This window comes from Cyrtonyx montezumae, unplaced genomic scaffold (genome assembly GCF_038088225.1).
Source record: "Cyrtonyx montezumae isolate F1298 unplaced genomic scaffold, pur_monq_1.0 scaffold_10, whole genome shotgun sequence".
NCBI classification, from domain to species: Eukaryota; Metazoa; Chordata; class Aves; order Galliformes; family Odontophoridae; genus Cyrtonyx; species Cyrtonyx montezumae.
This window is the reverse complement of record NW_027071826.1, coordinates 33,763,861-33,894,740: the sequence shown is the minus strand read 5'-3', so window position 1 is coordinate 33,894,740 and position 130,880 is coordinate 33,763,861. Positions and strand designations below refer to the sequence as shown.

The 130,880-nt window shown below is 45.1% G+C and overlaps 3 protein-coding genes across 11 annotated transcripts; all 3 read left to right on the top strand.

Annotated features, from left to right (window-relative positions):
- Positions 1-11,668: 11,668 nt before the first annotated feature.
- Positions 11,669-31,668, top strand: LOC136060793 (transmembrane protein 151B-like). The gene is made up of 2 exons (XM_065755588.1): positions 11,669-11,758; positions 28,549-31,668. The coding sequence occupies exons 1-2, from the start codon at positions 11,669-11,671 to the stop codon at positions 29,977-29,979; spliced, it is 1,521 nt and encodes a 506-aa protein (XP_065611660.1). The 3' UTR covers positions 29,980-31,668.
- Positions 31,669-34,129: 2,461 nt separating this feature from the next.
- TYRO3 (TYRO3 protein tyrosine kinase) lies at positions 34,130-72,194 on the top strand. Its single transcript, XM_065754805.1, has 19 exons — positions 34,130-34,402; positions 37,076-37,259; positions 39,467-39,567; positions 43,494-43,664; positions 46,309-46,395; positions 50,452-50,567; positions 53,055-53,232; positions 53,671-53,813; positions 55,042-55,186; positions 58,644-58,773; positions 58,960-59,060; positions 59,842-59,937; positions 62,192-62,272; positions 63,561-63,653; positions 64,046-64,167; positions 64,448-64,557; positions 66,000-66,159; positions 67,112-67,248; positions 69,740-72,194. Exons 1-19 carry the CDS (start codon positions 34,315-34,317, stop codon positions 70,116-70,118), a joined length of 2,622 nt encoding a protein of 873 aa, XP_065610877.1. The 5' UTR covers positions 34,130-34,314; the 3' UTR covers positions 70,119-72,194.
- A 6,423-nt stretch (positions 72,195-78,617) lies between these two features.
- MGA (MAX dimerization protein MGA) lies at positions 78,618-130,627 on the top strand. 9 transcript variants are annotated; one of them, XM_065754820.1, is made up of 26 exons: positions 78,618-78,870; positions 87,402-88,549; positions 91,774-92,692; positions 93,009-93,096; positions 93,246-93,341; positions 95,700-95,828; positions 96,930-97,028; positions 97,918-98,567; positions 99,217-99,574; positions 100,531-100,757; positions 101,746-101,886; positions 102,255-102,387; positions 103,736-104,244; positions 105,664-105,952; positions 107,666-108,304; positions 108,839-109,159; positions 110,097-111,790; positions 119,771-119,895; positions 121,191-121,242; positions 122,821-123,006; positions 124,116-124,227; positions 125,396-125,629; positions 125,943-126,116; positions 126,523-126,675; positions 127,203-127,712; positions 127,799-127,897. In XM_065754820.1, exons 2-26 carry the CDS (start codon positions 87,483-87,485, stop codon positions 127,810-127,812), a joined length of 8,919 nt encoding a protein of 2,972 aa, XP_065610892.1. In that variant the 5' UTR covers positions 78,618-78,870; positions 87,402-87,482; the 3' UTR covers positions 127,813-127,897. The 9 variants fall into 9 exon arrangements, with proteins under 9 accessions (XP_065610892.1, XP_065610887.1, XP_065610891.1 ...); XM_065754815.1 differs by having other exon boundaries at positions 127,203-130,627; XM_065754816.1 differs by lacking the exon at positions 78,618-78,870 and adding an exon at positions 85,110-85,173 and having other exon boundaries at positions 127,203-130,627.
- Positions 130,628-130,880: the final 253 nt, after the last annotated feature.

Below are 130,880 nucleotides of genomic sequence, written 5' to 3'. Positions count from 1 at the left end.
GGAAAGCAGTCGTACCTACCAGAAGCACTGGTTTTAACAGTGATCATCAGCTTCAGTGCTTGGATGCTTTCCATACCTGCTTGTGGATATAGGCTGGAGACCTTGGGCCAGGTGGGCCCACTGTGTGGGGAGAACTCACCACGAGTGTCCTGTTACTGTAAGGAGTGACACATACATCCTCATCTGCTGGGTCTCACCGCTCTTTTTATCCCTTCAGAAAACTCTGATATATACTACAGCAAAAACTGTAGCCAGACACAAGTTTGACACTTAAATCTCCATAGAAATTAGGATAAATCATAATCCTATCAAAAGACAGCCAGCTTAACTGCAGTGGCAGCAAACCAGCAATGAACTCATACAAAATGGAAATTATCTGTGAAAATGCTGGCCAAAAAATATCTCCCTCAGCTGTGAGTCTTCTGATGAGCAATGTTGTTCCTGAGATGGTGAATTTGAAGACTGCCCTGCTTTAGATCATTAGGAACTTCTTTAGTTAGGAGCCACCACTTGGCATCACTTGATGATGCCCAGTTGGACCAGCTAAGTAGCTGAGAGTGAGCCCAGTTCTGTCGGTGCGAGCAGACATTTTTCTACCTGATTTTGGCACAGGTGTGTGAGCAGTTGCTACTGTTATATCTGGTGCTTATAGGTGGCCCTAGCAGGAGGAATAAATAGATACTCTTAGTTACATTTGGAGATTATCAGAAGAGAATCTCCAGAGATTTTGGAGTGCTTCTCTGGTACTGCCCTGACAGACTGCATTCGTCAGCTGGTAGAGCTCTGCTTTTGACTTCCTAAAGGAAATGGAATCAAATTAAAGTAAAATCTATTCTATACTGGAATAGCATTGAGAAACTTGAGGTCCAGTTCTCCATTTCACTGAAATCAACTGTTACCCCCTTGCCGCCATCTCCCACTTAGTTTTGTCATTCTGGATTCTGCTGGTTTCTTACATGAGATACACTTTGAAATAATTGATAAAGTTTTTTGTAGTTAAACCTCAAAAGCAGCAGTTTCTAAAACCTTCTCCATGGAGCCATCTGATGCTGCTGATGGCAACAGGTTTTTGTGGCTGCCACAGGAATGGTGCCTGGAAGTGACAGGTTTAATGTTCCATTCAGTGTGTTGTTGGCTTTTGTGTGCTGTTGCTTGTGGCTATGTAAAAATTGTGTAGCACTGCTTTAAAATCTTTGTCTGAGGCAAAAGATGGAACCTGAATTTTAGTTTATCGCACTGTTTATCTTTAGACAAGACAAGAGGGCATTGATTTTACTGAAGAATTTGGCAGATGCACTGATGGGAATAGAACTTTCCAACTCTGGGGCTTTGCTGGTACTGAACTTAGGAATTATTTGCCTTGGACCCCAGAAATACATGTGGGTCCTGTTACTTGGTAATAACACAAGAAATCTTTGGCACTGGTTGTACTGGAATGTTTTCCTATTAAGTGTTGAGACTGTTTAGGCTGTTGAACAGCCGCTTATGAGGTTGAGCTGTTCTGGCTCCAGGGAATGTAATAACTATTTGCAAGGTCACTTTGACCTTGCTAACGTTGTTAGTTTGGAAATGATGTAAATAAATTACTATACATCCAGTGAGAAAATATATATCCTAATATTGTTACAGGATATTTGACCCTATGTATCTTGAATGTAATCAGTTCAACAAAGTAGATGGCCTGAGACATGACAGGGCCTGTCTGAGTTATAGCTCTTAGGGCTGATCTGCTTGTCATCTTTTCCTCTTAAACCCAAGAAATGTATATCTGAGATAGGTAAACAGTTGCTAGGAGAATTTTGCTTTGTCTAAGTAATTCTCAGATTCTAATTAAAAAAAAAAAAAAACCTGGTAACTTTGTTTCTTGCTTTCTGCTGAAGTAAGCCTCTACTTTTCTGCAATACTTCTCATGTGAATGGTCAGCACTGCATTGAGAAAATCAAACAAGCGTTGAATTGTATTTAATCTGAAATAAAACTGAGGGTTAACCGAGTGTAACTGGTCAATATGCACAGGTAGTAATCCCATCCTGAGCACAGTGTGCTGGTCAAACTGAGCAGCTGTAAGCATTTCCCCCCTGCTCCAGTTTTGCTCACACAGTGATTCTTAGCATGCATATGAAGTGAGCAAATAATCTTTTTTGTCAGAAAGATATATAAAAAAAAGTGCTCCAAATATATTTAATCTTTACTACAAAATAGGAATACTTCCTGTCAAGACTGACGGTGTTTTATGTATCTTTTCTTCCTTCCATTAATTATTTACTTTCTGTTTTAATAATACAGTTAAGAGTGCTATATATAGCTTATGCTCGATCAATAAATCATGTTTCTGCATCTCCATATTTATCCTATAAATTATAAGCATCTACATGCTTGCGTGAATCTGCTAACCTATTCTGGCAGGGAAATTCCCACCAGAGCATCTGTAAGAGTCACTGGAGGTGAACTCAAATGTTCCTCATTTAAGGAAAGCTATTTTGTGAGATTTAACTTAAAAGTTCATCAGCTTTGTCACAAGCCCTCCTGTTCTTCCTCAGTCCTTTTTTCTTTGTGCTTGCTACAAGCAAAAAGCTCTGTGTGACTCTCTGCTAAATGTTTTTGGTCTTTCAAAGTAGAGAAGCATGAGAGCCTACAACCAAATGCTTTCTCACTGAACTGTAAAATTGAAGGGATCAGAACAACAAAGACAATATGGCAGTGGCCTTAGTGAGATTAGAATGAGTGAAGATATAAATTCAACAATATTATGAGTGTTGTAGAGAAGGTACATATTAAGATGAGTTGTCTAAGAAGCAGATGGCCAAGGAGATGGAGTGTCCCAAAAGTTTGCTTTGAGAAGATGGAGAATGAAGTCAAGAACAGAGTAGCTGAAGAACAAGGTGGTGGGAAGCACACAGCTTTGCCTGAGACTGGAGGACTGATGATAAGATGGAATAGAACCAAGATACAAGAACTTGCATGTTCTTCTTTCAAAGGAGTTGAGACTGATGGGATGAATGCTCAGTAGTAAGCTGTCACCTGTGCCATAGGTTCAATTCTGCAAGGGTCTGAGCCTTGAACTTGAAAGGGACAGTAATATATTGTTCCTCAAATTAGTGGTTGCAGTGCACATCAACACCTGTCTGTGCAGGAATCCAGTTGGAAGAGTCAGAGCCCAAACCAGCAAAACAGGGAAGCACACACAGAAATGTCATGCAAAGCACAGCAGGAGGTTCAAGTGGCATTTCAAAAAATGACGTGTGTTCTTGAAGAAATGTGCATGTGTGAGAGCAGAACTGGATTGTGAGTAATCAATGACAGCTCTCTTGCTGACGGAAGAACATGATAGGAAAGGAGAGACAGGGATCCACCCATAGAGCTTTGGGTGGCTTTTTCTGCAGCCTTCTGGCCTGCTTGCTGGGTGGAAGCCTAAAAGCATTGTCTGTGACAGTAACACCTCACTGATCATAGGCTGTGTGGATTCCTAGGACTACGTAAAGCAAAGATGTTTTAAATCAAACCTCTGCGTGCTCACCAATGAAAAGCACAGATCCATGCTCAGTGTAAGTTGATTTAACCATGTGAGGGGAAGAGGTTACATATTTTAAAAGCCCAAAACAGCAGAGTATTTACTCATCTCTAGCAGTGCATCTGCTAGGCATTATGTTGGCTCTTGACAGTTAGCATGGGATTTCCTCTTGGTTGTTTGCTTTATCAGTTGTTTCTATAGAAATGGCATTTTTATCAGACTAAATGAAAATATCCTGAAATAACACTCACCTTCAGCAAATAAAGATATTTCTTGCTCGCTCTATATAATGTATGCCTATCACACTGGATTTCCTCACCTCAATACAAGGTCAAAACAAAATCCAACTGAAAGTGAGCTGACGTGCATCTGAGACTCCACAGGACAGAGCACTGTGGAAGTTAGAAGGGGCGGTCGTGCAAGTGTGCTTATTGAGTCAGGTCATTCAAACTCTGCATCTGAAGAGTATCACAGGTGAAAATCACTGTTTGCACAGATGGTAAATGCATCATCACTGACATTCACTGATTCACAGAAGGCTTAAATGAAAGTCTCTGGGCTGACCCTGCCTGGCAGTGCCATCTACTCCTCATATCACTGAGAGGGAAGCAGCATCTCTGAACTTCAGCTTCCTTGGGCTGAGGATAGTGCAGCTCATGGCTGCTGCTGGACCTGTCTGCCAAAATCTGAGCAAAGCAGTGGATGCAATCAAGTCCACTGTTGTAGATTTTAAAGGAAGCCTGTCAAAATGCCTAAGCCTCATATTTTGCACGATTTAAGACAGTTTAAAGCACTGGATGTGCTCAGATGATTATCCTCAGTGGCAAATCTCAGTTCAGGACTTTTTTCCTTTCTTGACTTCAGATTTTTTCCTGATGTAAGGTTGGGAAAAAAACCTTATACTTCTGCATCCAAACAAGGTGACAGTTATGCATCAATCTTTATACAAATCCCAGCTGCACCAAACAACATGCACCAAAAGGAGTGCCCAGAGTAGCTCACTTCTCCCAGAATCCCAGTCTCAGATCCTGAGAACAGAAGACGTGGCCTTTGCTATGTGCTTGGTTTGGGGAGCTCAATATGCAGCGTAGATGCGTGTTCAGTAGCTAGCTCGTTCTGCCAGGAGAACCGAGCCTGAAGTACTTAACTCTAAATAGCTATGCTAATTCTCCTAGATCTGCCAAGAGTTTTTAATAGTGATGATGGTGATGTCCTGATGATTTGAGTGATCTGGCAGAACTAACCGCAGTCACACAGAGTTAGGGCTTTGACTTCATCTTTGAAAATGTAAAGGGCCACTGTAGATTGCTGTACCTCATCTGCACAAGGATTCACCTCTGCAGTCTCCCTAGGCCAAAGCTGTTCTCCCATCTCCTTGGGAATGACGTGAGATGCTGTGGGTTCCCAGAGAAGCATGCCTATGGTATGCACTTCTGCTTCTTGAGGAGCAACACACACTGCACTCACCTAGCTTTCCGGGCAGGGAGTGACAAGCAGCCCAGCAAAAAACTTGTGTCGAAAGGTATCACCCAGTGAGGTGGAAGTGGTATCAGGAAGAAGGGAATTCTAAGGAAACTCCCAGAGCCCTGATGATGTGGCACGGGATGTCTAACACATTAATGTGGTACTCGTACAAAGCCACTTCTGAAGTTTTCTGTCACCACATAGACTGAAGAATTGTTTCTGCTGGCCTTACATACAGTGGATATTAGCACCTTTTTTATTCTTTTCTTTTCTTTTTTCCCAGAGGCTCAATACTTGTGATGTTTGGTGTATGGCTAGCACCAGGACTCTTCCCTCATTGGTAGTACATGCTGAGGAAAGCAAAGTCATCAGAAAGCTTTGGCTACTTGCATTTCTCTACCAGGTTGTTGTGAAAATATTTTTTCTACTGTGCTCTCTTATGCTCATTATTTTCCTGACAACAAATTCTCTTCAGTGTTTTGTTGTTGTTGTTTTAATTTTATTTTCAAAGGCATTTATAGCTATTGTGATCTTTCATGACAGTTGCCTACGTCAGGAGCAGAGAAGTCGCTGGTTCCCAGAGGAAGGCTCTCATCCTCCAGTTAGTGCCAAGCAGTGCCACTAGTGGCACCAACACTTAAAAGCCCTTTTCTTCAGTGACACAATTATGAGAAACAGCAGAGATTGCACTGGTTGTTGCACAATGTCACCGTGTTGAAGCATTGATTGCTCAGATGTTATGTGCACCTTTTCATTTTGGTTTGTCACTGAGGGCCATGCATTTAATGATCTGCTTGGCACTGGACAAGAGCCCTGGGGGCTGGCAGGCTGCCTTCTAGAGACGTGTAGCAGCAGCAACTGCCCAGCTTTTTTCCCATAGGAAAATGCTGGGAACCCGCCAAATTCCCGCCTTGGCTCTGGAGTGTCACTGCCCAGATGGCTATTCTGCATCAGAAGACATGAGATATGGAGGTCAACACATAGGTTTGGGCCCCTGTGTTTAACTTTGGAAAGAAGATGGCCAAACCATATTATAGTTAGGTGTTCCTGCTAAGGACCAGAGGTACGCATTTGCTCTTTCTCCAGCCGTGCACACTGTGTTTTGTTTGAAGCCACTATTGAATTGCCTGGCCTAGAATTGCTCCTCTGGTCAGCCACTGTGCTTAAAGAGCTCTCTTTCCTTTTTAAAATAACAAAGTATTACGAGCATTTACAAGCAAATTCCCTTTCCTTATGTTTCTTCAGTTCCTGCCCCCCTTTGACTGACAAAGCCTCTCAGAGGCTGAAGAGAGAGATTCTAGGAGCTCAAATTCCTCCGAATTGTCTGTAGCAGCCCATCAAAATAGGAATGCCTTTGTAATACTTATAAGACTTTTGTCCTCATTTGCTCCAAAGCACTTTGTGAGTGGCATTAAAAAGTCTCTGAACTGCAGAGTACATCGACTCAGTTTCGGCATAACATGAGCAAAGTCCTCACTCAGGCTCAAAGGGTGCAGCTGGGCTGTGGTGGGCATGGCCTTCCACTGCTACCCACCTCTCAGAGCATCTCTCTGCTTTTATCCAGCTCTGTTCAGTATACATGGAATAGGAAATGTCTGCACAGGAAACCTGTGCTCAGAGAAGCTCAGAGGCAGCTCCTGGTTCTTCATGCTGCCTATGGCCCTTTGTGTCCTCCTGCCTTAGAGGACAGCATGTGCTCTCAGTGGAGGCTGGAGACATCTTTCCTCACAAACAGCCCCTAATGGGAAGAGGTTGAATTCTGCTGCAGTTCAGTTGGCAGAGTGCTCTTGCTGAGTGCTTCTTGAGAACAGCTTGAGGGAGCCCAGTAAGAGGAGGTACAGTTCTCAGTGTCAGTGACTGGGACAGAACGGGGGAAGGTTCTTCAGGACTCAGAAACTGAAAAAGCTGGGAAAGAAGGATAGGTTGTTTTGATGGTTCAGGTATTGGGAACAGCTCTTCAAAAAAGTGAAAGAGAATTAGATGGCTAGTGCCAAAATTGAAAGGCACAAGCCAGAGGAATAGATGAGAAGGGAGAACATTTCATTCTGATGGAAAAGAGCAAATGTCAGTGCAAATTCTGGCATATCTGCGTGAGTCTGCATCAGCATTACTAAGCCTAGAGCTGGAGAGCCAGCATCACTGCCACCCTGAAGAAGATAGGAGGCAGGGCTGGGACACTGGAGGGAGTGGTACTCATGCTGTCCAGGCATATTGGCTCCCCATAACCACCACAATTTTGTACATTAGCTATTTGAAGCTCATGCTTCTCTGGATGAGTCTGTAGTTTACAGCAGAGATACCTGTGTAGCAGGCATGGTACCAGTGCCTCCTGTGTCATTTCATGCTGGTATCTGGAATGGCCCCACACAACAGCAGGCTGATGATCTGTGCTTCATGGAGCTATGAGCATCATGCTGAGAGGCATGGGTGTTATCAGAGTCAGAATGCCACTAGAAATGAGACATCCTTTGTCAACGTCACCATATTAGAGGATGCAAAAACTTCACAACCCAGGAGACAATACTGCCTTTGTCCTCTTTTTCTCCAAGCAGGCAGTAAACTACAAGCGCCAGAGGATGTAATCCAAGAGCTAATAAATTATTGATGCCTCTCTTCAGCTTTTTACTTACTAAAAGAATATCAAAGCCCATTTTATGAATGGTCCAGACAGATTCTCTTTTGGTATGCCCACAGTTTAATTCACAAATATTACGCTAAGTGCTAATATTGAAGCAATGCAGCATTCTCCCTTTATGGGCTTTGCAAAGGCTAACAGACATTTTAAATTATATCAGCTCATAAGCAGGTACAGTGAGGGAAATGCCACTTGTGATTCCAATAGATGTTTAAATTCATAATTTAAAAAAGGAAAGAGCTTGTTATTAACTAGAAATGCATTTTTTTCTTTTTTTTTTTTTTTCACAATAAGGGCTGATTGAAAGCCTGTTGAAACAAGTGGGCTTGCTCCTTAGGGATAGGCTGTCTCGTTCTTTGGCAGCTCACACATGTCATAGGACAGTATGACTTATTTTATATTTAGCAATAGCACCTCTCTTCCAATATGCCTCTTTGCATAAGTCAACTTAGAAACCATCTGTATTGGAAATACTCTTTCCATTCCTGCTCGTTTTGAGGCAGCATGTGGCAGTTTGTTAACAGTATATATTAATTTATGCTGTTTCTTGGAGCAGCAGAAAAGTCATTTGAAGTTGTCAGTGCAATTTCCCTGGTAGGAATCTCCCCCCAGACAGAAGGCTTAATGTTTCTCTTTCATTAAAGTGCTCTGCAACTTTTGATGGTCGTGAGCACTCAGGATCCCAATAGCTGTCTCATCCTGAAGACAGGCAACAAGCTCCTACGTGTACCTCATATCAGACCTTTACAAATTTAGCCCAGATAGCGTATCTCATTAAAGAGCAGAACAAAATTCTGCTTGTTAAACTGGTGCTGTGGCCTAGCCAAGCTCAGGGGAAAGATGAGTGGCATTGTAGCAGAGGTGTGCTCAGAGTGGCAAGGGCTGGTTTCAGAGCAACACAGTCTGCAGCTCCTGCCTGCACCAGTTCCTTGGTGCTCTGAATAGAGGAGGCAGCTCCACAAATGTGCATTGTCTCTGTTCTCTGCTTGCCGTTTAGAGAGAGTGAGTGACCAGGCACAAAGCCCAGAAAAAGGAGCTAATTTTTACAATATGGTATACATATTTTGCAAGCCAGCCTGCAAACTGCTCATCACATTTTTTGTACTATATACATAAATATTCATAATTAATCCATGTTAAAATAGAGAAATAAGCTTCTAAAGAACAAAAATAGCCTCTTCAGGCAGCTTACACCGGTGACACTGATCCTCTGCATTTCTCAAAAAAAAAAGAGTTTTGCACAGCTTTTGCAGTAATTTCTGGAATCCAAGCTTCCTTTTTTTTTTTTTTTTTTTTTTTTTTCATTTTTCTTCTGTTTCTCTGGGTTGTGAAGGCAGCCTTGATAATGGAGATTGATGCTCTGAATCTGGAGCCACAGAGGTGGAAACAACAGCACCGAGTGATAGATGACATTTCTAAATCTTCAATCTCAGGGCTAGCAACCTTCATTATCCTTTCTCCAGGTCTGCCTCATCTCTAGGCTTTTTCCCATGATTTTCAGGTACCACCAGGACACTGACAGTATGTCAGGTAGGAAGATGTACAAGCCTTTGCCTTTTGGATCAAAACCCTGTGCTCAGCTGGGGGAACATCACCTCAGGAGACGTCATCTTCTCTTAAAGGTGAAAGGGCTGCAGAGCCAGTCCCTGGGACTGCTTGCAGCCTTGAACACCAGACAGGATTGGCTTAGATTAAATAAATCACAGGTTATTCAACATCAAAAGCAGAGTGTCTGCGGAAATGAAAATAAATTAAAAACCTTCCTGAAGCTGTTCAGGCTGCTGCAAAGCCCACTGGGTATTAGATGTATTTATTAAACAGAGGTGACTGTTTGGTATGGGTTGACAGACAGACCTGAGCTCTGCCAGGTCTTTGTTTTCTGTCCTTGTGTGACTCAGCTTTTAAATCTGATGCTCTTACTCCTGGTCTGCTCGGCTGGGCTGCTGACACCTCCCTTCACAGCCTCTCCCTGTTCTCTCTAACAGCAGAGCCCCTGACTTCAGAGAACTACTCATCCCTGTCACCTTATCAAATGGAGATGCCCCTTCCTTGCTGCCTCCCAGCATGCTGAACCCCGGTTTTGCTGCCTCCCATCATTGCTGCTGGAGCCTTTGACTGCTGCTGTGTAGCAGGCCCCACCGGGAGAATTTGGCACTGATGTCACACTGGGTACAGATATCTCCAGGGACAGTTCTCTGGCTTGGCACATCTCCCCTCTAACCGCAGCGCTCCATCACATCCCAGCACTGCCACCATTTTTGTAGTGTGTGAGGCCACTCAAAGCACCCAGACAAATGCACAAGCTGACCAAGCAGGACGGGATTTTAACATCTCTCTTCCCCTATAGGTTTTGCCACGTAGGGCAGGGGCACTTATACATTCTCTGATGCTCCTTCCTGCAACCAGGCTGTGATCCACTCCCTGCCGTCTGCTGGCCAACTTATCCCTGAGAGATTGTTCCCTGTTGTGCCACTTACAGAAAGGAAACGAGGTATTTTAAACACGCATTTTCCTGTGGTTTAGAAAACCTGCAATGTGCTGAATAGCACTATGTGCTTCCTGCAGTTCTTCTCCAGGTCTGACAGAAGCAAAAGCCAGACTACTTTGCACATACGTGCTGGATGCAGCAGAACGAATGCAAGTCCTGGCAGAAGGTGAGCTCAGGGGAGGAAAAGTCACATGTGGCTGTGGTTATGGTGGCAGTGCACATGCTGCAACATGGTCAAAACCTACAGAAGCCAAATGGAGGTTGCCAATTGCCTCTCTTTTGTTGGTGTCCTTCACCTCCAAAGCCAGGAGGGTCCTCTCAAATCAGCCAAGAGTCATCCTATGCAATCAGTGCCCTGAAATCCAGATGTAGCAGACCCAACAATTCTAGAAAATCCTTGCTTTGGGGCTCTTCTCTCTGTGTGTTCATACACACACCAAACAAACCCTGCTCCACAGGCCAGCCTCACACACAGCCCTGATGCTGGAGCAGAGTTGTGCAGAGCAGCACGCCTGATAAGCTGCAAGCACATCGTGGCAGGAGTTGAGGTGCGAATATTAAAGCTGAGGTTGATGCTTCAAGTCTGCTCACTTGCCTGCTTGCAAGATTTTATGAAGCATTTAAAATACATACCGCTGTAGGGCACAGAGAGGGAAACAGATCAAATGAGATGAGCCTCACAAGGCAAAGAGTGTAATGAAACATGAAGCAAACATGCAGAGATAAGATGGTGCAGTACACCAGTCCTGGATGCAGGACAGCGGATAATGCCTGGATGCGCTGGGAGCAGGCGGGAGGAAGGAGTACTGACAGTACAGGGAGTTTGAGGGAGGCCGCGGCTTTGGGGGGGACCTGTGATGCATGGATGAACCCGCAAGGAAGGCTGAGGCAGAGAGAAGGGAGAAGCGGGGTTCCTCCGTTTCCTCTGTCGCGGGGACCGCGGCAGAAATCCCCCGAGGGTACACGTGTATGCGAGTGCAGGGGCAGCCCCGGGGCTCGCTCCCGCAGCGTGTGTCAGCGGCCGGGGAGAGGAGCCGGGCTTCTCGCGGAAGTTCGGCCGTCCGGCCGCTCCGTGCGGGAGCGCTGCCCCAGGGGCAGCCTTCCTCCTTCTCCTCCTCCTCGTCTCGCCGCCTCGTCCAGCCGCGCGGTGCCGCCGCCAGACCGGGAGGGGTGTGGGCTTCGGGAAAAGCGGGGAGAGGCGGCCGGGGGCTGCGGGCGGGCGGCGGAGGCGTGAAGCTGCGCCGAGCATCCCCGGGGCGGGGGCAGCTGAGTCCAGGAGGGGGGCGGGAGGGAGTCCCCGGTGCGGGAAGGACTCACCCCGCGGCCCTCAGCCTCCCGCAGAGGCTCTCCGGGAGCCGCCGGGCGCTCGCTGCCCACCTGGGGGGGCCGCGAGCGGCTGGGGCACCCCCCCTCCGCCTCGCCTTTCTCTCCTCCCCTCCGCCGCCTCCCTCCCTCTCTCCCTGCCCGCCTGCCTGGGATGGTGGAAGGAGCCGGGCAGAGCCGGCGGGGCGGCCCTGGGCTCGGGGGGCGGCTCGGGGGCCCGCAGCCCCCGCCGCCGGTGATGGCCAAGGATGTCCTCGGAGGGGGAAGCCGAGGCGGCTGCTGAGAGCGGGCCGGGCAGCAGCCCCGCGCCGGGGCCGGCCGCCGCCGAGCGGGAGGAGGTGAGCGGCGGCGGGGGCAGCCGCCCCGGCCCGGGGGGGGCTCGGGAGGCAAAAGCGGAGATGGGCGCGGGGAAGGGGCCGGTGAGCCCCTCGCCGGGCAGGGGGAGCGGGCAGCCGAGAAAGGGATCCGCAGAGCGGGGAGAGCCGGCGAGGCAGCCGCAGCCCCCGCAGCCCGGCCGGGACCCGCAGCCGCGTCGCGGGGGCGGCTGCCAGCCGAGGGGAGGGAGCCGAGTGCGGGGCAGTGCGGAGCGGGGCTGTGCGCGGTGCCGAACGGAGCTGTGCTCGGTGCCCGCCGCGCCCTGCAGTGCCGGGGGTGCCGGCGGGAGCGGGCGGGGTCCCCGCAGCCGGGCGGCCGTTGGCTGCCAGGTGTTGGGGGAGCCGGGATGGGGTGACCGGCTCTCCCCGGCCGGCCCGGCCCCGCGGGGAGCCCCGCTGCGATCCTTCCCCTGTGCCGCTTGCCGCCCCGCTGAGCATCTCCGTGCAGGAGGATGCGGCGCGGAGCAACGGGGTCTATCGGGTGGAAGTTTGTCTCTAAGAATGCCTTGGGCTTTGTCCTAGGGGTGCCTACCGTTTCACGAGGGTTTCTGAGATGGTTAAGGGAATTGCGGCTCTCATGTACTGGCGCAAGTTGCAGGAGAGGTGGGATGAGTGCGCAGATGGGTTTGTAGCCTGGAACTGGGTAGCATTCAGGTGTTTGGGCCAAAGGACTGAGGTCATCCCTCCCATTTTCCCGTGGGGTCTAGGCTCTTCTGATGCCTAATCTGCAGTAGAAAACACTGTCGCATATATGGCTAAATGTATATCTTTGCATCATCTGTGAAGCCCTTACTGCGGCCTTACAGATAATAGGCAGGGGATGACGGATAACGTCTGAGCATTGACACAACAAATACTGAGCCTCAAGGCACCGGCCAGACAGCTGCAGGGCTGTGCGACAGCCGATGACGATATGCTCACAGCCCTGTATACTCAGGACAGCCAGCTATCTTGTGTTCACAATGCCTGAGGTTTCCCTCTGCACCTCATGCAGTCTTTGCTCCCAACTTACACTGCATAATCCATGTACAAATCATGGAAGTGGTTGAACTTTCTTCATAACATAGAGAAAACAACAAGCACGGATGCTCCAAGGATGCGGGCAGCAGCCTTCAAGCAGTCAGGGAAGTAAAAACAAACCTTGAACATTTCTGTGGGCGATTGGTCTGCTTAAAGCTTTTGCTAATGGGTTCCATGACTTGTCAACAGTCTCATGGTCCTGTGGCTGAAATACAGTAGGCTTAGCAAAGTCTGCGTGAAGCTGCAAGATGTTTAGGTTAAAGCCAAACAACAGTTTTCAAAGTACCTAGGATAGAAAATTGACTTGTCAGCTTAGGCTGAAAGAACTGTCTTCTGTGGGTGAAAATGAGGGTTTTCACCTGTCCAATTGCTTTATAAACGCCTGCAACACAGCTCACTGCTAAGAGCTGTGGCTGGGTCCAGGATACAGCTGTTGTTCTGACAGTAGAGCTCCCCAATGTAATTACAGCCCTTCAGAAGATCAATAGATGGTTAATGCTGAAAGGGATTTTTTGATTTATTTGGCCTACAACCACGAGCTATAGAAGTCTTTCCAATATATTAAGTCTACCATAAAAACATCTAAGTCATTTGTAGACATAAAAGCACTTGATCTTTCTGCTAAGCACATTATATCTCACTTCAGTCATCCTCCTCTCCGTTTTTCTTCTGTTCCAACACAAACATTTGCACATTTTAGTCTATATCTCAAATGCCTGTAACAATGATGTCTTAACCCCGCAGTCCTGCTTCATTGGTCTTTTCCTTTTGCTTCTTCCATCTCAATGTAAATAGTCCTTTTTGCTTGGATCTGCAGTTGTACTGAAATGTCCAGTATTAAACAGGCATTTCAAGGGCTTCTCTATTACTCTTGTCATTTACAGATTTGCCTTGGATCAAATACACTGACTTCAATCATATCAATGACTTTAAACTGCTTTTATTGGGAGATAAATCAATGTGAGATAAAATCCTGAGTGACTAACAGAGAATGTGTCTGAAGTCCAAGCTGTTATTCTTGAAAACAGCACAAGTGAGGATGCTGCTGTGGAGCAGGAAGGAGAGAGGCTGCTTGGTCCCTGGTTGCAGCCCAGGTCCAATTCTTCCAAAGGACACTTGGGTTTACAGCTGTTGCTGAATATCAGAGCAAGCTCTCAGATTACCCATCACTATTCTGTTGTTTTGTAGTTTGTTGGTTGTTTTGTTTGTTTGTTTGTTTGTTTTTTGTTTTGTGCGTGTGTGTGTATTTCTTTTTCTTCCCACTGAGATATCAATTTTTTGAACTGGATGACTTGAAACAGTCATGGTTACAGTGGCAGTGTTGGATTTTACCATCTCATTAACTCTCATGCATTAACTCTTGATGGGAAGAAATAGAAGGGACATGCTTTCCCAAACATTCCAGCAGTTGTTGTTGATTGTTTCTCTGATATGTTCTCCTTTACTTTCCTCCCCTCTGCTCTGTACTGACCTGGTTAAGCTGTGGGCTGGCTGTCTTTCTTGTCTTACTTGTTATTATGACAGCCTACACCTACACCGAAGACTTGATGGTGACTTTTCTGCATTTTTTTTGCCAATTAAGAAACAGTCTTAAATGTTTACATTTTTAAAACTTAGCTCTAATTTTTTTTTTTCAGGAAAGTAAACCTAGTGAGTACAAATGTCATTTATTTGTTACCATTGCCAAGTAATCACTCAAGAAAGCTGAAGGCAGCAGCCACTTGACATTTTGAAATACGTATTTGTCTTGTTTGTGTTGGCAGAATTAAACAGCAGTTGTCTGTGGCTGGTTTTATCTTGTCTTCCATATTTAAGAAATCTAATTGGGCATGACATAGTGCAGTCAGTTGACCTGTCTAAATGAAAGAGCGAAAACCTCTTAGCTAGGTAGGTGTTTCTGAAACCAGTGGTCATCAGCCTACTGACATTCTTGGAAATGCTGCAGAAGAGCGATGCCACTTAAAACTGTTTCAGCTGCCTCTTGCTGCCAGTGCAGAGTGGAGCAGAAATGTGCTTCAAAACTGCTGATTGTGGCCACAGCAGCACCAAGGAGTGTGACAGGTTTAGAAAACTTATGTATGGCTTGTTTGCAGGCTACAGCATCACAGTCTGTCAGGTCAAAAGATGGTTGGGTCCTTTCTGCTTAAATGTGCCACTGAATATCCACCTGCTACTTGGGGGCTAGCCTGTGTTTAGTTCTCCAGCTTTTTATCCCTTTTTCCTCCTCCTCCTGCAGGGGCCTTCTGTTTTCACTAAGACTTCTGCGCCCACCAGAAAAGAAGTCAGGTACAGCAAGATGTGGAGAGGGGAGAGGGCACAGGGCCTGTGATGGAGATTAGAGTTGGTCCCTCTTTGAAGCAGAAGGTCAGGGGGGACTGTTGAGTACCAGTCCTCAGAGAGAGGCTTTTTGCTTGCTAAATCTCTCTCCCAAGTGCTGCACTGACCCTGACTTCTGGCTAAAGGGAGAACATGAAACATGGAATATATATATATGAAATATGAAGTGCTTTCCCTTCCCTTCAGCTCTTCTTAATCTCTTGTACAACACCTCCTTGAGTAACACCCTGAATAATAGCTGCTGATTGGCTTGGTAGAAGGCTGTCACCATCCAGAGCAAATATGATCAACCTAAGAGATATTATTAACACAGAGTACAATATTGCCCCTCTTGAGTAAGAGTGAAACAGGTAAAGTCTCTTTCTACCCCTCCTGCCCATTCATTCAGCAAGCAGAAATCAAAAAGATATCCTCATTTCTTGGTGTAAACAGTCTCTCTCCTAAAGACAAGGGAACAATTCCAACAATAGTTGTATTGGAGGAACAGCAAAGCTCTTTTTTCATGATCCTGCAGTTCTAGGAAACATTTGCATTGCAGATCCTGTCAAAAGAAAATCCGTGCTGAGGCATCACATCTTTTTCTGTTTTTTGTTCTTTCCTTTGCCCCACTTTATCTTCTGTTCATGTGCTTGTTCTTGGTGCTCTGAAGTTGTCTCTCTTCTCTGTACTTTGCATGAAGAGCTGCTGAGAGTTAAAAGAAATAGATAGGAAACATCAGATAGATGTGTTTGAGCTCTGAATGGCGTTCTGGGCTCTGGCTATGAGGGTTTCTGAGGGCTCTGGCCTCTCTGACGGAGCGTGCTCCCTTGGAGCTCCATCACTGGAGGGTCATAAGGACAGTTGGCAAGCTGTGCCCTCAGGAGGAGAGATGGTCAGTTGGTACCAGTAGGAAGAAAGGGGTCTGTACGCTGCTTTGAAAACCCAAATATGCTCCTTGTTCTCTCTTTCTCACTTCAGACATCCTAGAAGATAAAAGCTGTCCAGAAGGGAGGGGTGGGTATCAAGGCTGACATTCACTCAAGTGGAATCCATTGCAGGGATGAGGCAAGAGGCATCTTCATCCTATGAACACAGTGTGGGACTTATCTCTTCTTACACTATGGACTTGGAATAAAACAGCTTAAATTATTGCTGGTGACCAGAAGATTAGAAGCAGCAAAATGTCCACAGTGGCCCATAGTCATTGGGGGTTGTTTCTGAATGTGTTCTGACACATGGCAGTGAGTTAACACCTAAACCTCCACTGCTGAGCTGCCAGCTCTGCAAGTTACTGAGTTGTTCCAGTGTCACTGTTGTGGCACTAGAGATAAGGCTCTGTTTGATTTTTCACTTACAGCAGGAGTTCTAGTTTTCAGAAAAGCACAGCTAAGTAGTCAATTAGTTTTTAAGTTCTAATCATGGAAAATATAGTTCACTGAAGAGTTCACTGAATAGTATAATCATTAATCTGGCTCCTCTGAGCCTAAGAACTACAAAGTTAAAATTAGAACATCACGAAACATCTCTGGGGTTGCAGTTCGTGTAGCAGGATGGTTAACTAGCCAAAACCCAAATGTTCACATCATCTTTGCAGCAGTGTGAGACAAGTTATAATCTCCAGGATGCTGCCAGCAGCAGAACCACCCATGCTGGGTCCTATGTGGCCTGCATCTCATCCCAAATCACCAAATTAAGGAAATGAAGTTCCTGCGTAAGAGTTTATGCTTTCTGCTCTTCCCCCATCCATCCTACCCTTGGAAGAGCTACCATATGCCACAGGCAACACCCACTGCAACCTTAACTCTGCCCCAGCAGGAGGGGCATCCTCAGCCCCCGAGGTGCAGGGGGAGATGTTGCAGGAGCAGGCAGGACAGATGGTGAGTGGGAAGGCTGGAGAAGCCTGGCTGCGTGGCGTCAGGCTGGTAGCCTTCCCTCAGCAGAGCTAAGGCTGGGAAGTGGTGTCTGGCACACCTGGCAGCCCTTCTCGTGGTACTGTGTCAATGCCTGGGAGAGGATGGAGGGGATTATGCCTCACAAGGTGACAAAGCTTGCAGCTTCTGTGACTTTACATCAGGTGCATAATTTAGAGGGAGTGCCAGCTGACATGTAGAACTCCTTCTATACAGACTGATGTACTGTGCATCCCAGTTCAGCATCAAGTGAAGTTTTCATATACTGTGCTGTCATAAGTTATTGCAGAATGTACATCTGAGAAAGGAAAGAGAAGCACGTGAGAAAAAGGAGTGATACTCATCATGAATCCTCTTTTCTCACTTCTGGGATGCTACCTCATCATAACAGGAGCACCATTATTGAAAAATCTCACATCACTGAGGTCCCAACTATGTTCAAAAAGGTTCAGGGAAAGGCACTCTGTGAGTCTGACAGAGCAGTGGTGGATGTTATTGCCAGGAGTAGTTAGCTGCAGCCTGAGCCCAATGCCATGGAGCTGGGATGTCTTCTGCTGAAGCATGGTTATATGGCTCCAAATAGAAAGTCACACACAGGAGACAGGAAGGGTGGAGATTGAGAGGTCAAATCGCAGAGCCATTTCATTCTTTTTTTACTGGTTACCACTTATGTAAAAGCACAGCATTGGCCAAAAAAAAAAAAAAAAAGAATAAAAAATAAACTTTGTGTTTCTGGACCAGGCTTGGTTCGCAGTTCACTTTGAAAGACTTCTCTTGAGTTCACTGGAACTTGGATCAGTTCCAGATCACGTTTCTTCTGAGTGCTCACAAGATTTTTCTATCCCCCATTCAAAGCTCAGGGTGTTCCTTTGGAGTAAGCAAAGATTAAATTGCATTATTAATAATGAACTACTTCTCTCTTTTGAAAGGTCGGTCTAAGCAGAGGCATTAGATAACTAGGCTACCAATAGCCAGTGAGGAACTAACGAGATGGTATACATGGATTCCTGTCAGATCCGTCCAGGAGATGTCAGTCACGTGGAGCCATCCCATTTCTGCTGTCCCTGTTTCCAGGCTGAAGCACCAGGAGATAGTCTCTTGTTTTCCCTTGGCTGATGGGATGGATGTGTGCCTGCCATCACTTGCTCCCCTTGCTCTCACAGATGTGGGACATGCCAGAGTAGGCACGTTAAGTCCTGCTGTTGTCTCTTAGTGTGGCCTCTGAAATGTCCCTCCTTCATTTTCTCTCATAATCAAGCTGCTAAGACAGTAGCTGCAGGATTACCTCAGATGTGGTTCTGCTTGCCTGTGAATAACTTCTCTGAGCCAGGCGGGAGGATGTAGGGTCACCAGTAGAGGTGGCATCCCAGCAGCCTCATTTGTAGGCTTTATACCAGGCCTTGCTTGGCTGGAGCCACACAGCACTCATGGAAGGAAGCAGGTTCCTGGGCTGGCACTGACAGCAGCAGCATGTCATGGGGATCCATCTTGGCCTACAGCATGCCTGCTCTTGCAGGTCAGTGCATGGTGAAACACTTTGGAAAAACACAGTCAGGGAAGCCTGTCGTCAAAGGGTTCATGCCACTTTTTCTGCATCCATCACTCGGGTTGCATGGTCTACAGCTGCTGTAGCCTCCCTCCTCACTGTGTGGGACTGGTGTCTTTCCAGCTCTGATCTAAGCAGCAGATTGACAGAAGTCAGGAGTCTTTTGAACCTTCCCTCCTCACTGAATGGGTGTCTGTCTCTTGACATAATGACTGATGAAGTGTAAGTTCAGCTCTGACCTACAGGGACATTTCCTTTCACATCTTGAAGCTCTACACACATCTGTGAACCTTGTACCAGTAATATTTACCATGTGACTACTGGGAACTGTCGATATCCAAAGGAGGTGTGAAGGGAATATGGCTTTGTGTCCCTAGTTTCAAAAGCCAGCAGAAGAAACATAGCAATTGAGGAGAAAAAGGGATAATTTTATAGTGTAGTGTTTTGTAAGCTTGTAAGAAACTGTCGGTAGAATGACCCTGATTTTGGTTTTGCAAATGGTGACCACTCTGTTGCTAGGATTCCTTTGTGCCAAAAATGTACCTGCACAGCTTCCCTTGCAGCAGAATATGAGTGCTTCGCCAATGGAGGTGACTGGGCGCAAATGCTTCACATTCCTCACCTTCCTCCCCTTAAATTTTAGCAAGCAGATTTCCCATCTTTCTGATATAATGTGTGCCATAAATACTGCCTGTGACCCAAATGTCTTTCTTTTCTGTGATTTCCTTTATTTCTTCTTGAAGTATTAGAGTACTGGAAGCTCCTTCTGTCCCAACCTCTGCTTTCTTCTTCTGATGGTATCTTAGATGCTTGAATTCATGAGGATGAAGGGTGTGAAGTAACAGGCTGCCTTTGTACTGTATCTCAAAGGGGTCCTATCAGCTGGCATTCAGGTTGATCAGCAAGATGTGCCATTTCATGGTTTGTCTTGTCCAGTGATAGTCTCTGCAGAGCAGAGAATTGAATGTCTCCATTGTGTGCACCTTACCAGCCTGAGACCTCCCCCTGACTGCTCCAGTGAGGGAAAGGCAAGATTACATCTCTGCAGGGCTATAAACAACCAGAAACTCAGCGATGCTCACTCACCGCAGGAGTGCAGCTGCCAGAGCAAATGCCTCCCCATTGGTGATGCTACTGACTTGTGCCATGCGTACAGGTTATTCCTCTTAAACCAAGTCATTGAGCATCTCTGCTTGGAAGTGCTGTGACAGCTTCTGCCTGCATGAAGTTTTCATTCTGGCAGGAGCTCAATGGCAGAGGAGCAAATGATGTATTCAAAACATACATGCAATACCACCTCCTCAAAGAACAAAGGGAAATTCTCTTTGATGCTAAATGTTTTTCTCCAGTGCTTTCTTTCCCTTATATTTCCCATCCCCTCCATGCTGGCAGCCATGCTGAGAGCACTTTCTATTGGCTCAGCATGCGATGGGGGTAATGGGCTTCTTGCAGTTTAAGATGGACGGGAGGAGGGATTTTATTTCAGGCTCCCCAGGAGGGCATTTATGAGATGGTTGTTGTAATATCTCCTTTTTCCCTCACCAGGCCTTATTACCAATGCCCCGTGCAGTGCCCAGATTGGGTCACATAATGGAGGATCTCTTTTACCCATCACACGCCAGCATCTGGGTTAGCACTGCCCTGCAGGCTCCTTCTTCTCTGTACTAATGAACATCTCACCTAGGAGTTCACTTAGCCCTAGGAGGCAGAAGAATTATACTCTTACTCTTCTTCTGTGGTTGTCTTCTCTCTAGTCACCCCAGCCTCTTTGGGCCAGCCGTTCTTTCACCTCAGGACTTGTAAGGTGATATCCACGCCCACATCTATTGTGGCTTCTAGGGGAAGGCAGATGGAGATCTCCTTGCCCTCATGGCATCATCCTGTTTTACTGCACAAATAGTGAAGCTGTTCTCAGCACACCAGAGGCTGGGCCTGGCATCAGAGATCACCTCAGTAATTGTTAATAGCACAGCTGAGACCTCACTTCAGCAAAGCCTTGGTGGGCCTCCCTGTATTACGCAGTCCATCAGGAACATTTTGTACTGCCCTCTCCTGATCAAAACGGAAGAAGCCTCCTAGTTAGACAAAAATCTGCTTTCATCCAGGCAGATCACCACCTGCCAAAATCTGTGACTTGTAGTTATTGATCGTTCTTTACCTTTCATTTATCGCATTGGGATATATTCATCATTCACGAAGTCATATTAAATTGTGGCTGGAATTAATTTTCCCCCTATTTTTAGTTCTTCTTTGCTTCTATTTTCCTTCTTCCAGCCCTGTGTCAGTGTTTCTCCCACATTCTTTTCCCATGGACAGGAAGACTATGTTTGCAAAATAAAAGAAAAAAAAAGAAGACTGACTCGCTGCTCACATGAGCAATCCCAAGCTGTGAGGTCACTTTGCTGTTGAGGACTGTGATAAGGTCACCCTGCAGCACTGCAGCCAGCTCCGGGAGGAGAGCAGAAGCTTGCTGTGATGCCAGGCTTTGTCGCGCATCTCTGCTTGCTGAGGCACGACCACAGCGTCACCACTGCAGCACAGTGTAACTGCTGCAGGACTCTGCCCAATCTTATCACAGCTTTATTCCACAGTAGAGGAGACAGGGGTGTAGATCTGAGTTTTTAGAGAAGTTCCCAGCAGAAAGGGAGCATCTGGTCAGGAGGAGCTGCTTTCAGACTGTAGATGGGCTGAGAGGACTGCTGGCTCAGCGGGTCCCTCAGTGCTGACAGGGTCACTCCTTCCCTATGCCGGTCCTCACTCAGGTCTTTTCCTGGGCTGGCAGGTCCCCATCCTTGGCTGCTGCCTCCCTTTCTCTTCCTCAGTATCATCTGCACTGGTGACATCTGCATTCAGAGCATCTCTAGGCTATCCTCTCCTCTCTTCCACCTTTTCACTCCCCCCTCCTTGTATTTCCCTCTCGTTTCTCTATTTCCATTCAGGCCACGTCCTCAGTACCCTCTGTTTTGTCTTATTCTTTCATTTTAGACATGATAGCATTTTGCTTCAGCAACATTGAAGCTCTTGAGGTCAGCCACCAAGGGCAAACATGTTCACACATGGCGTTTCAAAGGACAGGAAATGCTTTTGGCACGATTTCCCTGAAGGAGAATTTGAATGCTTTTGAAATCGTGGAACTCAGATATCTGACTGCAAACCAGACAAAGGCAGTTAAACTTGGACCCCAAACTGTCCACAAAACAAGCATTAGAATAAATTCATGCTGTTATAGCATATTTTCTGCTTATCCAGCTCTTGCTGGAGTTTTCAAGGAGACTGAAGCACTGGATCTGACAGAAGAGGAAAAAGACATTTTGTCATTAGAAGCTACAGAGAAATAGTAAACATCTGGCAAAATTATATATAATTTTTTTAAAGACTAACTGCAAAATTGTTTGGTCAGCTTCCTTCGAACTTCACAGGCTATTTCTCCCCTTCCATAAGGGTCAGTTTGGCAGCCTACAGTTCCAATTTATTATGGCAGTCCTAATTAGAAAAGTACAAAACAAGAGGTTTGTAGCTGTCACTATAACCATTTGTGTGCTGTAATCGGTAAAGAAAAAGAAGTAACTCTTGGAGCCCACATTGGCATGCACCTGTTTTTAAAGTCAAATACAACTACTGATGAATAGTGTGTGACAACAACAAGCTAAGTAATGACGTGCTCCACTGCTTTGGCAGGGTTTGTCTGAGCATTGCGTCTGGAGCTGCACATGGAATTGCCCCTGGCAGTAGCACTGGAAGTGTGAGGAGCACCTCACACGCAGCACCCACAGCTTTGTGCTGATGACTGATGTTTGGCTTTATGAAGACAATGGCCCTGCAAAGTTAATGGGATATTTAGCCATTAGATTGGCAGAGTTGTGGAGGAATAATTACTAGATTTGGTGCTATTCGCTGTACTTAAGCATAAAATCACTGCTGCTAACATTTACAGTTGGCACAAACATTACCAGGCTGGTCTGTAACAATGAGCACAGTCCTGCAGAGAGGTCTGCTTCATTTGATAATTTCATTATTCAATTCAAAGCCAAATCTGAAGTTACACATTTCAGAGTGGAGAGTGCATCCAGTCCTTTAGCTGTCCTTGAAACAGTGACTCAAAAAATACCTAGGAGCAAAGTAGGTGAATGGTTGGATATACACTCCCAAGCCAAAATCTACTAATAGTACTCTTGGAGATTTTTTTTAAAATGCAAAATGTGTGGAAATGGGGGGTTATTTTATGATTGGGTATAATGCTAGTGAAATAAGTACTAAAATCCTGCATCCACTTGCAGGATACACCCTAAGAAGGGTCTAAAGGTTCTGGAGAAAATGAAAAGCCCCAAAGAGAGCTGGGAAATAAATAAAGCTGTGCAGTGAAGGACTTGGAGACTTTGACCCACTTAATTTGGAAAACAGAAGCCAAGAGGTGTCATAATTAGAATGGAGAGGCACCTTGAGAGAGAGGAGGCAGCAGTATGAAGTCTTTCATTACATTCAGAACGGGAATTCCCACTGCCATCAATGGGGGCTAAAATGAGAGAAAATTACAATGGTGATGAAATTCAATCATCAGAACAAATTGCAGAAAGGATTCTAAGTTCTTAATTTGCTTTTGTCTATAAAGTTAAGCAGGAAGTCTTTATGCAAGATGAGCTTTTACCAACTACCAGTCACTGGGCTGCACGTAGGACTGTAGTGTAAAATTGCATTACCTGTGAGGTACACGAGCAAGAGACAGAAGGCATAGTGTGTCCTGGTCTTAAGATGTAAATGCACTTTGGATCATAACACATGTTGATAGGAGAAATTCCTATGACTACCTGGGAGTACTAAAGAACTATTGTATCATAACTATCTCTGTCATCACCTAGGGGCAGCCATGTGATAAACTGATGAATCCAGCTACCAGAGATGCTGATGTCCAAAGGTCAGCAAAGCAGTGAGCCTCCACTGGTAAAATTTAGGCACTAGAGGTTCAAAGTAGGCTCCCAAAAACCTGAGCTGATGGAATATGTCTGGGCTTCTAGCATCCCTTCCTTCCCCGCTATCTTGTGGACGCTCACAAAGGGGAGCAAGGATACCTGCCTTGACCTTTGCCCCAGGGCTCATTAGTTCTTATGTACCCATCACAAGGAAGAAACCCAGGGACACAGGTCATCCAGAAACATGTTCTTGCAGTTCAAATGTGCCTTCTAAGGAGATACTGTGGCATGGTGGGGTGGTTGTTAATGCCTTGCCTTCTTGGCCACCCTCAATGCAGTTGCTTGTAAGCTCACTTAGAACGGTTGCCAGTTACAGTCTAGCTGTATTATGCTGGTCACTCACAAGCTGTCCAGGGATGAAACCCTACCCACCCACCCCTTTAGCCCCTGGCCACGATTTGCTCCAGCTGCTAAGTGAAAAACCACACATTCTCCTACTGCTTTCTCCCCACCCCTTTAAATTAGGCAAGATTAACAGCCCAAATCTACACGCCATTACCATGCAGAGTACTTTTTAATGATTTTAATCACTGCTGCTGTAGCCAGAAGCTGAGCTGGCTGCTGCAAAGCTGGGACAAGTGTGGGGTGGGTGTACCAGCTCCACGTAGGTCCCTTCATACAGGCGTTTATCTTGGGTATCTGCCATCTGAGGGTGGCTTTGAAGGCAATTGCCCTTTCAGCCACCGCCAGTGTGATTTATCATTTGCAAAGTAAGTTCTGCACAGAAGTTCCTTGAAAGAGAAGTAACCAAAACATTGCCAGCCTGGAAACTCCCGTCTGCTGCAGGTGTCAGTTGAATTTCCTGTTCTCCTTGAGCAGCTAGGGCTTTTGAGACTATTTTCCAGCAACTACAGCAACTAATTAAATTGCACCTATCATTTAATGTCTTGGAAGATTTTGTACCACCAGACAACAAACAGAGCTTGGGAGAACATGGAGCTCCCTCTCCATTTTGAGTGGGATACACACCTGTTGCTCTGCCTGAGATTTTTTTGGAAAGGACACGTCAAAAAAGCCCCAGTACAAATGCAGAGAGGGACCAAGGGCAGCTCAGAGCAGGGCTGCCCCAATCTCTTATTTATGGGGCTAAAATCTGTGAGTTCTAGTTCACAGATAAGGTGTCTGGTGACTGAGTTTTTGCCTAATATGGAACAGTGACTGCTTGCCTTTGGCTGTCAAGCTTGCTGTCCTCAATTTCTTCAGTTACATTTCTCCTCTAATATTTTTCAGGGGGTTAGGGTTTTGCACCACATCAAAACGACACAGAAGCCACAGCATTCCTCAGAGAACACAGCTCTCATTCACTGACTGGCCCAAGTTATCATGGAAATTATTAGTTTCATTAAGCATTTATTGTAGTTGTCCCAAAATACAGGCTTACCCTGTTCTCATCTGAAACACTATGCTTGGAAAGGAGAAAATTCCACATAGTACCACAAACACCGAGATTGCAAGAAGTTGGTATGCTAATTAATAAAGTCTGGGAGCCACTGGCTTAACATACTAATGAATTTGTTATGCAGAGATAGATGGAAAGATTCATTTCCTTATTAGACTTTTGAATGTCTGATGCTTTTACTGTAATTATTTGTTGCATTTCCTGTCTTTCTTATGAACACACTATTAGTGTTTCTAATGCTATAGTTGGGTTAGATAATTGTTTCAGCAAAAGGAAAGAGAAATAAAGAGATATAAGCCAGAGGAACATAGTCAAGACTCAAAATGGGAGAGACAGCCAGTGTAGTAGTCCCTAGAGACATCCTTTTGTAACTGAGGACCTGCAGAGAATGGGATCTAGTTAGCAGCAAAGAAGAGCCTTTTCCCAAAGGGTTCTGAGCATGAAGGTCCTACTGAACCGGACTGATAGCTGTGTGTAAATCTGAGACGCCTGGGAGTGGGCAGTATGGCTGCATGTCCTCTCAATACAAGGAGAGAAACTGCATTTCTTACAAGCTACAGTGAAAACAGTGGAGGTAACCCATCTCAGGAAGATCCAGACCTCCTAGCATAGGGGGCTGATGGCCATTTTTGAGGTGTCTCCACGGAGATGTGGACCTGCAAGCCTTGGAGCTGCTTCCAGCCCAGCTCTGATCAGGACTGGTAAGACCAGAGCCACCTTGTTCCCCAAAGTGTGGGAGGCATTTCATGGGGCTAAGCACTAAGAAGCATTTGCCAACTCTCAGGCTCCAGTTTAGCCACTGATAACTCTAAGCAGCAGGGCTGGTTGAATCAGTCCTTGAGTAGAAGCCAAGCTGTGGGTTGCAAGTTGGACCACAGAGCTTCAGAGATCAGAGAAGTTATTAGTCAAAGGGAAGTGAGATAAAGGAAAGAAGAGGATTGCAGTGCCTTTGGCAAATAGTGCCTTAACTGAAACAGGACATCCTTCACATGGCTGCATGGAGGGCCGGGCAGACAGTGCTGCCAATAAGTCATAAATATTGGGGTTCTTGAAGTATTTAAGCACACACTTTTCATTACAATTGACTGTTAGACATCCTTAGGTGGGTCCACAGGGATTCCTTGGAGTATGAACCAGATCCAATTTTGTGTAAGATGTGCCTATGGGAACCTAATGAGAGTGGACTTCAATTCCCATGTTAGAATACCATCCTGCTGTCTTCACCTCCATCATCCCAGTGATTAGAATAGAGAGTTTCATTCTGTTTTGTTGTCCTCAGTAGACTTTCTGGGGAAAAAAAGATGGAGATTTAAAGTTCTTCATTACAGTCTATATTTTTGCATTACTACAGTGCTTAAAAACTGTTCCAAGTAAAGTCAAGGCAAAAAAAAAAAAAAAAAAAAAAAAAAACAGAAGACCAGAAGCTCCTGGTGGAGTCCCCAAAAGCCAGGAGAGCCTGGGGCTCTGACCTGGGCTGTGTCTGTGACTGCAGAGAAGCCTACATTGATCAGGAGTGGCACTGGGACTGAGGAGTGGGTATCTGACAAGAGTTTCCAATGGTGAAACTCCTTGTGACTGGATGTAGACTCCTTGTGACTGGATGTAGACTGCAAAACTCCCCTAAGTAGTGATTGCTTTCCTCAAGGCTTCCTGCAAAAAGTTAGGGAAAACAGCCTTATTCTTTCTTATACTGAAGTTTATGTCTGCCCTACCTGCAGAAAAGGTGTGTATATAACCTGTTTTTTTTCCTCTGCACCCATTTTGTTAAGAAAAGGAATACAGTCCAAAATAATTATTCTTCATTCTAACATAAATATATACAAAAGGCTTGGAATAAGAATAGATTTTTTTATAGGCTCCTTCTAGATGCATCAAGAGGAATCAGGAGCCAAATTCTGCCCTTCCTTGCTGCAGATGAATGCTATAGCTCCCTAAAATAAATAAAATTGCTCTGCACTTACGCAATGTCAGATTAAAAGCTAAGAAATCAAAACCTAACCCTGTGAATTCTAGTTTGGCAGTGCTCACAGCAAACCATAAAAACCTCTATAGTTACTCAGGAGTGGCTCTCTGTTCCAGAAAAAAAAAAAAAAAGGCAGTATTAAATCTGATCTGATAGCCCAGCAAGGTTAGGTGCCAATGCTTCCATCTCATTGAGAAAACAGTAAATTCTTTCTAGTGGTGCTGTGCTATTATTTCCTGAGTCATGAGATGCTGGTCCTTAAACTCCTGGCTGGTTCAAGCTCACTTACAGAATCATAACTGCTCTGGGTTTGAGAGAAGCTATACTGGGGATATACAGCAGATACCAAACCTAGTATCTGCTGGCATCTATGAAGTAGTTTGATGCATGAGAGGTGGTCCCTTGGGAGGAGGAGTAGCTGCGTGCTTCCATTTTTGCATGAAATCAGGCTCAGCAGAGGGCATGATGATGCACAAATATCAGCATGTCTTGCTGTCTTTTCCTCAGAGTTAAGGGGAGAAAAAGGACGGTGGTGATGAGAGGGATGTGTTCAGCCCTCCACATTACCTACTGGGTGAGCAGGGGGTCTCCTGTCACATGTTTGCAACAGAGCAGCTGCTGCCAGCCGAGTGTGTAACCCACGCTGCTACTGCTCTTTGCAGAGACAACTCTGCTTCCTCTAGCTCCTTGGCTGGATTTCATGCCTCTTAATATAGCCCAACGTAGCATGACAACGCAGCTGATTCACTGCAACATCGCAGAGGTAAGGACCACAACCACATCATCCTGGTGAGCATAGCAGGAATACAAACTCCCTCTCCACTGCCAGCCTGACTTTTATGACTTCAAAGAGAAGGATATGCTATATTTTAAACATTCACTCCCACAAACCCTTAGCCCCAGTGCTTGAACATTTCAGGTATTTTAGGTAGGAGCTTGTCTTTTAACCAGCCTGAAGCTATGTGCACGACGCTGTAATCCTGACAATTTTTTCAAATATATCTGCTTGAATCTGGTAATTTTCCTGATGGCTTGCCTCCAAGAGAATGGTGTCAATCACCCAGTAGGTTTCAGGGCTGGGGCTGAGTCACCTCTGACTCAGTCAGCAGCTTCAGCTCTGCCAGGCACCGGTGCCATGCGTCGGTGCAACCCATGGAGTCTTGGCCCCACAAAGGACACTGTTCCCCAGTTCTCCAGCAGCACAGTGTGAGAACCCCCCAAAGCACAGGGGAAAGCCCCACTTCAAAATCTTATTGGCCCTGTAGGAAGGTGTGTAGATGGGGATGAGTACTAGCTCCTTGCAGGGTACAGAATCTGAGGACCCGTTTCACCCTCATCAAGATGCCCATCTGACCTAGATGTGCGTACTGCCACATGAAGGACTTCCCTCCTGGTAGCTGGAGGAAGCAAGGAAGTGGTTTTGTCCAGAGACCTCTGTCCCTGGTACAATGTTCCTGGCAAAATAGTTAATATCCCAATGTCTATGAAGTAGGGTGGTGTCCCCATCCTCAGGCAGTCAAGAGCAAACCCAGTCTGGAAATCAAAAGGCACTGTGTGTACTATGTAAAGCAGTGTGACTGACAGATTCCTCTCTTTGTCTTTCTCCCTTTATCTCTGGTGGTGTGATTTGAAGCAACGCCCCGTGAAGCAATCCCTGAGTGCCTGCATGTGCAGAGAGTCACACTGGAAATGCCTCCTCCTCTCCATCCTCATGTATGGTTGCCTGGGAGCAGTGGCCTGGTGTCAGCTGGCTCGAGTAACCAAGCTCAGCTTCGACAGCTCCTTCAAGGGCAAGTCCATGATCTACCATGACAGTCCTTGCTCAGATGGCTATGTCTACATCCCACTGGCCTTCCTTTCCATGCTGTATGTGGTGTACCTGGTGGAGTGCTGGCACTGCCACGTCAAGAGAGAGCTGCAGTACAAGGCAGATGTGGACAGTGTCTATGAATGTATCAACCGCATGCAGCAAGCCACGCCATGCATCTGGTGGAAGGCCATCAGCTACCACTTTGTACGGCGAACCAGGCAGGTAACCCGGTACCGCAATGGTGATGCCTACACCACTACCCAAGTCTACCACGAAAGGGTTAACACTCATGTGGCTGAAGCTGAGTTTGACTACTCTCACTGTGGATACAAGGACATCTCCAAGGAGCTCCTAGGCCTGGAGAGCCACACAGCCACCAAGCTGAGGTTCACCAAATGCTTCAGCTTTGCCAACATTGAGTCTGAGAACTCTTACCTGACACAAAGGGCTCACTTCTTCACAGAGATCGAGGGGCTGGATGACTACATGGAGGTGAGGGAAGGCATGCAGCTCAAAAACGTGGACTTCAAAGAGCTTATGATGGCCTACGGGGACCCAGATCATCTCCCATGGTATGTGTCCCACTATGCTTTCTGGGTAGCGGCCATCCTGATGATCTCATGGCCTCTCAGGGTACTCATAGAGTATCGGACTGCGTACGTCCACTACCACGTGGAGAAGCTTCTGGGCCTGGAATACACAGCACCCACCACGACAGAGGAGCCCCTCTACCGTTACCGCATGCCCCGGGATGCCACGCAGGACAGCACAGAGCTGGAATGGCATATCTGCACCAACCGGCAGCTGATTCCCAGCTACTCGGAGGCTATGCTAATGGATCTGGCTGACTCCCCAGCATACAACAGCTACACGGTGTGTCGGTACAGTGAGGTGGCCCACGGCTGCGAGCGCTGCAACCGTGCCTCCAGCACCTCCTCCATCTTCTCACGCCACGCTTTCCACAGCTGCAGTGGCAACTCCCGCCTGTCCCTCAACACCAGCCGCTTCTCCCTCTGCCGTGTCCATGGCTCCCACAGGACAGGCCTCTGGCGGAGCCGCAGCAGCAGCATTGCTGACCGGGGCTGCCACGATGAGCAGTGCTGCTCCTACTCCAGCCAGCTGGCAGTCAACGAGAACCCCCCTACTTACCACGATGCCCGCTTCTTCCCTGTCTTGATCGTGCATAGGCCGGAAGGGCATGACGGACAGCACTTCTATGTCAGACGCTCCTCCTGTTTAGAAACATCTTTGTGATGGGCTCCCATGGTTTCTCAGCTCCTCAGCTATGGAACAACTTCACTGCTGTGCTTGCAGAGATGCCACCAGCCTACAAGTGTCAGTCAGAAGGACAAGCTTCAGATTTCAGTTCTTCCTGACATTCCACAAGTATATGGTCACCCTCACAAGTGGCCAACCTTCTTTCCAAAGCTTCTCTCTCTCTTCCTGTTGGTCTCCATGTTTATTTTTCCCCTTCCTTTTGCTCTCTTACTTCTCACTGTTTCTTTGTTTCTTGAGTCTCTGCCTCTCCTCCCCTCCCGCTCTTTTCTTTTACGTTTCAGTCAGTATTTGACAGCTGTTTTCACGGGAGGATTTGAAAAGCCTGTGTTTTGCAATGAGTTTGCCCTGCAAGGTAGGAAACTCAAGAGACAGAGAGGCCAAGTGAGATGCCGAAAGGCCTGCAGCCAGTCAGCGTCAAGACAGAAAGAGAATTCAGATCTGCAGGCTCTGAGTCACGTGCTACAGACCCCAAACAAGGATTCTTAAAAGAATTATTTCTGCCTTTATTATTTCAGTCTTTTTGCCTCTTCTTTCATGTATCATCTCCTTTTTTTATACTTCATCCTCTCTCTTCTCATCTTCCTCTTTTTGTTTTCTCACCCCTGCTTTCCAATTTCTCATTGCCCGTTCCTGGGGTTTTGTTAGTGAGGATGTTTTTCAGCTTGTAATTGGCTTCTGTTGCCCAAAAATAAGGTATTTGCAGCACAAATTTTGGTGTCCATCAACACAGCCACGGGGTATGCCACTGAGAAGTGCTGAGGACTTTCACCACAGAGTAGTGAGGTACACAAATAAAGTAAAAAGCATGCATTTTGCTAACTGTGCCCTGCCTAGTCTGCAGCAGACCTGCTGCATTTCCAGATGTAGTTAACCTCCTTCAGCTCCACCACTGTTAGCAATTGTCAAGAGCCGTAATTTAGATCAGTGCCCTGGTAGTGCCACTATTTTTAAGACTGTAGATCTATCTGGTTTGTGGTTATTTCATTCCTAGCACTTGCTAAGAGCTGCAGGGGCTGGCAAGGAGGAGAGAGGTCAGGGAGGGAAAGGTGTTAATCCACTACAGCCCACCCACCAATGGTCTGAAAACTCTTCCTGCAAGGCTCCCTGTGAGACTTCAGTATGGTGTAAGATCAGCCTGGCAATGCCACCCACAGGAGGTGGCCGGTGCTTCCAAGAGCCAGGGACCAGCCCAGGGATTCTGACCAAGCTCAGGATCCCCAGGGCCTCAACAGATGCCAAACCTGCCATGTGCTGAGCGAGCTCTGCAACATTTCATTAGGTGGGTAGTTGAGGTGGGCACCAACTTGCAGGAGAACACAATACAATCGCAATACAGTAACTCCCAAAACCAAGGTGTTGTGTCTCCCTATGGCAGGTAGGTCAGAAGCCGAGCCCTCAGAGGGGCTAGCAACAAATGTTTCCTCCCGAGTCAGTTCTGTGTGTATCTACGTGTAATATGAGATTTGTAAAGTCATATTAGTATGTGTAGATTATATGTAACTCTGCATATGGTGATTTCTTATGGCATTGACTGTTGCACTATGTTAAATACATTTTGTTTTGGTTTGATGACTTGTTTTGATGCACTGTTTATTTCAACTCTGGAAACAGAGACATTGCTTTCACATGGGCAGTACCTGGCTAACCTGCTGTGGAGGATGGCACCATCAGGAGGCTTCTTTAAATTTGTATGAGTCAATCTTTTTTTAAAGTAAACACTGTATGTATGATTTATGTGACATTTTCATTCTGACAGCTTGGCATTTACTGTGAAAGATATGTAACACATAGGATGTGTTAGTTTGTCACCTCTAAAAAAGAATAACCATTCCAGACACCAAAAAGAACCAGGTTTGGGCTTAGAGTAATGATTAATGTTGGACCGGGGCCAAAATCCTGAAGTTGCTAAAAGTCAAACTTAGGAAAAACAGAATCAAAACTTAGACCCACCCCACAATGACCCAGTCCTGGCCCCTGTGCATACCATGCCACTCCTGGCAGAGCTGAGAGCCTGGGATAAGGATAGGATCAGAACTGACCTCCAAGCTCAATTCATCTCTGGTTTACTGGACTAAAGACAAGTCTTGCATAGGGTTCCCTCCTCTTGCCTTCACTCACACAGAGAGTTTAAAGCAGCACATATGGAAGATCTGAGAGCTGGAGGAGGTTGAAGCCTCAAGAAATAGAGAAGCTGGAATATTTCAACACTGCTTCTGACTGAAGGAGGTGTTAGGGAGGAAGACAAGAAAGAAAGGAAGAGATGGTAGAATAACATAAATTAGAAGGAAACAGTTCAGACGCAGTTCAGATAAATGAGCAGCAGAGATCAGTCAAAGCAGGCTCAGGGACAGAGGCAGGTTGTGTAGCAGCTGCAGCTACCTGCAACTTTAAATGCCATTCCCATGCCTTGGCATGGCCTGCTTGATCTGATGTGTATTTCAAGACTGAGTGTTATATTTGGGTCCTCAGAAATGGCCATGTCAAAAAGTGTTATTATCCGACATGAACAAGCTCTAGCAATCCCATTATTACAATGGGCTGGGCAGAGAAAGGAGACAGTTTATGCCAAGTTTAACCTTTGCAGTGTGCAGCTGCTGAAATATCCAGCAGCTCTTGGGTTGTGTCCTTGTCAGAGGTTGAGAAGCCCAGAGGGTTTTTATTTCCTTGCTGCTCATGATCTGGCCCAGCTTTAGGGCACTGACTAAAGAATGATTCCCTAAGGTGTAAACGGCCCCATGTAGAGCTCCCTCCTGTTACACACCGTAGCTGCTGGTGGGAGTGACTGGAAAGCTGGGAGCAACTCTGTGCTGGCCTTGAACCAGCTGGCTTCAGCAAAGGACTTGTGCAGGGAGCACCTGAGCAGCCACCCCAGGGCTCCTGCCCACAGACCACAGCTGCTCTGGGTGCCCTCAGGCATCACACTGTTGTCACTCACTTGCTGCAGCTCCAGATGGGGCAGATCTGTTCCCACAGCAGAATTAAGGAGTAATGTGTGCCTCAGTGCTGTGTCCTTTGCCTTAGCACAGCAGGATTGTCACCAGTGTCACGACCTGGAGAACAAAGCTGCACATATTAATGCAGCAACACCAACAGCCAGGAGAGAGTATTTGTCTTTAATTCCTAAAAGCATTTCAGAATCACCAGTTCCTTTAACTGTACGGCAACACTGCACTTCTCTGTAAGTTTTCCCACAGCAGTTTGCACTCCGACTGGCAGTGCGTGCCGGATCTCTGTCCAATTTTCATGCAGCTCTTCCTGTTGAAATAAAGCCCTTCTCAGACATGCTGAAGCCAGATCCCCTGCTTCTGACAATTCCAATTGTTCCTCTGCTTCCAGCAAAGCCTTGCCACCTCGCACCAGCCCAGGGCCTGGCCAGTGTCACACAGCAAGGCCTTCCCACTGTCACGTTATGAGGCCTTCCCTCCTGGCAGACACATGCTCCCTTCCCTCCATCCCTTCCCCACCAGGCCCAGCAGGGTCACACTCCATGTCGGACCCAGTATGGCTCACAGGGGTACAGAGAGTTTGCAGGGCCACCACAAAAGTGCTGTAGTTGCTACCGTGGAGCTGAACGCTGCACTGAAATGCTCCTTATGGTGTCTTCCAACTGAGATTCTCACCATGATCCCTATGAAAAGGCGGCGCCAGATTCTGTTTTGTCAGCGACTTTCCCCGCACTATGTGGGTCACTTTGTGAGAGCGGAGATCTCCTCAGCCCTCTCCTTGCCCTCCCGCCAGCAGGAAGGAGGCCGAGGCTGTACATGCAGGAAGGATGGACGGAGCAGGCGTTGGACGGCACAGCCAATGCCCCGAGGTCTGCGGACCCCGCCGGCCCTCTGCCACCGCCCCCACGGAGCTGAAGCGCTTCAGTCCTCCGGCGCTGCCGCGGGAACACGGCCGCCCCCGGCCCCCCCCCCGCCCCCCGCATCCCTGCCCGCCCCGGGCCGTGCCGGGAGAGGCCGGTGGCGGCGGCAGTAGCGGCGGAGGGGCGGTGATTTTCCGCTCCGGGGGCCGCTCATGCATATTCATATCGTGATGTCAGAGGGGGAGCACGGCGCGCCGCGACCGCCCGAAAGCGCCATTTCCTGGCGGAGAAGGCGGTGGCGGAGGGCCGGGCCCGGCCCCGGAGGAGGTGCCGCGCGGCCGCGCACCGATAGAGGGAGAGCGCCCGGCACTCGGCGCTGTACGGAGCGGCCGCACCGCACCCGGGGCGTCGCTGCCCCGGCCGGAGCCGCCGAGGAACTTTGGAGCGTTCCCGCAGCCTCCCGGGGCGGTCCGGCGGAGCCGGGGGAGGATGGTGGTGCGGGAGCGATGGAGCTGAGGCGGAGCATGGCGCTGCCGCGGCTCCTCTTGCTGGGACTGTGGGCTGCGGCGCTCCGGGACGGCGCGGTGGCGGCAGGTGAGGAGCTGACAGCCCAGCAGCGGCACGGCGCTGACGCCGCCACAGGTGGCCGGGGCTCGACGTGCCCGCGGGGGGCGCGGAAAGCCTCCGGGGCCGGCGGAGGCATCGCCCTGGCGCTTGCTTCTCTCGGGTCTCCCCGGAGGAAAGCCGGGCGCGAGGCGTTCCCGGGCGGCTTTTGTTGGTGTTCCTTCTGAACTGCTTTTACGAAGTTTCACCTCTGGGGCGGGCGGGAGCGCCGGCGCCGCGTTGGGACGGGACGGGGCGGACGGCGGCACGCGGAGCGGCGGGGCTCGGGGAGCTCCCGCAACGGGCACGGGCAGCGTCCATCTCCCCCTCACTCCAGAAATAACTTCACCATACCCTACTGTTGTTCCTAGCCATCAAAAAATTCGCCTATCTCAAGAGTTTGCTTTTCACTCCTAAAAACCAACAGAAGCAGATCGGCTGCGTGCTATGACAACCGGTGTGTTCTTTTGTTGTCAGTTCTGTCTGTCGGCGAGGAATGTGGCATAGTTTAATTTCAAGCAGCCTCGGCTCGGAGGAGCCCGCCGGGCTGAGGTTGTTCCCTGCGCTGCCGGGTGAGAAGGCGTTGAGTGGGAGAGTAGAAGGAGGAAAGAGGGGTTAAAATCTGCTTCGGTTTCCTCTGTGCTCCCTCCTGTCAGCTGCGGGAACGGCACTGCAGATAAGGCTGCTTTTTTGTCAAGTAGTCGTGAATTTAACTAAAAGACCCTGACCTGTATTTCCTTGCTTCAGTTGGTCTTGACAGAGGGCTCATTATACTTCGGCGACGTGAGGAATTACAACTTGGGCTGAATGCTCACGCTGTATATTAATTTCCTCCAGCATTGATTTGTATGGGAACTGAAACTGTAAAGGGTCTGTAATGACACTTCATTGTTTAATTTGTGGCTAACTCGTCAGCAGAGCCGGCTGGGGAAGGCTGGGTAGTTTGCTTCTCCTTTGAGGCACCTGAGCTGAGAGTGCCCGTCGGTGCCCGTGCTCTCAGCCTCCTGCCCGTGCTGGTTTGCTGTGGCACAGAGAGCTGCTGTGCAGCTTTCAGCTTTCCTGTTTTGCTCCAGCGCTGAGCGGTGGCAGGGAGGCTGCTTTCTGGCACACACGGAGATATGCAATTTGTGTTACAGATGAGATAAGTAATGCAAGATTAGATCATCCTCACCCAAGGTGATTAAATCCTTAGCCCTGCAAACCAGCTGCAGTGCCTAACCTAAAGCTAGCTTACCAGTTTCGCTGTGCTTTCTGTCAGTTTGCCGAACAGCAGCAAGTAGGCAAAAACACGGCATGCTGGCAGCAGCTGTTAGCAGCTGGCTGGGCTTCTTGGGAGGATATCCTGCTGCCCACATTCAGGGCTGCTTGGGGTGCTGGGCTGTGTGCTTTCCCTGCTGCTGCAGGAGGTGTGGGGCTGGCGGGGAGTGGCATGCAGTGCACCTCCGGGTTCAGTCACCTTTGGGTGTGATGGAGTTGCAGAGCATCAGGGCTGCCATCTCAGCAGTGCTCTGTGGGGCAGTGAGGCATCCCGCAGGCAGCCAGTGCCCGTAACACACGATGGTACGTGGCTGCACCAGAGTAGGGGAGTGGTGGCATGGTGTTGTCAGGGTTTGTTTTTGTTGTTTTTTCCTGAAGGATGCGGAAGTCACTCTCAGGACATAATACTGGGCTGGGCTAGACCTGTTCTGATCTGTCGATCCTGTGCCACCACATAGGAAATGGCTATTCTCCCTAACAAAACCAGCTTCACATTCATTTTCCACATTCCTCCTTTCCCACGGTCTCCTTTGATCCTCTGGTTTCTCTTTTATTTGCTGTCTTTCTTAAACGTGCTCCTCCAGCTGGCTTCCTGCTCTCTTAATGGTAACACATTCCATAGATGCACTCTGCTCGAGGGAAGCACTCCCCACCCACCCACCCACACACTGCTCTGGGCCAGATGCTGATTGCTTCTGTGGCAGTGTGGCGGTGAGCAGCTCCGCTGGTGCTGCTCCTGCTGGTTTGGGGTCCCAGCTCCATGACCCGAGCACAGTGCAGTCCTTCTGCCAGGCCCAAAAACTGGGGAGGCTGCTGGGGCGCACGCCTGCCTGCATCGTGTGGCAAATCCCTGCTTTGTGGTGAGGTGTGCTGCAAAGCAGGCTTTGCTTTCACAGGTCTTGTAAATGTCACAGGAAGCCTCCCTGCCACGGAGGGACTGTGTACGCCGAATAACATGGCATAATTGAGTCTTTCTTATATCCCAGCTCTTTTCAAATGCGTACAATGGAGCAAGCAAGATGCTTTCTTTGCGGCACAGGAGTTCTGCAGCTGAAATGAAAGCCAGGGGAGAAGAGGGAGGTGTGGTACTGTGGTGAAAACGTGCTCAGTGCAGACAGACCACAGGCATGGCCAAGCTCTGTCCCTCTGGGCTGGTTCTGCCCCACAGTGTTCCCTAGTGCTGAGTGAGCAGAGCTGGGAGCAGCCTCATGTGCAGGATGAGCACCACCTCTCTCCGCTGTAGCGATCTCAGTGCCTTCGGCTAATGCTGAGCGGAGGCGAGACCAGTGCTCTGTTTGCAGAGCATTCTGCTAGGGTACATAATTCCAGAGCGCCAACCTGGAGTAATTTGCTGTACTCCAACCCCCCTTTTTCTGGGGGTGGGGAGGAGTAGTATTTTTCTTCTAGGTATGAAGTTTACAGGATCTCCAATCAAACTAAAGGTGTCCCAGGGTCAACCCGTCAAACTAAATTGCAGCCTGGAGGGAATGGAAGATCCCGAGATGTTGTGGATCAAGGACGGAGCAGTGGTGCAAAGCGTAGACCAGGTGTACATTCCAGTAGATGAAGATCACTGGATCGGCTTCCTCAGGTACACCAGATCCAGAGAACGAAGAATATCACGGAAACTATTGCAGTTTTCTGCTGTCAGCTATAGCTGTGTGACTGCAGTGAGCCTGATGGGCAGGGTTCTTTGGTCTGCAGTTCAGCATATGGCAAGGGCATAACTGAGAGCAGAACTGAAGCCACTGAGGGCTGAGACGATGCACTGGAGCCCTACTGGTTTCCTGACTGCTGTGCTTACAGGTGCTTTGCTAACACTCGTGCTGCTTGAGACGTGACTTCGAGGTGAAAGGATGTTCTTGCCTTGTTTGTTCATCTCACTGCTGTGCATCTGGAAGACTAACGCCTGACTTACAGGTTCTCTTTCTTGTACTCTGTTCTCTTTCTCTCTTCCAAGCTGTCAGTGTGCCTGAGGGTTGAGCCTTGCTCGTTGAAAGGAAAACACCCAGGACACCATCTGCTTTCTCTTTTTGAGGAAGAGTGTTTGGCATCTGAACCTTCCCTCAGTTATTTTGCACAGATTTTCCTAATACATTTACTCCACACGATACCAGGCCTGCCCTGCTCAGAGGCTCGAGAACTCCCTTCTGCAGAGCAGCTCTCTGCACACTTAATGCAGCAGAAGGTGGATGTTGGTGAGTTCTGGAAGTGAGTTAAACAGGATCCAAGCTTCTCCTGAGGCTCTTTTTCTGTACGTAAAGAGAGCTTGTACAAGCAAGTATGCCATCACTCTGAGGGCTCGACACTGTTGACTGACTGAGAATCAATCTTCTGAGCTGAGGCTTCTTCTCGTCTTAGGTCTCTTGGAGTGGCATTGCATGGAGTCTCCAGTTCCAGCCACAAAACATTTCTGTGAATTGCCTGTAATAAATGTTCTGATAGGAAAAGAACTATGCCCAGTGAAACTGCTGCATAACGTTATGTTATAGAAACAGTTTGTCTCAAATCTGTACCATTTACTTCTTCCCATTCTGCTTTGCCTCTGTCAATCTGATCTCTTCTCACATCTTGCTTTTTTCTGCTGAGAGTTTTCTGCAGCCCCAGGGCAAAGTTAGGGTGCTCAATCCAGATGTCTCCGTGTTTCTCTCCTTTTTCTTCACTTGTACTAAAGCAGTCCTTTCTCCCACGCACTGTGTGACTCTCTGCAATTGCTGTGCTCAGAACATGTGACTGGATAGGCAGGACAGCTGCTTCCAGGTGAAGGTACAGCTCTGAAAATCAGGCAGTGGCAGGACCTTTGTGTGCATTCGAGAAAAAACTCTCCCTTTTCAGGCTTCCATCCTGGGACATCCCTTCCCCAAATGGGACTGCTGGTGTTAGGAAAGTGGGTGTCAGATCTGCTGAGGATCCGTGCATGGCAGTAGACACGTGGCTTCTCATCTGGAGGGGGCAATAGGCACTGCTACACTGATGGGCACTAAGAGTCACACTGGTGCCTTTGATAGCTGAGACCTTGTAGTTTTGGGACCAAGTTCTTCTGCCTTACTCAGTACACTATCTTCATGCTAGAGGCAGCTGAGATGCTGCAGATATCCAGTGGTGGAATGAGGAGCAGAATTTCTCCTATGAGCTGTTCAGTCGCCATGACTGCTTTCCCCTGCTGGGATACATCCTTTCAGGAGAGTTATTGCTGAGCAAGGGACGATGTAAAAAGGTTTGTAGGATGAGGTCCTGTTCTGCGGTAGGCCAGTGTACGCTCTTTGAAAGCACAAACTGAGAACCTCAGATTGTTTTGCAGTGTGAAATGCTTTAGGATAAGAATAACACTGAGAACAGTGAAGTGACCTGTTTATTTCTGTAGGAGGCTGTCCAGGCACCTAACTGAGGCAGAACAGTTGGGCTCGTTGGAGGCGTGTGATTTGGAGTTTCCCACTAGCTCAGGCAGTGTAGGCCAAGCTGTCACCCTCGAAGAGCAGGAAGTCCTGACTCAGGACCGAGGAGAAGTCTGACCCCTTGCAGTTCTCCAAGGACTTAAATTACTGGCTTCCTGGCAGGGTATTTTGGAAAGAGGCTGTCTGCTGTGCTGAGGATCCTTCCATTCACCCTAGGGAGGGGCCTCCTTTCTCCACTGGTTTTCCACATGCTTTGTGCTGGCTATTGCCCTCCTCCCCATAGCTGGCTGCATTTCCGTGGCTGCTGTCTGTGCATCTGGTTTGCCAAATTCTAGAGGGTCCTTTGGGGCAAAAACATACTTTATCCACATAAAATATCGATATGGCTTTTGACTTTTTTCAGCCTGAAATCCGTCGAGAGGACAGATTCTGGGAAGTACTGGTGCCAGGTTGAGAACGGGGGGAAGAAGGAAGAATCACAGCAAGTGTGGCTCATAGTGGAAGGTAAGGAGGAGGAGTAGTGCTGGTTTCCTTTCAGATTGATCCATCAATATATTTTAGGTGGAAGTGATGAGAGTGGGTTGCTCCAGTGACAGGCTTCTTTGCTCTGAACCGTTGCTGATAACCACAGTGAGATTGCTACGGAGCAGGGGTAAGAAATGATAGGGTCGTAGCTTTGAGGAAAGGAGCCGTCAAGTTTATTAGCCTTCTGGTTTTATTTTGGCACATTTCCTTCCAACCCCTCAATCCACTGTTTTCAAACAGTTCATAGAATAGGTTGTAAGGGATCCACGGGGATCATCTGCTCCAGCCTTCTTCCCGAAGCAGGGCCTCATCTGGTTTTGTGTCTCAGTCAAACAGATCTTTGAGGGCAAAGTACAGCTTTAACCCATTTCTGAGAGTTTTGGGTGAAGCACTGTACATCAGCGCTTCATAGGCACAACTTGATGTGGCACCATTTGCCTAGTCTTATCTGACAAAGAATAACTTGTAGGTGGTTGTCCAAAAGGTGCCTGAAGCTGAGTGGTTTGGTGGCTTCTCTCTGCCTGCATTTCATTTCCCATAAGCCTTGTTAGGTCACTGGAAGCTGGTAGTAACTGGATGGTGCAGTATTTGGTGAGGCAGTTGATGGGAACCGTGTATTTGCATAGAGAACTGGATTCTTGGGTGTAATCATTAATATTTCGGGCCAGAGGTAAATCAGTGCTTTTAAAGAGGAGGCATGGGTTGGGTGATACTGGAGGTGGTGTAGTTTGGGTGGCATTTCACAGCAAATGTCTTGCTCGTTCAGAGCTGTGGAGTCATTCGTAGCGGTTCTAATGGGAAGAGGAACGTTGTCCTGCAGCTGTCTTCATGAGTTCCAGGACTTTGTTCACCTAAAACTTCAGGTGCGGCTCCATCTGAAGAACATTGCGTATGGCTTAAAATTTTCTTTGTGCAGGGTTTCTATTTCTCTTCCAATTGCCATGGCCCGCTCCAGAGGTGGCTGCATTTGCATGGTGGGTGCAATCGAGTAGCTCAGCGTGTTGAGCAATCTGAAAAACAAAGGAGCCCTTCTGGGTAATACAAGTGGGAAAAAAAACAAAGTCACAAAATCCAGCTGCAGCTAGAGAAAGGGGAGTGCTGAGAATGAAGGCCAAAGCTTACAGCAGAAGCACAAGCTAAAAATGCATCTAGTCATTTTTATGAGAAAAGCAAGTATGACAGACACTAGTTAAACCTGAACTAAGTGTGTAGTCATATGAATTGTGAGTTAGTGGAAAAAGATAAAAAACTAACAAGTGATAAGGGGTGGATTTAAAAATAATAAACTGAAACCATCTACTGTTAGCATAAGAAAATGCTAGGGAATGCAAATATCTATCAATCCCCACCTTCAATGTTATCTCTGAATGTATTTCTTCCCCGAGTGTACCAGCTTTATCTAGAAACGATTTGTTGTTTTAATAGTGACTGTTCTCTGACTGAGAGGGAATCTTTTCTGGTCACATACCCAGCCCTCAATAGGCACTGACACCCTTCAGTATGCTGTACAGTGCAGGTATAGACTGTTAGGGATCTAGCTTACAGAGAGCTATTTAGTATCTATGGGTGGAGATCCACTTAGTCTTTATCAGACAGAGGTTGGTGTTCAAACTGTGTCTGTAATACAATGCAAATGTTTGACTGTATGAAACAGTCCTCAGAATTTACAAAAAAAAACAAAAAAAAAAGATTGAAAATGTTTCTGGTGTAGAAACTAGATTCTGGCCTTCCTAAGAACATGATAAAGTTTGATGCCTGAAGAGGTAATCCAAGAGGCATGCTGCAGAGCATGACCATCTGAAAATAAGGGTTATCTTTCTTACAGAACTTTTCCTCTGAAATTACACCCCTGACCATGGGGCTGTTTCTGGGGCTGCTGACCCCATCGTGCCTATGGAGTCAGCACCCCAGCCCAACCCACATAGGCAAGTTCCCCTTAATGGAGCTGGAGAAGATGATATTCCCCTTAGATGCTGTAACAAGGAATACACAGGATCATTTTCTGATTTTTGCCATTGCTTTCCTGGCTGTTGGCTGCTAGCTGCCTCCATGGTGTGTCTGTGAGATGTGGGTGTTGGCGCTCACCTCCCGCTGGGAACTGGGAGGCTCAGTGTGCCGCAGACAGCAAGGTGTCCAGGTAATGTATTTACAGGGGCAGTGCAAGTTACTGAGCTGGATGAGTCAGCTGTACTCCCTGAACGTATGAGAGTTTTTAATTGTGGTCTTGGCTGATCTGGTTAGTTGCTCCCAAAGTGAGAAAACCTGCCAGGCGGGACAGGATCCTCCCGAAAGGTTACCTCGGGTGCCATGGCAAGGGGACAGTGGGCTGGGATCCAGCTCACGGGTGGAAGAGACGCTGGTATTTTCCCTTCAGGCCTCCCTTAGAAAAGCAGGACAAAGCAGGCAGAGGTTTCACAGGTGGTATCTGAAAAATTAATTCTCCTCTGTTCTTTATGTGTGACTCCAATAAACAAGTAAAACATGTAAGGAAAAGTGAGCAATAGATCATGGTATGGCTATACCTGTCGTGAGCACTGGTTTTTGTGCAGATAGGCACTGTCATTCCTGTGGTGGCCTATTTTTAGAAGTATTTTAGTTGATTCATTTACTTGATTTGAAAGGGACAAGTGGCAAGGGGGAGAGGAAGACACAGAGAAGCTTCCGCAATAAGGACACAAATGATGAGAAACAGAGGACGCTAGTTGTAGTGCAGGGGGAGTGTCAAGCATTAGGCTCCTAAATCCTTCTTAGCACCTACTAATTGCCTGCTTTTAGATGTGCTCAGCATCTGCCATGCTAGTTGGAGCCACATGGGCATGTCACCTCTGTCTGAGGACAGACAGTGTGACCTAGGCATGTGAGGGACCAGTATTGTTGGTTCCTCTTTCTGTTAGCAGTTTCCCAAACACATTCTCTGTCTGGGGGTGCCTTATTTCTCATTTCAGTGTAGACAATGTCAGTAGCAGCTATGTTTAGGTTTAAAAGGGCTCAGCACTTCTCTGGGCCTTCATCTCTTCTACCAGTCACCAGAAGTGGGTATCACTTGTTACTGATGGCTGCTGAAACTACGTGACTGGTTTAAAACACTGAAACCACCAGAGGCTTGGCACTGCCTGTAAGAGGAGGTACATCTCTGGATGCACTGTGCTACACTCAGCTATTACCAGTTGAGAGAGGTCCTGAGGTAAACCTCACTGCAGCTCCTTGAGGGTCTGATCCAAGGCCTGTTGCATCAAGCAGGAATTTTGCCACTGTGACAAACAGATACTGAGCTAGTTGTGTTTGTGTTAGCTCTGTAGCAAATCACCCCCAATTCCAGGGCAGCCTGATTCTCTCAGTGCTGAGCATGCTGGGTGGCCCCTCTGTACAACGTGGCTGTGCAGAATGTTGCAAGTGATCCCTGCATCTCATCAGAGGAGTTCTTTCCTCATTCAAGTGCTTGTTACTGCCACTAGTTCAATGTATTTTAAGTAGTGTCAGTTTTTAATGCAAGAAGTGGCAAGAAGTACCTGCAGTTGTGTTAGATGTCTTAAAAATTATGTCAGGCATGGCTGGGGGTATGGACTGTTGCCTCTTTAAGCTCCAGTATCTCCAACTGAAAAACTGAGCAAATACTACTGTTAAAGGCTATTTTATGGGAGAGTTTTGAAGGAGTCTTGGTGAAAGAGAGGTTTTCAAAGGCATTTTGGGAAGAAAGCACTCTTTTCTCACTGACTTACAGTTGCAATGTAGGGCCATTCTCATCCTGAAGTGATCTAGCATATCTTGCGAAGAGCTTAGGATGGGTCAGATTAGGTTCGGGGCAGGGTAGCTGTGCGTTCAGCATTGGGCACTGGTATTAGTGGTAAAAAATGGAGATGGAAGAAGCCTCTCAAGTTGCTATCACTTGTCTGTTGCTTTTCTAGGTGTGCCCTACTTTACTGTGGAACCTGAGGATGTGTCCGTGTCCCCTAATGCCCCGTTTCATATGGCCTGTGCTGCTGTTGGTCCCCCTGAACCAGTGACAATTGTCTGGTGGATGGGAGACTCTAGAGTGGGGCTTCCAGACATCTCCCCCTCCATCCTAAACGTGTCAGGTAAGGCTTCTGCCAGCGCAGAGGGTCACTGAGTATTAAAAATGTGGAAAGGGAGAGGAGAGCTTTCTTCCATATGTGTTTAAGTGACACTGAGTAACCAAACAGTATGGGAACAGTCTTTGACTGCGTATGAGGGCTGAGAGATCATAACTGTAACATATGAAGCCGTATTATCTTGAAGGATGATGGCTGTATTTTCTGCTGGTGCGTAGGCTCCTCAGAGGTTGGGTGAAGCTGGCACTGTGATGGAGATGCTACTGAAGAGGTGATGCATTGGGTGCCTCTTCTGTTGTTACACCTACGTGAAGGGCGTTTATGGCTTTATTAAATGACTCTGTTGTTGATATTCGGCTTAGAAACCTAAAAGCATTCACATGCAACAGACACCATCTCCTCTTTCCATGTACAGCCATGTCATGCGCTGCTTTCCTCTCTCCCCTTCACTCTGGTCTTGCAGCCATGTTGGATGCTCTTGACATTAAAACCTGACCTCCTCATGCACTTTGGCACTTTTAGGCTGATTGTATTGGTGGTAAAATTGGCTGGTTGACAACCTCAGAGACCTATGTTTGCTCTGGAGCAGGTGGTAGTGCATGGTGGTAACACTGCCTTCCCACTGGGAGCTGGTAGTGTTTCAGGCTCTCCTCAGCCTGCTCTCAGGGTAGGGCGATGTCTATCAACCAGTAGCTATTCTTGTCATTAACCTCCTACAGGTAACTTAATTTTAGTTACTTGTCCAACAGCTTTGTGATGCATCTCTATGCTGCTATTATGGTTGGCAACCCTGAGCCAAACTTGAACTAGCTACATTTTTATGACTCAGATTCATCTCTGGGGCCTCTTCCTCAGTGTTAATACAGTTAACACCCAGGGGGAGTTTGTTTCTTTAAATCTCTGGCCATCCTTCAAGCTATCCAATCCTATTAAGTGTTCCCTTTAAACCTAATTTGTATGTAAATCAAAACTTGGTTTGTGATTTGTGATGGTTTTATCATCTGCTCCCTCTTCTACGTAGTTGCTGGATGCTGTTCCAAGTTGGAAATGAAAACTGTTCCCTTATGATATAATCTGCTGGTTGAAATGAAAACTAAAAATGCTGATAATTGAAAGGGGGGAAATGATAAAAAAAAAAAATGTCTCTTTTCTTCCACTGGCCTCATCTTATGGTGCCTCACTAAACTTTTGACATTGTAGGGCACTGGTGGAGCTGGAAGGTCAGGTGCTGGCATTTTATCTCTTATTTAATCAGAAGGAAAAAGACAAAAATCAGTACTTTTCTTGCCTGAAAACTCACTTCTGAATTACTTAGAATTTTAACTGTGTAGGACTCATTGGGATTTTTTCTGGGGGGGGAATCTTCTCTTTGCTGGGGCATGTCAAAAGTTGTGCATTGTTAGCTAATGAAAATGTCAAATTCTGCAGAAAACAATGATTAAATACTGTCCAGAAAGCAAACCTTTACAGATTTGTGAAACAGTTTGGTAAAAGGACTGTTGTGTTTGGAAAGGGGTGCTGGCAGTGGTGTTGGAGAGCGGGGGGGGTCTCAGTTTGTGGTGCTCTTTGCATTTTCCTGTTTTTGATCCTGTCTTTGGAAGGAGCCTCACATGTCACACTTTTCCACTCTGCTGCATGTTGGCAGCCTTTTCCTCTGGCTGACTGGGGTGAGTGGAAGGATCTCAAATGTATTATTCTTTTATTTTGTGGCAATCCCTCCTCTCCTCTACTACATCTTCTTTGCAATACTGTCAGTCTCAGGCTCTTAGAAGATGAATCACAGGGCAAAAACAGACATTGTGCAGGCTGCACTGTATGGTTCTGAGAGACCTTTCCCCTCCTGAACTGCAGGCTCATAGTGTGCCAACACTCAACCTTACTCAGATAGAGCCCTATAAGGCAGCTGAGGGCCAGAATGGAAAAAAAAATGCTGATTGGTCACAGTTCTCTAGGCAGCTTTGCAAATGTGTCCCAGTCATGCTCAATTAACAAATCCCATATGCATCTCAGAGCAGTAGGATATCAGTATGATGCTGTGTTCAGACCCCGTGGCGTGGATAGGTGCTCACTGAAGAGAGGGTGCATGACCATCCCATTTATTGAGTCACCCCTGCAAAGTGCCCCCATGCTGACACAGCAGCATTTTTCTTTCATTTCCTTTGCATGTCTTCCAAAGTTGGATGCAAGGTGAGGGGCACGTGGGCATTAGCTGTAAGCCTGCACATCTGGCTGGAAGCCTGCTGGGTGGTGGCTATGCAGCTTGTAGAGGAGCTCAGGTGTCAGGCTGAGGGCTGGAGTGCTGATGAGACGTGTGGTTCAGCATGATCCTGCTCCAAGAGAGCAGCGTGTGAGAAAGGGACATCTTCTGATTGAGTGCTGTGATCTGCTGTTCTGCCAGGTTCGTCCTTCTTTTGCAGTGCTTTCTGAAGTTCTGAGGGAGGCTCTTCTACACTGCCACGCTCTTTCCTTTTATAAGTGTGGTTAGCACGTTAATTACATTGATATCCACGTGCTTTTGATTGGCACCCAGCTCAGCCCTCCAACTGCCTGTACAGTATGAGCTGGATATCACACCATTGAAATGCTGCCGAAGGTTGGAGCTGGATTCTATAGCTGTTTGTTTTCTTTCCTCTTCTTGGCTGATCTCCAGGTGTTAATCAAAGTACAGTGTTCTCCTGCGAAGCTCACAACGTAAGGGGATTGTCTTCGTCTCGGACAGCCACCGTTCAGATTAAAGGTGAGAGGATGGGGGCGGGAGGAGGGTTTGTGGGGCTCCTTAATGTGAGGGGCTGCTGGTGAGCTGCTGACTGCAGCTCTCAGCAGCCAAAAGGATGCTTTGTGCTCTGCTGTCAGATCCTACTGCTGTGCAAGGCCCTGTCCCAGGCTGTTGGAAATAAAGCAGCTCTGATTCAGGAATGGAAATGGGATGTCAAATAGCACTTTCTGCTTGAAAAGGAGGGGGTCAGAGCCATCAGATTGTTTGTGAGAGATGTAGCTGGATATCATCTGAACCATCTCTGGGGAAACCTTTACTGCCTGGAGATAGATGGGTATTCTTAGTGCTAAAGAGGCCATTACTTCTGCTTGCTTCAGTTGGCATCGCATTAGATGCTGAAAAAAGACATGGAAGGTAATCACCAGTGGCCAATAAAGCCTACTCATCCACACTGGTTTTATAGATTTTACTTTTATGTTCTTCACCCTTTAGAAACTAGTTCCAAACAATTCCTAGCCCTTGCATGGGCAGCTGCCATTCAGAGTCCCTAATCTGATGGCAGACCTCCTTGCAACCAGGTGACTGAAACAGGAATAAGCAGAGCAGTCAGCTCTTCCTCTTTTTGTTGGGATGCTTCAACATTTGAATTTTTCATCGTGCTTTAATGCGCATTCAGTGGCTTGATTATCAGTTTCAGGAGAGACGTGTCACAAAAATCATTTGTTCCAAGGAACAGCTTATTGCTCAGCCTGAGTAACAGCAACCACTTATGTCTGTATCAGACTTACAGTTGTAGCAGGGAACGTGCATTGAAGCATAGCTCAAAATCCAGCTGTAGATCTGCCGTTTCTACAGTGTATTTTTCTTCAGAATAAACATTGTGGTTACTGCTATGCCAAGAATGCAGCATGCTGCACTAGGAAGATTTACAACTTAATTTAGAAACCTTTGGAGTTGTTGCCTTAAAGGCTTGTCTACGCAGGGGAATTAGTTATTGTGGAATATATCTTCTATGGATATTTTTATCCTGGGATAGAGTTTAGTTCACAGAGCTATTAAACTTTAAAAATTGCATAATACCATAATTGGAGATAACATTTGACATAAACAATCTATTTTCTTTCTCTTTTTCTTTTTTTTTTTTAAACATTAACACACGTTTAACCATAGATAAGATGATGGGATAATGCAGAAAAGTGCTCCAATTGTTTCAGGGTCAGCCATCACCTGATGAACCAACACAACTTATTTGTGTAGGACTTACACCTTCATACACCTGCGTGCACACTTCAGAGCTGAAGGACGTGAGTTTCAGTGGTTTGGCAGATGATATGCCAGAATGTGACATCTTCTGAAGAGAGAAACAGGTTTTAGATGTCAAATCCAGAGCTGTAGTTGTGTAGCTCTAACTGTAATACCTCAAAGATCTAGCTGAAAGGGGAGTTATAAACTTAGGGAAGGGGTGAGGTGCTTCTAAAGAGCAGCAGTTGGAAGATCTGGAACAAACACTGACAAAATTCAAGCAGAGCTTCTCAACAAGGGCATTAGCAGGAAAAGGAACTGGCCCAGTTAATTTAGTCCTTGATCCTATACACATGTGGACTTGCAAGATACTACTCCTGGGAGCAGTTGTCTGTACATGTATAGTCAAAGCCTTCCTCTCTCGCACAGATCTGTCTGCTAATGAGGACTTTGAAGTCCTTCTACAACTTATTAAACCATTTGTTTCTTCTGTGTTTCCAGAGAACAAATATTTTTGCTAGGGCATTGACAAACTGCTAACATTTCTTCCTCTTTGCTACTGTTGTTGTTCATTATCTATTCTCGGTAGTGCCCAGAATGTGCTCGTGTACTCCAAGCAGAAAATTACTGTTATTGGAGCCCACAGTCCCCGGCAGTGCACAAAGCCCCATTGTTTCAGGCACTCTGCAAACACAGGGGAAGTTAACTCACATAATCTTAACGCTTAAGCTGCTGTTTTCAACTGCCTTTGCTCTTGTGTGTGCAGCTAAGACTTTTAGGGTCATATCATGTGTTTCACAGTATGACCACAGCCACTCCTTTTATTTCAGTGTGTGATAGGGAAGTGTCTCTGTCCCTCCTGCATGCTGAGGAATTAGGGGAAGGTGCAAGCAAGCTGACCCTCTTCAGCTTCACAGTGTAGGTGTGTTAGCAGCTGATTATTGTCACGGCTAATATAGCTCATGTCTCCTTCAGGCCAACAGTCCAGGATTGAAAATAGCACTGCTGAACCCAGACGTTATCATAGAATCATTAAGATTGGAAAAGATCTCTAGAATCATTCAGTCCAACCACCAGCCCATCCCTACCATGCCCACTGACCATGTCCCTCAGTGCTACATCCACACATTTCTTGAACACCTCCAGGGGTGGTGACTCCATCACCAACCTTGGGCAGCCCATTCTGATGCCTCTCTGCTTTTTCTGATAAGAAATGTTTCCTAATATCCAACCTGAGCCTCCCTTAGCACAAATTAAGGCTGTTGCCTTGTCCTGTTGCTGTTACCTGGGGAGAGAGGCCAAACACCACCTTGCCACAACCTCCATTCAGGCAGCTGTAGAGAGCGATAAGGTCTCCCCTGAGCCTCTGTGTTTGCGAAAGACAATGTTTTGGTGATACCCAAGCATACCCAAAAGACAACCTTTCTTTCCTTATCAACCTGCATACTGAGATCAAAAGGGAAAGGAATCAGGACACTGGGAAGTCTAAAGTAACTCCCAGAGAATGTATCAACCATCCCAGCCCTGTGCTCTGCCCCCCCGGTCACTTACATATGTGCATGCACACGTGCACTATTCCATCTGGATGGCAGCCCACTCTCCTGTTCACAAGTTACAGGACAATGAAGGCTTTATAGGGTTAATCTATGGCACCATCTGTTCCCTGTCTCATCCTCTCCTCCAAGTCTGCTGTCCTGTGGGGTTGCCCCACAGTGATGATGGTGGCAGCACAGTGAGATGAGGAGCTCTCTGTCAGAGTAGGGTTTGCAAATGGAAGACTCCTGATTTGTGATTCTCCACTGCCTCTTCACTGAACATAGCCCAGGAGAGGTGGAAAATACGGTCTTTAGGTTGAACCTTGTCCTGAGGACCTTATATTTTTGGAAGAGAACTTCTGAGGATATAATCTGTACAGACGCGATAGAAAAAAAGTTATTCAGTGTGGCAGTATGTGATTTTGAGAGGAACGTAAGGTCAGGGAGAGATTGGTGCCTATGAAACTGGTCGTTTTTCAGGAGTGAGGTGTCTAAATTAAAGCAGAGGCGCAAAAGTGAAAAAGTTAGGAGGAATGTGTCAGAAGGAGAGCCTGGAGGCCCCTGGAGTGACGGAGGTATTCGGTCAGAGTGAGTAGAAGCGGTGCTGCAGTGCTGCTCTGTGAGGTAGGGAGCACAAATGCCTGATTAAATGCCTGTCTGGGAATCCTGATTTCTGGTTCTGGCTCTGCCATTAATTTGTAGTGTGGCATCAGCCACGTAATAGCACGCTGTTGCCTCAAATTACCTCTATAAAACAGAGTGCCTTAGAGTTTATTAACCCCAGAGCTGAAGGAGCAGGGTTCTCACTCAGGCTCTGTTCCAGGTGCTACTGCAGCCCAGCTGTAGGGAACTGGAGTACGGTTGTGCAGTGCACCCCTCCAGCTGGTTCTGGCACAGCTGCTCTGGGGTCAGACTGAACTGGAAAGGGATTGTAAAGCCCTGATTTGTTCACACTGCAGGTCCACAGACAGGGTTGGGTCGCATTTTGCAATGGAGGGGGCAGGAAAGAGGGCTGAATAGTGCAGGTGAGAGCATCACCCACTGCACTACTACCGAAGAGTAGCTGCCAGTGTGCATCCAGGAAGTGTCTGCACTTGTAAAGAATGGATATGGATAGCTTGTTCAATGTTAAGGTAATCGTTTCATTCACCACAGTCAGGTACACTCTGGAGATGTGATATTGTACCATTTCTGTCTGCAGTTTCATTGCATAATTTCTAGCCTCAAGGCTCTGAGCATTTCCATGTGAATACCTGCTCAGCTGTGTAGATGCTGAACAGTCTCTTTGTTTCCTTTCCAGCCATGCCTCTGCCGCCCCTCAATGTGACGGTGAGCCAGGTCACCAGCAGCAATGCCAGCGTGGTCTGGGTGCCAGGGTTTGATGGCCGTGCTCCCCTCCATTCTTGCACTCTTCAGGTATGAGTTGTCCCATTGACAGCTCCAGGTGACCCCTCTAATGACAACAATATGCTCTGGGTTTTCTGCATGAAGAGTGAGACTTGCCAGAGCCACCACCTTGAGGAATTTGCAGGGCGTAGGGTGATGCAGGAGAAGTAGGGATGATGGAGGAAGGTGCTAAGTTGGTCTTTTTTAGACAAAGTCAAGCATGTTTGCATTGAATCATAGAATGGTTTAGAGTAGCTTTAAGTCCTGCCTAAATCTTGTTTGTCTTTCTACTGTCAAAGACCAGTTCAAGCCAAAGCATCAAGAGTGACAGTATGCTTGAGCTCCCACCGGTGCTCAGAGCTCAAGATCTCAGACAAATGGGATCCTGTCTTTGAATTCCTGGAAACGGTGGTATGAGTCCAGCTTCAGGCAGAGTTAGTTTCCAGCATATGCACTTACTGTTAGATCAGATCAAACAGCAGCCAAGCGTCTGGGAGAAACGGCAATTCCTGGAGCAAACAGCACAGCTGGGCACCCTCCCCTTGGGCTCATCCATGGGTGTGGATGGGGAGCCCCTTTGCATTCCCCACCTGATTACAGAGCTAATAGGAGCTGCAGAGGAATGTCTGTGGGATGTTGCCAACTATGCAGAGGAGGGAAGATTACAAGCACAAGGTATGCTGGAAGCAGCCTGGCTAATTTCCTTGCAAAGCTCTTTTATTTGGGAGCCGAGGAGGAAACCAGAGTTTTCATGCTCTGATGTTTATTCCCCTTCACTAGTAAAAGAAACCATCATCCTGATTTAGCTCCCTGGCTGAAAGAATGCCTGAATATTGCTGGCCCTGATCTGTGTTTTTTGCTGCTGCTTCTGTTCTCGTTCACAGCTGAAAATGGCTTTCTTCTTCCTTCTCAAAGCCCAGCAGCTCCTGTTGGAGCAGCCCATTCTCTCTGGGTTGCGTGCTCGTTGGCTTCGGAAATGCTAATCACTCTGGGGTTTGAGTTCCTCTTGCACTTTTGGCAGGGAGTGAGGGAACAAGGACGTGAGGAAAAGAGGCCAAACAGAGCAGCTCGGGTTCTGGCCGCTCAGCGGCTTCTCACCCTCCTCTAAGTCTCACGAATTTTTCCTTTTCTGAGGACAAAGTTTCTGCATCTGGATCGGGGAGCAGGTTAACCCGTCAGTCATCTTGGCCAGCAGAAAGCTGCCTTCCCTCTCCAGGGCTTCGGCAGCAGGAATGCCACAGTCCATCTTCCCTCCTGCTCCCAGGGCTCTGGTTTTGTGAGAGCCAGTGACCCACATTCCCATGTGGGAACGCGCACGTTGCTGGCTCGCTGTGAGGGAGTGATTGTCCTCTGCTGGAGCTGTGTGGAGGGAGGAGGGGCACTCAGCCCTGTTTGGCACTGCGGCCTAGCAGCGGGTGCCCCATGTGCCCCCTGCCACGGTGGGCAGATCACTTCTGCCTGGGATGGGGCAAGAAATTACCATGTTTGCATGCTGTTAACATGAGCTGTGATCCAGGGAATGCAGGGGGCAGGTGTGGGACCCCCTGCTCTTCAGAGTAATGGACAGAGATGTGCCATCAGCAGGACAGTGTTTTGCACAAAGGTCTGATTGTTTTTTCCCTGCTTTGGAGGGTACTGATAATGCCAACAATTTGCTTTTCTATTAAGGGAATTTGAGAACCGTTCTTTTTCTCAGATAGATAGATCAGTGGGCCAGAAGCATACGTGGGAATGAGCAGGGAGGGAGACTGCTATAGTCATAGAGAGTGCAAAGTCCACACAAGTGTCTCACTTTTGTCATACAGCTTGCCATTACTCCTGGCTCTGCTACTCTGTATGTGCTTGAGAAGAGAGATGGGCTGAGCCTGGGCGCTACGCAGAGATCTCTGCTATTGTCAGTACAAAGCAAGTGGGAACACTGAAGCTGCCTGTGCGTTAAAAGCACGCAGTGCTGTCAGATTGGAATTAACATCTCTGTTGCGTAGGAGTTGAGATCTCGAGGGAGAAGGCGGGGAAGAGGAGAGTTGCAGGAGTGATAAAAAGTTTATTTTCAATTTGGTTTGAAACAGTTCAGCTGAACTGAGCTGCTGGAGTCTGCCATGCCTCTAATCCACTGCCAGACAGAAAGTCCGTGAGCTTTTGAAAAAGAAGCTGAGTTAGGGGGAGTGTGAGGCTACAGGAAAGTTGATCTAACTGTGCTCATTGCCCAAGCCTCCGAAGCAAGAAGCTAGCACTCCAAGCAACAGACACACTCCACTTTCTTTAGAGGAAATGATAATCAAGTGTAGGATTTTTAATATAGGTAAGGAAATGTTTTTAAATGCGGAGCCAAATCTTGAACTGGTGGAAAGTCACTGTGTTGCCAAAGATAAGTGTGTGATGTCACTTAAGCAAATAAAGCATTGCTCATGGTTGTTATCTGACAACACCCTTTCCACACAGCTGATACTTTATCTATACCCCTATGAAGCTGTTTTTCACATAGTAAAAGACTGCTCTGTTTCATGCTTGGCGCAGGTTGCCGAGTCCCCGGATGACCAGGAGGTCTCCACTGAAGTCACCCCAGTGCCCCCCTTTGCCTACGGTGTGCAGGGCCTGAAGCACTCCACCAACTACAGTGTTCGTGTGCAGTGCAGCAATGAGATGGGCAGCTCCCCTTTCACAGAGAGGGTTTACTTCCAGACACTGGAGCTTGGTAAGCGAATAGCAATGAGTTTTCAAGGTAGTTCTGAAGCTGAGAAAGAGATCAAACTCCTTTCTTGTTCCAAAACACGAGAGGTTATGCTGTCGGATTGCTTGTCTGCTCTGAGGATCTCCTACCATAAAATGTTAACTCATATTCCAATGTGGGTAATGGCCGTGATGCATGAGAAACAAACTGATCCAGCCACAGTGCTCCTGCATGCTCCACGAGGTCCTTGGGTTTCAGAGAAAAGCAAGTGGCGCTGACTGATCTTATCTTCTCCACTTGAAACCAATATAGTGGTTGGTGGCTTGCAGGATTTTTTCTCCCCTCACACTCTCTCTTCTGGCTGATCTCAGGCAAGGAGTCAGTCTGTCTTTTCAGTGACTTTCAGTGTGGATAGGGCCTGATTTTCTTGCACAGTGATTGTATTCCGTCCTCTGTTTTCAGCTCCAAGCAGCACCCCACAAAATATCCATGTGATCCAAAGGGATCCTGGTTTGGTTTTAGAGTGGGAAGGTGTGGCTCCAGATGTGCTGAAAGAAAATGTCCTGGGATACAGGCTGGAGTGGATTCAGGATAACGTGACTCAGGTAACAGATCCAGGGGGAGCTGAGTTGTTGCACACAGTGTTGGAGAACAGATTACATTTCTGGGCAGTAGGGTCCTTCATCTTTCATCCAGACCAAGGGCTGGATTGTTGACATTGCTCTAGTGTAAACGTGTCTGTTCTGATTTGCAGCAATTGATGATACTGCCTCAGTATTTGGACCCAGTTAATGCAGAATTCCTTTTAATTCCAGAATTCTAAAATTGCTCATATGTAGATAGCCCAGTTCCCTGCTGTTCCTTGTACAACAAGAACAGCAGAGAAAGATTTGGTTCATCCCTTCTCTTTTCCAGTTCTGACCCAAAAGCAGCTCAGAGTGCAGGTTCTGTCTCCTGTGATGGGACTTAGTTTTTCAAATCCTAGTAGCAGGGTGTACTTAATAAATGGAGGAGTTACGTAGTAAATGACAAAAAGAAGATGCAGATTAATTTACAGTATGTGGGGAGTTGAAAGGACCCTGTCAGGGTAGAAGGCCTTTCATTTCATTCTCAGTGTTGACCTTCCCCAGGTATCTGCCTTTGAAGTTCACCAGCATTTCTTATGGTTTCTCGCTCCTTAATACGCATTTTACCAGCACCTATTAATGATGAACAAGCTTGTAATAACAGGCAGCAAGAGAGACCTATTTCCTTTCTTTCATGACACGTTTCATACTAGGCCAGTGTCACTGACTTTCTGAATGATCATTCTGTGAATTCCTGTTGAACTTCATGTGGCCTTACTGCAAATGTGGTGTAAGAAGGACTCTGGAATTGCTGCAAATATGTTGGTTTCATCTTCAGCAGTGAAAACTGGCCATGAAATTCAGAAGCAATTTGAGATTTGGTCAATAAAATAAAGCAGACAAGATTCCTCCTTGGGATTAAAATTGTCAGATACCTTGCAATATGTTAGTTCATTTTTATGACTAAAACACATGAAGCAATTTTGTCTTCTAACGAGAAAAAAAAATTAAATGGGAACTTTCATAGAAGGATCTCAGAGAAGGAAATCATCAAATTTTCTGTCTTCCCTATACCCTGAGAAGCTGTTAGTGATTTTTGAGAAGAGAAACCCAAGGTGACACCCCAGGTTAGTGGCAAAACTGAGACTAGAGCAGGAGTCACAGCTCCTGGCCCTTGTAGCACCAAGGAAGCACAGAGTAATAGTTGGTCTTAGATGTTTTAGCTCCCTTTTCAGGCATCTTACAGCTTGTTGCCATTTGCTCTCAGGGGGAGATGATTGTGCAGGACACAAAAGCGAATCTCACAACGTGGAACCCTCTCAAAGACCTAATCATCAGGGTGTGTGTGCTGAACTCGGCTGGGTGCGGACCATGGAGTGACCTCTTCCTGCTGGAAGCCCAGGAGGTCATGGGTGAGTGTCCACTGCCACTCCTTCACATGGGGGAGAGAAGTCAGCATTTGGAGCTTTGAAATCCTTCATTTAGGCTTGCATTTACCAGAGTAAATGTGAGAGAACTTCTCTAATGTAGGTTCTTGTTCGTGTAATTTAAGGCCATTCCTGACTTAATAATGTTGAGCCTGCTTTAAACCATATCTGTATAGTGTTTTTGTGATGATTTTACTGAATGTGTTTATGTGAAGGCAGCGTGGCACTCTCCATGGAGAGGCTGAGCTACTGGTAGGAGGGGAAGGTTGTGGTACAGCAGCTGCACTGTACAGGTTGGACTCTGTGGAACAGTGTGTTGGGGCAAAGAGTGTGTGTGCTCAGAGCACATTTCAGAGGTAAAGGGTGGATTGAGTTGTCAGTGCTGGTTTGCTTGCCACTTGCATCTCACATTAAATGGGGAATAGGAGCTGGGTTGTGGGTAAGGTCAGAGTGGTGTGTGAGGAGATGTTTTTTGTCCTGCAACAGGAGCTGGGAACAGAACAAGACCAAAATCTGTAATCTCTGGTGTTGACCCACTTGCTGCTTCTTTCTTCCCAGGCCACATGTCTCTTTTGGTCAGTCACACAGACATGGATCCTCCTGGGCTTAGGAATGTGGTGACCAGATGTAGAGAAAAGTGCCTGAAAAGACTAGAAAATCTCTTTGGAAAATGTCCAGCACTGGCAAGAAGCCCCAGGGAGTGCATAGGATTTGCATATTTCAGAGAGCTGGAGTGGGATAATCCTAAATGCACAAAACATTTGCTTGTTTTTGTTTACAGACCACTTCAGAAAAGCATCAGGGAGCAATGTATGCTTTGGCCAAGTGCTATTTGAAAGCATATATTTTTGTTCACAGTCATAACAGCCTGGAAATAAAGGCTCACTGTGGAAAAGCTGATAGGCCTTAAAAAGCAGAGCTGCAGAAATACTGCAGTTTTGTTTCAGGCCTGTAGAAAATATAAGTTGCTTCCCTTCTGAAAATAGCAAGCTGGCGCTGGTTGCTTTCAGTGAGAAATGCCAGGGGTGGTTTCTGACCAGCTCCCAGTGCGGCAGAAGGGATGACTAAGCTTGTATAAACTTTAAGGCATATTTGTCATCACAGCAAGCTAGTAGAGCTCCACCCTGCCTATGCAGAGATTTTGTGCACCATTAACAAAGAGCATTTTAGTATGTTCGGAAGCATCCTCAGTGTAAACTTCTCTCTTTCATTGCAGAGAGAGGAAAAGGATAGTCTAGTAGTGTTTTTATTCTATCTGTAATCTTCATGATTACAGGCAGGAGAGGTCTCTTGGGTTGTTTTTGCACACCTTTGGGAAAGAAGGCCTCCTACAGAAATAAAATGCTTCTTTCATCATCAAAGGGCTCCTAAATCCTCATTTAAGCTCATTCGGTAACACTGTCTTCTGTCTACTTTGTGCAGTCTTAAGGCATATGCTGGTCGGAAGAGAAGAGAGGAAAAGATAGAGAGCAACAAAGCTGGGGAGGGAGAATCAACTCATTCTTGGGCTGCAGCCATCCTCCTTAGCTCAGTGGCAAGAGAGGGAAGCCAAGATCTGGGGCAGAGCAGGAGAAACAGCAAATTTCAACATCCATTTCTATTTCTGACATGTTTGCTATAAACTGGGATGGGCTCCTGACTTTTAGCAGTTTAGAAACAAGGAGATTCACTTTGATTTGTTTTGTTTTCGTCAGTCCTCCTTTTGGAGGAACCCCTCCCTTGAAGTGACCTAAATCCCTCCTGACTACAGGGCCAGAGCAGAGGAGTAGATGAATAGACTGAGGGAGGCTTGTCTCACTGTGGGGCCAAGGAAACCTTATTGTCAGCTGTCAGAAAGGATCTCTTACATCAGCATTGTTCCCTGTTTCTCCTCTGATTGCTTGATGGGAACACCCCAGATGGTTGGTTTGGGAGTTGTGGAGAGGGTCAGTTATCTTGCACTGTAGTTTAGTTGCACTTCAGTTTCAGATCCCCCTCCCTCCTCATTAGCAGCCTTGAAGGCCGGGTCAAAAGGTTCAGCAAAAAAGGGTGTCATAAAACCAAGAGCCTGTTAAACTCTCTGTGTGGGAAGGGAATGAGAGTCACTGAAGGAAGATAAGATGCTGATGGATAGGTTCTAGAGCTCTGATAATTTTTTGTAAGAGGAGAGTTCTCCAGAGCTCTGTTCTCTTAAGCCCTGCCTGTTTAATAGACTAGCAATGCTTCCTTGAAAACGTGGATGGTAAGACTTGACAAGGCAACCAGTAAACAAGCTGCAGAAGCCCTTTGCCTGCCGGGACTCTGCCTGTTGGAATATCTCACTCCTTTTCACACATCTGTGCAGAGGTTAATCCGAATCTCAGTCCATTATCCTAACACCTCCTTTAAGGACAGGTTTACTTATACTCTCATGATATATACCACAACAGGATTATTTATACACTCAGAAATGACTCATCTTTAGCTTCTGGTAAAGTACAGTCGACAGCTGAAGGTGAGCAAGAGAGTGTGAAGATGAAAAGTGCTTAGGGATCTGTTAACTGTACTTGTTCTTAAACAAATTGGAGATGTGAGGGCTATACTAGATTTTAATAAATCTATTCAAATTGGCATTTAGTCATCAGCAATTTTATTTGGAGAAGAAATCCTTCAGGGAATTTGATTAATTTATCTGTTGTTTGCCAAGCGTAGATCATATTCTTCTCTTCCTAACCATATTGCTGCAGTATCTTCCTTCCCTTGTAGCTTACTCAGATTGGCAGTGTGTCCGTTTCTTTTGTGAAAAGAAGAGGTTTATAGTAAAAAATATACCTAATCTGAAAACAAATATTGGACACTTGTAACCTGCATGCTGGTTGACTTCTTTCTTGAACTTGCAGGGTGGTTTTAAAATCCTGCTTCTCTTTGGTAGAGAGGTATTACAAAATAACAATACAACACTGAGAGGTTAACTGCCAATACCAAGGCACTCTTTGTGCGAGGGGAAGTGTAAATAGTCTCTATCAGATTGCCATAAAGGGCTATTGTCTCTCAAAATGTTATCTGCTTAGCATTTGGACAGTACTGTGAAGCCTGGTCAAGGCTCTGCAGGCTGCCTCCAACAGGGCAAAGTGAAAATTGTATGCAAAATCCTCCTTTAAAGTAATCTTTTTATCCCGAGATGCAGGTCACGATGTCACATAAAGTAGTTTAATCTGGAGCAGAGCTTTTTGCTTTCTGGGTGGTCAAAACTAAGAGTTGGGTCTGATAACTGCATGTATCTGCACTGTCCTTGCTGTGTCCAGCAGCTAGACTGATTGAGTAGCTGTTTATGCTGAGTTCCAGTGCACAATGATTTGCTGTGTATATCAAACTCAGAAAGATCACTTTTCCATTTAAAAGCAAAACGTTTATGTATCCCGACATGGGCTGTTTACCATTTGCATTCTTTTATTTGCTGACTAGTGTTTTCTCTATCATCTAGGTGGCCAGAGACAACCACCTTATGGGACGTCCTGGGTTCCTGTGGCACTGGGCATTCTCACAGCTCTGGTCACAGCTGTTGCCCTGGCTCTTATTCTCCTTCGAAAAAGAAGAAAGGAAACTCGATTTGGGTAAGGGAGTTTCTCCTAGTGCTGCTTAAGAGACATCTTTACTTCATCCCCCAGTGTGGTTTTCTGACTGATTATTCTACAAAAAAATGTTGTGGTTTGAGTACAATCACCCAAACTGTCTGTCACAGCTTTCAGAAGTGAATGGCCTGTGTCTTCATGGCTCGGTGTGTCTTTTCTGTTTTCTAGCCATGCCTTTGGCAGTGTGGTTGGCAGAGGAGATCCAGCTGTCCATTTCAGAGCTGCCAGGTCTTTCAACAGAGAGGGCCCAGAGCTCATTGAAGCAACATGTAAGTTCAGTTACCTGAGTGATTCTACTCGAGAAACTGTTCATGCATTTATTATTCTCTTTGTTTTCCATGAAACTGATGGGTTTTGATCAAGAATATGGGAAATAGTTTACAATGAGATTTAGGCAGTCTATGAATGGTGACAAAAGCAAAAGGGAAGAGTTGCTGCTACCATCTTAGTTACATAACATCTACTTGCCAATTACAGTTACAGTCATTCTGTATTTTAGTGCAAAGCCACTTCCTTACCCCTGTTTCACACTATTTTGACTGTACCGTAATGTAATAGTCAGATGAGTGTGACTTAACAATATTAGCAGTATGCTGTAGGTTCAGTTTGCTACAAACATGAACATTCAGGCAGGTACTGTGTGAACTGTAGTGTACTTAAAATAGTGTGATGGCCACACAGACTGCTGGTACAGCTGCATCAACTTAAATGAGTCCATATGAACCAGCGTCCATCAGGCATCCCTTCTCTTTGCATTCTGACTTCTCAGTTATTTGCAATAGTTCTGTATTCCAGTTGCTCTTGGTGTGATTAAGGGCATTGCTATCACAGCCTCTCCCTTCCAGTGTTTTTGATAACGAGAGATACATTTTCTTGTGCCTAAAAGCTACTGGTCTTGTCTGTGGTGAGACTGGAAGATGTGGGAATTTCCATGTTGCGTTATGAAAATCAGACTGAAGGTGGAATTAGAACAGAATTAGAACAGGAGACTCTTAGTGTTGTGACAGAACATTTAAGTATCCCTGATTTCACTCTTTTTCTTTTTTCCAGTGGAGAGTGTAGGGATCAGTGATGAGCTGAAAACAAAACTCAAAGATGTCCTTATCCAGGAGCAGCAGTTCACCTTGGGACGGATGTTAGGCAAGGGTAAGAACCAAAAGCTGAACAAGCATTTACATTAAAGGTCTACTTGAGTTACCTTTACTGCTGAGCAGGAAGAAGCAATTATATGCAGCTTGTTTTCTGTCCTTCTATTTGTAGATGGCGTTTAAATGGCACTTTCCTCTAGGGTAAGACATTTCAAAGGTTTAGCATAACTAAGGGGATATTGACTAAGCCAGTATGGCTCTACAGAGTCATGAACTGCAGTGTATGTTCAGCTTTCTTGAACTGTTGATTCACTGGGGTATGAATTTTTTTTCAGAGGTTTAAACAAAGGGGTATTCATTTAAATTTCTCCTGCTCTTTCTACTTAAAACATGGTGCTATAGAATTCCTCAGTTTACACATTCAAATGTGCTGCAACAATACAGAGACAAGACAATCCACTGTAGACACTCCAGTGCCTCAAAACATAATCAGATTCAGTTTCACATACTTCTAGCATGTCAAGTGGTTTGTCTCCAGGTATTAGTTTGGGCTCTTAAAGAGACATATCTGGAACAGGTACTGAATTTTGCTGGCATTTGTACATATTCAGGACCTGTGTAGTTCTTCTTACTTCTTATCTACCATTTCTCTCAACTTTTCAGGTCGTGAAGAATGGGCAAAATGAATTAGGGATGCTCCTCACCTAATTTTAGCTCAAAAATTGGCCCAGAAACTCTCTGCAAAAGAGGGGTTTGAATTTAGATTTTCCAAATTGCAGAGAAGTGACTTTCATTCTTCTCAAGCCAAAAGCAGTCTCTAGGAATAAGTGAAAGTGTGTAACAATAAATCAAGTAACTAAGAGTACCATGAGTCAGGAGTCCTACCCGAAAGAGAGCTGAAGTGATTGGCTTCCTTTTTCTTAATGAGACTTGTTTCGTTGCACTCCCTTGACCTTGTCCCACCGCGAGCTTCATTCTGCTGCATCCCTTCCAGAACAAATGTGTTTCTGAAGGCTCTTTCAGATCAGGAAGATGACCTTCCTGCCAAAGGCCAGAGCGCTGAACAATGCTAAGTAATCCAACAGTGTCAGCTTTTGGCCAGTTTCTGGGATCCTTCAAACATTTCTGGGCTGCCCCTCAGCAAAAGTGGAAATCGGCTTCCATGGGATCCATGATGGAAGGATGCTAGCTGGCAGGATCTGTTCTGCATTGTCAGCACCAGTTGCCCAACCTCTGTTCAGTATACTGGTTAGAAGAGGGCATGGCTGTGTTATCTTGGGTTCTGCTGACTTTGCAGCTGAGAAAAGCTCCGAAATGCAGAAGCAATACAAAGGTGCACAGATCCTTCCCTTTGTCCTCTGCTTTGGTCTGATATCCACTGCCTATTATTATTGTGAAATAAGCACATGTCATATAGCAGTGAAAGATACTGTGAAAAGCCAGTGGAAATATAGTGTTTTGGGTATGCATCTTGAGTGCCATGTTTTACTTCCTCCTCTTCAGTACCAGAGACTCTCAGAGAAACAGATTTTGAATGGGGTAATCAATTACAATATCAGGAAGAAGAAATCTGGACCCAGAACTAATGCAAAGAGTCTGTTACACTGTGGGTGTAAAGCCACTTCAGGCTAAAATAATTTAAAGAAGATCTGACTGTTTGTGTTTCCTCTCACCTCCCTTGAAGAAAACACAAGGGTAAACTCTTCCTTTTGTGAATTGGCATGTCACACACACAGAAGGTGTTGTATATTTTGTCTGGCCAGCAGAGATTCATGTAAGTCATTCCCTGAATTTTGAGACATAAGGCCTGATTGTGTTTCAAGTGGTTGAGTGCTGGCACCATTACTGGGCTGTCAGCTCTGACAGCTGTCACCTCCAGGAACGGTCAGCACTGGGAGCTTCCTCATCCAGCCCATCCACTTGCTGCTCCAGCTCACAGCCTTTTCTCTGACCAGAGTTTCACTTGGCTGCATTCCTCTTGGTATTATTTCCCCAGAAATGTCTGCCTGAGGTCCCAGCCCATACTGTGACTGCATTGTCTGATTGGTAGAGGATTGCTTTCTTTCCTTGTTTTCTTTTCCTTTCTGGACTGCTGGCACATTGACCTCTGTCTGCTGATTGTGCTACCTCTGCTAGGCACGAGTATGCTGAAACCTGCTGACTCAAGTTGCAGAATGAAAAATGGAGCTGGTATCTGCATTTCTTACGCTTACTCAGCTTCTCTGTCAGTGACCCCTGGTGTGACCCTGCTGTGAATCATACTTTCCTCACTAAAAGCTGTTCCCTGACTGCCTGCTCTGGTCATTTCACAGGAGAATTTGGGTCAGTTCGAGAGGCACTACTGAAGCTAGATGATGGCTCCTTCCAGAAAGTGGCAGTGAAGATGCTGAAAGGTAAGTAGGACCAGGGCTACCTAAAGTACTTAAGAATGAAGAGAACTTGGAAAGATTAAACGCTGTCAGCAGTAGGTGGCCAAGTAGCCCAACTCCCTTCTGATTAGTCACTGGAGGATTGTACAGAACAAGGGCAGCTAACATTCTTCAGGTAGGGGTGTGTGACATGAAAAACAATTAATAGGTATAAGTGAAAGCAAGTACGTGCATATATATGTATACATGTGTTAATCTATGTTATTTTAGTCCTGTTGCCTGTAAGGCAGAAATTAACTGTTACTGACTGAAAGCAAAGTAACACATTTACCTTTGAAGTTAAAATTGGCTGCCACAGAGTGCCAGTTTGTGCTAAGTGTGCCAATACCACAATAGCTAAAACATTTTCTCCAGTTTCAACAACAATTCTGATCAGTTTGCAGGCAGTTTAGTGGACAGTCAAACTGACTGCATTCATGCATCTGACTTGGGAACTCTGTTACCTTCCAGAGGGACCTTCCTTTCTCCTCTGGCTATAGAAAGGAAGTCATGAACATCTATCTTCTGAGTCATATTACATGGCTTCCCTAAAGCAAAGAATATGAATGTTCCCTCCCATACAGGTGTGAGTCTGATCTTGTAGCAGAACTGGAGGACTCTTACTAAGTTCAGCTGCACTAATGGGAAAATAGTTTGAAGGGCTAATTCTTGATTATATCATTATAATTCTGTAAATCTAGAGTTATAGTGACAAATAGTTTACTCCAAATTTCTATTGACATGTATCACTAACAAATTCGGTCCAAGGTCTCCAGTACTGAGATTATTTAAGAAATCTGAGCTCTAGCAAGACTCAGTTGTACTAAGAGTTGGAGAAGTGTGGACCCTTCATGCTGTCCTCATCAGAGATGAACTGGGTTCTGTGACCCCTGCTGGAGTCTCCAGCCATCTCCTCAATCTTAGCATGTTCTTTAATTCTGTGTGCCATCTCTTCTCCCTGAGACTGTAGTTTAGGTCCTTTTAGCTAATTTATTCTTACATCTTTAATGCACAAGTGATTTCTATGGCTTCCAAGGGCAGTTGCTGCTGAGAAAAGAGCTGCTAATTTTCCCTGCTGCATGCTTACTGCCAGCATCTGTCCCAGATGAAAGTGTCAGGCTCTGCCTTGTTGTAAACTGGCTCATCTAGCTGTAGGTCTGGGAGGAAGTGCAAAAACCTCCACAAAGAACAAGCTTCTGAAGAACATTATCTGTAATGTCCTTTGGAGCCATTCACCAAGGGACCAAAAACTTACAGTGACCTTTTCTTCCAGCGGACATCTTCACCTCAACTGACATTGAGGAGTTCCTGCGAGAGGCTGCGTGTATGAAGGAGTTTGACCACCCACATGTCACTAAGCTGATTGGTAAGCCAGCAGTGCCCCTCACTCCTGCATCATCCCCCAGCCTCACATGCCCACTGGCACTGCTCTCCGGAAGCAGCATTGCTGCAGCCACCTCTGCACTGTAGGGAGCAGCACTTGTGCCTCCCAGGCCTAGGGGGGTCTGGAGTGGGTTTAAGTGCTGAAAACAAGTATGTGCCACCCTCATACACCTGTAATAAACATCTGTTATTTAAACTAATTATCTGGTTCTTGCAAATACTACAGGAGCATTCAAAGAAGTTTAGATTCTACCTGCCAAAAAATGCACTTTTTTTTTCCTGCAGTTTCAACAGAAAAGGGCACAGTAACCTGTAAGGTTCCCCTTGGGCCTGCTCTGTTTGCTAAAACCCCATTGCTGCGTGTATATTCACTAGGTGTGAGTCTACGGAGCCGTCCCAAGGGCCGTCTCCCAATTCCCATGGTGATCCTGCCCTTCATGAAGCACGGAGACCTTCATGCTTTTCTGCTGATGTCACGGATTGGGGAAAACCCTTTTGTAAGTCTTTCTTATTGTAAAATTCCTTTAGGGAGGGCATGGATTTTCACAGTACTTGCTCAGATCAGTTTGGGTTCAGTCTCCCAGAGGCACTGGCAGATGATCAGATTTTGACTCCAGTGGAAGCTCTGATTGGGATAAGATGTTGAATCCCATGCACACTGAGGACCAACTCCTGCTTTCCCTATAAACTCCTGTTCCTCCTTATGAAGCTAGCAGAAAATGTTGCAGTCTTGCCATAAGTGGTTGAAAGTTGAAATAATTCAGTTATTTCTTTCAGAATTTGCCTGTTCAGACACTCCTCAAGTTCATGATTGACATTGCCAGTGGGATGGAGTACTTGAGCTCAAAAAACTTCATACACAGAGACCTTGCAGCTCGGAACTGCATGTAAGTGAACTACAAACCACAAACTTCTAGAGGAAAGGTAGACCAGAGTGGATGAGAGAGGGATGACAAGCCTTTTGCACAAGAGAAGTGGGGAGGGATCCTCTCTGAGGACACTGGCCCTTGCATCTCAGTGACAACAGGCATGGGAGACTCTTGTCCCTGAATATACATGTTTGTGGTGGTGATGGTGCTGGGAGTGGCAGCTGTTTGCCTTCAGCTGAGCTTCAGACTGACCTTACCTAAATTGAACCGTTCCATCAATGGTTTGGACATAAATATTTTCAGAGGGTTGATTACAATGCTATGTGTCAGCATGGGCTGTTTGTTCCACTTTATAATGTAACCACCAGAAGAGAAAGGGTTTGTCTGTATCAGAAAGAAAGAAGCATTAAATATAGTCTGAAATCTCTATTCCTTGTATCTCTTGTGAAGACTTGATTATTGTAGCATAAGAAATGTAGAATTTCCTGGAAAGTAGGTGAAGAATGGGTAACGTGGAGAATGCCTTTAAAAATAATCGCATGGTGAACACTCTGCATGATCCCACATTGCTTTTGTGTCCCTAAACTGCCTTGCCTGCTTTGAAGTGAAGAAAAGTCTCTATTTGTTCTTTTCTCTCTGCCTCTTCCCTGGGAATCAAAAGGAACAACCCATTCTGGCAGGCAGAACTCTGCCTCTGAACAAAATGACAACAACCAATGAAATCTGCAGTGAGACACAGATTTCCAAAGGCATCTAAATGTCCAGCTGTACAGACAGGAGGCTGGTAGTCATAATGAAAAATGATGAATTAGCCTGCATCGACACTACTGAGAAACTCCTACTGTTTTTCTATTTTAAAACATTAAAAAAAAAACCAACAGTCTTCCTTCAGAGGAAGCTGAGCTGAGCCTGTTTCATCCTTCATACAGCCTGGAGGCATGATGTCTTTTTGGGTTTACTTGTACTACCTACTGAAATGTCTAGGTTTAACACATAATTGTGACAGAGCAATTCAGGCCATTAACTTGGCCTGAAGAGAATAGCTTGCAGATGTAGTTTAGGCAGCTGTAATCTGCATCTAGCAGGTACCCTGTGTTTTTTGGTTGCTTATACAGGGCATGGACTTTAATGATAGCAGTGAGCAATGCAGGTAAATGCTGTTGATTTTTGAACCTCCATAAGGTAACTGAGTTCACTTTGGATAACAGTGTAGGCCGTCTCAGCATGGCCATTTGTTTATTTCTTTATTCCTAATTATCTCTCTGTTAGTCTCAAGGAACTGATTTGAGATCACTGAATTATTTCACATCAGCTGTCAAGTAGATTAAGTCATTATCCTTCTGGTTAATACCTGATGACTGCATACTTCACTTCCCTGTCCAAGTCATCCTGGGCGTACCTCCTTTATTGCCTGAGGTGGCCAATGAATGCTTTCCTTAGTCATTAAAACTTTCCCATAGGCTGGATGAGAACATGAACGTGAGTGTTGCAGACTTTGGGCTTTCTAAGAAAATCTACAGTGGAGACTACTACCGTCAGGGCTGTGCTTCCAAGCTGCCAGTGAAGTGGCTTGCTCTAGAAAGTCTGGCAGATAATCTGTACACAACGCACAGCGATGTGGTGAGTTTTGCTCTGGTGCCTTTGGGGACAGCTTGTATTTCTTCAGAAGTGGAGGAATCCTTCTGTAATCATGGAGCGCGGGAAAGGGAGTTTGCCTGGTAGTTGGTGTTGCAGGGGCAGTGCCACCTCTGCCTTGAGTGCTCTCAGAACCGAAGATAAATTGTTTTTCCTGTTATTATTTGTTGGGGGATGGAGAGCAGGGCAGGGTGTTCTTAATTTTTTCCGCTCTGATGCCTTACCTACTCTTCCTTGCTGCCTTCTGATCTGGTTTGCATTAGTTTTCTCCTTCAAACCTGTGGACTTGCCTTCCAGTTTGTCCACCTGCCTCTAAAGGGAAACCAAGAGAGCCTTGCAGCTTGGCTGCTATGTTGCCTGGAGATTGCTATAACCACTGCAGACAGTGTTCAGTGTTTGCTGATCACAGTTCAGCCAGTTTACAACAGGCACTGAGCAGGGTTTTGCTTATGAAGATTGTTTTTTTTCCACCTAAGAAACTACAGTTTTGATTTAAAGGTAGAAGTATGACAGTACAGAGTGCAGCACAAATCAGTTGGTTCGTTGCCTAGCTTAGTAGCTAAACCCTTTCATTTGTGCCTATACATTTCCAGTAACAAAGAATCTGGCTCCATGAATTAAACCATTTGTGAGCTCCAAACCAAACTCTTTATGTAGCGAGGGACCACAAAGCTGATGCTACATCTCTTAAAGAACCATGAGTAGGAGGTGCTTGGGAGAAGTTTGTAGGTGGGAGACAGCAATAGCTCCGAGAGCCTTCTGCTCCACTACAGGGCGGGTCTGGTCAAGAGATGACATTTGGGCATCAGCAGCATCTGCTGGTCATTTGTTTTCTAGCTAGAGTTGGGCTAGCCCTTGCATCACTGCTACTCACATGATGTGACCCCAGCAAGCATGGAACTCTGTTCATCAGTTCTCTGTGCTGTTCACTTTCCAGTGGGCGTTTGGGGTGACCATGTGGGAGATCGTGACCCGAGGGCAAACCCCTTATGCTGGCATTGAGAATGCAGAAATCTACAACTACCTCATCAGTGGGAACAGGCTGAAGCAGCCGCCGGAGTGCCTGGAAGACGTGTAAGTACTTCCTCTCCCTGCAAACACGTGGTGCCTTGAGAAGTTTGGCTTACAGGAAGGAAGCAGGGGCAGCTGGCTGACCCCGCAACCTGGATCCATCCACTTTCCATCACACAAAAGCATTCACTATAAAGCCTCTGTGTTAGCTATCAAATTCTCTTGGCTGGCAGAACTCCCTGGAACCTGTGGTAGCTTTGCAAGCAGCTAGCTTGGCTCAAGAGTTCTAACGGTGTCAACACTAGAAGCTCTTGGCTGTGTGGAAACTATAACTGTGACTCCAGGAGCTCACTGCTCCCTGTTTTCTCAGGCCAGCATCTAAGAAAAGAGATGAGTTTCATGGTACAGCGTGAAGCAAGATTACAAGGAAACTAGATTGCAGTGGCTGTGTGAGCCTTTCAAACCTAGATCCAGTTATCAAAATTGCATCTAATGTTCACACACAAATAGTGGAATGACAGAGAGATAGGATACAGGAATATATAACATTCTGTAGATCAATGTCCCACCTTAAATTGCAGGTGGAAACAAAACCAGAACAGTCTTGTGGATATTGGTTTCAGGCATTTCCAGACCTAAAGGAAGCACTCAGGCAGTTTGCTGGCGTGTTGCGTCCCACACTCCTGCCTTATTCCTATGGTATATCTACACACTGGCTTTGGTGGCCTTCTCAAACTGTACCATTTGTGTTAAAGGGAGGAGAAGAAGTCCCCTTTCTTCCCCCTTCCTTTCTGCTATGATGGAATATATTTCATGTGCCTTCCTTTTCCCCAGCTTTTTTTTGTTTTTGTTCAGTGCGAGGGAATAATCTGTATCTTGTTACTGAAAATGTGCACTTTTGTCTTCTAAGCACTTCATTTTGACTGTTCCCAAGCTTAAATGAAAACATAGTTATACCACTTCTTAAATTCATTGTATGTCTGCCTCTTCACTGCTGTTAGTAGCTTTAGTTCCCAGTTATGGAACTTTTAAGATTCTATAAAGGCCAAAAATAGAGAAGAGATGCAATGAGCTGCTAGACGCTGAAGAAAAATGCATTAAAAACTACTAAAAAGTGTACAATCTCATTTTGAGAGGCCATTGAGCCTCTTTTGATTGAGACCCATGGGAATATGCTAGAAACACCTCCCTGTATGCTCACCCTTGGCTTGTGCACTGTCCCTGGGCTTCTGCTAATGGCTGCTGGCTGCAGCAGGGTCCTGGTGTCAGTGGGCTCATGGGCTGATCCGGTACAGCTGGTAGTTTTTTTCCTTTCTTTCAAAAGAATGTTCTGCTGTTCACAGGGCAGGGTGAAAGAATCTATTTAATTTGGTGCTGGAGAGTAGGGAGTTTCTATTTTATATGGAGCATTTATAGTTATTTCAGCCACTTGCAAGGGGCATGATTCAGGATTGAGATAACAGAGGCATTGAAGCTTTCTGTAAAACTAGTGTGAAATCCAAGAGGGTCATAAAGCTGATAGCGAGCAAAGGAGGTAAAAGCAAAGTAAAAGCCATCATGAAATGCTTCATTTCCCAGTGAGGGCCATCTCAGATTTTTTCCACTTTACAAGTGTAACTGAGGTTGTTTGTCTGCGGTGTTTTCCAGTGCCAGCTCTCTGTTTTGTCCCTGCTCCCCACAGAACTGGTGACAATGAAGAAGCACGAGTGCATCTGTGGCTTTGGTGGGTGACGTGCAGGCAGGAGGACGATGGCTCTGGCCATTCTCCAGCCATGCTGGAGGCATCGCCCCGTGTGCCTGCGTGGGCACTGGCGCCGGTGACATCTCCTTGCACCATCTCCAGCCCTCGGGCAGCCAACGCTCTCAGCTGGTGTTTGACCACAGGATAAACATCGCCTGCGTGGCAGGATGGGGCCTGTGGCCAGTAACAGCACCAGGCAGGCCTTGAAGTTCAGAGTTTTGGGTTGTTTTTTTTTTTGGTGCACTCTAATTATTTTGATTAAAGTGCTTTCAAAAATAGGGAGGAACAAGGATTTTAAGTCCATAAAACTTGCCCATATGCCGTCAGCTATGCAGGACCAAAACCAATGAATTTTGGAAAAGTTTCTCTGTTTGCTAATTGTGACTGCAAAAAGAAATGCCTCTCTAAGTGTTTGCAACACCCCAGGGACAAAAAATAAAAATAAATTGTGCAAATTCTATGCAAATAATCACACACCAAAGCTAGAATTCTTGCCGTCCACTATTTTCTCTGCTCAGTGATGCCAGTTCCCTGGCAGAGGTCAGAACCTGCTCACCCATGTCTGAGGTTAGGGACTGTGGAGGCCTTAAGGTAGCAGTTCTTTTCCAAGGCACCCTTGGAACGGTGAAGGACTGCACGAGCTCCAGTGTTGCAGAGGGGAGATGGAACCTTCCAGCAGCTTGTGAGAAGCTGGCTCTGCTCGCCTATGCGAGGGTCCCCTCACTTGATGCCTGTGCTGCGCTGCACAGGGCTGCTGCTTTGATGTGCAGGGCTGGCTGCATGGTGTCTCAGTGCTCTTCTCTTGTGTTGCAGCTACGATCTCATGTGCAGATGTTGGCATCCTGAGCCCAAGCTACGCCCAAGCTTTGGAGTGCTCCGGTCCCAGCTGGAAATGATTCGGGGGAGGATGTCCACACTGTCTTTAAGCCAAGACCCTCTCTATGTCAACATTGGGAAGGACAAAGAGGCATCTGTCAGTGACCCTGCACTGCACACCTCTTTTGGAAACACAGACGGTGATGAGACCATTGCTGGGGCAGCAGCTGCTGCTGTCACGAGTGACTATCGCTACATCATGAGCCCCTTGTGCCTTGGAGATGATGCCGAGGGCGAAAGGCATCCAGGTGGGCAGGAAGGGGAGAACAAAAGCCTTCTGTATGAGCTGGAGACGGAGGGAGCAAAAAGTTGTTAGTCTGTACATAGCAGTGACACTCTGCTTCCCTGGGACGGGATGTGTGCAGCCGCAGTGCCGCATCGCCTGGGTCTCCGATGCTGAATCTGGAATGGCTTTAAACAGCACAGGCCGGAGCTCTTGGGCAGCTTTGGCAGCTTTCATTTCAGTATGGGCTGCAGTTGCGGACAGCTTGGATGGACCACAGCCCTGACGTGCCCTTGGACTTCGGGAGGGAGGCGATAGGGTGGTAAGCTGTTCACATCCCGCTGAAAGGTCAAAGTCAGGGTGGGCAGTCAGAGCTTCTGCTCTGATCTTTCTCACCAGCAGCTGGAGCAGAGCTGAACGCACCTTCTGTTCAGTCAGCACTCGCTCTCGTGTAGATGTTGTCTTTGATCCTGGCTGCGTGACTTCGGGACTGGTAACTCTGAAAACTCTAGTGGGTATTTACACCGTCATCAGGACACCAAGGGAAATTCCTCTTGTGTTCTCTCAGCAGTGCTGTGTAGACGTCTTGCCTACCTCAGTGGTTCTCAAACTGCGATCTGCAGATCTGCTTTCACCCAGCATTGAACATCTGGCACATTTCATGTAGTAATGCTCACTGCTTCCTCTGCCCAGGGCTCATTTAAGGTACTCAGACTTGCAGTGAGTGATGAAATTAGAAAAAAGAATGAAATTGAGCATCCCTCTCCACCCCACAAACCTCTTTTCTGTGTTGTTTTTTTTTTTCTTTTCTGTTTGGTGCCAGTTCAGGCCTGACCAGCCTTGCAGCTGGCCTTCAAATGGCAAGGGAAGGAGAGCAGCTGGCATGGGTGAGGACGGAATCTAATTTCAAAGGAATTGAGAGGAAACTTTGTAGAGAGAACTTGCCCGCAGTGTGGGGAAGCAGTGCTAATTAATGCAAAGTGCTGCCCTCCAGGAGAGGAGTGCTTAGATAGAGAATGGCAGACGCATCAGTTTCAGCAGGAACGGGATTCAGCATTTGCTTGAAAGTAGGATTCCTTTAATCTTTCTCCTTTTAACCATCCTGTGACTTTTTCAAACAATCTAGTGCTGTAGCTGCTGTGGTGAAGGTCTGAAGTCAGTTTGGGAAAGGTATGTGTGTGGTGGGGGGAGGGGACCAACAGGGAAATCTCTTTCTAAAGAGAGAGTCTGTATCACGAAAAAGCTTGAGAACCACTGGCCGTCTTATTTAGGAGGTGTTCTGGCACACTGTAAAAGCCACATCAGATCATAGACCCGTATCACTGCAGCCTTCCACACAGGGCAAAATTGATGGTTTTGCTCTTTGGGTTTTGTTTTCCAATCAGCATGTCTGACTCACTGTAACTGCAAGCGCTTTTGTGGTTTTTAATAATTTAATATTTTAATGTAAAATCAGCATTTGTTTTGTGCAGTGTTTCCTGGCAAGGAATTGCGGTTACATCTTACTCTAGTTATCCTAAATATTTGCTAGTTCTTCATTTGTTTTATTTTCAATGTGCTGAAAACTCAGCAGTATCACAGGACTTAGGGTTCCACTCTGCTTTTCCTCAGGCACAAATACCGCCAATGTCGTCGCTTGCCAGGTTGGCAAAGGTGGGACCAATGAGCCAAGTTAGACTGCGGGCTCGGAATCAGGACACCCTGCCATTCGATGCCCCGTTCTTGGTTGCTGCCAGGTGAGGGGCTGACTACAGAATTAGGGTCCAGTTTCATCCTTTGCTGAGAGCACCTTCCTAGGGAAGGGAAAGTTCAGCCTGGGGCTTTGGCCATGGCTCCTTTCTGTAAGATTTCCTACCACCTGACACTGCCCTACAGCTGTTTCTGGAAGCCCAGTATAGTTTCTTGGTCACAAACTGCAAAACCTTACGCACCAGGCAGTACAGATTTTTTTTTATCATTTAGCTGGATTGCTGTCAATGCAGGTGAGAAAGTAACACCTCACAAAGGTTAGCAGAAACCTGTGCGGTGCACACATTGGCAGTGAGGGCAGAAGGCTATGCTCCCTGCAACTGCCTGGGAAGCGCAGATGTACATAGAGACTCTAACTTTGGGAAGCATGTCATAGTTTTTATGCATTTTTTTAAATAATAAAACATGTACTGTGTCCGAGTCCCAGCCTGTTATCTGCGGCAGTTTGTGAGGATGCTCTGAACAGATCTTCCTTGCTGGGTGGGTACATGGGTAACATGGGCTCATCTCCCAGAGAACCTCAGCCCCAGCCAAAAGCTCTTCTCCCTTCAGCAGCCTCCTCGGAGGCAGGGAGCATGCTGCAGTGCCACATCCCACCCAGGTGCTTGCAGCCTCTGTGCTTGTTCCTTCCTCCTGAAAGCTGCCCTCAGTCAGCCCCCCACTGGCAGCACGCCCTGGGGAGGTCGGCCTTGGAGGCGGTGGTTGGAACTCTGCTGCTGAGTCAAATGTTCCTAATGCAACATAGAAGAGCCCTTGGGTTTCCAGCTCGCTGAGGAGACGCACATCGCACATTTATTATTCATCAGTCAGCAGCACAGCACACGGCCTCTGTCTGTACACTCACACCAGGAGGATGAGCGATGGTGAGCAGCGGGAGGGAGCGCTCACCCCCATCTGCTGTGCAGGGAAAACAATTTTGGAAGCACGGAGTGGCTGACCTGGTTAGTATCGAGAGGTTCCGGTGCTCAGTGCCATCCCTTGGATCTCATTCAAATGATGATTGAATCCTTTTGCGCACGAGCCTGGTCAGATCAGGTACACATGGCTGTGCCATGCGTGGGGGAAGCAGCAGGAGAGGGAGAGTCATTGCAGGAAGAGGAGAGGGGGAAGCTGTAAGGTGGCACTGGAGGACGCAGCTCTGATCCATATCGGGAGTTCTGATGCAGGCACCGCCATGCTACACCACCTTCTTTTTGGCTGTAGTTAATGCATGAAGACAGACACACGACTGCCCTAATGCCTGCACCTCCTTCTTGGCCTGTGTGTGGAAGGGGGCCTTGCAGGCTTTGCTCTGTTAAAACATCCACTGAAGTCAAATACATTTAATTCTGAGTAAAAGTTTGAGCCTTGGAGAACAGGGAAAGGTGTAACACATGCATGTGTTTGTTCCCAATTTACATTGTGTTGCTGGCAGTATTCATTCCTTAATGCTTAGCTGACAGCTTTTGCCAATTCCCACCTTTTTTCACGCAGAAATTTCTGTAGAGTTTATTCGGTGACTCTGATACAGAGTCCCAGTTTTGAATGAATTTGCTCACATCTTTGTGCTCTGCTGAAACAGCGAGTTACTGCGTGAGCACCATGGAGTTGAGGAAGCTCAGCTTTGAATGTGGTTTGAATTTCGGGTACTCCTGTGTGCAGCCAGGAGCTGGACTCAGTCGTCCTTATCGGTCCCTCCCAGCTCCGGCTACAAAAGCTGTGAGGAACAGCAGGTGCAAGCGGTGATCAGGAAGCCTCGTTACCATGGGAAACATAGTTGAAATTGATCACTTGGTCCAGGAACACCAACAGACGTGGGCTTTGGTCGCGTGGGCTCTGTCACAGACGAGGAACTCAGCGTCAGTGTGAATCAGACTCCAGTCACTTGCTGAGGTCTTGTGGCAAAGCCACGACAATGGAGCCCCGCTTACTGACTGCCCTGGGGGCCCTCTGGCTTGAGGCCAAACCAACGCGTTCCTACATGTGGGCAGACGGGAGAAACGTAAAATCTTTCGGCTGCGCTGACAGCAGTGCTGAAACAAGGGGCTGGGTAATGCCAGCTCCTTGGCCGGGGCTGCTCAGATCCAGTTTCCTCCAGTTTCTTTTCAGGGCTAAAATCGAGCTGACCTGGGGAAGTTGATTTAAGCTTTGATGCGTTCAGCAGAGATTTAACGGGACCAGATGAGCTTCCAGAAAGTGTTCACAGGAGCTGTGTCTTGACAGCATGCAGCACGAGGGGATGGGACTTCATGGAGAGGAAGGAGTGTTTGCATGCAGACGCGATCTAGTTGTGAATGTAAGACACTGCACGACCTGCTGGAGAACACACGTCAGTAAAGGTGACAAAGAGTGGGAGCAGAGAGAAACTGCAGAGCAGGTGAGAGCAGCGCTCTGCCCACAGCCATTAGCACAACAAGCTGGGGAGCTCACTGCTCTCCCAGCTAATCCATATGACAGCGATCCTGGCTGCTACCCTGTCGTTAGCTGAGCTGCGTGGGAGCGCACTGCCGGCAGCTGGTGCGTGCCGCTGCTGCAGCCACTGCTGCCTGTGTGCTGCTGGCCTGGAGCAGGGGGCCCTGGTCACTTGCTAGCTTCCTCTCCTTCTTTCCCCTTAATAAACTGCACTGAAACAAGCTATAAAACCACAAAGGATCAAATTGCTAAACAAAGTATACCAACATGCTGCCACCAACATCAGACCTAATTAATACATTTCCCTGTGCTATCTGTCTACCTTATTCCTCCACTTGCACAAAGGTATCTAAAGAGAAGCAGGAGGGTTTTGTACACAAGTGGGCTGAGCTGTAGCAGCCCTTCTGTGCCCATCACCCTGTACCTGGGCTGCAGAGTACACAGGTAATAGGGGCTACTACTAAAAAGGGACCGAGCAGGATGCGATGCAGGTGCTGAGCTGCCAATACCAACAGTGTCAAATCCTGACATCCCGGCTCAGATCAGCATGCTGATCGAGCAGGTGGAGCAGCTTAAGACCATCTCTGTGCATTTGCTTGCTCCCCCCTGCAGCAGTTTGGGATCCCAGGGCTGCGGATGGTGAAGTGATAGAAGGCAGAGGCTGCACACAAGTGGCTGAAGCACGGGCATGCGTCTCCACCGGCACTGCTGCGGGGGTGGAAATCTGTGGCAGAGCTAGCAGCCGGTAACTGCTCACCCCTGACTGACGCCAGCCCGTCTGCCAATGCTCACAACTGCGCCAGTGCCATCCCATCGACGCTGCTGCACCGAGCGGTACGTGGGGCAGTGACCTGGCTCACTGCTTGAAAGGGTGTCTGCATCTTCTGCTTATTACTGGAGTCTCACGGCTCAACCTCCTGCATTGCTCAGGGTTGCTGCCCTGTCAAGGGGCCAACTTTTTCAGCAGGCATAATCAGGCAAGAATTCAAACGAGAAGAGCTGGACTATTTATAGCAGAAAATATCCTGGCTTGATTTTCTCCATTTTCTCTCTTAATACACTCGGGGAAATGTTCCCAGCTGATGAGTTCTGTAAAACTGCAGGGCTGCAGCACTGGGACTGAGAACAACGGCTGGCCCAGGGGAGCTTTATTTGGGGATTTGGCTCTTGCATTTAGCAGTCGCTGTGTCAGCAGAGCAGAGCTCTCCCACCAGAGGCTGGTTTCCTGCCGTGACGCTGCTGAGGGAAGCACATAGCGTGCAGCCTGCGAGCCCACCTGGCCTACCCCTGGAGGAAGATGGCTCCCTGGGCTGGTTGGGATCCTTTCCCCTCCTGGTGCTTGTGCTGGAGTGCTGCTGAGCACCGCTGAGCCTCTGTGCCAGTCCCTCAGCAGGGGTGATGAGCAGCTGCCTGTGGACATCCATGGGATGTCTGACCGAGGCTGGCAAGAGCTCAAAATCGTGTTTTACAGCTTGCCTGTTTCTAGACAAATTCTTACTGGCATCAGAAATCTGTGACTGTAGAAAATCTATGCTTGACTTCATTCCAGGAAGGCTCTAAAATTTCATTAGAAAAAAAAAAGTGCCTTTTTTTTTTTTTGTAGGTAAGTATCTTACAAATAGTGCAGACAATAGATCATCACTGAGAAAGAACTCTGAACATTAAAAGGTGTCATTAGCTCACCGTTAGCAAAATGACGGTAAAATCCTAAAGACAACAAGGTTTCATCCCCCCGCACGGCAGTGCAAGGTACAGCCTGGCTTCCCCCAGGTTTTCTGCTCCTGGAGCTGCTAACACAGCTGGAAGCACAGTGCTGCCTTGTTTTCAACAGATACTGTAGCAAAGCACAGCAGTGTGGATGAACCCACAGATAACATCAGTTTTCTTCCCAACCCAACTTCTGTTTTGCAGGGAGGATAATGTGAAGTTCTGCTCAGTTAGATTGAGAATTTGGCCCCAAAGATGTCATTTTGCTTCATGTTGCCATTTGGAGCGCAAAATCTGAAGAGATTTCTGGGTGTGCAGTTGGGGGTTACTCTGTGATGTCCATAGCATGAGACAGGGAGAGTAGCAGAGATGCCTCTGGCATCCAGCCCCCTGGAAGCTACTCTGGGTGCATCTTGGTGAAATGCATCATATGCAAGCAGAGACTTTGAGAAACTGCCTCAGGGTTGGGAAGGGGGCACAGCACTGGCCCAAGCCCCTGCGTGCAGCCTGCCACCCTGCTCTGGTGCTGGCAGGTGGGGAAGCTTCAGGTCACGGATGTTGTTTGGTTTTTTTTTGCACCATTTAGATCCTCAACGTCGATTAGCACTTCTTTAAATGAGGATGCAACTGCATGAGAACTACGCGTATCTGAGGAATTAAGTTTGAAAGGAAATAATTCTGGGAAGCTGCCAGCAGCTGGGGTGCTTGCAGAAAGGCAGCCAGGAGCGCTCCTACTAGTTGCCTCTGCAGCGACAGCTACTTCGGGTGCAGGGGCTTTTGGATGCAGGGAAGGTGCTTTGTGGCCGGTGCTTTCAGTCATGCAGCTCTTGGCTCTTCGGTCCGAAAAGCAGCAGTAGCACACAGACCCAGCTTGGGTCCTCCACATCCTCTGTGCACACATATGCGTTTGGGGTGACAAGCACCAGGCAAGAGGGGTCAGCTAGGGCTGGGACCCTCGGAAAATCAGGAAATGTCCTCAGGAGTATATTTCAGAAAATGTTTTTGTGTTCTCACTTCCTATTTATTAAAAGGTCTTATTCTATTGTGATAATGAACTGCCCTCAGGGAACTGCCTTGCAAGTACACACCACCCACCCCTTTGCAGTCTGGGTGGTGAGAGGAAGGTTTAACCCCTTACTCTCAAAGCCACTCATGAGCCTAACAAAGGGGTGACACCTGCTTCTGGGAATGTGCTTTTTTACCCCGTTTGTGCAGGGAAGGATTTGTTAGGCTGCAGAAAATATACCAGAAATATACTGGTCTTGGCAAGACTTATTGCAGCTGGAGAGGTCTATGCTGTAGTGATTAAAGCAGACGGGGTGCTATCTGATGCCCCTCGGTGTGGCCCTGGGGGAGATCCCAGCCCCTGTCCCTGGAGAACCAGCTCCAGTGGAGAGCCAGCTGGAGAAGGCTCACAGCAGACACATTCGCAGATTCTGCCCAGAATGAGCACCACCATGATAGGACCAAAGCTCATGGAGATGCTGCAGCCAGCAGCTTGTCTTTCATGGGCTTCATGTGGGACTTCACTGCCTTAAGGGACCCTGCCAGGAGACCATGGCTGCAGGGGAAAGCAGGCTAGGGACTCTAGTGGGCAGCTGGGTGGCTTTCCCAGCTCTCTGAAGCCCAACAGACAGCGACAGGCTTTCCTCATTCTCTCTGCTTAAGCCTATGGAAGTATTTAAGAAAAACTAGGGAGCACTTACTGCCAACTCTATATTTCCAGAGCCAGCGGAGGATCCCTGTCCTTGAGCTTTGAAATAAAGGTTTATTCTGCAGCAGGTACACAGTACATCGCAGCGTGCAGCTCTGCTGAGCAGTATGTCGGGAACACACAGGCTTACACGGAGTTGATGTGTGCCACAGGCACGGCTCTAACACAGCCCACCCTATTTCAGAAAGTTTTGTCCAGTGAAAGTAACACTGGGGCACCCTCAGAAAGCAGGCACCACAACCACGCCTTTAGATAAGAAAGCCTTTATGTGGGATGCACCATCAACACTGTTAAACTGGGAAGTGCCAGCTTCACAGTTACCTCAGCAATCTTAATCTGGTGTCAGTTCATAGTTACCTCAGCAATCTTAAATCTAACGCTGATTTCATTCAACGTTCACACGTTGTTTTCTCCGTGTGATCCTGTCTCGGTGCACAGGAAGCCGCATCCCCCATTCTGACATTTTGCAGACTTTTAAACGATCAATTCAAGCATTTTAACAGCATGATTGAAGTGTAAAGGCGGTGGCCGCCGTTCAGTGCGGCTACTGGCGTTGAAACGTGATTACTTTTGTGTTATGACCGCTTTTTGAAGGCGTACGCCCGTTTTCCCCGTGCTCCGAGTGACGGCTGTTCCCTCAGGACGGACAGGCAGGGGGAGGGACGAGGGCAGCCCTGAGGAAATCGTACGGCCGCCATTTTGTACACTCGATCCTTCAGCACTTTGACGGAGCACCGCGGGCGCTGGGGGAGGGTTGGGCGCGCGGGGCAACGCTTGCCCCCCCGCCGCGCGTCCAAGCCCCCCCCCCCGCCGCGCGTGCGCGGTCGGCCCCTCGCGCGCCGCCCGCCAGAGGCTCCCCACGCGGGAGCGGCATGTTTCCCTCGCGCGAGGGCGGGGGAAGGGCGGGAAGGGCGTGTCCCCGCGGAGGGGAAAGCGGAAGTGCGTCGGCGGGCGGTACCGACCAATCAGCGGCGCGCCGCCGGCGGGCGTCGCGAAGCTGCTTTGCCGCGGTCGCCGCCGGCTGCGCTTTCCCCCCGCCCGGAGGACGGCAGCGCCGCTCCGAGCCGCCGCACGCCCTGCGGGGGCGGCCCCACCGCCTGGGAGGGGGCAGGAAAGCGAGAGGAGGACAAAACGGGAGCGGCCCACGTGATGGGCCGCCGCGGCCAATGAAGGCGGCAGGAGGGTGCGCGTGGCAGGCGAAGGCCTCTGGAGCTGCGAACGGGGTGCGTGAGTCGGGCCGGAGGTCGGCGCCCCGCGCCACCTGGAAGCGGCGACTGGAGGCAGGTAGGAACCGGCCGTCTACCCCCCCCCCCATCCGTCCCTCTCCCGGTTTTGAAGTTTTATTCGAGGAGGTGGCGTGAGGTGTGCATGTCACGTGAGCGCGGCCGCCCAATCGCACGTGCGCGCTCGCTCCCCTTCGGCTGTGAGCATCCGCGTTTTGAGGCGAAGGGGCCGTGGGGCGGCAGCGGAGGGGAGCGGGGGCGTTCGGGCTGCTCTCCATCCCTCCTCTCCCGCCCCGTTCCCTCCGGGGTTGCGGACGGCGAGGGTGGGTGGGTGAGGGGGGGGATGGGGGCGGGAAGGCGACGGCGGCCGTCGGTCACGTGACGAGGGGAAGGCCGCTCATAAGCACCGAGCGGCTCCGCATCCGGAAGGGGTCGGCGGAGACCCGGCCCCGAGCGGCTGCCGCTTCCCGGGGCTATCGGGCTCCCGGGGACCGTCCCTCGGCGGGGGCGTGGCCGGCGCCACTCGTCACCCAGGGCCGGGACGCGGGACGCGCCTGCCACCTTCCGACCGCGCGCCGCTCGGGTTCGCGGGGGGGGGGGGGGGGGGGGGCAGGGTAAGGGGGGGGAGGGCGGCCGTGGCGCTTCGCGGCCGCTCCCGCTGCCCCTTGGCGGCGCGCTCCGGGGCGGAGCGGCTGCGCAAAGCGGTGGCGGCGCGCGTGCGCCCGGGCACGTCGCGTGCGGCGGCCGTTGTTGGCGGGCGGGGCTGCGCTGCCCCCCGCGCCCCGTCTTCCGGACCTTCCCCCGGGGCCGCCGAGTAAACAAACAATACAATGCGCTTTCCCTGAGGGTTGGGCTCTGCGGTTCTCGGTGGTTACTGACGTTGTTGAAGTTTAACGCTGAGTTGGAGTACGGCACTGTGAGCGCAGCTTGTGGCCGCTCGGCGCGTCGATCAGGGCCCTTGCTGCGTGGGAGAAAGTGCAAGAGGTTGTTTTCTTTGATCTTCAGTACTTGAAAAGTAACAGTGTACTGATAAAATACAGGCATCGTTGAATATATGCATAGTGGGCATATCAGTGATTTTCTGATAATGTATGGAAAATAATGAAATTGCTTTAAACGTTGAAATAACGTGACATAAATACTTGTGCAGGTAAAACACTGTAATGGCTTGGGGTGAACACAGACTCTTCTCCCAGTCCTCTCACCAGTGGTTTGTACCCTCTAGAACTGGGATGTGTGTTTCCATTCCGTTGCCTTTGGTATTTGGGAACAGCTCTTTGTATATCAGAAAGTTCTAATCCTTCTTTAGAAGAGAAGGAGTGAATGTTGTGCACTTTACATTGTATGAGGAATGTTGTTGAAGTACTGAGTTTGTGGGGGACAGGAAGTTGTGATGTGCATGGCAGAGTGCTGCTGGAGGGGAGCTGGAGTGGGTGTTTCCATCCCAAAATGCTTGCCTGCAGAATAGAAACTAGGGCTTCTGCAGGGGCACAGCTGGTGGTTTATGAAGCATTTCCTAAATTGTAGAATGGTTTGGGTTGGAAGGGACCTTAAGTACCATCAGGTTCCAACACCCCTGCTATGGGCAGGGTTGCCAGCTAGATCAAGTACTAGATCGTATTTCCTAGGGTCCCATCAAAACTGGCCTTGAAAACCTCCAGGGTCAGGGCAACCTATTCCAGCACTTCACCACTCTCAGTAAAAAAAACTTCTTCCCCCTCATCTAATCTGTCTCCCTCCCTTTAGTTTACAACCGTTCCCTCCTGTCCTGTCTCTGTCTACCCATGTAAAAAGTTGATTTCCCTCCTGCTTATGAGCTCCCTTTAAATACTGTAAGGCTGCAATGATGTCTCCCCACAGCCTTCTCTTTTCCAGGCTGAACAAGCTCAGTTCATTCAGCCTGTCTTCACAGGAGAGGTGCCTCAGCCCTCTGATCATCTTTATGGCCCTTCTCTGGACCCTATTTAAAAGCTGTACATGTGTTGGGGGCCCTAGACCTGTATACTGTACTCCAGCTAGCACCTCATGGAGGCAGAATAGAAGGGGACAGTCACCTCCCCTACCTTACTGGCCACCCTCTTCTCGTGGAACCTGGGGTACCATTGGCCTTCCAATCTGCAGGTGCATACTGCTGGCTCGTGTTGAATCTTTAATCAGCCAGTAGCCCTCAGTAGGGCTACTCTCAAGGAGTTATTCTCCCAAATGTGTACGTTACCTTGACCCAAGTATGAAATGTTGCACTTTGCTTTGTTGAATCTCACGAGGTTCACGAAGGCCCACCTTACAAGTTTATTAAGGTTCTTCTGGAATGGTATCTTCCTTCTGCTCTGTATCAATTGCATTGCTCAGCTTGGTGTCGTCAATCCCATCACCTGTATCATCAGTCAAGATATTAGACCACCTGTACATGGGGCCATTGGCCACAACCCTCTGACTGTGACCTTCCAACCAATTCCTTATCCACTGAATTGTCCACCCTTCAAATCCATCTCTCTCCAATTTAGAGATAAGAATGTGGTGGGAGTCCATGTCAGGCCTTGCAGAAGTCCAAGTAGATGACATCAGTTGCTAACTGAACAACTATCCTGGAATCTTAAGGGCTCTAAATATTAAGAAGTGTAAAGCAATGTTTTGACCTGAAATCTGATGTCTTCCAGGCTGTCGTACATACTTGTTCTGGGAGAAGTGAGTTCTGCATAGTACATTTTTGTCAAGGAAACCTGAGTCTGGAGAAGCAGACTTCTAGCTATCTTTTCTTCTTATGTGTCTTTTTAGTCCTCTGTAACACTCAATTTTTCAATGTTTATTTTTTTAAAATCACACACTTAAGCTAAATTTTTCCATCAGACCTGTAATCTTATTGAGATTAGCTATAGTGAGAAAGTAATTTAAAGGAACATTTTATGCTGTTTCTTTCATAAATAAAATGGTGTAAAATACTGGGATCTATTGCCTAAGTATGTGAGTCCTTTATATGTATTGGTGTACAGCAGGCACTCAGCTCTGGCAGGTCCAACCCCTTCTGGAGAAGCAGGTGGAAGTCAGTGGGAGGTGTAATGGTATGGAGAGTGGGACTAGATATCTTGGTATAGGCAGTTAAATCCACCTCAAGTTTGAGAATTAACAGACTTTTCTTGGGGTGTGATACTGTGTTAATCATTCTCCCAAGTGGCAAACTATTGGCTAAAGGGTATTTTTGTATTTTAACCTTTCTAGCATACGCATTGCGCGACACTTCTTACTACTTATAGCATGACTTAGGTGTCCAGGTCTTCATAAATCTTTTTTATGGCCATACCTTGGGACTTCATGAAATTGTCAGGACTGCCTGGTCTTAGTGCTAACAAACTTGTAGGCTAAGGCTGCTGATTTCTTTCTGCTGTGTGTTACACTGTCACAGTAGGTTTGGGTGGCTTTTGCTTTAGCCAGTTTCAGCTACTGTCACTTCTAGCTAGGGAATTTGAGAGCTGAAAAGCCTCCTTCATGCTTGAGTAATGCTCCAGCAGCAGTGCCTTTCATGTACTGCGTATGAAAATATACCACATGACAGAAATCTCATGTTGCCTCTCTGCTTGTGAAGTAGAGATCTTTGTATTCAAACTGAAGAGGTAATTGCTGACAAAAATTGCAGTCAGCACCTCTTCTATATATTATGTGAGTTTGCATCTGTTACACATTCTGCTTAGGATTGGTTGATCCTCCAGATAGGGATCCTTAGCAAAGCCAAGACCCTGTGGCTGGTGGTCTGTTACAGAACCCTTTCTTGATGTAGGTTGTAAACTGACTGAAAAGCTCAGCTTTTCACTACAGCTCTGTTGCTTGATGAGAGTTCTACATCTTTGTTACTTGTAACCTGTAGGCTTAGAATTGGTGCTTGGTGCTGGCAGGTGTTACTGAAGGAGTGAGAAGAGTTTGCTTGATACTGTTGGGAAATACAGTTGTGAAGACTGTAATTCCTGCTTTCAAGGTACTGCAAAACAGGAAATAAGTCTGGAAGAGATGTATGGTGGATGAGGGTGCTACTTGGTGGTGAACTTCAGTTTCAAACGTAACATTAGCAGTTACAGTAAGGTGATTCCACTGATTATGGAGAAGAGTACTCAGGTGGTGAAGTCCAAGTAGTTTCTATGTTACTGGTTGGTCTCTACGTGAATGAGACCCTAATCCCTGGCGATACCATCAGTCTGCTAGGGTTTCTCTGTCACTGGAACAGGCGCTGCTGGGTTGTGTGTGTGGCCTTATGTGCTACTGAGTTTAATGCAGCTTCATTTAGTGGTACCAGTTGCCCATTTACTAGAAGTGGGGGGGGGGGGAGGAAAACTTCAGTACTATCCTCATTGAGAAATATGTTGCTTAACACTAAACTGTCAGTTTATCCTGTGGCCCTAGAAGTTGATGACCACTATATCTAATACATGACATGCAATTTTTTATCAAGATAACTGAACGCGATTGGCTTCTGCTTTGTAGCTAGGCCTGTACAACAGTGGCCATTCCATTCAACTTCCTGGACATGCTTCAGTCCCGCACAGAAGATGCTGTTTGTGCATTCCTTCTTCTCTCATGGTGGGAGGTGCACAGCTGCAACTTCATTTGCAGTGTTGCAGCACAGGGAATGCTAGATGCACTCCTGATTTCATAACCTGGCAGACTATCTTGTCACACTGAACAGAGAGGTTTACAGTGATAAAAACAATGTGGAGCATTATAGAGGACTGGTGACAGCATGGGATTCTTAATCCAGTTGATTAATTGACACGTTTACAAGTTGAGTTACAGTAACTACCCTTAGACTGGAATGCTTTCTTAATTCCTTCCTTGCCCTCAGTTCCCGTTTGCGCTATAAAATACAAAAGCACTCGGCTATTAGCCTTGGCTTTTCTAAAGTATCTCAGTGTATGAAAATCTCTGAGCAAGAGCTGTCATGTGAAGCCATTTCAGAGGATGGCTGAACGCGACCCTTAACAAAAAGAATACCAGCTCTGTGATTTTTTTCATGCCTTCTTGCTAAATGCTCTGCTCCTGTTTTTTTTTTTTTCTCTCCCTGCTCCCACAGGGCGCTGTTGGCACTGTTTTGGGTGTGTCAGTCTCTGTCCCCACCCTGCTCCGCCCCCAACCATATCTGGCATAAGCACGGAAAGCCTCCCTCTTGCCTCCCTGCCTCTCCTTTAGGAAGTGCTGCAAGAGGAGCAAAACACTACTTGATATTCTTAATTTAAGAATTTTGTATTTAAGCAGTTTCTTTGTACAGGAGTCTTTTTTGTTTGTTTGTTTTTTGTTTTTCTAAATGAAAGAAATACTCTGCAGACACCTGTCTCTGTGTTTTGATGGACATTTTTCAACTGCCTGTAAAATGTGTTGTCTTTAATTGTGCTTCTGAGGGGATTTCCCCTATAATCATCTTCTGTGGCCAAGAAGCCTCTTTAGGGGCTCAGGCCCTCGTAGCATGGCTCCTTGTGCCTATTTTCTGCATCCTGACAGCAGTGGCACAGGTGAGTTGGATAACAGGCGTTCTTAGAGAAGCTGCAGCCACAGTACAGCTGGGACTGCTGGAGGCTGAAGCTTGATGTCAGCCTGATGTCTTGGCGTTCTGGTCCTCTGCCCCTCGATAGAGGATGTACAAGGAAAAACATCCTGACAGACAGGAGGAATAGAGGGGTTCACACAGATGTGTGTGCCTTCAGCTGTGCCCCGTTTGTATGTACCGTCCTTGAATGTCCAGGATTGTTTCAACGAGCTTATTCTCAAAGCACCTGATTTAGAAAGTGTACTTTACTTGACCAGGAAACCTGGAGGGAGAGTGGACTGCGGGCCGCCCCCGACTTCAGTGATACCTCCTCCGCGCAGGTCCCCCGTCCCGCGGGATGGCGTTCTCCCGGGGAAGGACCGAGGGAGGGACGGAGGTGGGGGCGCTGCTGCGGTCGCCGGAAGGCGGAGGAGCGCCGCCCCACGCCGCCGCGGGTCGCAGGCCTCTCCCGTGACCGGAAGCGGGGCCGGGCCGCCAGCGGGGGGAGCGGAGCGGGCGGGCGCTTCGTCCGCGGCTCCGGGCGGAGGGGTGGGGCCGCGGCGCCGCGGGGCTTCGAAGGTGCGGGGGGATGCGGGCGCCGCCGGGATCCGCGCGAGGCTCCGTCTAGCCCGCGTCCGTTCCAGAAGCTTCGTGGCGCGGCGCCGCGCGGTGCGGGGCCGGGCCCGGCGCGGGCACGTGACGGGCAGGCGGGAGGGAGGGGGGCGTGAGCGGACGGCGCGCGTGCGCACGTTGCGACGCGATGATGTCAGCGCGGTGCGCACGCACGTTGTTCCCAGCTGGCGGACACACGGTCCCCGTGAAGAGAAACGGAGCGGGGGGCCGGCGCCTCGCCGCACGGTAACTTCCGCTCGGCGGCCGCCCGCCGCCGTCGGCCGGGCCCCGCCCTCGCCGCGCCGCGCCCCGACTCCGCACGCCGCTTTGCCCCGCGCTTCCCGCTCTATCTGCGAAAATTAACACCCGGCGCACCACGAGGCGCTCGGGCCGAGCCGGGCGGTGCGGGCCGCTCCCGGTGGTGACGCGAGGCGCCCCTTCGGGGCCGCCCCGCCGCGGGGGAATCGCCGCCTCGGGAGCGCTCGACTCGCGGCGCCCTCCCGCCCTCGTCCGCGCGTCGCCGAGCCGCTGAGGAGCGGCGCGGGCGCCTCGCGGGCCCCGCTCCCGCCGCCGAGCGTGCCGGGCCGGGGCCGCCGCTCGGGCGGCCTCTTCCCGGCAAGGCCGGGAGGCGGCCTCCCGTGCCGGGGCTTCCGGCGGGGGCCGTCCGGCGCGGGGGGTGGGGGAGGAGCGACGAGCGCTCGGCAGCGCCGCACCTGCCCCGCTCGGGGCGCCCGCCTTCCGCTTGGGGCGCGCGGCGTTGAACGGCGGCGCCGCGCGTGCGGTGCTCGCTGCTGTTGGAACCGGCGCGGCGCTGCCGTCGGCTGCTGCGCGCTTTGCCGCGCCGCCTGCTCGCGGCCCGCTGCTGCCTGCGGTATGACAAGCGCGCGCGGAATGCCCCGCCCGGGAGCGCTGCGTGCGCCGCGCCTCGGCTGCTTCGCGTGGGACTTGTAACGGTGGCTTTGTCTCTTGCGTGATTGCCTTCCCGCATGTTTTAACGCTGCTCTTGATGTTTTTTGCCCGCTTTGCTGAGCAGTGAGAGGTCTGCTTTCAGATGGTGAGGTCTGTGCATAACTGAAAAATACCAGAAGCCGTGTATAACTGGGGCTTCCTCAGCTTTGAGGATCTCCTGGAGCGGGAGCTGCTCGTTACAGTAACAGTGACAGTTGTGTCAGACCAAGTGTAAGAATGCGTGTGAATTTGTGCTTGAAATAGATTGTCTGGCACTAAATTAATGTCACTTTTGACTGCTGTAATTGCCCACAATCGCACCGTAACCACAACCGTCCCAGACACGCCCAATGCCAGGAGCACTGTGTACCCCAGAACTGACCAAAACAGCACAGCATTGTTAAATGCTGCGGGACAGAAACAGTGACGTGGAAGCTCTTTGTATATGTTGCATTTTGGCTGAACACGTGGCTGGCGTGTTCTTCAAGTAAACTTAAAGCCTTTCTGTGAATCTCTTACAAAATATAGAATTGCTTTAATAATCTGGTGTAGTTATGCATTAACGTGAAGTTTGTAAGTATGTGGGCAGTCATGTGCTGCTTTGAATGTGATTGCATTCTTCTTGCCGTGGCTACTTAGGTGCTCTAGACTACCTTAAGTATTTCAATGTGAGGAAGTATTTCCTTCTCACAAGTAAAACCAAAAACTAGGTCTTGTAACTTCAAAGTTTCCAAAATCCGTGCAGAACATTTTTTCCTCTCCAATTTATGTTATGTGTGAACTTCTAAATTTTAAAGTCGGAAGGCTTGAAGTAGATCTCTTGTGTTCCTTTGGTGTTGAGAACATTCATCATGGGATATATGTTGCCCACCTTCTAAGCATTTAAGTTATGCCTCACAGACATGGGCAGCTGTTTGCACAGGTAACTCCAGATGATGGCAGTTCCTTGTCTCAGATTCCTGGTTCCCCCCCAGCTATGTGTTTTGTACAAGAATTAACTGCTTTTTCAATGTGATGTTCCACATGTAATAAGATTTAAAATACAAATATCTGAATTGTGTTCTTGTGAGTTACTAGAGGCTTTCACACTGAGAAATATATGAACTTTTTAAGGAACAGAATTTTTACTATTGTCTCTGGAATATTGGTTACATACTCACCTGTGAGGTAGAACTGCTATTCCTGAAGTAGATGACCTGAAGTGTTAAACCAGTATCAGAACAAGGAGCACTTGGGAGCATCGAGCAAAGCAGCAAGTGCTGTCATGGCAAAGCATTCAGTGAAAATGATTGTAAAGGTGTTGTAACTCCACACTTGTAAGAATGGAGTTATATGTGCACTAACAGCCTTGATTTGTTATGTCCTAATTGTGCTTGATTTTATATCTTTACCTTTACATTTCTAATGTGGAGAAGTGTTAAAAAAAAAACGACTTTGAGAGATGTTAAAATCTTCTTATGAGAGAGAATGTATTTAAAGAACTTTAACTGAGTTTGTTTTTCTTTTTTTTCTTTTATTTTTTTCAGAATGGTGAATACATGCAGGAGCCTGTCAGAACCGTGTAGAATTTGCTTTTTATTTGAGTGCTTATTATAAAACTGCTCATCATGGAGAAACAGCAGGTTGTGCTGGCTAACCGGGATGGTGGGACAGTGTCTAGTGCAGCAGCACCTGCCTTTTTTGTTATCTTGAAACAGCAGCAGGGAAATGGCAAAGCTGACCAAGGAATCCTAGTGGCCAACCACGACGCTTGTGCTCTCGCCACTAGCGTATCAACACTAATAAAATCCAAAATCAAGACCTGCCTCCCGGCTGACTGCGTCTCAGGGGGCATCACCGTCACCCTGGACAACAACAGTATGTGGAATGAGTTCTACCATCGCAACACCGAGATGATTCTGACCAAGCAGGGGAGGCGCATGTTCCCGTACTGCCGATACTGGATTACAGGTCTGGATGCCAATCAGAAGTACATCCTGGTCATGGACATCTCCCCCGTGGACAATCATCGATATAAATGGAATGGCCGCTGGTGGGAGCCCACTGGGAAGGCAGAGCCCCATGTTCTTGGACGGGTGTTTATTCATCCAGAGTCGCCTTCCACTGGCCAGTACTGGATGCACCAGCCGGTATCTTTCTACAAACTCAAGCTTACCAACAATACCCTGGACCAGGAGGGTCACATCATCTTACATTCTATGCACCGCTACCTGCCGCGGCTTCACTTGGTTCCTGCAGACAAAGCCACAGAAGTCATTCAGCTCAATGGGCCGGATGTCCATACCTTTACCTTTCCACAGACAGAGTTCTTTGCAGTCACAGCCTACCAGAATATTCAGATTACCCAACTGAAAATAGATTACAATCCTTTTGCTAAGGGATTCAGAGATGATGGCTTAAATAGTCGACCTCAGCGTGATATGAAACAAAACAATAGCTTTGAAGTGGAGGAAGGTAGTGTTTTTAGCACTGCCAGCATTCATGGTTGCTCTGCTGAAGTTGGTGCATTAGAATTACATCAGAGAAGTTCAGATTCTTCATTCATTGGTCAGAACTCATCAGATGTGAATCCGGAGAAAGAATCCTTTAATGCAGAACAAGACTATATGGGTTTCCTGGATGCTGACCTGTCTTCTGGTGATATGCCAAAGCTAAAACAAGAAGTCACTGAAAGGTGGGTTAGCGTTCTGTTTTTGTAATAAATGCCTGTTGAGTGGGGTATCTGGTAAAGCATCAGATAATGAGATGCACAGTAGGCAGATGTATGGATAAAAAGTTTGTTTGACCTGAAATGGTAGAGCACTTATTGCTAAAAGCTTTTCCTTCATTTAGACAGTCATGTATCAGACTGAACTTCCTTATGTATCTGAGGAGCACAAGAGTTTGGTGTTCTTTTTGTGTTGCTTTTACTCACTTTGTAAAGAAAAGTTTAAGGGATTCTTCTTCACTCCTGCGGTGTTTAGAAGTCTAATTGTAGTTGGTTTGAGTTTTAAAGAGAGCACATTCCAGTTGCCTTTTTTTTTTTTAAAGAGTTGCTTACAGCCACAACAGACCATCCCTGTTTCTTCATTTCCCATTAGTGAATGGGTGAGGATTTGTGAGGATTGTGTGTGTTTATATTGGGTATGTGTCGTGGTTACTCCCAGCTGGCTGTGGCCGTGCTTTGGTAACTTTGCAGATTATAAGTAAAAGTACATCTCTGAAAGTAACTACTGAGAAGTTTGCAAATGTGCTTTGTCTTAAAAGTGATTTTTTTTTCTCTTTGGAGTCAGTTACTATTGAAAAAAAGTTTTGTTCATAGTCACACTGTTAATTTTCTTTGCCTGAAGAGAGTCGTTGAAACAAATTATTTGGAGAGATGTTATGGAACAGCTTCTGTGGTTTTCTTTTCTTCCTCTCTTCTGTTTCCTTTCTTTCCCCCAAGGGATTAAAGCCATGGTGCTAAAAGTGCACACAGTATCTGACCCAGTAAATTTTGGGCTGTTTTAGAATGAATTACACTTTTTTTTTTCCCTTCAAGTAATTTAGGGACTCAAGAACATTACTGAAGAGCAGCTCGTTCATGTTGTGACGCCTTGTTTCTTCTGGTCCAGTGCGTATTAGATGCTTTTCCTTGTTTCACCTCTGAGACAGATCACCCCTGAAGTGTGCTTAAAGCTGCACGTACAGGGAGAGTCCCTAAGGGGTTTTTCTCTGTTCTGTGCCAGGAGATATTTATCATTTATGAATAAATATTTCTCACAGTCATAAAACAACCTTTAAGATTAGCCCAGCTTTTTGTTCTGTGTTTTGTAATCAGTGCAGAAAATCCAGAATCTGTACTTGGAAATGGAAAAAAAAAAAATACCTCACCCAAGGAGTGGTAGAACTCTTTATTTATGTGCCCTGTTTTTCAGGACATTAGGTCCATTTTTCCTTTCAAATCTGTTTGCAGAGTTTTCATGCCATGCATCAGTTGTTCAAGTACAGTGTTTAATTGGTATCCTTTATCAAACAATAAGTATTAATATTTACATACTGATTACTGTTTTTTCCCCATAGATAGTATTACCTCTAAGTTGATGGGACTGTCTTGCCTCTAGGCAGGGTGGTGATTTTGGCTGGGTTTAGATCTGTGCAAGGCTTAGAGGCTGGGAGCTGCTGCCTCTCAAATAATGTGTCCCAGAGAGGTGGAGGTCCTAGTGCTATAGTGTGGAATATTTTGAGAAGACAGACCTAAGTGATCCTCCTTCCTGTAGAGTACTGGAAGAGATGTTTCTGTGGCTGTGTTGGAATTAGCGCACATCACAAACCAAGAGCAAACAAAATGAGAACAGGGCTAAGAAGAAATTTGTTTGCTGTTGTCTGAGATATTGGTAATTGGATTTGAATTTAAAATATTTGGACGAATGTTTGATCCTTTTTATGTACACACATGGTTGATACCTTTTCTGTCACCATCTGGCTTACAAGTTGTAATAGGAATAGTAAAGCAGCATTAGTGCCTGAGAATTTGATTTTTACAGCAGGGTTTCTTTGATTTAGGTGCTGTCCAAATCCCTTACAGAACGGTATTCCTTAGCTTGAGGAATGCATCTTGCAATAGGTAAAGTAAAATGTTTGGAAAAGTCCATACTTTGCTTGGCTTTCAATTAGAAGCAGTAGAATTTGAGTGAGACATTTATTCTTGGCCAGCAAGATCGTTAGACTTGATTTGTCTCTTTTTTTAGGGAATTTTAAGATAGCATGTTAGATCTCCTTACTAGCATTCATTTTAATTTGGATTTGCTGTGCTGAATGAACCTGTAAACCTGTGGCAGGACTTCGAGTTGCCCAGGACCTCTAAGCATTATGTCTTAGAATTTATCTCACTCCTTGATGAAGAAAGGCTTTTTAATCTTGCATTTGACATTCTTCATGAAATGAATGTTAGGAACTTGCTTATAGAAAACTCAATGGCCAGAGAAGACAATAGACAAAACAGGATGCTCCTGCAGCTTCAAGCTTAATTCTAGTTACTCGGTGTCCCAGTAGGTTTTCTCGGTAGGGTCTGTCTTCCTCCAAGGAATTTTATTTCCAGATATATGAATTAGCGTCCTTGTTTTACACCGCAGTTTGTCTTTGTGAGTTGGAGATTCCCAGCTTCACATCGTGACTGGTGTGTTCCAGGTTTTCTCCTGTAACTGTGCCCCAAGTCTACACAAGGCTGACTGTATTTTTCTGACTCAAATATCCGTCCCTCAAGGAAACTCTTCATTTGGGAATGTGACTGGCTGTCCATAATATCAAGTGTGTGGAATGTAAAATTCTGATTAGGTCAGTCCTCGGTCTGAGTGGAAGATGGTGCATGGTTGAATAGATTGTTAACGTTCTGTAATTGTTTTGGAACAACAGTTTCATTTAGGAATGTTTTTTTGTGTGAACTCAGGATAAATTAGAGTTTTGGTTAGATCTTGGGAACTGAAGTGTATTAAGTGTTCACTTCGCTTCTCATTTGCAAATAAAGTGGCTTAGTGGCTTTTACTAAAGTGACAGTTAGTTATTTGGCAAACTGAGTCTGCTCCTAAGCATTTGAAACATCAAAACTTAGCATCAGTTCATGGTGTATCTCAAATAGGAAAAATGCAAATGCTATCCCAGTATTACTGGGGAAGGAAATCATGCTGCTGCCTTCACAGAAGAAGCTGAATTGTCTTCAGTGATGGCAGATGGTGGAAGTGTTTTTTTGTTTGGTTGTTTTTTAATGATTGCTACTTAAAGTGTAAGCTTGTAAGTGACAGCTTATTTAGCCAATTCATGCCTTTAAGCATTTTGGAAGGTCTTTACGATGTATAGCAAGGGGCTGTAGGAGATGATAACATTTTGGTAAAGCTGGAGATTTTATGAACATCTGTTTTGTTGTTTTTTCCCCCCGCACAGCCCCATTGCCAGCAGTTATGAGGGCAGCTCCCAAGTGGCATCCCCATTGGACCCCAACGGACAGTTCAATGTAGTCGTCAAAGAGGAGCCAGTTGATGATTATGACTATGAGGCAAATGTTTGCACACAAGGAGTAAGTGTGAAAAAGGAAGAAACGGATGAAGAAACTGATGAGTATTCAAACACCGACGATGACGATCCTGTCCTACAAAAATGCCTAAGGAGATACAGTGAAGCAGATAAAAATGATGGAGAATTCAAGCCTTGGAAGCGTGAACTAACCAGTCCTTCTGGTGTCGCCAAGGCAAAAATGTTAAAATTGGATAGTGGGAAGATGCCCGTGGTCTATTTGGAGCCTTGTGCTGTTACAAAGAGCACAGTGAAAATATCTGAGCTGCCAGAGACCATGCTGTCCTCTTGCAAGAAGGATAAAGCCTCTTTGAGTACAATACTGGATTCTTTGCCTGTCTGTTTTGAAAATCACAAAGATTCTTACTCAGATACAGCTGCTATAACTGAGGAGATAGCTATGAAAAATACACCTCCAGCAAATAAACTGACACAGAAATACTCCTCAGCCGAAGAGACCCAATGGATTCTACCTAAATCACCTAATTTTAGTCCTAGGGGCTCCGTAGGTTGTCACTTTCCAGACAAAGAGGTTTGTGGAAGAAGAAAAACCAGAGTACTAAAGAATTCTGCATCCCTGAAAGGCTCTGGTAGCAATCAGAACTCTCTGTCATCTGGTACCACTAAAAGAGGAAGGCCACGGAAGCTAAAAATCTCCAAGGCAGGTCGACCACCTAAGGGTGTAGGGAAATCTGTAATAACAAGCAAGAACAGCCCTCTGGGGCATGGGAATATCCTTCCAGACCTTGAAGACGTTGATGGAGTCCTCTTTGTGTCCTTTGCATCAAAGGTAAAATCAAACCGTTTTGAATTAAGTTCAGCTTCTTTTTACTTACATGTTGAAGTTATATTTTCTTTTAAACTGAGTTTTAAAGTTTATTACCTCTGTAGATCTGTTGTTATCTTGTCCTGAGGTTAATCATAGCACTGTCTGTCTTAATGACTTCTGGAAAAATAATAGGAATCTAGGGTTCTGTATAAGACAAAGCATACTTGTTTGTTTAATCAGCTTGTATTTTCAATATTTCAGTGACATTTGTTGTGACTTAGTTTGCATCTAAGGCAGTTTCTTGAGGCATATTATTCAAGGCTCTTTGTGTATGTAGGAAGCTCTTGACATTCACACAGTTGATAGAACTGGAGGAGAAGAATCCCAGAATCTTCAAGCTCCCATGTTGACTACAAATGATCCAGGTAATTAATTAATTTATTTTTTTAATGTGAGTGGATGTTCCCCATGGTAAGGGAATTTAAAAAAGGCACAATAGAAAATTAAATGCTTAAGTCATTGTTTGGTGCATGAAATATTTTTTATACCTTCTCTCAATTTATTTTTTGAGAAGATTGTCAGGCAAGAATACAAGTACTGGAAAAAGAGTTAATGGAAGAGCTGAAAACATTGAGGCATAAGCAAGTCATACATCCTAGTCTTCAGGAAGGTAAGTGTGCAGTGTGTATGTTGTTGCGCCTTGTTGTGTATCATACCTGATCATACAGAGCTGATAGTTTCCTACTGGATTTAAAACTACATATGCCTAGTGCAGTTGGCATCTGGTTTTGCTTACTGTCTTTAGACAAATATTTATTGAAAAAATATACATGCTTGTATGTACCAATAGGAGAATACAAAAGGAAACTATCTTTCGTTTCTGTCTTGCTACTTGTGGCAATGACAGAAAATGTAAGGTATTTTATCCAGGGTTTTTTTTTTTTTTTTTTTTTTGAGACTTGAAAAGTAGTTTCATTTAACCAGTACAGAAATTTTTGTTCTCACACATTTATGTTGCAAACCAGAATGGGTGGAGGGAAGTAAGAGATTACTCCTGGGTATCTCATACAGCAAAGTAAGAAGGTTTGTGTCATTGTGTAGCCTGAGTAGAAGCTGCTAGAAGGAGCTAGAAATGGGGAAATGTTTGGGCGAGACTACTTTTTATATGTTTGAGTTGCTGTAGACCCAGGTTCATTAGCCACATAGAAGGGCCCAGCAAGGCACTTCTAGTTTACGGTCAGATAGAAGGAGGGTCAGTCCTATCAACACGGTGATGATGCTGGCAATCTTTGAACAAATCGCAGAATCAGTTTCAGTGTTGCAGAATTGCCTGGGTTGGAAGGGACCTTAAAGGTCCAACACCTCTGCCATGGGCAGGGACACCTCCCAGTAGCACAGGTTGTGCGTAGTCCCATCCAGGCCAGCCTAGTGTACTTCCAGGGATGGGGCGTAGAATAGAATCTCTTGAGTTGGAAAGGATCTTTAAAAGGCCATCTAGTCCAATTCCCCTGCAATGAATGTCCAGGGCTATATCTATTGGGACTGCAGGAAGATGCTTCTGAAGGGTGGGAATTCAGCTTCAGCATATTAGGAGGAAAGCTCCCACGCAAGTACTGTTACGCTTTGGAGAGCCTCTTCTGTTGGAACTTTTTTGAATCTCTTACCAAGTTCCTGAAAATCAAAGCACTGTTGTCTGGAATCATGTTTCAGAGAAAATTCTTATGGAGGAAGTTCTTAATTTGCTACTATTTGACTGCAGCATCTGAACTTAGCAGTGCATTGGAGATGATGAGAAGTTAATAAGGATGATCGTTTACCTGTCATGTTTAGTGATGTCCATGCAGACATATTTGTTCTCTTTAGACTGTTCGGAAAGTGACAGAATAATTCAAATAGAGTGTCATCAAAAATAAACTCTGTACTCTTTCCTTTTTTACTTCAAAATCACTTTGAAAGTAAATAGATGCCATCTTGACATTTGACAGTTGTTTTTAGATTGGCTTACTTGTTGTGCTCATCTTTGCCATGTAGATTTGAGAACTGAATCTCGTTAGACTGTCTTTGGTATAGGTGTTATTTTAAAAGCCACATCTAAGAATTGTTTGACATTTATTGCTTTTAGGCTGCCACTTATCAAGTGACTGTACTTGCTACTTGTAAAGACAAATGTGTACCATCAACAGAAGGTTTTTGCTGTATGTGCAGATAAACACTTCATCTGTCTTGAACACTGTCAAGTCATATGTTTTTATTTCAAAGCTTGCATACTTAATACTGGTTTTCAGATTTTGGCAACAGCAGCAATTTCTGTAGGTTTCTCTTGCAAAAACAAACAGAGAACTATTCCCTATTCCAGACTGAGCTGAGTTTGACAACCATGAATTCTTTCATTCACTGATTAGTAATTCTGCTAGCTTTTTTTTTCTTTTTTTGCTTTCCTCATTATTTCTGTGTCCTTACCTGATTTGCCAATTCATAAAGATATTTTTGTGGCTATGGTAAGCCTTTCTGACCAAACCATTTGGGGGAGGTGAGGAAGATGTTAGCAAGCAGTAAAGTATCCGATCTAGTGCCATTCAACAAAGCTGACTGTTTTGTTGATTTATTGCAAAGCAACAAGATGGCTGGCTAGCTAATTTCAGGCTTATCTGTAAGGACAGTGGGAGGGGGTGGATAAAGCCCATGGAGAGATCCTGAGAGAGCTGAATACTGAATACAATTTTACTGTGGAAATAAATAGAGCACTGATGTTTTGATCACTAAAATTCTGCAGAAACTTCAGCAGCAATCAGAAAAACTCTGAAGTTATTCAATTTTCCTTCTATTTTTGTCTCCCTAAAATAGCATTTAATATATACCTGTTGCAGATCCATTGTAAGAGTTATTAATGTTTTTTTTCTGAATTCTTAAAACATGGATGAATGCTAGAAAAGCCTGTATGTAATGTGAAACTATTTTTTAATAAACATCCTTACTTTTTTTCTCTTTAACATCTTGCTGCATTGATACTAATAATTGCTTCCTGCAGTGGGATTGAAGTTAAATTCTGTGGACCCAACAATGAGCATTGACTTGAAGTACCTAGGTGTGCAGCTTCCTCTTTCCTACTCAAATTATTCTTTGTGGAGCTATCCAGGAACAAACCCCAATTCTCCAGGTGGGTAGAACAAGAATCTGCTGAGAACAGAAGTGTTACTTTGTATTGCCTGTGATCAGAGGGAGCAGGAGGTGACACTGTTCAGAGGTAGTGTTCTTTTTCATTAGGGCAGGAATATTAAACTTTCCAAATGCTGTGAGAACAGAAAAGCCCATAATCAAAATCCTTTTAAAAGCATTTAGTTCTATTTGGTTGTTGTTGTTGGGTTTTTTTTGTTTGTTTGTTTGTTTTTTTACAAAAGTGTTGATGAAATGTGCTTTTAAAATCCCAACAAATGCATTTTTCATTCAAATGTGACTGATTCGACTACTGGTGAAATACTGGTTTTTAACAGTGAACTTGTTTGCTGAACGAAGCGCAGGGTGGTTAATTCCAGTGTCTGTGCCCTGCTTTATGATTCTGACTGTTGTTTTTGGAGCTGGTAAAGAGACAAACCTTGTATCCCAGACCTGTCTACAGCGCAAAAGAGACAGATTCGATTCCGAACACCCTAGTCTGATTCTGTGTCAAGGGCAATTGCTTCTAGCCTAGTGATATATAAAACAGCTACAAAGGGCCCTGTTAGTATTTCTACATTACACTTTAGCACACAGACACGATGGATAATTTCACCCAGCTATCACTATTTAACTTTTATGGTTCTTCTCTGTCTCTATGCTTTGCAGATAGTCTGCGGAATTTGACAGAACAGCAAAATAAATGTAGTTTCTCCCGGTCCCTCAGATTCATTGGCTAACCTTGGGGGAGAAGCTTAACTTACTTTCCCCACTCAGCTCAGAACTTGCTTGTCCCATTTTAGCCTGTTAGCATTTTGAAAGCAACTGCTTGCCTTATTGCAAAGGGAAGAAGGTTAAAACTGAGGAGGGGAGGATCTCTTTTGTATGGGATGGAAGAATGCATGGTTACATGATAACTGTACTAGATGTTTGGCTTTGTTATTTATTCTGTTAATTAGAAAAAAAAAAGTGCCTTATTCTGTATTTATCAGTGTACACATATTTCTGAAAAGAAATAAACAGTTCACTAGGACATTTATAACAATCGATCAGCCAATCAATCAGTCTTGATTTATAAACTGAGGCTAGCTTTCTTCTTTTCCAGATACTGGATTTCCTTTTGTTTCCAGAACAGGAAAGACAAATGATTTCACAAAGATCAAAGGCTGGCGAGGGAAGCTACATGGTGCTTCTAGAAGTGAAGGTAGAAAAAACAAAACGAGGTTAAACAAAAATAATGAGATGAGTGCAGATATTTCTGAGATATTTTTCTTAACCTTGGAGAGATGTTGCAATTCAGTTATAGTGTGTCTTTTAGCGAGGGGTTTATTTTTTTTATTGAGACTCTTGAATATTGCTACTACTTCCGTGAGCAGCCAAGAATGAGCGCTTATGAGGGGAAAAGACAAACTGAATGTAATAAAAAGAAAGGGATCAGCAACAAAACATATTCTGTTCTACATAGAGGGTTTCAGTGAAAATCAAAGCTGTAATAGTTTTGCTTTTGTTCATCAGTTTTGGTTTAACCTTGGGAGCGGTATGGTAAGTCCAGAATTCTGTTGCCCTAGAGACTTAAGTAATTTTCTTTAATGTTGGATGTGTTTCTAGCTCCAGTTAGATGAATATTTCTGCGTATTCAGCTACTTTGCCCTAACTCACAAAGAAATGAGTACTTAGCAGTTTGTCAGGTCTTAACTGGAAATCAGATAAAATATTCCTGTTGTACTCTCTGCACTTGAATACAATACTGTGTTGGGATATTACAGATCTATTCTGCTGTTTCCATGTAGGGTACATGTTTAGAAGGAAAAAAAAGTAAGCTACACAAGAAACTTGACAGCTGAAGAGCTACCCTTTTTGTGAATTAATATACTTGAAACATTTCTACAGAAAGAGTTGTTCAGACTTTTGGCTGTGTTTCAGATTGAGTTATATTTGATATTTGTGTGTTGTACTCTTAAAGGAATTATATACATCTTTAAAGAACTATTTACCTCTTCTGCTGTTTAATTGCAGTCAGAGTTAAATGTGATAAGCACACTGACGGGCTTTATCTTACCAAGGGTCTGTTAAGATGCTGTTTGTCTATTTAGGTGGCAGTTCAGAAGGTTCCTTGAAGAATCGCTCAGCATTCTGTAGTGACAAGCTGGATGAGTACCTGGAAAATGAAGGAAAGCTGATGGAAACAAGCATGGGATTTTCTTCTAGCACACCCACTTCCCCTGTGGTATATCAGCTTCCCACCAAGAGCACTAGCTATGTGCGAACACTAGACAGCGTTCTGAAGAAGCAATCCACCGTAATTCCATCCACATCTTACACGTTCAAGCCTGCTTCTCTGTCATCTACCTCTAGGAAGACAAGGACTCAAAACAGACAGACATCTTCAAACAGTAGAAGGAAATCATCCTACAAACCTATTCTGCCCTCACCTTTTTCTGGCAAGCAGAAACAGAACTTTTCTGCATCAGGGGAAAAGGCTGCTAAGTCTCTCTCAAGCAGCTGTGTGAGTAACCAAGCAGACGACTTCCTGATGCCAAATGTGGATGAAAGTGTACTGGCAAAACAAATATGTTTGCACCATGCACCACAACAGCCCCAAGTAGGTCGTCCGCCAGGTTTGTCTAAGTCTCAAGTGAAACTAATGGACTTAGAAGACTGTGCTCTCTGGGATGGCAAACCACGGACCTACATTACAGAAGAACGAGCAGATATCTCTCTGGCTACCCTGCTTACAGCTCAGGTAGATATGCAGTACTTTCCTTTCTTGCTTTCTTCCTTCCTTTCTCTCTTTCTGTATTATTGCTTTTTCAGTTCTTTGTAGTTATCAAAGTTGCTTGTAGATGCATAAGATAAGACTGAAGCTACTAATGAGCATGACAGAACGTGATTTTCCTTTGTGTTTTAGCCTTTGCATTCGAAGTTCAAAACTGCTGTCTTAGTATGTGGAAGTACTAATTGTATTAACAATGTGTTGATAGGAATTATGAATTATCTCTATATCCCTGTTAAAAGTTCTAGTTAGTACAGTTGGTATTCAGTAACTGCCTTTCCCTAATGTTTGACACCTCTTTTTTTAATAGAGCTAACTAAAAAAAAAAACCCAAAACAGACACAAAACAAAAAGCGTCATGTAACTTTGCTTTGAGTTGGTAAACTCTTTTGCTTTCTTCACAGCTTACTTCTTAAAGAGAATGTTTAGCTGTCTCAAATTGTGTCTCAGAATATTAAAATGCAAACTCTCCTCCATTGTATTTTTTCCAAATGTGACAAATGTTCATAGATAGTCCATGTAGTAAGAGGGTTATTCTGAATGAACTTGGAATAGCAATCTCACATGTGCTTGATTTCATTTTGCTAAAACTACAAGTGTATATCTAAAACTTTTTCAGGCTTCTCTCAAAAACAAACCTATCCATAAAATAATACGACGACGAGCACCTCCTTGCAATAATGATTTCTGTCGACTGGGTTGTATATGTACCAGTCTAGCACTGGGAAGATGTCAGCCTACCCATTGCCGCAGGCCAGACTGTATGTTTGGGTGTACTTGCTTGAAGAGAAAAGTATTAGTGGTGAAGGGAGGATCAAAACATAAGAAAATACTGAAAAAGGCTGTGCGTGGAAATCTTGTCTTATATGGATCACAAGAAGAACAGCAAGGGAACGAAGATGCGGAAGAAGAGGGTGCTGGAGAAGAAGATGAGATGAAGCAGAAAGACAAGAGGAAAAGAAAAAGGGTGGAATACAGTGAGTATTGCTGGGTAAAAGCAATTTCTTAAACTTCTCTGAAATTGCCTCTCTCATCAGGGAATTTTTTTAGGTTCTAGTAGGGATCCCACTACTAAATCCAGAAATGGGAATGAGCTCTGAGAGATCTGTGCAACCCTTATCTTGATATCATTGACTAGCAGGTCATCGTGCCTTTCCCCTTTTATTAACTCTTAACCAGTTAACAGCCCTTTTGGCATTACTCAGTTGTTTATCTTGCTCAAATAACTAGTTTCTTTTTGATAATTATAACTCTCTTTGAGCTCTCTAAACAAAGGCTAAAGATAGGAGATAGTTACTGCTGAGGTGGTTGGTAATCCTTACTGTCTAGTACTCTTTCTCTTCCTCTTACCAAGCATCTGGAGCTTTATTATCAATTTCTATATATAATCTACGTAATTCATTGACTTTAGAGGAAATAATTTAGAGTAATTTTATATCTGGTGTAAGTTATGTTCAAAAATAGGACAGAAATTGGCCATGAACTTAACATTTTCAGCTTCCTTCCAGTAATGATTTTGTCAATGGCAAAAAAACAATGTTGTCGTGTTCCACTGAAGAAAATAAATTGTTATGTATAGTTGTGCTTTAAAGTATGTTTTCTGGATGTTTGAAATTTGTGTTTGCTATCTTTTTAAATCTCTGTTCTGTAGTGTTTTTTTCGTCTGCTATCTCAGCACTACTAAGAAACAGGGATTAGAGTAAAATCATTTTGATTTTTGTTCCCTGCATTTGTGGACAAATCCATGCGACTTCTTGCTAGAATTTGAGACAAAAAAAAGAGCATTGTTACCTTCCTTCGGTATGAATCAGTTACTGGTAGCTGGCTAGAGTTTAGACTCAAACTAAAATTTCTGTTGGTGTGTTACATTTGTTTTCACTCGTATAAATAACTGTGTTGCAAATTTGTTTGTTACTTTTATTTTTTTTTCCAGCTATCTGTGACTCAGAGCCAGAAAAGCCTCTTAGGAATTGTCCACTGTGGGTGAAAGTAGAAGGTGAAATAGATCCAGAACCTATTTACGTTCCGACACAATCTGCTATTGAACCAGTTAAATCTATGGTCCTGCCTAACCCAGAAGTTGTGCTTTCTTCTACTAAACATAGATCTTCCAGTGGAGTGAAAACAGGCAGAGTGTATACTCCTAGACCCAACCCCGTGGTAAGAAAAGGGATATGTAATTTTTTTTAAGCTGAAAATTAAAGCATATACTGGCAAAAACTTCCGTACATTTTAGATAAAATGAGATGGTAGGCGTGCTGATAAGCTAGGATGAATTGACATATATATGTAACATAGATCTTCATATATAATCTTCTATTAAAAATTCACTGTAGCAGTGAGAAAGGTGATAATGATTTGCTGATAACCTCTTCCTTAACAAAAAAAATAATAATACAGTAATATATGCTATTTATGGGTAAAATGATTGCTTGTCCTGTAATGTTTGTAGAAGTTACTAGCTGCACAATTGCAGCCAATAACTTACTTGTGAAAAGTGTGAATGCTGACACAAGAGGATTCACTGTAGTTCTAGAAGCCTTTGCATTCTTGTTTGTGGCTTTACTGCCAGTGTTGTAGGAGTCCACCTTTGCCTCTCCTATCCCCTCAATGTCATCTAACACAAGCAACAGCAGTCCTAGTGGAAGAATAGTACTAAGGTTGAGTCTAGTTATGTTTAAAAAAGAAAATATGTCAGAGTTGCTACTTAATATATATCAGATAGTTAAAATGAGGAATGACACTTCAGGACTTTTTCTCTCTGTTCAGAAGAGAATTTAAACACGTGTGTTTTTTCCTGTTTTTCTTCCCCCATTTTAAATAATATGTAATTTGGGAGCAATCTGTAGACTGAGCTTTGCTATCATAGTGTGACTTGGATTGGGGAGGACCTTGTAGATCATCTATTTCCAAGCCCTCTGCCATGAACAGAGCTGCTACCAACTAGATGAGATTGTGCAGGGCCCCATCCAGCCTACCTTTGAACACCTCCACAACTGGGGTAAGGGGAGAGATTCAATTTTAAACATGGGAGCTTTATTTGGATATTTACTACTATAGCATTAATACTACATTCTTTTAGAAAGCAAAGCTGTTATATAAATCTGCTGTGGATCCAGAATGGAGAGGTTGGTTTTTTTTGGTGTAGATTCGAGAGGAGGACAAGGATCCCATCTACTTGTATTTTGAAAGCATGATGACTTGTGCGAGGGTCCGAGTATACGAACGTGGGAAGGAGGAAAAAAAGCAACAGAAAGAACTAAGGGATTTGCGGAGTTCTTTTGTAAAGGTATGGAGTTACACCGTGTCCAGCACATGTCATACAATAGGGACAGATGTTGGAAGTGGGAAGCAAATTTCATGGGGGCTTGGCTTTTATTCGATGGCAATGCAGCTACGGAGTCCAAATCAGCATGCAGTGCTGGTGTGCTTAACTTGTTACCATGATGTGAATTGTCTCGTCTGTGGAAATTCCTTGTCTGCAAAGCACATTACTGTTTGACTCTTAAAATTGCTGTTAGAAGCTGAACATTTTACTGCTGTCAAAGTTAAAATACTTTCTATGGTTCTGGATAGTAGTATGATGAACTTGTGAGGATACACAAGGTTAATATTTTATGTACGTTTTTTTCCTCCCACTTTTTCACATTTTCACAGATGTGTGAACGAAGACTTAAATCTTCTAGGAAAGAATCTTCTAAGAAAGAATTACCTAAAAAAGAGTCTTCAAAGAAAGAATCTTCTAAGAAAGAAACCAGTGGGATAAACAAAGACCCTGAAAAATGTGGAGGTAAGAGCTGAATCTTGAGTGTAATTTGACGTGTTGGTAGTTTCACATTTTTTGATTTAAAAAGAAAGGAACTACTGATGAAACAAGAGTGCATTTGCTGTGGGAGTTACTAAAATTACCAATAAAAATCTTATGATGTGCTTGCAGTTTCCTGTTTTCTTCATCAGTTGTATGTATGTCATGTGGGAGATAACAGCAGGCCAACTACCAAATACTTGCCATTGTTCCAAGGTTAAAATGACTGGTATTACAGTAGCTCGTTCAGAGTAAAAGGTTGTTATTACACAGCAGACTTGCCTTTAAGAATGGTTATTAGATATTAATAAAGGATGGAAATCAGAGGGTTCCCTCCTTACTCTCATTGCTTTTTAATTACTGAAGATTTAATAAGTTTACAAGTGCTGCTGTGAGTCTAGGACCTTCATGTTCTCCACTTAGAACTATGTGGATCAAAGAAGTGCCTGTACTTTATCTGGAGCAGTTTGATGTTGATTTATTTTAGTTCAAGTTAAAAGGTTGAACTGAATTTTTGCAGTACGTTATGTATGTATGTAACTTTGAGTTTGTAATTCAGTAAGAAAGACATTAGGCATCTTTGTCTCTTTCCATTTGAAATGGCCCAAACCATGTTGCAGTCCTTAAAATGAGACGTGTACTCAAAGCGTTGTGTCATCCACTAATGAAATATAGCTGCCTTTTCGAGCTGATTATTTTTTCCCCACTGTTTACAGTATACAACAGCATTCTGTGTTTAAGGATGGGAATGGAAAAATAATACAACTAGTTGAAAATACTGATGAATCGATAGGTCAAAATTAAAATGACCAGGACACAGGGCTCAACATCCTTAGTTTTGCAAAAAGTGACATTGGATCTCTTAATGACGGCAAAAGGTCGTGCTTCCGTTACACCTCTTCCACAAAGGACAGTTCTGCTAGTGGCTTGTTTGTCAAAAATGCCATTATAGGACAGTGGTCCTTTTCTGACTCCAAGAGAAAAGCGCCATCTCTTGAATAACTGGCGATGCTTTCCACTGCATATTGGTGTTGCTTGGAGGTGTTACATCCGCACACTGAAACAGTCCAGCTTTGTTTAGCTTGTGAGATGCAACGGGATACAACCTGAGATGGTATGACTACAGAGAATTAACTGTGAGAAACCGTTACCTTAGTTTTGCATTTTTTTGCTTGCTTGTGAAGCTCTGCGAGGGGAAGTGACGTTTTGAACTGTTCTTTTTACATGCCCTGCAGCTGAGACAGGGGTGGAGGTGGGCAGAATAAAACTGTTTGAATATCCAGGTGATTAAAATGCCATAGTATTGCAGAAACCTATTTCAATTCTTTCTCAGAGAAAAGTTCGTGGTCTTCCCATAGTGAGGGGGACTCTGCCTCCTGTGTTCATCCCATCACTCCATGTGGAGCAACCAAACTTTTCGACATTATCTCTGACTGCAGCTGGAACGAAGATTGCGATAAGATCTTGACCATCTTATCCCAGCACATCAACAGTAACATGCCACAGTGCCTCAAAGTGGGTAGCGTCAGTATTGAGTTGGCTTCGGAACACAAGGCTCAGGATGCAAACAGCCCTCCTGCGTGCTCCTCCAGAGTGAAAATTTCAGTGCCATCCTACCAGGACAGTGATGAGAACCCTGAGTCACCTGAGACTCCCGATAGCGAAGTGCCGTCGTGCAAAAACACAGAAAATGTAAAGTTCTTGCAGGCTTACAAATTGGAAAAGCTACGGGAGAAGTTGCATGGGGGCAAAGGCTTGCCTTTTTATGCAGGAATTTCTCGTGCAGGAAGGCTGGTTGTCTACAAACGCAAAGCTAAAATGAGCCACTCAGACTCGATTCAGGTGGGTCCCTCTGCCTTTACTGTGGAGATTAGATTCGGTGTCATCCAGTATCCTAGAACCCCCTAAAGAGGAGAACAAACACTCTTTTAAATTGTCTACCTAGTCTTTTGACTTGTCCAGACAGTTTCTTCGTATCCAGTGGCATTTCTGCCTCGGTAACTTTTAACAGGAAGTCTGATTCCAAGTCTGAAGTCTGGTGATTTAGACTGGTCTTTTGGCCTTTTAGGTCTTGGTAGCCCAAGTGCAGAATCTTTCTCAAGATCTTGGAGCTTTTGAAAACTCCCTGCAGATGCATTTGGCAGATAACACTTCTGAATAAGAGGCTGTCAGAGGCCACAGAAAGTATTTTCAGAGAAGGTGTGTACACTGGGACAAAACTTCAAAAGGAAACTGTAAACATTAAATTGCTCTTTATTCGGTTTGCTAGTCTTCACTAATAACTTGTGTTGTCTTCTGAGTATGTTAGTGATGAAGAGACTTGATAAACTCAGAGCATGTCATCTCTCTGCAGTCTCGTGCTGCCAGCTTGCTGCTAGGAATTGCTGGAAGGAACTGTAGGGCAAGGATCTCTTCTTTTTCAAGGATATTTTGTGGTTGTGGTAACACCACTTTCAGTGGAGGTGTATGAATTAGAAAATGAGAATAGAGTTCATTTCCGTAGTGCTTCGCAGATATGGTGCCCTCACGAAGAGAAGCTAGCAGGAGAAACTTCAGGGGCAGACTTCCTGCTTTAAAGAGTAAAGGGTGTTAAATAAGTGGCTTTTAAGAAGTTATTACTGAACAGCCTGGAAGTAGAATGCAGTACTACTGACCAAATTAGTATCAGATTTCCTGTTGATGGCTAGGCTTTACAGCCTGATATCCAGAAAAATTTTCTTCTCTCAGTCACAGCTGCAGCTCTGAATGTGAAGTTGGTCAACTCATGATACAGTATAGACAAGAAAAGAAGGCTGACAAAGCTTTTGCAAACTCCTTAACTTAGAGTTTTGTCCCGATGTGTATGTATGTGTTCTTTCTTCTGTGATGCTAGGTGTTCATAGGTTAGAGAACTTGGTCTAAAATCGTCCTCATATTTGGAAAACCACTCTTAACTCAGGACTGCGGTGTAATTAGAAGAGGAAGAATACATGCTAGCTTCCCTCTACTTTATTTCAGTGATTTCTCATGTTCTTTGGACGCCCATGGTTCCGTGTGAGTCCGAGTAGCATCTGATGTCTGTATGACAGAGAATAGAGCAGAGTTGCTTGAAGTTATTCTAAGCAGCAGGGAAATGAGGAGTTCCCATTCTGAATTGTAATGTGGGTCTCTGTTTTTGTTTTTTGAAAAGGACACTTGGAAGTCCTTTGGAATTGAAACGCCTTTCCAGAGGTGGTGAATTAGCATTCTTTTCACAAAATTTCCCTTTTCCCCTTTTTTCAGGTTAATGGTAAAATGTATCCTCAGGCCAAACTGCTTTTGGGACAGATGGGGGCATTACATCCTGCCAGTCGGCTAGCTGGTTATGTCACAGGCAGGCTGCGACCTGCAGTACTTGATATCTCAACCCTCAGTACTGTGATCTCCAAGGTAGCATCCAAAGCTTCTGGGACACCATCAGTCCAGGTGCCCACAACATCAGCTCCCAACACTACATCTTCCATCAGCACTACTACTTCAAACCCCAGTGTGACGACTCTGAAAGCTCTTATCCCACCACTGAGACAGATAGGTAGGTTGGAACTTATTACTGTATTTTAAATTGCGTGAAGGTAAAATAAAAAGCAAGTGTACAGCGTTGCTGTTGGTTTCTTTGCAACGGTGCCTGCTGCCTTTGGCTGACTTGCCAACTGAACTGCCTCTGCAATAAATAACCTCTGTAAAGCAGAAAGTTTTATTTTGACTTTGAAATAAGGCTACAGGTGTTGACTTTCAGTTATTTTGCTAACAGTACTAGAGCATATTTTCAAGAAACAAAAAAGAAGGGATGCAGATACCCATTAAGCGTCAATTTTTGTTTTGGGAGTTTTCTTACTATGATTTTTAATTGCTTCTCATCAAGCATTGAAATTAAAATGAGGGTTTAAAGAGAAAGGATCACTCTGAGCTGTAATTCTTCACGGTTTGTTTTTCTGATGATGATGCACTAACAATTGGAATTCATGTGACCAGCAAAAGATGCATGAAGCAGCGCAGTGAAATACAAGATGTTCCAAGTCTGGATTAGCAAAAGAACAGGTGTGCAGCAGCCGATAACTACACTGGTCTGCAGTCTCATTGAATTTCACAAGCTAAACGGGGTTGGACTTAGTCAGCATCCTGGAGGGTTTTTTTTATTTTTTCAGTTTTGATTTTTTTTTTTTAAACGAACATCAGGAAAAGCATTTGGTACTTACATCTAGGTTGGTACTGAAGTGCTTACCCAGCATGGCAGGAGAGGAATTTGCTTTTAAATCCTGTGTTTAGCATGATTTTAAACAAACAAACAAATGAAACAACAACAAAAAAAAGAAAAACCAACAAAAAAGAAATATAGTTTCTAGCCACGCATATCACTCATCTTTACTATACATATGAAGAAGCTTTGCAAGAGAAAAGGATGTTACCTGTGTCCTGGCTAAATGTTAACTCTGAATAATTGTTTCCTTCTGTCTAAATTTTCCTTGCATCGTAAATGGTTGTGTTGTTTTTCTCTTCCTGTGATAAAACCACTTGTATTATGTGTTTATGCACTATTAAAAAGGTGGCTGCATTTCATTGATGGGTGGGGTGAGCATTGCATGTATTATATACTGAGGTTGGGCTTGCACAATGATCTTGGCATTGTTGTACTATGTATCTAAGCTCTTATCTGTAAGCATCTGGAGTAATACAGATATACTTTTCAGATCCCTGGAGAGCATGAGAAGGAGCTTCCCAATAGTGTGTTTTTCCTGTTGGTTGAATTTGTTCAGTCCAGTCCTCAGTTGCACAAATGTCACTGCAGCAAGAAGGAGGCATGACAAAACTCTCTTTCTCCTTCCTTTCTGGCTGTTTAACACTTAAATACAGTTGAAGGAGGATGAAAATCAAGAAGCAATGAGAAGAGGAAGATGGAAAAAAAAACTATTACAGGAGGGATCTGAGATTTAGAACATAGTTTGAGCCTGTTATTTCACCTAACCATTTGTTTCCTAGTACTGAAATTAGATATTTGTAGTTTCATGATAAAGAACATAACACCTCAGGATCTCATTTTTTTTGTATGACCAGGAGGTGATGAAATAGGATATAAGCTTATTTCTAATACATAAGTTGTATTCAGGACTGCCATAAAGTTTTCAGGTTAATTACAAGGTATTCTTAAAGTGAATGGAAACGCAGATTCATGGTGACAGTTGTAATGCCTGAAGAATAGCAAAGAGGAAATCTATTAAAATTTTGACCTGCAAGTTTTTATTTTCAGCTGCTCGACCCTCTCCTGGTGGTGTGTTCTCAAAGTTTGTGATGAACAAAGTTGGAGCTCTGCAGCAGAAGGCTCCTTCAGTGAACACGTGCCAGCCTCTGTCAGTGCCACAGAAGTTCAGTATCAAGCCAGCACCGATAATGGTTGTCGCTCCTGTGGTTCCCTCAAGTCTGTCTCCAGTTCAGTGCACTGTCTCTCCTGGGGTCACTACAGCCACCACCACTTCTCCTGTTTCTGTAGAAAGTACTGGTGTGGCACTATCTACTGTGTCTGCTCCGAGCCAGACAAAAGCTAATGAACCTGCCTCCTCTCCTCCTGCAATTACAGTCACAGGTGCTTCTGCAACACCTGTAATCAGCGTTTACACCACTTCCACAACTTCCTCATCTGCCACTGCTACCACCACTGTGAACGTAACAAAAACAACTGTGATTGCTGCCCCAGTACCAACTCTGTCACTCCCTACTGTAGTAACAGCACCAACAATTACTTGTCCTGTTATCACAACATCCACTTCTACAGTTGTACTAACAACTGCAGTGACTACATCTGTGGTGACCACACCAGCTTCCTCTATCAGCTCTCTTCCAATTATATTATCCGGACTGAAGTCAGCTCCTTCATTAGTTCCAAGAAGAGGTAAGGCTTGGCTGCTTTGGCATATTGTTGCAAATGCTCACTTTTTTCCTTCCTCATTCATTGTTGGAACACAGAATGCAGTTACAGAACTCAGTTTAAGTATAGGCTCACTTGTTTCACCATTATTTCCAACATAGGATGAGAAATGTAATCTCTTAAATGGCTTGCTTTATTCCAGCCTAGCCTGAACTAGTAGAGAAGGGGAAAAGAATGTAGATATCTGGTCAGTGACTGCTGTGAAATGAGCTTGAAGTCTCTTATTGTTTTTTTGCCTGCAGAAATGCGTAGCACCATTATTACTGTGTTTGCTACAATTTCACTAATGCTACAGAACTGAAGAAGTAGGTGTGGAATTACTGATTTTTGCTGTTACTTGAGAGTTTTCTTAGATATGGTTGAGAAATGCTGACAGAACTAGACACGTGTCTAAGGATCAGTTGTTTTGAAAACATTGTGCTTGATTTAAGAATAATACTTGATTTATAGGATGTTTTCTTAACCTGATTTAATATAACTTAAAAAAATGTTTTATAGAAGATACTACTGCACAAGCACAGGCTGTAAATAAAACTCCTCCAAAGATATCCTTTGGAACAGAGAAATGTGTAGGACCACGACTGTTGTTGATTCCGGTGCCTCAGACATCTCCAGCTTTGCGACCATTAAACAACGTGCAGTTTCCTCAGAGACAGAGAATGATCCTTCAGCCTCTCAGGAGCCCTGGTGGGGTGAACCTGTTCAGGCATCCTAATGGACAGATAATTCAGCTTGTCCCACTGCAGCATTTCCGAGCTTCGGCCGCCCAGCTCAGTGCCCTGCCTAACGTGCAGCAGCCAGTGATGTTCCGCAATCCAGGTACAAAGTCCGAGGTTTCTTTCTTGACTGACTGGTGTGTTACTTACATTTATCACACTGTATTTCTATCTGTGATACTCGTTTATCATATTGAAAGCAATAGAGCGCGGTGTAATTTAGTTTTCCGTGAGTAAAGATTGTTGAGTGTAGTTACTCAGAAGTAATGTAACTTCAGCCCATCTAAAGATGCAGAAGGTGCAGTTAACAGTTAAATTACCAGCGTTTGGGAGTACTCCACAGCAGGTAAAGGTGTGTGTGATAGAGGAGCCATAGACTCTGTATTGTCACTTACAGATCTCATGATCTCATAATTCAGTAGTCATGTTTGCAGGAGATGCTTTTAGAGAGAACAAGCTGTTAGCTGTGTCTTGCTGGACTGAAGTTCCTTTCTGATCTGAGGACTTTGCTGTTACAGGAGAAGCTAGCTGCCAAATGGCCTTACTTTTCTTGTTTTAAAAGGAGTTCTTAGTTGGAAATCTAATGAAACACACTGATGGATTTGTTAAGATGAAAAAAATTGTGGTATGACTTTGTCATAGATTTTCTCTGTGGAAGTTTTTTTGGGAGAGAAAAAAAAGATTAAATGTTCTTTTACTAAAGAGAAATCCCCATTTCCCTGTTTTCTGCTAAGTGGGGAAGAGTAAAATGGAGAAAATCGCAGCTAAATACAGTGGCTTTTTCAATAATAAAAAAAAGATGCTAAACCTTACCATTACATCTGTTCATTCCAGAGTGACCACCTCATTATTTTTTGAAGGGGGTGTTTTTTATAAAAGTTGAACTGCTTACTTTATGCAGCACGGATTGTTTCACTGAGAAATTGTTACGACAGTAGTTATATTGTGATCCATGAGAATGCTGGTTACTTCTGGTATCATCAAATGCTAAAAGAAAATTATGTGGGCAAGTATAAGCTGATATTTTCTTTTCTTCACAGGATCTGTTGTAGGAATTCGGTTGCCTACACCTGCTAAGCCTCCTGAGTCACCTCTGCCTACTGCTTCCTCTGTGTCTTCTGCTTCTCCTGTCACAAACTCAGCTGTGCAAACTGCAGGACCCAAGTCATCTTCTACATCTAATCCAGCCACTCAAGTGTCTAATGTTCTTCCTTCAGTAACAAGTTTCATTTCGCAAGCAGGCACTCTGACTCTGAGGATCTCACCTCCTGCTGCTAGTAATGTGACAAATCAGACTGCCATTGAATCAAAAATAACTGGCAACTCAGGTGTTCTACCAGCTTCAAATGCTAACATTGTACCTTTACAGCCCGGGAGTTTTGCTTTACTTCAGCTCCCAGGACAGAAGACAGTGCCGAACTCCATTCTTCACCATTTTGCTTCTCTTCAGATGAGGATAGACTGCATGAAAACATGCCAGAAAGATGGCTCAGGTGCTGCTCAGCAGACAAAAACCGGGAAGGTTTTGCACTCAGAGGAGTCTGAAGTTGCAGAGTCTGAGGTCGCAGCGTCAGATGGCAAACAAGAAGAAAATGAGGTGTCAGTAAACAAATCAGATAATGCTGAAGAGTTAGTGTCTGGAACGGTCACATCTGTTAAAAATAACACTGCATTAGAGCCATCTGAGGAGGACTCGAAGGTGCTTGAGGGTTCTTGTGGTGATAGCCCCTCTTTTCAGAATGATGTTTCCACGGATGTTATATCATCTGACCATTCGTACATCAGTGAGAAGCCAAATGATGAGGGAAGTGAAGCAGTCACGGAAGAGAAAGAGGATTCTGTCTGTTCGGAAAATGTGGAGGCTGTTTCAACTAACTCTGAAACCGTTTGTAAATCATTAGATCATTCTCAGGTTGCTCCTCTGGATGATGCCCATCCACAGAGTCTCAAGGACCAAGAGACTGCACAGTTGAAGAACCATGGAAAAGAACAAATACATGCTGAACAGGAAGGTAAACGTGTTAAAGAGCAGGAAGGTGAAGTGCAGGCTCATATGAAGGAGAATAACAAAGCAAGTTCTGAGCAGTCACAGAGTGAGCAAGAGCAAGATATGCTGCTGGAGGTCAAAAAGGAACAGACAGGAACTGAACTGCCTCAGAATGAAAAAGAATTCCAGGATGGTGCTGTACAGCCAGAAGTGGAACAAAAGGAGTGCAAGGACTCTACAGAAGAAGGAAGCTTAAGAGAGGAAAAAACAAGTAAATCTGAAATATGTTCTGCAGTAGGACAAGATAATACTTCGGGAGATGAACAGGTAGTAAGTACTGAGGAAGGCAAAACCAACATACCCAAGCAGGAGGGTAGTGAAAACAAAGAAGGTGCTGTTGATTCTCAGGAGGAAATGAAGACAGTTGAAGATATTATAATACATGCTAACAGCTCTTGGAGCAAAATATCCAGTATTGCACCCATTTCAGAAAACAGAAATGAGGCAGATAACACAGCTGACAGGTCTGATAAAGGCAACTTCGTGACACCTGAGCAGAAGGAACAGGAATCCAGGCATCGCAGAAAAGGTTCTATGAACACTATTAATATAACAGATTATATGGAAGAGGAAGATGATGATGACGATGACGATGATGAAGATGAAAAAACTGATGATTCTGCTGATGAGATGCTGGATGGTGCTTCTGATTTCTCAAGTGAAGAGGAAATAGATGTTGAAAAAGTGGTAAGTATTTAACTTCTCGGAGGGACTTTTTTTTTTTAATTGACCAACTATCATGTCTGAAGCCATGGATTTGAAAGAGACAGAGACAGTACGATGGTGTTCTAGGCTTCTGTTTCTTTAGAAGTTTTAGATGGGGCTTCCAAGTGAAAGTGTTTCTTCTTTCCTGTCAGTTATTTTACTAAGTAGCACTCAGGTCGCCTTTTAGAAAGTGTTGCTCAGGTGTGAGTTACTCTGAAACAGCTGTAGTAGAACTTGCATGTGCAGTTGTTACAATATTGACTCAAACAAATTCTTCCTAATGCAACGTAGGATTCTAAAATGTATTAGCCGGTATGGTATTTCTCATACTTTGAGCTGTTTCCTCAGCTTTCATAGTTCTTATTAGTTAACATTTGTTTCTGGAAGGAATGTTTGCATTGTTCCTTGAATTCCTCTTGACGTTTAATAATAAATTCAGGTACTGCTGAAAGCTGTCATTCTGTGTTCAATAAAGAAGCTGGCTACAGAAACCACAGAATAAGGGAAGGTTAATATCCCTAAGATATGTTTAGAGTTTGATGCTAGTAGAGTTTCAGTCTGATTTTATTCAGAAGATAAAACATTCATGCACATACTTCATGTATCTTTGAAGTATGTGGCTTCAGAAGCAGTTCACTTAAAAAATACAGAGGTGTGGTTTTGTGATCGATGTAAATGGACACAAGGAATTAGCCTTTGAGGATGAGATAAAAGTGGAAAGGTGTAAAAGGAGGAGGAAGAATTGAAGAGCAAGTGAATTAAAATATGATGGACTATATTAGTGTTTTCAGAATGTGAAGCTCCAGCTATGTAATTCCAATTATGTAAAACTCTTTATTCCTTTTCTGTTAATTCCTATCTACTACTTGAAAACCAAATTAGGCTTTTTCCTCTTCTGATGACACCCAGACTAACTCAGTTAAGCCAGCAAGCAGAACTTTCGTATAATGTACTTTATTTAACAGAAAAAATAGACCAGTCAATTGGTATAGCAGTTTGCAATTTTCAGGCATGATAGAAGCACCCCAGCTGCATGAAGATGATGAAAGCATCTATAATTTTTGGAAGCTCTTTCAGTTTGCAGAACAGAGCTATTGCTGTCTTGTGTTGAGTGGAGTGGTGACAGTTTGACAGCTCTTTACCTTCAGCAGGGTTATCATCTAGTTCAGAGAACCACAGTTCATAAGTGTCAGTTGCCCAGTAAACCTTTCAAAGTAGTCCTGAGAATTTGTTCATTTACCAACAGATAATAAATCCAATGTCTTGGTCACATCAAGCCTGTTACCAGGATTGATGTTATAAAGATGTGGGGTTTTTTTCTGTCCTGTGAAAGAATGGTAACACTGATTATCAGAGATTCTAGGAAGAATTTGTTTTGGAAGAAAAGTATTTTCCATGTTTCAGAAGTGATTAGTACAGTTCAGGTTACCATATGAGGTATTTTCTAAATATTTACTATAAGCTTAACTAACTTGGCTAACTTGGCTTCTAAATATTTACTATAAGCTTAACAGACTTGGCTAAACTAGCTTTGGTCCTAAGAACAGCAAAGCTGAGCATTGAGATCTTGAGGAGGGATTTTACAACTTGCTCAGAATTTGGGTGACTTTTTGGTTTGTCAGTGTGTGGTGCCTGCAGGTTGAGTTAATGTATCAAATGCCTAGTGGAGAATTTAGATAAGTAAGAATGTAGTCTTTTTCATGGGGGCTTGTTGGGAAGAATGTATTTTTCTCAAAGAGGCTTGAAGCAGTCAGGAAGATGTATTTGAATTGCAGTTAATCATATATTTTTATTATTACTGATGAGATCTTCAGTGGATCAACAGAACAAGGAAAGTGCTTTTGTACTTCTTGATGCACCATTCCCTTTCCTGTGCTCCTGAGTTCTGCTGCTTGTTCCCCTGTTTCACGAGGAAACAAATTCCTTTGCAAAGAGTGGGCTGATAGTTATCACCAGTGGCCTGAGAACACGTAACAGAAGCAGGAGTAGAGTCTGAAAGAGGGTTAGTGTTAAGCCTTCAGCATTTGTGTCTTTGGCACTGCTTCTAAGATTATTCTGCCTGAAAGACCTCAGAAGAGTTGGAGCAGCTCAACTCTTAAGAGTTACACTCAAGTTTTGTGGTTAATATGATTTGATGATTGGGAAGCTTAGAGGAGATTTCTAAAGGGTAGTTTACAGATCAGGGCTGACATCTCCTTGAACGGAAAATGCTGCTAGTTAGAGGTAGCATTCCCATAACAGTGAGTTGTTGGAATTTATGCCAGTTCTTTGGAAGGCACAGTACTGGGCGTATGTTCAGAGCAATAGTCCTTTGTGTAGGACAAATACCTGAGTCCAGTCCTTGTTAATGAGTAGACAGATTTTTCAAGGTATTCTATTGCTCCTTGGGGAGAAAAGCACAGGCTAATTTTGTTTCAAGGGAGAAGTATACTAAAATACAGCTATCTGAGGTAGAGATCAACTTCTGGTGCTTAAATTGGAGACTTTCATCCCGTTCAGGAAAAAAAAAATGCTGAGATACTCCTCTAGGAAGAAGTTACTTATCCAGAAGCATTCTTACCATTGTAATGGACCTCTTTAACTTTCCCCATGCTTGTCAAGAAATGCTGGACAGCTGTGTTGTGGCAGATGTTTCTTCCTTGGTTTTGCCTTATTCATTCTCTCCGTAGTAAGTTTTACTGGGGAGAAACTGGGGAAAAAGGGAGGAATACAGTTACGAAAGAAAGAATACAAAAACTCCTAACAGAAGCAGGTTGTTCAGCAAGCTTTTTCAGTACTTGAAAATTCTTAGTTCTATTGCAGACGTCAGGTAGTGCCTCAAACAGCAGCAAGAACATGCTCCATGTAGAGTGTGCTCTTTTATCAGCATGGTGCTTACCAGACAGGCTGCACTGCTGTTGTTTGCCAGACCTGCTGAAGTCAGTTTATATGAACAGATAACTACATGAATGTTAGCCGTTTCATTTAGCTGTTAAGAAACACAGGAGCAAGATGTGGATGCATGTCCACTAATACTGGTACTGAAATACTGATGGATCTTTCACTACTAGTTTGGAATCTAGGCTGATTTTAGGTACTCAGGAAGTAGCTACTAAAAGAAAACCCTAGAAAACTCCAGTAAGATTCAAGATGATTGCTACTTACCTGTATTTTAACTGTTACTGTTCATCTTTTTTATTATGTTTCCCTCTGGAGGTTTTCACTGCAGTAGTGACTTTCTTGTTCCTAATTTTGCATGTTGGTGCCCGTCAGGTGAACATCTTGCCTCATGCCAGCTCTGTGTACTTAAGAAACTCCTGTAGACTTCTCAAGAAAAAGACAAGCTCCTTAAGATAGTACCTTTGTCCTTTTCTATGTTCTACCTTGAGTTGCATCAGGAGAAGCCCAGGAGTGGTGATCTCCTGGGGTTTGGTGGTTTGAATAAAGCCTTCAAGTATATCACTGTAAGCAAACTAATCAATATCAGGACCCATTTTCTGAACGGTTTCAGGTGCAGCGGTCTGGGACATAACTTCCAACTCTTGTTCTCCAGAGACATGGTGTCTGTACATTAAATGGCTGCTTGGCCTGGAATAAGTCACAAAATGTGCCTGAATTGTTCATGAATGTTTGTTGGCTTAAGCTAAGACCATTTCAGGAGTTGTTCTGGTAGCTTAATGCTATGGATAATAGAGTCAGGTAGTCTTGTTTAGTTTGCTAGTATAAACATAGCCTCTAGGTGTCTGGCAAGGTATTTTACTTTGAATGTTGTAGAAAGTTGATGGTTTTCAATCTATTTATCTGAACTAAATGTTAAACTGTGAACAAACCATTACAAATGTTTGTGGCGCTGTAAGTTTAATAAGCTCAAGTGATATGCTTGTAGGTGATCTAAGTTTTAATTTTTTTAAAAGTTTTAAAAGATCTAAGCACTCTAAGGTGCTCTGAGCTTTTGATACAGACGATGTGTGAGATCTGCAGATGCTGTAGAGTATAAGGCGGATCCAGAAATGAGGGCTTTCCTTGGGTAAATCAGAAGTTTTGGTACACAGTGCGGCAGTAGGGGGAGTTGGAACTGGTTGAGCTTTAAGGTCCCTTCAACTCAGAAATTCTATGTTCTCTGAACTGCAGGACGTGCGGGAGAGCTAACTTTAGAAAGGTGAAGCTTCCACACACTCTTTAGAATTTGAAACCAGAGAAGAAGTCGTGCTAGGCTACAGTTTGGCCAATGGAGAACTGTTACTGCACGTGTAGGATATGGCTGATCTTGTGGCAGAACTCAAGAAGTGGACTTCTTAGACTGTATGCAATGGTGATATATTTCCTATTGTTGGGAAGTCAGAAAAAAATAGATAAAAGTAGAGAGGAAAGACTTAGCATCCTGAAGTATTTTCACCTCTGTTCTTAAAAGTAAGAAGTGTTGTCCATGCTTATGTAAGTCCACAGGCAGGATTTCTAAAGATATGATGTTCTTAGTGGTCAGCAGAGTTACTCTGTCTTTGAAAAAATGCACCATGCCTCAGGTTTTTGAATTCTTATTTTTCTAGTATGATAACATGTAAAAAGTTTCACTGTGAAAACAACTCTACTGGATAATTTCTCTCAGCCCTTTGGCTAGCCTGGGGCAGCTTGTCAGCATTCAGCAGCTTTGCCATGATAAAGTTTCCAGTAAAAGTTAATTTTGTGGTTGTTTTCTTTTTTTTTTTCCACTAAATCCTTGCATCTTGGGAGTGACCTTGCAGAAACCCACTTCCCTGCGTAGCTTTACCCTCTTAAGAGAAACTCTATGCAAGCTCTTGTATGTAGAAACACAGGGTAAAATCAGAATGCTAGAAAAGATACTTGGAGGTTTCCAGCAACCTGGGAAGTTTTATGAATGACCAAGGAGAGCAAAAAAGAATTAGAAGTGCTCATAGAGAGTTAAAAGAAAAAGCTGTGGAAGCAGCTGTGCTACATGTTCTTGTTTCCTGGTGAAGCTCCACAGAAGGTCCACTTCTGGGAAAATGGTGTAATTTGAGTATCTTCCAACTTCTAATGTGTTTTGTTTTGTTCTGCTTACCCTTCCCTCCTCTTTTACCAGTCAGTAAACCTTAATTTCAGATTCAAGTTTACATTCTTCTGTCTTGTGATCTTGTACAAATGGATCATTCTTTGCTTTTCAGTGGGGAAAATGGATATGTAATTTTGACTTGACTTAAAATCAATTTGGATGCATCTGTCTTCTTAAGAAGTGAGTGACTTGATTTAAAACAAAAAAAAATGAAGCTGGATTCTGGCAAAGTCTGTAACAAGTAGATATAAATGTGAGAAGTTCTTGAAAAGTTGCTGTCTGTATGGATAAGTGATATTGTTCATGTTAGATTATACAGTAGGACTTGAAGTTTCTGGAAGAGACCCACTTTCCAGGGATGCAGGAAAGCTGCACACTGATCACAGGCAGTATGTGTAAGCTATTAGAATATTTAAGCAGAATTGAAGTAGGATCTTACTTAGGTCTCATGTTCGGTAGTCCCACTGTTCTGGATCTCAGCTGCAGGGAATATGTGGTTGGGCCTCCCTCAACACAGGCATATGGTATCTCCTGACTTTCATTCTTGCAGTGTCTTGTGGAGCAGTGGTAATGGAGCTCCTGACCAGCCCCTCAAGTTCCAAGTGACGTACAGCTTCCTTAGGAAGGATGATGCCTTTTCTCAGTGCTGTGCTTGATCCCAGTGCTAATAAGTCTTCCTTTGTGGTGGAGCATTTACAAGATACAACCAGTTAGGATTTTACACACTTTTATGCACAGTGTGACAGCAGTTTGTTAAGCTTCTGCTGATGCCAGTACCATACTTTTCAAGTCAGAAGAGAATTTGGTTTAGTTCCCTGCTTCTCTCTTTATACTGGAATTGACATGGCATTTTTGAGAGAGAGAGTGAAATTGTTCTCTAGGGATAGTAATTGCTCACCTAAGTTCACTCTTCTTGCCCTTTTTGATTTCTTTTTCAAAAGATATGATGTTTTAGAAGCATAGACTGGCAGCTAGGGAGTGTGCATAGCAGCTTGTTGAAGCAAGGATGCTTTTCTTTTTGGGTCTGTAACAGCTGATTACCTGAGATTCACCTTCCTTTATTTCATCAGTAATTTCTTGATAATTCATCATTTAGGTAGAAGTGTCAGCCTGTCCATAAGTGAGTAGTTTAGAAGTCTGTAGTTTTTACATAAAGGACCTTACATGGTTTCATTCTGCTTAAAAGGTTGGAAGATTCTGTAGGCAGTAATGTGTGTGCTTATGCAGATGTAGTATCTGTACTATACGCATCTATTATATTTACACAGTATAAATATGTTTGCTCTTTCTATATATATGCACATACACATACTGTATACTTTCTAAAGGCTGCATTACCAATGTAGGCTTTAGTAAAGGAGGGCAGGCTTGGTTTTTTACAATGGTTGCTGATCTCTATAGCTGCTCTGACACAGCCACATCACTATACAACAAGACCTTGGAAAAACCCTCATCTCTGGCAGTGTGTAGTGGTCAGACTAATGGGGTATTTGGGAACAAAAGTGGCAATTTACTGTACTCTTTACTGTATCACACTCAGACTCTCAGAGATCATACTCCTCTGTCAAAAAGGCAGTTATCAGCAGAGTTGCTCCTGGCTATAAATTGAGAATGTTTCAATTAACATAGTTACAGACTTCACAGGTATGAATTTTGAGAGTGATAATTGTAAGTATTCATCATTAACAACATGTTAGTTATGCTTGTGTGATAATTTAGGCTGCCCTTATTTTTTTTATTATTTTTATCACATTGCTGTATTCTAATCCATGGCCATTTGAGAAAATGCAATGCTTTCTTTCTTGTCAGCGTTTCCTAGAACAGCAGTGTTACTGTGCTCTATCACTAGGAAATTGCAGATTATCTCTGAGGTTGGTACTGTGCAAAGCATTTATTAGAGGCCTTCTTCTGGTACCATATTGCATATTGCCTTCTTTCATATTCTTCTCTCTAGCAGTTTTTGTGATTAACTATTTCAGGTAAGTACTCAGCTCAGAGAAGGAGGAGATTACAGCTCCCCAAAAAGAAAGACAAAGGGAAGGAAGGAAAGACAAAAGAGAGGAGAATGAGGTGGGGTACTTCAGGGAGCTGAGACAAGTGGGACACCGAGTGCAGATATAATGACATTTTCTTATCATAGAAGGAGGAAGATTTCCGCATCCTGTAAGAAACCCACGTTTTATAATAACTAAAACAAATAATGAAAGCTGTAATAAAAAAATGCTTGAATAAGGCTCATTTTCTTTGTGGGATAACTTGGTGCTAAATGGCCACAGGGGTTGGTATTTAACTCTTGTAATTAATTGTTACAGCACTGCAATGGTCCTCTAGCTCTGTCTTCACAGATGATTATCAAGTTTTCTAAGTCAGTGGAGTGTGGACAGGTAGTACTTTGGAGAGAGTTCTGAATATTTCAAGTAATTATAGGTCAGTTTCTTGGAAGGAGCAAAAATGACAATCTTTATTGTCTAAGAAGTTTTCTGTATGACTCATGATGTTCTTCCTGTTGTTCTTAGGTGTGAAACACTTTTAGCAAAGTGGTAACTATTTCAACTCAAGTCAAAATAATGCTAATTAGCAATTCTACAGTAGTTGGTCGTAAAGGTAGTTTAATCTCATTCGAAAACGTAGGCAGGAACTCTCTGCCTTGTGAAAGCTTTTTTTATTGGACTAATATTAAAAGCATAAATGTCAGAGACAGATTTTGCTGAAATGAATTTTGCAGAGTTGCTAGTGGGAGGCATTCCTAGAGGTGACAGTTAAAATGAAGTGCCTGCTTAGCACTATTTATTGGCTGGCATAGCTGAAGAGTTTGATTCTCTAAAGGTTCGTACTGTTACAATGTTTTGAGTCTGAAGTGAAACTTGTTTTGGCCTGAGCTCTATTGCTAAATAGAAACTCATTTTTAAAAAACAAAACAAAAACTGTTCCAGGATGCGTGTGAATACAGTGAGGATGACGAGCAGGTGGACATTGAGACCGTGGAGGAGCTTTCAGAGAAGATTAACATTGCCCGTCTGAAGGCCACAGCTGCTAATATCCGACCTTCCAAAGAGAAGTAAGCATCCTTGGAGAGCACTACAGTCTTGTATTTTATTGCTGAGCTGATACTGAATAAACTTATTAATCAAGAGATTTCAAGTAATGGTAAGAAAAAGCAAGGCTTGTCAGGTTTTCCTGAGCGTCGGTGCATCGTGGTGTCTGTGAGGATGGGGCTGTCAGAACTAAGAGTAGATTTGAGGTATCTTAGCTTTTGTTTTTTAAACTTCTCTGTGAATATTCTGTTCATGAGGTTATGTATCTTGTATTTATTAGGAAATTACCTACTTTCTTGCAAACTGAATATGAGCATGGTCACCTTGGTTTTAAATATGATTTTGCAGGCTTCTGTTTTGTTTATTCTTGCTGGTAGATTTCTAAGCAGGAGTAGTCATTGGTTTCATCCATGATCCCATAAATGAAAGCTTTGACTTGGGGCCACTGCCCCCAGTGAATAAAGCCTTTTCTTATTTGTATGTAGTCTGTCATGGTTGGATAGCTTGCCTCTTTTTTTTGTTTTTATTTTTTGCTGCTGCTGCTACATCTGCATTTATAACGACAATGCAAAGTGAAAACATTGTTTACTTAAAGTATGTAAAGATTGTCATGGCTATTTCTCAGCTGTTGAATCCCTAGTTCTTCCTGCTTGAAAAACTCGATAGAAATGTAAAAAAAATCTGATGGGAGTTATTCCGTGTCTCCCAGATGTATCTTTGGAAGAATAAGAAAAGAATCAGGTCAGCTTTTATTCCTAGAGAGAAACTTAGCTATTCCAGATCCTTCAGTGAGAAAAGTAGATGTCACATTTTGTACAAATAATTCTTTCGTATTTGTATTGTTGTTTTCTTCAATGCCTGAGAAATAATATATGAGGAAGCTGGTTTTTTATGTGTTAGGATAGAAACGAATGTGAGGATTTGGGTTGGTTGGGGAGGGATTGTTACGTCATCCGTGTTAAATCTGTTTCCAAAAAAAGAAAAAACCAGCCAGGATGCTATCTGAAATGAAGTAGAACTACTTTCCCAAGTTAACATACACTGGCTTAATTTACTCTCTGAAGTATAGTTAAATAATTTTGTTGTTTGAATTGTGGGCTATTTTCACTGCTTTTGGAACAGCTGACTATTTCTTTTCCAGGATGATGGCATTGAAGATAGTTGACTTCCTTGAGAAAGCTCTGCTTTCATGTAGTTAAAAGGAAAAGTTAATTTCAGGGGATAAAAATGAGCAATTCTAGGCTGTTGGAATATACTTAATGAGGATAGAGTGCATGAGATGAGCAGTGTTGGGAAAAACTTTCTGCCTTTCTTCCAGATACCATGCTCGTAATTCTTCGGATGAAAAGTTTTCAGAAAATCCTACGAAGGTATATGCTCTCCTCTTTCCTTTTGGTATCACATCTCCATTTTAAAGATAAACTTTCATCTCAAGCACAACTTCTATGCAGTTTATCTACCTTCTGTGTTTTTATGATGAAATGCAAGAGACCAAGTACATGTTGGGGAAGGGGGAAGCAATCCAAATCTCATTAAAGAAAAATGGACTGCCGCTGCTCTCAGTGATTTCTTACTCAACTTCTTGTACAGGAGAAATATCAGCCTCTTACTTGCTGTTATGTTTTCTTAGGTTCTGTGGTTTTGGTGTAAATAACTTTCACTGCACCCATAAAATATGTAAGGCAATATGTAGAATTACATAGACTGCAAAGGATTTCTGAAAACAGTAGCTTAGGTAATATGTCCTTAGGCAAGTTAAAGACAGTGCAGAAGCCTTTCAAGCCTAAACTCATGGCAGTCCTTCTGAACTTACACTGTATATTGGGGTCACCTTAAGGCATGTTTCACTGTCTGTCTGTGGTAACTGTCAGTGCTGTGCCTGCAGTCAGGTTTAAAGCTTCCTGTTGGAAGGGGGGGGTTTGAGGTGGGTTGTGAATTTGGTGAACGTCTTGTATGTTAGAGCAGAGTGGTACGTATGTTTTTGACTGAGATGAAGATGGGTTGCAGGGCACCTTGCCTCCTCTGCATATTATTCCCTCTACCCTTGAAACTATGGCAAGAGGCCCTTCCTTTAAAGGAATTTTGTGCCCAACAGAAGAGCAGATGAATTACAGCCTTACTTGTGCTCGTTCTGCCTGTGTGGGCAGAAGTCAGCAACAGGAGTCAGTCTTCAGACTCCTGAGGCTAGAGGGTTCAGAAATATTATTGCTGAACCTGAGGAGTCTTTCTGCTGATTCACTGAGATTTGTAGCAGACCCAGAAATGATGTCAAAATACATTTAGACTTAAAGTCTAAAATTTATTTTGTCATGAAATAAATATAATAATAGAAAGACTGTAAGGATAATGGTAAACAAAAATAATCTTCAAACCTGTGAGCGTAATTATTACCTGTCAAGCTTTGTGGACACAAACAAAATTAATTGGAATCAGAGTCTGACCTTGGCATTGTCTGTTTCTTGGTAGATGTCTGAGGTGATCAATATCAACAGTGTCTTTTGTCTGTTAGTTCCTATTTATATTTACCCATCATACAAAATACAAATGTCCAGGGGAAAAAAATAAGTGTCCTGTACTTAATGCAATATTTTCATGTACTAGTAGGAGTTTTGACAAACAATCAATCTCTGGGCTCAGATGGGTGACGTTGCTGTAGTACTATGGCTTACTGATGAAGCCTTATTCTGCAAAAATGGAAAGTTCACAGATAGAAAGGGCTGCTCGTGATCTTTCCTCTTAGAGTTGATGTGATTATGTTGGTCATTTTTTGTTGGTCGACATTTCATGCTTCTGACACTGAGCTTTCCTGAAGACGTAACAGATGAGTAGCATGATGTGCTATCTTCAGGCGTCTGTTGAAGCACTGCAAATCAAGCATGTGTTTGAATATTGCTTGCTGTTAGGTTTCCTTTCTTTCTTTAAACCTGTCCGTGTGGTTCCTTTTCCAGCGGAACCCTCCAATGTGGGGCAGAAGGCAGAAGTCTGAGGAAGAAGCTTTTGCTTATTACCGCCAGACGCACACAGCAAATGAACGCCGGCGGCGTAATAAAATGAGAGATCTCTTTGAAAAACTGAAGAAAGTTTTGGGGTTGCAGAGTCTTCCCAAGGTGTCCAAATGCTACATTCTCAAGCAGGTGAGTATTTTGAAGCCTAGGTGAGGAAGCTTTAAGCTGAACAAAGTATCACCAAATAGCTGAGTTTGGAAGGGACCTCTGGAGGCCACCTGGTCCAGTCCTTGCTCAAGCAGGGCCACTTGGAGGAGGTTGCTCAACCCTGTGTCCAGGCATCTGTTGAGGATCTTAAAGGTGGGAGACTCCACAGCCTCTCTGGGGAAGCCTGTGCTGTATCACCCTCATCTTCTTTCTCTACCCTCCCTTCAGATTTTGGTATACACTGATAAGATCCCCTGCCAAGCTTTTTCTGGGCTGTGGAGTCTCTGACTTTCCTCATAGGAGAGATGCCCTTAATCTTGTAGCCCTTTTCAATATGCCCATGCCTCTTTTGTATTAAAGAGCCCAAACTGGACACTACTTCAGGTGTAGCCTCACCAGTGGTGAGAAGAGGGAAAGGATTACCCCCCCCCCCCCCACCCTGTTAGCAATAGTTTGCATAATACAGCACAGTATATCGTTAGCCTACTTTGCAGCGCAGGCGTGTTGCTGGCTTATGTTTAACTTGGTGTCCAGTTGGACCTCCAGGATCTTCCAGCTTCTGCAAAGCTCCTTTCCAGTTGGGTGACTCCCATTATATACTGGTGCCTAGAGTTGTTCACTGCAGGCGCACTTCCCATTGAATTTCATGAGATTCTTATACTGTCCCATTTCGCCAGCCTGTTAACATCACTCTAGTTAACAGCAGAACACTCATGTGTGTCTGCCACTCCTCTCAGCTTTGTGTCATCTGCAAACTTGCACTGCCCAATCATGTAAATGTCAGGAAACAAAACATAAGGCGTAGATATATAATTGTGTTTGTCAGCCGTACCCTGAAATGGTGGGATAAAAGACTTTTCTTTAGAATGGAAGATCTTGGGAGGGAGGGTGGTCAGTATGTTTATCACTTTTCAGCTTGCATTTTGGGAAAGCCAGCTTTCTGTGATATGCTTCACATCCTGATTCTGAGTCCTGCTTTCTCACGATGATGAGAATGTCTAAATAAATTTCATAAAGCTTTCCTGGAAGGAAAAATATTTCATAATTTTGCATGTTCTTCATTTTAAATCAGTTTCCTGACATTTTTCTAGGCCTTTGATGAAATCCAGGGATTGACTGATCAGGCAGATAAACTTACTGGACAGAAGAACTTACTGGCTCGCAAACAGGATACTTTGATTCGAAAGGTTTCCACACTTTCAGGTGAGGATGGTTTTTTAGATACAAACCAGCTGGAATAATTGAAAGAAGATACTTTCAATTGTGGGTCAGAGTAGAGTAATCTTGGGAGGATCTGAATAAATCCTTAATGTTCACATACAATTTAGATAGGCTCTTGATGCCAGGCAAAGACTTACCACACTCTGACTCAGCGATATGCTCACGCTGATAAGAAATGCTTCTGTTTTCCTTAATGCCTAAAGGAAGTGTAGAATGATATCCATGCTGCAAGCCGTAGGCCTGAGTTCCTGAGTATTGGGTATGTTTTAGTGGGGAAAATGAGTTCTGTCACTGTTGCTTCCTGAAACAGCTTTTGTGCTCAGTGCTTCGCGAGTAGGCACGGTTACATTCTTAATGGCATCGGTACCAAAACCTCTCGACTCTTTGCTCAACTTTGCAAATAACTGTCCACTTACTGCTTTGTTGAAAACTAGAGCTTGTAGTGTCTAGATGGAGGAGGCAGCTCTGTCATAAAACAGAATTGTGGTGTGTTCTGAGCTCCTACACACTGAGGGATTTCAAGACCCATAGAATCACAGAATGTCTTGAGCTGGAAGGGGCCCACAAGGATCATCCATGTTAGAACTTAATCTCTGAATTGGAAGGGAGTCAGTGCAGTTATTTCACCTTATCTCACAACAAATAGAGAGCATCTACAGAAAACATGATTTAAAAAATCTTTAGTTTTGACATGAAAATTGTAACATTAAATAATGCTAACTGTATGCGAGTTTTCTTTTAGATGTTATTTAACAGCGTGCATCAGTCCAAGAAATGTCATACAACACACAAGTAATGTTGATAATCATATTCGGTAGGAAAGATGGAAGGTTTTTCTCCAGAGATGTGGATGTCTCCCAGTGGTACTTGTTCAGCAGGAGCTAGTGCACGTCCAAGCAAATTTCTTCTTATCGAAGTTGCAGAAAAGTTCTAAATTGTATGGATGATTCTGAAGGAAAAAAAATAACTTGGAGTAAATACATAACTATTGCTCTCTGGTTTTAAATCTACTGTTATACTTGCTGAGGTTATCTACTCTAAAGTAGTTGAATCATGTCAGTGTGGTAAATGTGAAGTTCCATCCTCACGTGTTTAGTTTTGGAAAGAGTCTTTGGAAAGATAGATTAACTTTCCAACTGTGTTTCTGTAGGGAAGACAGAAGAGGTTGTCCTAAAGAAGCTAGAATATATGTATGCCAAACAAAAAGCTGAAGAAGCACAAAAAAAGAAGAAAAATGTTCAGCCAGCAGAATCTGTTGTAACCTCACCTGCTAGCACGCGTCAGGAAGCATCTTCTGCTCTACCCAGAGAAGTGAGCAAAGTGCCTTTGACCAGTAGAAGAGGCAAGCCATTGATACTTGCCAGAAAAGGAAGCCGTGCCACAGGTGGGTTAAGAAGGGTGCACTTGTCACTGAATGAAGTCGCCTTTTAATTTCATCAAGACTGATGTGATAGTTGATCAGAATGTCACTGGAGGGTTAAGACTATTAAGACTGCATGAAGAGGAAGCAGGGATTAGATTCTCGCTGTGTAGATAGGCTTCCTGGAGCCTGTGTCGCTTCTGTAGCAGCTTTTTAATCAGCATTCTAGCTGGAGCTTCTTGCATGCCTGTGCTTGATGCTGGATTGCAGGGTGTCGTTTGCCATTACGGGTGCTGTGCCAAAATAAATTGCTGATCTGCACGTTTCTTTTTTACAGAGAACACTTCCTCTCTGACCCTGACTGCTGCAAGCCTGGTGATGACTCCCCAGGGGCAGGTGCTCACGCTGAAGAGCCCACTGGTTGCTGGGCAGGTACCAGCTGTGCCCTCCACACTCTTGCAGGCTGAATTAAAGCCTCGAGCTTCCAGCAGTACTGTGACAGCACAGCCAGGTAGGGTCATGTGAGATGAGAACATGCTAACGGAGATATACCGTGATGTTCAGTCATGTGCTTTTCATTCTTTACAATTTAGTGAGGTAGACCCTTACTTGGATAAAAGAAATTTTATATAGCTATCTCAAATGGTCAGTTTGTCAACAGGTAAGTAAAATATCTTTAAATTTTTGCTGTTCCCAAGTTAGGGAGATGGGAAGCCTGAAGAAAGTGAAGGCAGAAGAAAAAGCTGGAGATCTCTTTTATCACCTAACCTATCTGTATTTATATCTTCTACCACTTTCAGTTGCTATTACCATGTGAAGTCTTGCATGGCAGTGTAAGGCTTTTATTTTCCAGGCTTGCCTGAGTATCTAAAGGATCTCGTTTCCTCTCAACTCCCATTCCCCTTTTTTTGGGTAAGGTATTGCTTCTGTGACGATTCAGCTGCCAGGATCAACGGCTCCTGTCCAAGTAAAAGGAATTCTTACTAACTCTGCCATTCCCATTACACTGTCAACTGTTGCTGGAAACCCAGTGCCCCCAGCAGTAGTACCAGCTTCAGAGTCCCATTCAGGTAGGCTCTTAATTTTTTATGCATGTAGGTAGGAAAGGTTACCCTTGCAAAAATGAGGCTAAGCTGGTTTTCTTTATTCAGAAGTAACAATAGATGCAGTTGTCTGTGTTTTCAACGGAAATCAGTGTCAAGTCTTTTTTATCAGATTAGAAGGACTTTAAGGGACTAACTACAAGAGCTTTCTTTTTTTCTTTCTCCTTCTTTTTCTTAACTTAGTCTAATTCTCCTTGCCTTCAGCAAACTAAAAGGAATTGAGGCCTAGAATGTTTCCTTGTGTGTCGGTGTAAGAGCTGTAAGTGTTGCAGTTGCTTCCATTTGTGCCAACCTTCCTTCAGAAGGGACTGGGCGAGTATTTTTATTCTACAAACTACAAACTGAAAACTAAACTATTTTTGGATCTCCACTTAACCAAAACTGTGCAAGTGGTTTAAAGTGCGAATTGCAGCTTTCTCCAGGAAGTGAGCAAATGAAATGCAATTCGGAGTTATCTTGCAGTTAGTGTGGATCACGGTGCTTTGTTTTTGCAGAAAGTGAAGATTCATTCATGATGCCGAAGATCGTTAACGTAACATCACTGGCTGCTGAAGAAGGCATGAGTCTGAACCCGAACAGAAACAAAAGCTCTAACACAACAGCTGCAAGTCCTCAGGCTTCAGAGAAATCTTCGGTAACGCCTCTTGAAAGTAGGATGAGTGACAGCGTCCTTTCAGAAGAAAAAAACAAACCATGTTCTGGAGACAGTGACGGAGATGGGAGAAGTACCGCAGGTTCCGCAAAAGGTTTCTTGGAAAATAAAGATGGTTTTCCACAGCTGCGGAATGTGTCGTGCGCAGAGGAACCTCCAGAGTCTTTTGGCAAAAAGCTCTGCATTGGTGAGCTCGTAGGAAACCAGGCCAGGAAGAAAGATGGCGATCTTGGAGGAGAAAGGTTAAAAACAAAAGAACTGCCGTTTCGCAAGCTGCAGATCAAAGATTCGAGGATAGAAATGGAATTGAGGAAAGTAGCTTCTGCAATGGAGGAAGCAGAACTGGATGCAGGTGAGTTACTGAGCAGCATTGAGGAGAGTGATGACACTGATGAGACCCTCACTTCGCTGCTCAATGAGATTGCTTTTCTCAATCAGCAACTGAACGATGACACTTCAGGTATGTCAGAGCTACCCAGTGCTCTAAGCTCAGATTTCTCCCATGGAGACACAGAGACTCGCCGGGGAACAGCCAGTCATCTCACCTCTGCAGGTGGTTCTTCCTTCCAGTTTGGCCATCTGGGAGGCTCATTTAAAGACCTTTCTGAGGTTCCAGAGGGCGGTGGCTCTTTAAGCCCTCTCTTGCTGCACCTGGAAGATGATGATCTTAGTGAGGGGGACAAGAACTCCAGGGAGCCTTCATCTGAAGCAGATGTTCTAAAAATAGTAATAGGTGCTGAAATGAAGGATACACTTCCCAACCTGTCCATTACCAGTAGCGGGAATGATAAAACTGTAGCAAACGTGGCAGAGGCCACTAGTGTGACTCCACCGATTCTGCAGATGAAAACCAATCCAGAAGCTAGTAATGCTGACACTTTGTGGAGGCCCATGCCCAAGCTGGCACCACTTGGCTTAAAGGTAGCAAGTCTGCCAGTGGACTCAGAAGGGCAGAGTGCTAAAGTGATGCCTTTGCTGGCACCTATAGTTGCAAAACTGTCACCCGCTGGGGTAAAAACTTCATCTGTGTCTGCTCAAGAAGGACAGGATAACAAAGCAATGCCTGCATTAGCTCCTGTGGGTACAAAACTTAGTAATACTGGGACCCTACCTTCAAATTCAGTTGGCAAATAAGTGTGCGTATATTTTTATCAGAGAGTGGAATGGGAGATCTGGAGCAGTGTGAACCAATGGCTGTGTTTGGCAACCTCCCCCGTCTGCAACGTTTTGTTTTCTGTGGGAAATCGGCACTATTTATCTGAGGGCAGGCCCCAAACTGAGAAATAAGTGCTATGAAACTAAAGCATGTTGATGTATTTTTACCTCACTGTTGTATTCTGGGAGTTCTCCTTCCCCTTCACAAAATACGGAAGATGATCTTTAAACCATTGCTGGGCACGTGGTCTCCTTCCAAAACAGGATCTTCAAGGAAATAGTTTATAAAAGGACTGAGAAACTTAGGCTATTGATGGAGATTTTTTTTTCCCAGTAGACAGGCAGCTGTTTGTTGTTGAGTTAAAAATCAGGTGTATTTGGTTTTGTACCAGGCAAACTTATCTATGCAGAAATGGAATCGTTCACATTTATTGTACCCAGTGTTTTGCAGAACACAGTGCATGTGCAGAAATGAGATTGCAATTACTCTCGGATTTGTTACCTAGAGCAGTAGAAGGGAAGCTGCAGGTTGTGTGGAGGGCTGAAGTGAAGTGTTTTCTGTTCCTTGGTGCTAGTGCTCTGGCAGAGACTCCTAGTAGCTTATGCACAGGACTCTTAGTACATGCGAAAGATATTTCCCACTGTAATTAGAACTAGAACAGTAGGTAAACTTAAAATGTTTTTTGAAGCCCCACCACTTTCACTTCACGCCCCTGTCCAAGTGACTCTTCCTTTGGTGGTATGGGCATTTGTAAGGGAAAATTTCAGAGAGTAGAGAAGAATTTGGGTACCTCTTTACTTCATCTCTAAATATAGTGCTGATGTAGCTGGAGCATTTTCCCAGTTCTTTTCTTCATTCCTCCAGTTGTATTTCAAGATGCATTTGGTGGCTAGGATACGTTAATAGGAGGTGTTTCCTCATGAAGTACAGAACACTTTCAGGACTGCCGGAGCCTAAAATAAAAGAGCGAGGTGTATATGTGAATGTATATATGAAAATATGTGTATAGCTTTCCAAACCTTCCATTTCTTCATGATTTCAGGAAAGGTACTCAGAGGTTTCTCACTGCGTTTGCACAAGATGTGTATAGGAAAAAAAAAAAGCCAACAAAAATGCTCATTACCAGGGAAATAGGGCAGTATTGAATCATGAGATGTATTTTTTATTCTTCTCTGCCACTGCTTACTCAATAACCTGTAGGTACTCTTCGCCGTCCCTCTGTTGGAGGTGAAGGGCCTGCAGACTGTAAAGATATTTATATTTTTGTACACGATTTTTGTTTTCATAGTTTTCTTGAAAAATGAAATTTTCAGCCTAGGAAAGATGATTTGTTAATGAGTGTATACACAGTCTTTTCCTGTCAAGTTTGTTGACAGGAGCTAAGGTGCGCTTGAGGGGCTTCTGAGCTGCTCCTAGAATGCAGAAAGCACGACCATGGAAATGATACGGAACGTGGAAGATAGATGGTGCATTTTGCTTTATGTTTAGGAGTGTAGCCCCCTGTCTTGCTGTTCTGGCAGCAGCTGGTATTTCCCACCCCCCCAAATTCCCAGTCTCTGGTGAGGCTCTACAGGAGGAATCTCATCTTCTCTGCACTCAGGTTGTGCGGTGCTGAGTGATGTTCTTCCATAGTTAGAGAGCAGCATTTGCTCTACACGCTGTGCAGCCATATGGGGTAAGCTGCAGCTTCTGCATCTGTGTGTGCTTGGGCCCACCAGGGAGTGCACCTGGGGTGTTTCCTGGCCTTAGTTAGAATTTTTTTCATTATGCTGTGAAGGAGAGGGGCCCTTATAGCTAGGTTTGCAAGCAAGTTACTTCAGAGCCTGTATGAATAAGGTGTCTTCACCTCGCCGCTCTTAAGTGATGTGTTTTAAAGCAGTTACGTGTATCTCATTGCCATTTGCTTATCTACTACTGAAATGTTTGATACAAGTGTTGTATTAATTGTTTGGAAGAGAGACTATAGGTCAGCCCGAGAGTCACGCAGAGTCTTACGGTTGTGACTGAATGCCTTAGAAAAGGGAATTAATGTGTGAGTATGCATTTTTTGCTTAATATTAAGGGTTTTAAACCTTGTTTTAAGTCAGTGGAAATCTGGAGTGATTTTATTACATCAGACATAAAAATGATTTACCTGGGAATCTGGTTCTGAGCATTTCTAATAGGCTGAAGTTGTGTTGTTTTTTTAATTACGTGTGGTGGTTTACTTGGCCAAGTGTTTTTATTCCCCCCTATGCATGAAACAGTAACCAGAACAGCAGAGGTTCCTTCCAAATCCCAGTCACTGACTTCTTTCTGCACCCCATCCCCTCGCAGCCCCACGTGGCTGATTTATAACTACAGGATTGTGTTGTCTGAGTGCTT

Bases quoted from the DNA above. Each gene is read 5' to 3' on its own strand.
- LOC136060793 (XM_065755588.1), top strand. From the start codon at position 11,669: ATGTCCTCGGAGGGGGAAGCCGAGGCGGCTGCTGAGAGCGGGCCGGGC. The intron at 11,759-28,548 runs GTGAGCGGCGGC...TGTGATTTGAAG, and splicing joins CCGCCGCCGAGCGGGAGGAG to CAACGCCCCGTGAAGCAATC.
- TYRO3 (XM_065754805.1), top strand. From the start codon at position 34,315: ATGGAGCTGAGGCGGAGCATGGCGCTGCCGCGGCTCCTCTTGCTGGGA. The intron at 34,403-37,075 runs GTGAGGAGCTGA...TTTTTCTTCTAG, and splicing joins GGACGGCGCGGTGGCGGCAG to GTATGAAGTTTACAGGATCT. The intron at 67,249-69,739 runs GTAAGTACTTCC...CTTGTGTTGCAG, and splicing joins CCGGAGTGCCTGGAAGACGT to CTACGATCTCATGTGCAGAT.
- MGA (XM_065754815.1), top strand. From the start codon at position 87,483: ATGGAGAAACAGCAGGTTGTGCTGGCTAACCGGGATGGTGGGACAGTG. The intron at 97,029-97,917 runs GTAGAAAAAACA...TTGTCTATTTAG, and splicing joins TGGTGCTTCTAGAAGTGAAG to GTGGCAGTTCAGAAGGTTCC. The intron at 111,791-119,770 runs GTAAGTATTTAA...AAACTGTTCCAG, and splicing joins AAATAGATGTTGAAAAAGTG to GATGCGTGTGAATACAGTGA.